The 102,369-nt window shown below is 44.7% G+C and overlaps 1 protein-coding gene across 1 annotated transcript; it reads left to right on the top strand.

Moving 5' to 3' along the window:
* Nucleotides 1–486: 486 nt before the first annotated feature.
* LOC135877484 (cytoplasmic dynein 1 heavy chain 1-like) lies at nt 487–89,270 on the top strand. The gene is made up of 78 exons (XM_065402925.1): nt 487–745; nt 12,336–12,423; nt 12,981–13,154; nt 13,373–13,628; nt 18,041–18,227; nt 18,430–18,701; nt 19,241–19,468; nt 20,561–21,637; nt 22,305–22,484; nt 23,176–23,325; nt 27,892–28,038; nt 28,227–28,367; nt 28,582–28,758; nt 28,888–28,998; nt 29,104–29,223; nt 29,556–29,795; nt 30,852–31,007; nt 32,748–32,861; nt 36,448–36,558; nt 36,640–36,849; nt 37,426–37,572; nt 37,916–38,082; nt 38,926–39,099; nt 39,946–40,111; nt 40,199–40,387; nt 40,487–40,681; nt 43,213–43,495; nt 44,104–44,204; nt 45,042–45,201; nt 46,913–47,156; nt 47,367–47,550; nt 48,250–48,462; nt 48,674–48,912; nt 49,055–49,211; nt 50,853–51,080; nt 51,342–51,572; nt 51,722–51,862; nt 52,236–52,469; nt 53,432–53,638; nt 53,740–53,861; nt 55,791–55,956; nt 56,184–56,347; nt 56,684–56,813; nt 58,556–58,689; nt 59,005–59,119; nt 59,279–59,440; nt 59,525–59,739; nt 59,881–60,085; nt 60,259–60,432; nt 60,537–60,656; nt 60,742–60,862; nt 61,888–62,083; nt 62,853–62,970; nt 64,138–64,353; nt 66,439–66,651; nt 66,816–66,943; nt 67,482–67,635; nt 69,093–69,239; nt 69,328–69,478; nt 69,712–69,962; nt 70,156–70,290; nt 70,395–70,489; nt 70,637–70,811; nt 71,354–71,429; nt 73,031–73,191; nt 74,436–74,547; nt 75,026–75,086; nt 75,975–76,098; nt 76,636–76,749; nt 77,120–77,290; nt 78,764–78,981; nt 79,172–79,275; nt 79,728–79,939; nt 80,865–81,018; nt 83,376–83,518; nt 87,283–87,451; nt 88,038–88,165; nt 88,891–89,270. Exons 1-78 carry the CDS (start codon nt 487–489, stop codon nt 89,017–89,019), a joined length of 13,941 nt encoding a protein of 4,646 aa, XP_065258997.1. The 3' UTR covers nt 89,020–89,270.
* Nucleotides 89,271–102,369: the final 13,099 nt, after the last annotated feature.

The following is a 102,369-nucleotide window of genomic DNA, read 5'->3' as shown; positions in this document are numbered from 1 at the left end:
CCATATGGTCACAAGGTTCGCCCACATGGACCTGATGGCAGGATAAGATTTTCCCCCCCCCCCACTCTTGATTACCTGGCAACCGCAGGTTACAGCTGCTTGGTTAGTACTGTCAAGAACAAATAAAACTAAAAACCTTAAAATGTAAACGGTAAGAGTTCCCATTCAAAGCAGCAAGAACTGGCCGGGCTCCCCAGCCTTACAAAACTCCCATGAAAATGTATCAGTCCGGCTGCAAATTCTAGTCTCCCACCCATTATTATGACCAGAATGGAAAAGACGTGCATGCTGGGATTTGTAGTCATTCTCTTCGGCTCTGTCGTGCGCATCTGGGCTCTGCGGACTACACTTCCCAGGCCGCCCCGCAGCGGGGGGCGGGGGAGGGAGGTGGTTACAGGGCGGTGCGGTGGGTGCGGCTGGCTCAGTAGTACTAGGCGGTGGCTCAGCCGCAGGTGCAGGTTGTGGGCTGTGTCTGGCTGTCTCGGGATGTCGGATGGGGGTCCCGGCGGGGGCGGCGAGGAGGGCGGCCTGGAGGTGCCCGGCTCGGCGGTGCAGAATGTGGCCGATGTCTCGGTGCTGCAGAAGCACCTGCGCAAGCTGGTGCCGCTGCTGCTGGAGGACGGCGGGGAGGTCCCGGTAGCGCTGGAGGCGGCGCTGGAGGAGAAGGGGGCCCTGGAGCAGATGCGCAAGTTCCTCTCCGACCCGCAGGTGCACACGGTGCTGGTGGAGCGATCCACGCTCAAGGGTGAGAGCCGGGCCGGGCGCCGAGCCGCTGCGGGGGGGAGGAGGGGCCGGGGTGGGGTTGGGTTGAGCGGAGCCTCCCCCCGCTGCAGATGGTAGCTGGTGACAGTTGCTGCTTTGTGCGGCGCGGTGACCTTTGTTCCCCCGCTCCCTGTGACAGGCCTGGGCGAGTCTGTGACCCCCCCCCCACCCACACACAGAGTGAGCGGCGGGCCTGTGACTCCCCCCATATACACATACACACAGTGGGGGTGGGTCTGTGATCCCCCTGTATTCCCACCCCGTCCCCCCAGGGGAGATGCTGACCCCACATGCACAGTGTGGTGTACCCTGTAACACCCTATTGCAACTGGAAGAGGGGAGACAGCCCCATCAACAATTCCCTAACTGATTCCCCCAAGGATTGGAACTGGCTCCCCCTATTACCTCTTGAATTGCAATAGAGAGAAGAAGGGATGCTGTAACCCACCCAGCAACACCCCTGTCCATTCCCACAGGGAGGGAATGAACTATAACCTTGGTCCTGAAAGCTAACCCAAAACCTATACAGAGAGGCTACTAATATGTCCGTGCTGTGGGACAAAAAATTGCCAGAAATTGGTACTTCAGTTTTAAATTACCGAGATCAAGAAATCAGCATTGGTCTTTGAAAAAAGACATTTATGTATACTGCCTTATATGAACTGTGGCTGAAATCAAAGTCAAGGTGATAAAACATTCCCATGAGTTATGCCAGGGGTGGCCAACCTGAGAAGGAGCCAGAATTTACCAATGTACAGTGTCAAAGACCACAGTAATACGTCAGCAGCCCCCCATCAGCTCCCCCCCCCTTGCATTCCCAGTGCCTCCTGCCCACTAGTAGCCCCGCCGGTCAGCGCTTCCCCCTCCCTCCCAATCAGCTGTTTCGTGGTGTGCAGGAGGCTCTGGGGGGAGAGGGAGGAGCGAGGGCACGGCAGGCGCAGGGGGCGGGAAGGGGTGGAGTGGGGGCAGGGCCTGTGGCAGAGCCACGGGTTAAGCAGTGAGCACCCCCTGGCACATTAGAAAGTTGGCACATATAGCTCCAGCCCTGGAGTTGGTGCCTATACAAGGAGCCGCATGTGGCTCTGAAACCACAGGTTGGCCACCCCTGCGCTATGCATTTATTTTTTTGTCAAGTTTCTATCTTGGCTTTGCAGCACTGGAGTGCTTGGAAGCCTTGAACTTGGACCTCCTTCACATCAGCATCTGACTTTATTGCTGTGTTGTGCCACGTATCACCCCAAAGCTCTTTATAAAGTAATATGTAGATGCTGGCTCAAAGGTCTTATGTACGTAAATACAACAGCAGTTGTGCCTGGTACCTGGCTTGAAAAGATAAGGACATGATGTTAGGATTTTTCGTTGCTCAATTTGAGAAGTATCAAAGGATCATTCGTTTCTATGTGGCTAGTTCACAGATGCAGGCAGAAGGAATCTCCCTATAATTTCATCTGAAGGACTGCACCTGCCACTGTGTTGCAAATAGGGTGACCAGATGTCCCGATTTTATAGGGACGGTCCCGATTTTTGGGTCTGTTTCTTATATAGGCTCCTATTACCCCCTACCTGCGTCCCGATTTTTCACACTTGCTGTCTGGTCACCCTAGTTGCAAAGTACTGCAGTGCAGTTTAAACAGTGGGTATGAGCCAGTGCTGTTGAAGGACTTGGATGTGTGATGTTATAGCCTAGAGGCAAGAATGCTTAGCAACTGAGCTATATTAACACCACTAAAAAGAACAAGGAGAACTTGTGGCACCTTAGAGACTAACAAATTCAGTTAAAATTGAATAAATGTTTCAAAACCTGGCTTGTGTACTTTTCTATGTTAGATATTTACATTATTCTTCCCTCCCCCCCCTAGCATCTAGTAACTTTTTATGGGTGAATTGCTCGTAGGGACGAATATAAACTACATTAGTTTCAGATATGGGGATGTAATAACAGATATCAAATCCTTGATAGTTAATTAGGATTTCTAGCCCCCAATCACCCCAACTATAGCAAAAAAGCTTTGGAGAAGTGGGGTGAGAGTGGGAAGTCAAAGTCCTTAAACGCACGCGCGCGCACACACACACACAAAATAAGCCAATTGTGCTTGAACTCCAGTTGCCCCATTTATGAGACACATGAAGTACGTCTACACTGTAATGCAATCTGCGGCACAGTCTCAGAGCCCAAGTCATTTGGCTTGGGCTGCTGGACTAAAAATAGCAGTGTAAATGTTCATCTCAGGTAGGAGACTGGACTCTGGTACCCACACCCCTCACAAGGCCTGTGCTCTAATGTCTACACTGCAATTTTAGCCCCCTCAGCCCAAGCCCCACAAGTCTGAATCAGCTGATGGGCACCAGCCACAGCTGTTCAGTGAGTTATTTTATTGCAGTGTAGATGTACCCCTAGTGCACTTGGTCCCCAGTCTACCCAAGCATGTTCAAATATTGCAGGCACAGACTATTTTTTCATCTTACGTCTAAGGGAAAGTGCTCTGAGAGCAGTTTGCGAACATTTTGGTATTACTCATTCCTTTCTGTGATGGATACACTTCCTCACTCCTGACAGGATAAGTGTTTTTTGAGGACATTGCTCTACCTAAACTTCACCCAACAAATATGCCTTGGGCCAAATGCCAAGAGGCTGATTCTGCAAACCCTGGTAAAAACAAATTGCCGTTTCATGATACTTCTAGCAGTAGTAAGTTAATTGGATGTTAAATTCAGCACCACAAAATCTTGAATGGGCAAAATAGCTCACTTTAACTTCCTGGGTTTTATTTAACATGGTAAAAACAGCAAATGATTCCAGCAGTTATATAACTGTAAACGGTTCCAAAAGATTGCTTATGACATTCTTGCTGTATATAATTATTGGACCCCAGCCCAGGGAAACTCTCTCTCCGTTTCCCACTGTTCCTAATGTTCAGCTGAAGCAATTCTAGAAGTTCTACTTCATGTTAAGTGTAGACAGTATCAACTGGCCAGACCTTTTTAAGCACCATGGTGAAGACCTCCAAATCCAAACTACGTAGTGCTTAAAACGGTATGGTGGGCTGCCCAAGTAAAGGCGTGAACACCAGTTTACCTGAACCGGTGTTAATGTCAATGTGGGAATCTTTGTAGAAAAATTCCATGGCCTCCATGACTAGCCTGGGGTGATTCTTAACAATTTTCTTGACAAAGTCACAGCCTGAAGTGTGTGCGTGTTGCACGCAACATGGTCAGATGTTATACTGGCATACTCAAGGGCGAGGTTAGTTTACTTCAGACTAATGACTAACATGTAAACATTAATTTTAGTAGTCATCTCCTTTTAATAGCTTGTGACAGTTGGCAACTGTCTTTGACTTAAGTGACTTGCATTCTGTAAATCCTACTGGTACCTCTTTCACTAGAGACTATGAGCACACATGTGCAGTAAGGGAAACTTATGGAACTGTTTTGGAATAACTGACTCAAATGCACTATTGAGTGCTGGTCTTAAATGTGTTCATGTTTCCTATCTTGTTATGTCATTACATAAACCGGCAGCTGTCTTTTGATTTTGAGATCTCAATCCACTCTCTACTCACACCTCTCCCTTTGCTACCCTTTACATTAGCACACTATCCAGTCCAGCCTCTTCCTAGATGCCCTAGGAAGATATTTGCATTACTTGCAATAAAATTTCTGATCTGGTTTGTAATAACTAGTGTGTGAAGCTTTGACTGTCATGTTCCCTTGTAGCCCCAACACCTGTCAAGAGACACAACAGGCTGAGGCCTGGTCTACATGTCTCTGAAATATATGGAGTGTCTGGATCAGGAATAGGTTTGATCTTTTGGGGTCTGTAAAGGACTGTTGTTCCCTCAGAGTATGTCTATACTGTAATTAGACACCTGCGCCTGGCCTGTGCCAGCTGAATGTGGCTAAAGAGCAACATAGACATTCGGGTTCCAGCCCAGAATGTCTATGGGAGAGTCCCAGAGCTCAGTCTGCCCAAGCCTGTCTGCACCGCAATTAAACAGCCCCTTCATTCAGGCACAGAGGTTTGGGTGATTTTTAATTGTAGTGTAGACATACCCTCAGATGCTTTCTTTGTATAGAGCAGGGGTGGCCAACCTGAGCCTGAGAAGGAGCCAGAATTTACCAATGTACATTGCCAAAGATCCACAGTAATACATCAGCAGCCCCCCATGAGCTCCACCCCCCGGTCCCAGCGCCTCCTGCCCACCAGTAGCCCGGCTGATCAGCACCTCCCCCTCCCTCCCTGCACCTCCGGATCAGCTGTTTTGTGGCGTGCAGGAGGCTCGGAGGGGGAGGAGCGAGGGCACGTCAAACTCAGGGGAGGGGGCGGGAAGGGGTGGAGTGGGGGCAGGGCCTATGGCAGAGCCAAGGGTTGAGCAGTGAGCACTCCTCAGCATACTGGAAAGTTGGCGCCCGTAGCTCCAGCCCTGGAGTCGGTGCCTATACAAGGAGCCGCATATTAACTTCTGAAGAGCTGCATGGGGCTCCGGAGCCACAGGTTGGCCACCCTAGTATAGAGGAACCAGACAAAGGTGCACCTCTATATGGGGAGAGCAGTTTTGCTAAAATTCTAAATCTTGTTTTAAATACTTCATCAAAAAGGAATCTGTTCAACACTAATAGCCTAAACATCAACTTTTAAAATACAACATTCTAGAAAAGGTTTTGTTAATATTTTTAAAACTGACCCACGTGACTTTTATGGACACTCTTGGTCAGCTTCAGCCACTAAAAATTAATAGCCTGACCACTCATATATTGAATTTTTAAAAGATGATTAAAAACATTCTGAAAAGTGGGCTGGAAATATAGTACTGATTAGGTTTCAGAGTAGCAGCCGTGTTCGTCTGTATCCGCAAAAAGAACAGGAGTACTTGTGGCACCGTAGAGACTAACAAATTTATTTGAGGATAAGCTTTTGCAGTCTACAGCCCACTTCATCAGATGCATAGAATGAAACATATAGTAAGAAGGTGTATATACATACAGAAAACATGAAAAGGTGGAAGTTGCCATACCAACTCTAAGAGGCTAATTAATTAAGATGATTAAGATTAATTTTCATGTTTTCTGTATGTGTATAGATCTTCTTACTATATGTTCCATTCTGTGCATCTGATGAAGTGGGCTGTAGCCCATGAAAGCTTATGCTCAAATAAATTTGTTAGTCCTGAAGGTGCCACAAGTACTCCTGTTCTTTTTTTTTTTTTTTTTTTTTTTTTTTTTTAGTACTGATTAGCTCACTAGAGCTGTGCTTCCTGTCAGCGTCACCTGGTGTAATAAAACTTACTTCTGGAAATATGCTGCTGGATTATCAGTGCTTTTACACAACTAATACAGTAGGAAGGAGGTTAAATACCTTTAAGTGCAATGGGTAGAGTTCTAGCGCTCGTGCTTGGTTATGAAGTTAAAATGTTTAGTGTTGACTTTTCTACCGTGACTTGAAAATGTAAAGCACTGAGTGCTGACTACTATCAACTCTCAGAATAAGAGCCAGACTTCAGATCACGAAGATTCACCAGTTAATCTTCTCGAACATAAATTATATGCTGTTAAGTGGTTGGTTTCATCTGGACATCAAGGGCATCTACCACAATGGGCTACTTCTAGTCCATGGGCTTTAGGTGCTACAGTAATACAAAATAAAACTCTGGTAGTTTATCTTTTGGAGGCATTGGGAGAACAGGAGAGTAATGCTCCTGTTCTTTTTCTCACTTGGGCGTGTCTTCCTCAGATGGAGATAGCTTTGTGCTGCATTGCAGTGGTTTCACTACAGAAGTGCCAGCATGCATAGGGTGACCAGATGTCCCGATTTTATAAGGACAGTCCCGATTTGGGGTCTTTTTCTTATATAGGCTCCTATTACTCCCTACCCCCGTCCTGATTTTTCACATTTGCCGTCTGCTCACCCTAAGCATGCACTGTGATTACATCACCTTGTGACTCACTAGCTAAGTTAGGGAAACAGTCATTTTCTCTTAGGGTATGTCTACACTACGAGGGTAGTTCGATTTCACTTAAATCGAATATGTGGAATCGATATTGCAAAGTCGAACGTGTGTGTCCACACTAAGGACAGTAATTCGACTTTGTCAGTCCACACTAACGGGGAAAGCGTCGACATTGGAAGCGGTGCACTGTGGGCAGCTATCCCACAGTTCCCGCAGTCCCCGCTGCCCATTGGAATTCTGGGTCGAGCCGCCAATGCCTTCTGGGTAAAAAAAATGTGTCGAGGGTGCTTTTGGGTAATTGTCATCATCCGTCCGTCACTAGTGCCCTCCCTCCCTCCCTGAAAGCACCGGCGGGAAATCAGTTCGCGCACTTTTCTGGTCAGTGACAGCGCGGACGCCACAGCACTGCGAGCATGGATCCCGCTGCGACCATCGCTGCAGTTGTGGCCGTTGTCAACGCCTCGCAGCTTATCATCCACCTTTACCAGAGGCAGATGCAGATAAACCAGGCGAGGAGGCTACGGCACCGCGGTGAGGGCCTGAAGTCTGAGAGTAGCACAGGCCTGTCAGAAAGCACGGGACCCAGCGCCGAGGACATCACGGTGACAATGGGTCATGTGGATGTTGTGGAACGGCGATTCTGGGCACGGGAAACAAGCACGGACTGGTGGGACCGCATAGTGCTGCAGGTCTGGGATGAATCCCAGTGGCTGCGAAACTTTCGCATGCGGAAGGGGACTTTCCTTGAACTTTGTGAGTTGCTGTCCCCTGCCCTGAAGCGCAATGACACCCGGATGCGAGCAGCCCTGACTGTCCAGAAGCGAGTGGCCATAGCCCTCTGGAAGCTTGCAACGCCAGACAGCTACCGGTCAGTCGCGAACCACTTTGGCGTGGGCAAATCTACCGTGGGGGTTGTTGTGATGCAAGTAGCCAACGCAATCGTTAAGGTACTGCTCTCAAAGGTAGTGACCCGGGGAAACGTGGAGGTCATCATAGATGGCTTCGCCGCGATGGGATTCCCAAACTGCGGTGGAGCTATAGATGGAACTCACATCCCTATCCTGGGACCGGAGCACCAGGCCAGCCAGTACATCAACCGAAAGGGCTACTTTTCAATGGTGCTGCAAGCACTGGTGGACCACAGGGGACGTTTTACCAACATCAACGTCGGATGGCCGGGCAAGGTTCATGACGCTCGCGTCTTCAGGAACTCTGGTCTGTTTAGACGGCTGCAGGAAGGTATTTACTTCCCGGACCACAAAATAACTCTTGGGGATGTGGAGATGCCTACAGTGATCCTTGGGGACCCAGCCTACCCGCTAATGCCCTGGCTCATGAAGCCCTATACTGGCGCCCTGGACACTGAAAAAGAACTGTTCAACTACCGGCTGAGCAAGTGCAGAATGGTGGTGGAGTGTGCTTTTGGCCGTCTCAAGGGGAGATGGAGAAGCTTACTGATTCGCTGTGATCTCAGCGAAACCAGTATCCCCATTGTTATTGCAGCTTGCTGTGTGCTCCACAATCTCTGTGAGAGCAAGGGGGAGACCTTTATGGCGGGGTGGGAGGTTGAGGCAAATAGCCTGGCTTCTGATTACGCCCAGCCAGACAGCCGGGCGATTAGAAGAGCCCAGCGGGACGCGCTGTGCATCCGGGAGGCTTTGAAAGCTAGGTTCCAGAGTGAGCACGGTTACCAGTGACTTTTCAGTTTGTGTACAGAGAAGCTGAACCTGCCCCCGTTTCTTTACCCAGTTAATGTTGACTATCCTCTCCAGTTACATACCCCCTTCCAAAAAAATAAAATCAGTTTTATTTTCTTAATGAACACCGTTGTCTTTATTACTGTTTTCGCGGGAATGTTTTAAACCTGGGACGCAGACTGTGGTGGGGAGCGGGTGTAGTGTACTGATGCAAATGATGCTTCTAAACTCCAGGAATGACAGGATTCGCAGTGGTGGACTGGTTGTTTCAACGGAGCCTGCCAGCCCTCCTGAGCGGGACTGCGTGTATGTGGGGGCTATGTGACTTTATGGCAGGGGGAGGAGGGTTACAGATCCCCTGCTGCGTGGCTCTGTGATCCAGGAAAAGGACCGCTGCATAAGATCTGTAACTGCCCTCCCCCGCCACAAAGTCACAGAGCAACCCCCCCCCCCCCCCCACATAACATGAAAACCACCTCCCAGAATGACCAGGGTAACTAGTCACTGCACTGTGTATGTGCCCTCCTGCTGGACCTGCCCCTGCCTCTGTACCCTGCTGAAGGTGACTGTCCTGTCCAATTACCAAGCCCCTTCCCCCCCTTCAGACAGACTCTCCTCCAAAAGAACATGATGGAAACAGTAATGAACAGAAACGTATTTTTTATTAACAACCACACATGAAACTGGGGGGTGAAACTTGGACAGGGGCTTGGGTGAGGCGGGAAGGAAAGGACTTTTCCAATTTTGGGGAATGACAGCCTTCTGGTGCTTGAGCAGTCTGCAGGGGTGGAGTGAGAGTTTTCACGGACTCTGCCGCCCCTCCTTCTTTGGACTTTGGGCGAGGGGGGTATGGGACTTGGTGGCGGGGGAGGGCGGTTACTGATAGACTGCAGCGGGGCTCTGTCCTCCTGCCTCCATTCCTGCAGAACATCAACAAGGCGCCGGAGCGTGTCCGTTTGCTCCCTCAGAAGTCCAAGCAGCGTTTGAGTCGCCTGCTGGTCTTCCTGCCGCCACCTCGCCTCACGTTCCATGTGTGTCCGGTGCATTTGGGACAAATTCTCCCTCCACTGGTTCTGCTGTGCTGCCTGGGATCGGGAGCAGCCCATTAGTTCTGAGAACATGTCCTCTCGCGTCTTCTTCTTCCTCCGCCTAATGTGCGCTAGCCTCTGGGAGTGTGATGCCAGGCTGGGTTGGGAGACAGTCGCAGATGTGGCTGTGGGAAAGAGAAAAAGGTAGTGAATTCCTCCGAAAGATAAATGTAGTTGTGAACAAAGAACATAGTCTTTCTCTGTGAACAAGACCATGCACTGCACCTATCACATGCGCACTCAGGACAAGGTCGAATTTTCGGACTTCGCCTTCAGTGCCTGGGGTCTTGCACTGCCGATCTGGGAAGCGGGGCAGGACACCGGAATTTCTGTAGCAGGCAGACATGGTAAGCCGTAGACTTGTGGCTGCTTAAAACTTTAATAGTAGCACTGGCCTCCTTTCACACTGAAAGCACTGCCAGTCTCTGCTGCCAGCAATCGGCCAAGCAGGAACTCTGCCCCTGTCCCACCCCCTTGCGGCTGTCCCAGGGAAAGATCCCTGTATGCTGCCCCTCTCCCGCCTCCACCGCGTGGCTGTAAACCGGCGGTTACAGTTCTGTAAAGGAACGGGCAAGCAGTCCCAATACTAACAGTCCCCTACCTAATTCAAAGCAGGTCATCATGAGCGACATCACAATCATGAGGATCTCAGACAGCGATAAAGAAAGGATGCTTCGGGAAAGCCTGCAAAGACCAGGGCCGTATGCCGCCATGCTGTGCAAGGCTATGATCCCGGAGTACTTGAGGATCTCCTGGCGCGGAAACGTCTCCTACTTCGGAGGACCCAATAAGGCCGCTCTCCCCAGGAACCTGATGAACAGGCTTTCCAATTACCTCCAGGAGAGCTTCCTCGAGATGTCCCTGGAGGATTTCAGCTCTATCCCCGGACATATAGACCGCATTTTAATATAGCTGCACTGGCAGGGACTAAAGAGTGGAGCGGCTTGGGCAGCAGAATCATGCACAACCGGACACTGTTAGATTTTTTTTTAAATAGTTGGGACTGAATAGTTAAGCGCCTAGGGCAAACAAATCATGAAAAACACATTGTTCTTATTGTTAATATTCCAGTTCTGTTAAAAATAAATGTTTAGATGTTTAAAACACTTACTGCTTGATCCTTCCCCTGAATCTGTGTCCGGGTTAAATGCTGGGGACGGTTGGTAGGGGATCTCTGTAAGGGTGATGAAGAGATCCTGGCTGTCGGGGAAATCAGCTTGGTAAGCGCTGTCGACTGCCTCGTCCTCCTCATCTTCCCCGTCGGCTAACATGTCCGAGGAACCGGCCGTGGACAATATCCCATCCTCAGAGTTCACGGTCAGTGGTGGGGTAGTCGTGGCGGCCGCACCTAGGATGGAATGCAGTGCCTCGTAGAAACGGGATGTGTGGGGCTGGGATCCGGATCGTCCGTTTGCCTCTTTGGTCTTCTGGTAGCCTTGTCTCAGCTCCTTGATTTTCACGCGGCACTGCGTTGCATCCCGGCTGTATCCTCTCTCTGCCATGGCTTTAGAGATCTTCTCATAGATCTTTGCATTCCGTCTTTTGGAGCGCAGCTCGGAAAGCACGGACTCATCGCCCCACACAGCGATCAGATCCAAGACTTCCCGATCAGTCCATGCTGGGGCCCTCTTTCTATTCTGGGATTGCACGGCCATCTCTGCTGGAGAGCTCTGCATCGTTGCCAGTGCAGCTGAGCTCGCCACGCTGTCCAAACAGGAAATGAGATTCAAACTGCCCAGACAGGAAAAGGAATTCAAATTTTCCCGGGGCTTTTCCTGTGTGGCTGGTCAGAGCATCTGAGCTCGGACTGCTGTCCAGAGCGTCAACAGAGTGGTGCACTGTGGGATAGCTCCCGGAGCTATTAGCGTCGATTTTCATCCACACCAAGCCTAATTCGATATGGCCATGTCGAATTTAGCGCTACTCCCCTCGTTGGGGAGGAGTACAGAAGTCGAATTTAAGAGACCTCTATGTCGAACTAAATAGCCTCGTGGTGTGGACGGGTGCAGGGTTAATTCGATGTAACGGCGCTAAATTCGACATAAACGCCTAGTGTAGACCAGGCCTTACACTTTGTACTTTTAATCTCCTCTTTTCCTTAATATAATTTGAAGTCTTTGAAAAATATCAAGGCAAGTTATGAAAAGGAATTAAACTGACGATCTTGTGGCACGTTCTTGCAGGTCTTTAAGTATACTGAGATAACAAAACTTTGTGTAGTTTTAACAAGCCATAATTCAGGCTTTGTATTGTGGGGAAACTCTGCAAATCTATCTCTTGAAATCAGCATGTAAGGAGTTGGCTTGTAATTTGCTTTCACTACAGAAATTCATACAGGAGGCAGCCTAGAAAAAAGGGGAGCAGTAGTGATCCTAAAGTAACTAATCTCTTGTAATAAAGCCATAAAAACCTCTGTCTTGAGGAGTCATGCGTTTTTGGGTTCTAAGTCATGGTTTAGTACAAATGAAAATATATTTTGGTATGTTCTATCCAACTCTGCTGACAGCAAATGAAATCATTCTGGGTATGATTTTAATTTAGTTGCCTTGGAAATGCTGATTAAAAATCAAAGACTGATTGTACAATTCTCAAGTTAAGTAAGAAGGCTTCACCAGTTTTCATCTTATCTGGTTATTATAGGTAGTATCTCAAACCCCTAAAAATATAACTTGAGCTATATGGCACACAGTACTTTGTGTAAAGTTTCAAACCTAGATGAGAGATGGGTACAAATGAGCTCCTGCCCGAGTAGGTGTGAGGTAGATGGGGTGGAGAGGGATGGGTTAATAGGCTTTTAAGTGTATGTTAGAGGTTTTTAATGTATCAAATTCTGTTTGCAGAGGATGTGAGTGATGAAGGAGAAGAGGAAAAAGAAATCATATCGTATAGCATTAATACTGACATTCATTATGGGCTAAAGTCAAACAGGTGAGTGCAGTCTTACTGAAATCTGATATGAATGTTTTAGGACTAGGAAAAGCTAGTCCTATAATCCTTAGGCCAACACACATATAGTAATATATAGAGTTTATGTAGTGCTTTTGATGTTCAAAGTGCTCTAAAAACATCTAGCTTCACAACAGCGTGCTCTCGCGCTCTCTCTCATATGCTTGCATATTTGTTTCTTGTCATTGTCTAGCCCTAGCACACATTTGTCTCTGTGAAGCTAAAATATTTAAGAAGCAATCTTACACCAGAAAATGGTGTGCTTTCAATTATCATGATTATAGACTTGATTGCTTTTAGTTTTCTGTCAGTCTAAAATGGATTAATATAAAAACCTAATACATTCAGCTACTAGTAATAGTTTTAAAGCATTAGCACAAGTTTTGCTCACACTTTCAAAAGTGTACCCAGTAAAGCACGCTAGCATGTAATGTCTGATATACACCACCTAATTTTGTGTTATACTAGAGCTACTGCAATTTACTGTATTCTGGAATTAAATGTCTTATGGTTAACTAACTTTTTTCTTTGCTCCACAGTTTGGCGTTCATTAAGCGTACACCAGTGATCGATGCTGACAAACCAGTGTCCTCCCAACTGAGAGTGCTTACTCTTAGTGAAGATTCTCCTTATGAAACATTACATTCTTTCATTAGCAATGCTGTTGCTCCCTTTTTTAAGTCCTTTATCAGAGAGTCTGGCAAAGCAGACAGGTAATTCTGTTAAATGCAAATAATAAATTTTCAGTACTAATGAAAAATGGATCAAAAAGAATGTGGGGCTGAGGTAAATAGGATTTGAAACACCTCATTTCCTGTTAAAATTAACTTAAAGCTGTTGGGGATGTAATTCAAGTTACATGAACCCAAGTGCATGCAATTTATGTATGCCATTGGTCTAGCTTTTCATTTGATGATGTTTTTTCCCCCAGGGATGGTGATAAAATGGCTCCCTCAGTTGAGAAAAAAATTGCAGAACTTGAAATGGGACTGCTACATTTGCAACAGAATATTGAAATTCCAGATATCAGTTTGCCAATTCATCCAATTATTACTAATGTTGCCAAGCAATGTTATGAGCGTGGAGAAAAGCCAAAGGTTACTGACTTTGGTGACAAGGTTGAGGACCCAACTTTTCTCAACCAGCTACAGTCTGGAGTTAACCGATGGATTAGAGAAATACAGAAGGTAAAATTGCAGAACCAAATGTCAGACTACATGGTAGAAACTCCTGTGTCATTCTTTAAGGGTGTGAAAACCTCCTCTTTTGCTGTTGGCCTATTAACTGTGTTGTAAAATCTTACTCTATGCAGGAAACTCTAAACATAGGGCCAGATTCTCAGCCAGTGTAAATTGAGCTACACCAGTGTACAGCTACGAACCTGGCTCAGGTTCTTTGCCTTCAAGAAAATTGTTACTAATAAAATGCTGGCTAATTTTGTGTCTTTCCATTCAGGTAGTAAAAAATGACTGAAATTTAAAAAAAAACTTTGAAGGGACTGGTGCAGAAGGCTGGTACTGAGTAGAGCAGGTCTGGGAAAATGTTTGTTACTAGCATGTATAAAAGTTCTTCCCCACAGTGGCTCCCATGCTTTGCTTTGGTGAGGGTGGCAGCTTACTTTGCATTTCCATAGTGTTACTCCCCCAGTAACTCAACTCTGCTCCAAGTAAAGTTCTGAACTGTCAGAGTCTCCAGGCAATGCTCTGGAATACTCCATACCAAGCCAGTCAGGACTCTGGGGGAGCCTCCTCTCTGTGAGCATACTGTCTCCAGGGCAAGAAGCTTACACAGCTTCGACCTTCCTGGGTCTGACCTCAGAGCATTCAGCATCCCCTTCCACACCGTGCGCTTCCCACAGCGAGTCCGCACAGGCGGGGTCCTGGGGAAGCCAGAGGGCCCTGCACCCCAACTCCACAGTCAGACATGACTCTCAGCTAGCCGGTAAAACAGAAGGTTTATTAGACTACAGGAACACGGTCTAAAACAGAGCTTGTAGGTACAGAGAACAGGACCCCTAAGTCAGGTCCATCTTTGGGCCAGGGAGGCCAGAGCCCCATCTGACCCCCCTCCATTTCCCCAGCCAGCTCCAAACTAAAACTCTCCAGCCCCTCCTCTGGCCTTTGTCTCTTTCCCGGGCCAGGAGGTCACCTGATCTTTGTTCTCCAACACCTTCAGTTGGCACCTTTGCAGAGGAGGGGCCCAGGCCATCAGTTGCCAGGAGACAGGGCGTCGGCCATTCTCTCTGCAGACAGCATCACACTGGCCCTCTAGGACTCTGCGACAATCACACACCCTTATCCCACCACCTAGATACTTAGGAACTGCATAGGGGAAACTGAGGCACCCACACAGTATTCAGAGAGAACATTAAGAACATTCCCACTTCGTCACATCTCTTCCCCCCTTCGAGACCGAACTGAGCGGGATCACTTTGGCCGGTGACCTGGGGAAGTTCGAACCCACCAACGTTCCCATGGATGCTCCAGCATCTCTCCCATTCCTTGTTAGGAGTTACACCAGGCCCTTCCAGTTTCACGCTCTCCCATAGGTCAGGTGTGCTCGATGGCACTCGCAGGCCACATGTGGGAAGGCTTATGCGGCCAGTGCCCTTTTGCCACCCTAGTGCCCCTGGGGTTCAAACTGGGATTGGGTCTTTATCCAGTGCTCCAGTCTGGAGGGTTGCGATTTGGGCTCTCTTGGTTAAGAGCCCCCACCTTGACCTTGGTCAGCTCTGGGCTTGGGCAGCCGCTTCTCACCTTGTGGCCCAGGTACGACACCTCTCCCATCCCCACCTTGTGCTTTCCAGCTTTTACTGTGAGTCCTGCCTCCTTGAGGCAGCCCAGCACCCTCAGCTTCTCCGAGGAGGGATCCTTCTGCAGCTCGGTCTGGAATTCAGCTGCTGGGGAAGGGAGTGGGACCTGCCCTGCCTGTGTGTCCCCTCACTCAGATGGGGTCTCGGCTCCCACCATGCTCAGCGCTGCCCCTGCTGTCCCAGTGAGGGTAAGCAGCCAGCTCGCTGCTTTGGTCACAGCATCAGAGCCAGTGTGAGCCCCCTCTCCGGTGTGGGGGGTGCAGGGGGGGTGGGGAGCATCTCTTTGTCCCACTCAGCCCCAGGGGTCTGGTTACAGGCAGGCAGGTATCCTGAGCCCTGGAGCTTCACCTCCCTGCCAGCCAGGTCATATGCATTTTCACTGACCATTTCCCTCTTAGCCAATTGTTTCCCTGGATTCAAATTCAAATCCTCAGCCGTTACAGGAGCAGGGCCTGGATCCTGTCCCAAAGAGACACAGTCATCCCCCAACAGGACCTCACAGCCGATATCTTGGAGAACCCCAAATACCAGCCAGCCCGACCCCTCTTGTGTCTGCACAGGGATCTGGGCCATAGGCAGGGCGAGGGGCTTCATCCCTGGGACCTTCACCCACATCACACAACCCTTCAGCATCTGGTGGGGCTGCACCACCTGGGGCCTGACAACAGTTGTCTGTCCCAGGGTCTCGCCACCCCAGAAATGTCTTCCCCATTGACCATCACCTTCCGCTTCCACTGGGGGTCCAAGGGAGCCCAGGAGACTCCACGCAGACATATAGGTTGGGGTCAGGAATGGAAGCCTGTCCACCCCACCCTTCAGGCTGATGGCGTCTATGGCCTTGGGACCCAGCAAGGGAGCTAGATACCAGGGTTTTTCTGCAGGGCCCCCCTCGTTCAAATCACCAGCCTGCTTGAAGGCAGTAAGGTGGGCATCCACATCCCCCCGCTCCTTAACCAGGGGCAGCAATTTAGTATTGAGGTTCCCTGCTGAACTGGCACCCCAGGGTCTATCCCCACTCACCCCTGGGAAGTCCCTTATGCCTCTCTGCTCCACCACCGCCAGTTCATGCTGCTTCTGCTTCTCCTGCAGCTCTTTCTCAGGCTCTTGCTGTCTCTCATAGTCCTCTTGCTCCTTCGGACTCAGCTCTAGTCCCATCTGTGTCCTACCCCCTGATGGGGAACCTGATCGTGAAGTTTTAAGATTAAGGGGGTTTCCACTAGGAGGGGAGGGGTAATGTAATGTAATTCCTCTGGTTATCAACCCTTTGAAGCCACATCCCTGTCCCCAGATATAGTTCAAACCGGATTCTCGAGAGACTAGCAAAGAGAAGACATTTGGATGAATAGTGTGAGTTCACATTGACCCAGGATGACTTCCTGATCCAGCTAGCGGACAGGACCTCGGTCCATGAGGGCCCCAGTCCTTAAGGAAGGCTTGGAAGGACTTGCTTACCGAGTCCCCAAGAGGCTGTGTGCTGGTTCTGAGAGAAGCTGTGATGAGCTGATAACCAGATCGACTCCCCTAGGTTGTGCAGGGGTTGAAGGACTGCTTCTGACAGAGTCCGTGTTAGGGTTTGGGTTCCTCATAAGCTTTTTAGTACTTTATTTTTAAGTGGTTTCTCGCCAGGGATTTTTGCCTAAAGAGTGAAGTAAGCTTGCTTAGACCTGTGTGGTACTATGTATTGATAATCACCGTGTTATCAGTCTGTGAAGAGAAAGCAAGCAGGTGTCCTTGGCAACCTGTTTGTGCTGGGAAATAAACAGTGAAGGCAGGGAACTAGGTAGCCTGGGACTACCTGAGTTAAAAGAAGGAGCCACTGACTCCCTTGCCTGAGTTGGCTCACTTCTCTGGTCATAATACCTATCTGCCAAGAGGGAGTGGAGTTTTTCTAGTTGTGGTGAAGATAAATTTTGAAGAGGCTACTGTACAGTGACACTTAGTTAACTTGAAATATATGTGTCAAGTCTTGATTTTTTTTTTTTTTTTTAGTGCTAGAAATAATTTGTATTATTTCTGGCTGCTCTATCCTTAAGGTATAAGTTTGCAATACATTAAGATTTCATAGGATGCATGCACACCACTTGGTGCAACACACACAGGCATAATCTAAATAAGGATGAAATAGTGGCTATTTACTTTCTCATGGCCAAATTGTCACTGTTCCTGCATGGATATACTGAGGCAAAGGATGAGGCCACAGCTTCCTTCTTTCATTTTATTGCCGGCTCCTGCAGTCATTGGATTCTGGGACTGATTTAGTACACCCAGCAGGTTCCCCAAAGAGCATGGCTTATGTTGGGGCTTTGGTCAATGCCCTTCTGCATAACTCATGGTGACTAAAACCAAATGAAGATAAGGTACCAACTACACTTGTTTTGTTTTTTAAAGCAACCACAACTCCTATGTCTAAATGAGTTCAGTCTACCCCAAGTAGATACGGGATCCCTTCCACTTGGCAACGGTAACAGCTTTGCACCTTCTCCAGTGTACCTCCAGAAGCCTAAAGAAATATGTTTGCTCACCTGTGAAAACACTTTAATTTGGCTCTTTTTATCCTAGGAACATTTTGTAACTTACACCTTTTGTGTACAGCTGCTGCATGCAACGTCCACTATTACAGTTGTTGGTGAATTGCTTGCAGTGGGCTAGTGTAGACTAGATCTTTCCATTTTGGCATGTTGAACTATTAAAGTTGTGTGGAGGCAGTTTTTTAATAGAAGTGCAAAACAATTAACAGTTACATAACAAAAGCATGTCACTTTCTTCAACATTTCATTTGTGTTTAAGGTGACCAAACTGGATCGAGATCCTGCGTCAGGCACGGCTTTACAGGAAATTAGTTTCTGGCTGAACTTGGAACGTGCTCTGTACCGCATTCAGGAGAAGCGTGAAAGCCCAGAAGTCCTCCTGACGCTAGATATCTTGAAACATGGCAAACGTTTTCATGCTACTGTCAGTTTTGACACGGACACAGGTAAGAAATTGCAATGTGCTGTAGATTAATGAGCAGGTTCTGTGGAAGTTTAGCTCTTGTGATATAGTTACACTAGTTAAACGTCAACATCGCAATCAAAAAGCTTCACCTTGTATGAAGTGAAAAATATTGTCTTTCAACTGGCCAGATGGAATTGACACAAAGAGGTCAATTAAATTTAACTCTCTTGTATTGTCTTTAGGTCTAAAACAGGCACTGGAAACTGTAAATGACTACAATCCACTGATGAAAGACTTTCCTTTGAATGACTTGTTGTCTGCTACTGAACTGGACAAAATAAGACAGGCACTTGTGGCAATATTCACCCATCTGAGAAAAATCAGAAATACAAAGTACCCCATTCAAAGGGCACTGCGTCTAGTGGAAGCCATTTCAAGAGACCTGAGTTCTCAGCTACTTAAAGTATTGGGAACCAGAAAACTGATGCATGTTGCCTATGAAGAGTTTGAAAAGGTACGTGTAGGGCGGGGGGGGGCCAACCTGAGCCTGAGAAGGAGCCAGAATTTACCAATGTACATTGCCAAAGAGCCACAGTAATATGTCAGCAGCCCACCATCAGCGCCCCTCCCCCACCCCCTGCTCCGAGCGCCTCCCGCCCACTGGCAGTCCCGCCAATCAGTGCCTCCCCTTCCCTCCCCGCACCGCCCGATCTGCGGTTTTGTGGCGTGCAAGAGGCTCTGGGGGGTGAGGAGCGAGGGCACTCCAGGCTCGGGGAAGGGGTAGAGTGGGGACAGGGCCTGTGGCAGAACCAGGGGTTGAGCAGTGAGCACCCCCCAGCACATTGGAAAGTTGGCACCTATAGCTCCAGCCCCAGAGTCGGTGCCTATACAAGGGCCACATATTAACTTCTGAAGAGCCACATGTGGCTCCGGAGCCACAGGTTGGCCACCCCTGGTCTAGGGTGTCAAAGGCAGTAATAGCGAACGTAACACACTGAATGCAAATATGAGAGCATGTCGTTTGAGAGTCAAACAAGTTTCTTAAACTTTCAGGTTATGGTTGCATGTTTTGAAGTCTTCCAAACTTGGGATGATGAATATGAGAAAGTACAAGTGTTGCTGAGAGACATTGTGAAGCGAAAGAGAGAAGAGAATCTGAAGATGGTGTGGCGTATCAATCCTGCTCACAGGAAACTGCAGGCTCGTCTTGATCAAATGAGGAAGTTCAGGCGCCAGCATGAGCAGCTGAGAGCAGTTATTGTGAGAGTCTTAAGACCTCAGGTAGAGTTCCACTCCTTCCTAATTTGGGGAACTGCCTATACATCTGGTAAAGATATAGCAGTTTCCCATCTCTTTATGAAAGTCTACATGCAGACACAAGCCAGTCACATTAGTCACTCACAAAAGCAAAATTACTTGTGTTCCCCTGCAAACAGCTGACTAAAGGAACCACAGGTGCAAAACATAACCATTAGGATTTGGGTAGAACTCTTCGAAGCATTCTAAATCCACCATGGAAAGGAATATACAATCACTCGCATAGCTGCGAGCTCCTCTGCTGGATCCGTAGCAAGTTAAACAGTTATTTCAAAGTTTTGATATATGTGACACAGTGGTAAAGACCCATTTTCAGCTACATTAGAAATGTACCAATACCAATTCAATCTGTAACTTATCACTTTTGTATTCATGCAAACAGCAATGCTTTTTTCTGTATAATCTCTCTTCAAATGGAAAAAGAATCTAGGGATTTATTTTCAGGCCTTGAGGGCATGTTTTTAAATAATCTTTAGTTTTCCAAACGGCGCAGTCCTCTTAAATTATTCAGTGTTTATACCCTGACAGTAGTGAAAGATAGTTAATCATTTTCAGTTTGCTTGCAGACATTAATGAGAAGAATGGTATTACATTCTTCCATGTTTTGCTAGTAATAAGGCTAAAGTGTACATACACTAATATATGTCCTACTTAACTCCATGAATAAAAGCACGCTAATGCTGGCCTGTTTTTCCATGTGATGGAAAAAATGGATACTGCATACAATAACTTGCTTTAAGTTTGGATCGCTTGTTTTTTGAATATGGCAAATAACGACATCACAAGTTTAAAGTGGAGAATCTCATTATTGCTAAACATTGTGCAGCATAAGGTATACTCTCCTCGTCTCATTTGCAGACTAATACCCTACCAAAACCAAATTAGCACTGTTAGGTTCCAAAGGATTTAGTCAACTGCAAGTACAGTGCAAAAAATTAATTGCATGTGTCTTTTTAGTGTGTACATAAAATGCATAACTCTCAACATGTGTGTGACAAAGAAACCATTAGATCAGTGAGTCTTGTAGAGTTAACTAAACTATGTGACTTTATGCAGGTTACTGCTGTTGCCCAGCAGAATCAAGGAGATGTACCTGAACCCCAGGATATGAAGGTAGCAGAAGTCCTTTTTGATTCTGCAGATGCTAATGCAATTAAAGAAGTAAATCTTGCTTATGAGAATGTTAAAGAAGTAGATGGCTTAGATGTTTCTAAAGAAGGTACAGAAGCCTGGGAGGCAGCAATGAAACGGTATGATGAAAGAATTGATAGGGTTGAAACAAGAATAACTGCTAGTCTACGAGACCAGCTTGGCACAGCAAAGAATGCTAATGAAATGTTCAGGATCTTCTCCAGATTCAATGCTTTGTTTGTCAGACCTCACATTCGGGGTGCTATTCGTGAATATCAAACACAATTGATCCAGCGTGTAAAAGATGATATCGAGTCTCTTCATGACAAATTCAAGGTACAATACCCACAAAGTCAGGCTTGTAAAATGAGTCATGTTCGTGACTTGCCTCCCGTGTCTGGGTCTATAATCTGGGCCAAACAGATTGATCGACAGCTCACAGCCTACATGAAGCGTGTTGAAGATGTGCTTGGCAAAGGTTGGGAGAACCATGTTGAAGGTCAGAAGCTGAAGCAGGATGGAGACAGCTTCCGTATGAAGCTCAACACTCAAGAAATATTTGATGATTGGGCAAGGAAGGTTCAGCAGCGCAACCTTGGTGTGTGTGGCCGTATCTTCACTATTGAAAGCACTCGTGTTAGAGGCCGAACTGGAAATGTCCTCAAACTAAAAGTCAACTTTCTCCCAGAAATAATAACACTCTCAAAAGAAGTGCGCAACCTGAAATGGTTTGGATTTCGTGTTCCACTTACAATTGTCAACAAAGCTCACCAAGCAAACCAGCTCTATCCTTTTGCTATTTCTCTGATTGAAAGTGTCCGTACATATGAACGTACTTGTGAGAAGGTGGAAGAGCGTAACACTATTTCTCTGCTGATAGCCAGTCTAAAGAAGGAAGTGCAGGCTTTGATTGGAGAAGGTATTGCTCTGGTGTGGGAGTCATACAAACTTGACCCCTATGTACAACGCCTAGCAGAGACTGTCTTCAGCTTCCAAGAAAAGGTTTGTTCTACTGATTATGTTCTTTTTTCTAAGTGAGACTCTGCACATATCAGTGGCAGTTGAGTTTATTAGCAACAAAATAGTTTAGTTTTGGATTGTATACTATTCAGGACACAGCTGTCTTCCTCTTGGAAAATAATCTGTGTGAGATCTAAGCAATAGTTGCATAATGTCTTATAGTATTGAAGAAGTCACTGAACAGAGAAACCATTGATAAGATGTATGCTCTCAGATTATTACCTGGTAATGTGGCAAATGTTCTTTTTCAGGGATGGTAGAGAAACCATATCTTATAAAAAAAATGCTAATTTAGTAAAGTAGCTACTGAAACCTTTTAGTTAGTGATTATAACATGAACACACTTTGTATTAATGCTTTATATTCTAGTATAGCATCAGTTACTGAGAAACATGCATGCAGGTTTTTAAAAAGTATCTCCCTTTTAGATTAAGGGAATTAGCCAAATTTTTGTGCTAACTTAGTCTAATTCTGACATCTCTATTATCAGGCAAGTTCCCAGAGACTTCAGTGAATGAAAATAGAGTAATGACTTGCCCCCTCGCAAGAATGGAGGTAGCTCTGTTTGTGTGAGAGAGGGATGTTTTATCACTTTCACCAACATGGCAGATTGATATCAGCAAAGTACTAACATTAAATTTTCCCTTAGGTGGATGATCTGCTCATTATTGAAGAAAAAATAGACCTGGAAGTTCGATCCTTGGAAACCTGCATGTATGATCATAAGACTTTTTCAGAAATCTTGAACAGAGTTCAAAAAGCTGTGGATGAATTGAATCTTCATTCATATTCCAATTTGCCGATCTGGGTCAATAAGTTGGATATGGAGGTAGGTCTTTCACTCAAAGTGAACAGCCTTCAAAGGTGTTAAGTGGCAAAGTAAATTGTCACTAACAGCGTGGTCTACCACTCTCAAGTGACATAGAGTAAGAATTTCCAATCTATTTGCCACTTCCTGAATATCTCTACCAAATGCCATTTAGGACATTTGGCAGGCTCTTAGGCAGACAGATAAGAGTGCTTCGCTACCGATGACTGGAATTAATGGATTCCAGGGAAGACTTGCTAGCTCTTCAGCTGACAGGATAATAGCTAAAGGCTTAATGGATGGTTGAATATGGCACGGTAGGGAACAGGTTCCCCAATGTGTGTGAACATCTGCACCTTAATACAGACAACACTAATCATAATGCTAAGGTGCAGTCTCTTTCTTAGGACAACATGGCAGTAAATCTGACATTTAGGTCCTCTCCTAAAACATAGATTTTAAATACTCTAAACAGTAGTCTAACATGTTGACATAAACTTCCTTTGCTTTAAAAGTGTTTATTTAAAGAAAAAACCCACTCCTGTTCTAAGGTGTAAGGCTGAATTTCCATCCTTTTAAGAGTCCTGCTGTATCTGAAAGTTTCAGGGATTTCTTGACAATGGGGGAGTCTTACAGAGACACCACATGATATAAGTGTCTTTCTGCCAGATTTCTTTGTATTTGTTTTCAATATGGCTTCTTCCTCCCTTAGATTGAACGAATACTAGGAGTTCGTCTACAGGCTGGGCTGAGAGCTTGGACTCAAGTTCTTCTTGGACAAGCTGATGATAAAGCAGAAGTTGACATGGATACAGATGTGCCTCAAGTCAGTCACAAGCCTGGTGGGGAGCCAAAGATCAAAGTAAGTTACATTTGACTGTTACTCATTATGCTTTTTGTTAAACTAAGACAATACAGAATCTTGAGTAGAAATAAAATACTCTTGTGGTACATATTGCTATATAATGTAAGTTCTTCAAGTTATGGTCCCAATTTGTATTCCACTGGGGGTTATATGCACACACCATGCGTGAGAAGCTGGAGCTTTTGAAAGTAGTAGCATCTCTTGGTCCACACATACGCCCTTGCTTCGCTGAAGTCAAGGGAACCTTTGGTACTGAGGCAGTCCCCCTTTCTGGCTCCAGTTCCAACTGCAGATCATGTACCAAGGGCACCATGGAGACTTGAGTCCTCCCCTGAGCCTCTTGAACTCTTTTCCTTGGGGGAGGCGAGGTCTCCATGTCTTCAAGTGCTGTCTTCCTCTGGGGGGTACGCTCTCCTACATTAGACTTTCCTCCTTCAGGTCATGTTCCCGCCCATTCCCCTATGGCTCCTGTGGATCCACCAGTTCCGAGGGCACCGCCATTCGAACTGGACTTTGATTTTTTGGTATTGGAGGACTTGGATGGAGTGCAGGATCTGCCCCTTCCATAACCAATATGACTACCCTAAGGTTCCGCAGACTCAATGGCGGAGTACCCTCCCTTTCCCCAGCAACGGAACTATTGGTACCCTGCTCTTTGGGGCCCTCCACACCAACTGATCTGCCTGGTTGGCCGTACTGGGTATTATGGCCTTGGTATCTGCCTTTGGAACCTTCCCACTCCACTCGAGAGGCGTTCCCTACCTCACCTCTTTAACCGTCATCGAGTAGGCATTCTGAACCAATATTGGCAGGTGCTCCTCTTAGTCCAACTCTGACAGTACCGCTGGAACCAGAGCAGTTCCCTTCATCTCCACATGCTGTAGTGTCTTTGTCTCCCTCCTCGCCCCTGGATGATTACTGTCAGTTCCAAGAACTGTTACATAGGGTGGCTAATACCCTCCACATTCTACTGTACAGAACAAACAGCACCAGCTGTCTGATATCTTACACGCCTTGATACTTGCCAGAATGGCTCTACCAATCAGTGATACTGTTCTTCAACTGGCCTGGACTGTCTGGCACACTCCAGCCACTTACACACCTAGCCCCAAGGGGCGGAGAAGAGGTATTGTGTACCTGCAAAGGGGTCTGATTTTTCTGTTTTCTCATCCCGCCCATCCAATTTCCTCATCATACAGGCAGTGACAGAGCGGGCCCGGCAGCAATGCTGACGCTCCACCCCAGCAGATAATGAGGGCAAGCAACTGGACATTTTGTGTCAGAAGGTATTCTTTTCTGCCAGCCTCCAATTTCGCATTTCCAAGTACTTGGCTCTGTTCGCTAAATACAACTTCCCCACCTAGGGCAAGTTGGTGGGACTTCGCAGACAAACTTCCCCAGCAGGATCAAGCCTGCTTCCAGGCTATCCTACAGGAGGGGAAACTAGTTGAAGGATGATGCTCCAGGCCACGGTGGACGTGGCAGACACTACTTCGCGCACTATGGCTTCGGGGATCGTTGTGTGGAGGGAGTCATGCCTGCATTCGTCAGGTTTCCCAAGGGAAGTCCAGAACACCAGTAGAAGACCTCCCTTTTGATGGGTCTCATCTCTTCAGTCAGAAGACAGATGATTCCCTCCATTCCATCCAAGGCTCCAGAGCCGCTCTGCAATCACTGGGTATCTACACACCAGCAACCAAGTGCAAGTCTTACTCGACCTAGAAGTGGACTCTCTCCTGCAAAGAAGAGCGACGGAACCTGTTCCTATGACCTATCAGGGTGCAGTGTTCTATTCCACCTATTTTCTAGTCCCCAAGAGGGGCATGTGGAGACTGATCTTAGACCTCCATCATCTCAACTGCTTCATACACAAGCCAAAGTTTCATATGGTCACCCTAGCAGCCATCGTTCCTTTGTTAGAAAGAGGCATGTATTTTACAGCTCTCAATATGCAGGATGTTTACTTCTACATGGATATCCATCCTACCCACAGACGTTTCCTGAGATTCAAGGTTCTACCTTTTGGACTCGCCACTGCTTCACAAGTCTTCACCAAAGTTTTCTCAGGAGCAGTGGACCACCTCCACCGCCAAGGGGTCTCTATATTCCCTTGATGATTTGATCATGCTGCTAGCAGCCAAAGGGGAGGGTCGTTCCTTGATCTCCATGCTGCTTACACTCCACTCCTTCCTGGCGGTGAGTGTAAACCTCAAAAAATCAATTGGATCCCACACAGTCCCTAGAATTCATTGGGGTCTGTATCAATGCAATATCAGCATGTCCCCACATCCCAGAGGACAGGTTCCAGGCCCTACAAGAGCTGATTTCCACTTCAATTTCCAGTCCTTCTCTTCTGGCCAGGACTTGCCTTTCTCTTCTTGGCCACATGGTGACTTGTACATACATTACTGCCTGAGCTTGTCTCCACTTTTGTTGCCTACAGCTGTGGCTATTCTCCCATGAACTACATCATGGACTTTCTACTGACAGTTCCCCAAGAGCTTCTCTCCTCCCTCTAGTGGTGGATGGATCCAGGTCAGGTCTGAACCGGAATGCCATTCCTTCCATCCTCCAAGCATGACTATCACCGCAGATGTGTTACTTGTCGGATGGGGTCCCACATAGGCGAGCACATGACTCAGGAGTCTTGGACTGCTCGGGAATCCTGGATGCCCATCAACATCCAAGAACTTTGGGCGGTGCGGAGAGCATGTCGTGCATTTCTCATTCATTCATTCCTGTCATGTTCTCATCATGTCAAACAACACTATCACTGTTTACTAAATCAACAAACAAGGGGGCATGAGGTCACAGACGCTTTGTACGGAGGCAGTTAATCTTTGGGATTGGTGCATTGCTCAAAGATCCCATTGTCAGCAGCATACCTTTCCGGAACTCAGAACATAATTGCGAACTCTCTCAGCAGGAAATTCATGACTGATCACAAATGGGAGCTCCACGACACCGTGGTCACCAACATTTTTAACCACTGTGGGATTCTGACCAGAGACATCTTCGTCTCCCATGCCAACAGCAAATGCACCCAATATTCCTCTGAGGGAGAGGGGGGCTCAGTGACCTTTCCCAAGGTGATGCCCTAGTCCTCTGCAGGTCAGACCAGCTCAATTATGCATTTTCCCCCCTAGAGCTTCTGCCACATATCCTACACAAGATCAGATGCAAGAGAATGAAGTTCACTCTGCCACTCTGGCCTTGCCAGTTCTGGGTTCCCTTCTTCTCCATATGTCAGCGTATTCCCCCTGCTTCCACAGCCAGCTTTTCTGGAACTCCTCAAACGACATGGCTGCAGGACCCAGCATCCCAATCCAGAGACTCTTCACATCCGAGCTTGTTTTTTGGATGGGCATCTTCACTAGAGCAGGAACGTTCATCATCCGTACAAGACGTCTTCTTGAAGAGCAGAGAAGAGTCCACAAAGCAGTCCTATAGGGCCAAGTGGAAGTGTTTCACCTCCTGGACCCAACAGAGGGGTCTTGCTCCTGAAGATGTGGACATCCCTCTTCTTTTGGACTATCTTCTCTCCCTGAAGACGTCAGGCCTCACTCTCAACTCCATCAAGGTGCACATAACCACTATCAGTGCCTTTCACCCTCCTGCGGAGGGGCACTCTCTTTACTCACCCTTGACTACCAGGTTTTGGAAGGACCTCCAATGGACTTATCCTCCCCTTCAATCCATTGCTCCCCCAATGGGACCTCAACCTTCTCACGGTGTTGACGAAATTTCCCTTTGAACCTCTGGCCACCTCCTCCCTGTCTCTCCTCTCCATGAAGGTCACTTTCCTGGTAGCTATTACTTCTGGGTTGGAGAACTGGGGGTCACGGTGACGGACCCCTCCCCTTTACCATGTTCTGTAAGGACAGTGTTTCCCTGTGCTTGCACCCCAAGTTTCTGCCAAAGGTTGTATCCCATTTTCATCTCAACCAATCCATACACTTACCTGCTTTCTTTCTGAAACCTCACGCCTCAGTAGAGGAATGGCGCCGTCACTCCCTCGATGTCTGCTGGGCCCTGGCTTTCTACCTTCAGAGGATGAGATGATTCAGGAAGTCCCCTAGACATTTTATCACTATAGCAGGAAGGATTAAAGGGCAAGTGATCTCCATTCAGCGGATTTCTAAGTGGGTTTTGGGGTGCATTACACTATCAGTTATCGGGACTGTCCCCATGCCTTGGGGTACAAGCCCACTCCCAAGAGTGCAAGCATCGACTACAACTGTGCTTCACAATGTACCAGTTACGGACATATGTAGGGCGGTCACGTGGAGTTCGGTACGTACCTCTCTTCCCATTACGCCTTGGTGCAAGACTCTGCGATGGATACCTCGCTTGGCGCGGCTGTGCTCCATTCCACGGTTTCATCATCTTCCTCGCACCCTGCTTGTTGTTAACCCTCAGTGGCATACAATAGGGACCATCACTCAAAGAAGAAGAGGGGCAGGCTTTGTCTAAAATGTATTTTGAGTTGTGTATCTTTAGCTGGCGCAGAAGCTCTTATTTAACAAAATTGAAACTGAATAGGGTGTCTTTCTATGCCTGTAGAATGTTGTACATGAACTGAGGATAACCAACCAGGTGATCTATTTGAATCCACCAATTGAAGAATGCAGATATAAGCTCTATCAAGAAATGTTTTCCTGGAAAACGGTAATACTATCACTACCCAGAATTCAAAGTCAAAGATACCAGGTAAGCATAAGAAATTTATTTATAAATCTAATAAAATGGCTCTAACTAGAACTGTTGCATTGCAGTTGTACAGTATACAGATAATGTAATCTTTAATGGTTATGAAGGCCAGTTTTCATTTTCAAAAATTGCTCATTGTGTTCTGAACTTGGTATATGCAACTTGTATTTAATTGCGGGTCTTGTCAGGTGGGTGTACACTATGAGTTGTCTGAGGAAGAGAAGTTCTATCGGAATGCCTTAACACGGATGCCTGATGGTCCTGTAGCACTGGAGGAGTCTTATTCGGCAGTTATGGGCATTGTGACAGAGGTTGAACAGTATGTTAAGGTAGGATATGAGTTCTGATTTTCAGTTTGAAATTGTAGAATAACGCATTTGATGGGCGTTACCTTTGATTAAAGATATAGAAGAGCTCATCTAAATCCAATAATGTTACCTGTTTACTGTAATCCCCATTAATTCAGTTACATAAATAAGGAAAGTATCTACATTCTGAAAATTCACTGTTACATGGAGGTTTTTTAAATGTACTTATTAATAGGTATGGCTGCAGTACCAGTGCTTATGGGATATGCAAGCTGAAAACATATACAACCGTCTTGGAGAAGATTTAAATAAGTGGCAAGCCCTCTTAGTTCAGATAAGGAAGGCTAGAGGAACCTTTGACAATGCAGAAACCAGGAAGGAATTTGGACCTGTTATCATCGACTATGGGAAGGTAAGAACCTGAAAGTTTCATGCATCTTGTAAAAGTAACATGGAGAAATAAACTTCAAAATGGGCTTATAGAGGTTAAAATGAGACTTCATAACTAATAGTAATACTCAGTAAACTTTCTTGATTGTAGGTACAATTTAAGGTGAACTTGAAATATGACTCTTGGCATAAGGAAGTACTCAGTAAATTTGGCCAAATGCTAGGTCAGAACATGACAGAGTTCCACTCTCAAATTTCTAAGGTAAGAATAGTCCAAACAATGATTCCTTATTACAAAATCAACTTGCCACATCCACCTTTAAAATACTGTTGTTGTTTTTTTTGTTTCCCCCCCTCCCCCTAACAGTCCCGTCAAGAGTTGGAGCAGCATTTAGTGGACACTGCTAGCACATCAGATGCAGTGACATTTATCACACATGTACAATCCCTGAAACGTAAAATCAAGCAGTTTGGGAAACAAGTTGAGGTAAGTTGTCACTTTCTTACTAACATCTTGTTTCTGGAAATCCGTAAAAGCTGTTTTACAGCGAGGGGACAATTGATCATGACCAGTCTAAGCCTGCTAAGAGAAACCCTGCCTCTAATTTCCTGTCCTAGTAACTCTTCTAGATAAACACTTTCAAACCAAGATTCTATAGTGAGCCTTATTGAGTTACTTCATACTTCTGAGGGTTCTTTAGGCTGATCTATTGCTGATTTCTCTTTGAAACTTCTGGCTATCTGAATTTCTAATTGAACTTCTAGCTAACAGAGAAATTAAAGTAGGTTACCTTCTAACAATGTTTGTGTGGACTGTAGCTTTACCGCAATGGTCAGCGCTTGCTAGAGAAACAGAGGTTCCAGTTCCCTTCCTCCTGGTTATACGTTGACAACATTGAAGGAGAGTGGGGTGCTTTCAATGACATAATGCGTCGCAAGGATTCTGCCATTCAGCAACAAGTAGCAAACTTGCAAATGAAGATTGTTCAAGAGGATCGAGCAGTGGAGAGCCGTACAACTGACCTGCTGATTGACTGGGAGAAAACTAAGCCTGTGACAGTGAGTTTTTTCGTGTCTCTTTGCTGAACTCACTATTGAAAGTTAGCATTCTGTAACAAAGAGGTTGTTCAGTAAACCCTGAAATAGACTGGGGTGGGGGGGCATAGTTGTTACCTTTACAGATTTTTATGCAGAAATGTGAATCCTCTCTAGGGGGTTTCCTAGTGACTTGGCAGAAAGTGTACCTTGTCTTTTGCTCTTGGTTTAAAACTCCAACACTTTCCCTGACATAACTTGCATTTTAAAACAGAAACACCTCTATTGTAACTTGATTTTTACAAATTTAACTAGCAATAAGGAGTGTGCACTCTATAGAGCAGTTGGTGAGAGGAAGAATCTTGCTGAGCCTGTGTCTTAAAGTAAATATTACTAGCTAGCGTCTGCTAAAAAATCTCTTCTGCCAAGATGATTCTTTAGACACGTACCCAGGCAAGGGATCAGTAACTCATATACCCAGAGTTAAAGGTCTGCCGGGGAAACTGAAAATTCCTTAAAGCAGAAGAGATGGCATGGTGTCTGATGCTAATCAGAAGTAGTTTCTGTACAGATTTTAAGTGCTAAACCAGGGGTCTCAAACTCGCGGGCCATCTGCGGCCCGCGATCCTCCCCAGTGTGGCCCGCAGGGCTCCAGCAGTTTTGGGGCTGGGTCTCTCCTTTGGCCCCACCTGCCACCCGCAGGCGATTTACAATGGCCCGGGGCCCTGGCAGTGCAGTAGAGTTGAGCGGCATCTGCTTGCTTGCTCCACGTGTCTGCCAGGCCCCCTTTGCGACCCCAGGGCGGGGTGGGGCTTTGCCTCTGCACGCTGCCCCCACCCTGAGCGCCCCTGTGGCCAATGGGAAGCTACGGAGGTGGTGTCTGGGGGAAGCAGCGCGCGGAGGCCCCCAGGTAAGCGCCGCACCCCCTGGCCCCCTTCCCATATACCCCCTCCTGCCCCCAAACTCCCTCCCAGAGCTTGTACCCCTTTCCCAAAGTGAGAAAAGTGAGTTTGAGACCCCTGTGCTAAACCCTTACTCTTAACATCTGTGCCATGTTGTCCTTCATATGGTTCTTTCTAGGGAAACTTGCGTCCAGAGGAGGCTCTTCAAGCACTTACCATTTTCGAAGGGAAATTTGGTAGGTTGAAAGATGATCGTGAGAAATGTGCAAAGGCCAAAGAAGCTCTTGAGCTAACAGATACAGGACTACTCAGTGGCAGTGAAGAACGTGTGCAGGTACAAACTGTTTTTAAAAAATCCATGAATTTGGTGCTTGTAAATGGTTCTGGACAGATGACTTCTTGTAGGCAGAAGTCCTTCAATTCATTCATAGAGAAGGCATAGCAGTCAATGGTTCTCCGTTCATGCTGCCCTATCACTGTGCCCTATCCTTAACTGGGATGGTCCAGCCCTAGGGGTGAGTTACTCAGTCTCAATACCCATTCAGCCGTTGGGTTTTCCACTGAGACAGCAACCACAGACACTTGAGGGCAGCTTTATAAGATGTAGAAATCTGGCTATTAAACTAACTAGAGATGAGACTAAGGGCTTGGCTACACTTACGCGGTAGTTCGGCGGCTGGCAATCGAACTTCCGGGTTCGATTTATCGCGTCTTGTCTGGACGCGATAAATCGAACCCAGAAGTGCTCGCCGTCGACTCCGGTAATCCTGCTCGGCGAGAGCAGTACGCGGAGTCGACGGGGGAGCCTGCCTGCCGCGTCTGGACCGCGGTAAGTTCGAACTAAGGTACGTCGACTTCAGCTACGTTATTCACGTAGCTGAAGTTGCGTACCTTAGTTCGAATTGGGGGGTTAGTGTAGACCAGGCCTAAGGGCTTGTCTGCATGACAAGTAGCTTCTAAGTCAGCGGTTCTCAAACTTCAGCGATGCGAGGACCCCATTTTGATGGGGGGGGGGAATTCAGGGACCCCACCGCTCAGCCCCAGGCCCTGCCCCCACTCCACCCCTGCCCCCTCCATTCCCCCACCCTCTGTCACTCACTCTCCCCCACCCTCACTCACTTTCACCAGGCTGGGGCAGAGGGTTGGGGGGCAGGAGGGGTGCGGGCTCTGGGAGGGAGTTTGGGTGCAGGAGGGGGTACGGGATGCGGGCTCTGGGAGGGAGTGCAGGTTCTGTAGCTGGGGCAGGAGGTTGGGGTGCGGGTTCCGGCTGGGTGGTGCGTACCTCAGGCAGCTCCCGAAAGCGACCAGTATATCTCTCTGGCAGTGGTTCCTAGGCGGAAGGGTCAGGGGGTCTCTCTGCGCTGCCCCTGCCTGCAGCTCCTATTGGCTGGAGTTCCCGGCCAATGGGAGCTGCAGACTCGGCGCTCAGGGCCGGGGCAACACGTGGAGACCCCTTGCTTCTCTTCTACTCCCCCCGGGGCCACAGGGAGCGGAGTGGAGCCAGGGGAGTCAGGGAGTCTGCCTTAGCCCCGCTGTGCCGCCGGACTTTTAGTGCCTAAAATCTCCCCAATTTGGCTTCAGTAGCCCCCAGGAGATAGCGCTGTTCCCCAGTGTGCAGGTGCTGGGAGGGATGGGGAGAAGTTAAGTTGATCAGCGGGGCCCGTGGACCTTCTGGAGTACCCTCAGGGTCCCCCAAGGTCCACGGGCCCCAGTTTGAGAAATGCTGTTCTAAGCCACAGTCCAGGACTTCAACTGCACTGTAGCAGCATCCACATGAGACGTTACTGCAAGGCAAGTTTGATATACTGTAGGCGTTCACTCTTGCATGCTGGGCAGTAACTTTCCATTTAGACAAGCCTTAATTTAAGCTACTGAGCTGTCAACATATGATAACTCCTTTTGGGCCACCAGAGATGCGCTAGGCAAGCTAGGGTCAAGTCTCTGTCCAATTACCAGTACCCTGACCAAGTTCCTATCCCAATGATTTGTTTAACAAGTTCTGTCTAACTCAATGATAAAGATCTGTCCTTTCTGTATAACTGACCAAAGTTTGATGTATCCCTTTGTACTGTAGGTAGCTTTAGAAGAGTTACAAGACCTCCAAGGAGTTTGGTCTGAGCTTTCCAAGGTCTGGGACCAGATTGATCAGATGAAGGAGCAGCCATGGGTTTCAGTACAACCTCGCAAGGTACCTTTTTTATTCCGTATATAGAAATCATAACTACAGCTATATTATTCGACTCTTGGCCTTCTTGGTAAAAATACATTTAAATGTTCTAACAACTTGAAAATGAGCCAGAATATATGGCATGGTGCTTATGTATCTGGGTCTTTTTGGCATATGAAAAATAGAATTCATAACTGAGAATGCAGCCTCTATCTTAATCTAACTTGCAGCACTAATAACTTTTCCTCTTAACTGAAGCTTCAACAGGGTAAGGCTTACAAAACAAAACCTGAAAAATTATCAGGATTGCAGAAACTGCACAACCTTAAATATATTTAATTATAGGCTACATCTGCAGAGGACAAGAACTGATGCTATATCTGTTTCTTGAAATTAAGTTGATCTAAATTAGCACTTTTCTCAAACACTTGTCCAACTTCACTGATGAAAAACTATTGTCCAAGCTGATGCTTCTTGGATACATAAACCTGAAACGAGGCTGTGATGGGTTGGTTCACAGAAATCCCCTGGGGGCTGCCATCTGATGTGCCAAGACTACTACTGTCCATGCTTTCCCTGCCAGCTCGGGACCCCAGCACCCTGTCTTGTTGAGCCAGACACGCCCGTCTGCTCCAACACAGACCCAGGGTCTGAACCACGTACCCCAAAGCTGCAGACTTAATTGAAAGCAACTTAAGAAGTGTTCCTGTCTTTAACACTCAGATGCCCAACTCCCAATGGGGTCCAAACCCCAAATAAATCCGTTTAATAAACTCATAAATTTTTTGCCCTCTATAACACTGATAGAGAGGTATGCACAGCTGTTTGCCCCCTCCCCCCAGGTATTAATGCATACTCTGGGTTAATTAATAAGTAAAAAGTGATTTTATTAAATACAGAAAGTAGGATTTAAGTGGTTCCAAGTAGTAACAGACAGAACAAAGTGAATTACCAAGCAAAATAAAACAAAACATACAAGTCTAAGTAATAAAACTGAATACAGATAAAATCTCACCCTCAGAGACGTTTCAATAAGTTTCTTTCACAGACTGGATGCCTTCCTAGTCTGGGCACAATCCTTTCCCCTGGTACAGCCCTTGTTCCAGCTCAGGTGGTAGTTAGGGGATTTCTCATGATGGCCGTCTAATTTGTTCTGTTCCATCCACTTGTATATCTTTTGCATAAGGCGGGAATCCTTTGTCCCTCTGGGTTCCCACCCCTCCTTTTCAATGGAAATGCACCAGGTTAAAGATGGATTCCAGTTCAGGTGACATGATCACATGTCACTGTAAGACTTCCTGTATACATGTGTGCTGGCAAGTGGCTAATGAAGACTTACAAGTAAAACAGAGCCATCTACAGTCAATTGTCCTGGTTAATGGGAGCATTAAGATTCCAAACCACCATTAATGGCCCACACTTTGCATAACTACAATAGGACCTCAGAGTTATATTTCATATTTCTAGTTTCAGATACAAGTGATACATTTATACAAATAGGATGACCACACTCAGTAGATTACAAGTTTTGTAATGACAATTTACAAGAGACCTTTTGCATGAAGCATATTTTACTTACATTATATTCACACTCATCAGCATACTTTCATAAAATCTTAGAGTGCAACGTCACACCCTCCTCCTGAACTTACTGCCAGAGACTTGGACACTGACCATGACGGAGGCAGTATACCTAAAATTTGTTTTTGGGCTCCCCTCTGGGGCAGACATTCCTGTGTCCCCCAAAAGGGAAAGAGACCCTGATCCAGCTGTGGGCTCACAGCTGTCAGCTATGACAGACCTTTCACTGGCCAGAAAAATCCTCCCCCCCCTTTCACTCAGGTTGCGCTTGCTTCCAGCTAGAGAGTCCTTTGGGGTCTGTTCCCACTGCAGCAGTCACCAGGACCCCAACTTCCAGCTCCAGGATACATGTCTCTGTGCACCTCTTCCACTCCATTACACCCAGTTCGTGCTTCTGGGTCTCAATATGCTTTGTCTTTTAAGTCCAGGGTTTGCTGGTGGGCAGCCTTTTCTTTTTCCAGGGCAGCCTTTAACTGGGCAAATTGCACATCAATTTCCATATGTCTTCCCTTGAGACCGTCACTCGATGAGCTGGGATACCACAGAGAACCCCCTCCTGCCAGAACAGGCACCCCTCCACTCCTGTCTTGCTAAGTTAGGCACTCTAGTCAGCTTCAGCACAGACACCGAGGTTGGGCCACACCCATCTGCAGTTCACTGAAACTGAGATGCACTCAGCTCAAGGGCTTCTTCGTTAACAGAGACTTTCCCAGCGCCCAGTGTTTAGCCTTTCTGGGCAATTTGCAACTTGTGTAGTTCTAGCTTCTTCTGATCTTCACTCTTACTTATTTTGCTTCCTTTTCTGTCCCTATTTCCCTTACCCGAAATAAGCAAACAGAAAATAACAAACCAGTAACTACTTTGTCTGTTCTCCAGCCACCACACTTAAAACTCATTTAAAATCACTACCAGTATCTCAAAGCAATCAGCTGTGCACAGATCCTGCCGACTACGCCCCTGTGACGGGTTGGATCACAGAAACCCCCTTGGGGTGGCCAACTGATGTGCCAAGACTACTTCTGCGCCTGCTTTCCCTGCCAGCTTGGGACTCCAGCACCCTGTCTGTGTTGGAGCAGACTGGCGTGTCTGGCTCAACAAGATAGGGTGCTGGAGTCCCAAGCTGGCAGGGAAAGCAGGGGCAGAAGTAGTCGTGGCACATCAGTTGGCCGCCCCAAGGGGGTTTCTGTGATCCAACCCGTCACAAAGGCTTCTACCTCTTATCTGTAAGGAAGAATGTCACAATTTCGTGACCACTGTGATCTAGTGTAAAATTACTTCATGCTGTGCTACTCCAATGATCAAGGGATAGAGAAAACTAGTATTGTACCAACAGTCACGAATTAAGCTTAAAGCAATATTGTTGACTCTATATAATGTGCTGAGGTGGAATATATCAACAAAAGCCTGGAGAATCTGTTGGAATGATGAGGTTTTGAGGGGCAATTGAATGTTTCCATACTTCTAGTATTTGGTTTGCCTGCCTTGTATACAGATATATTTATTGTTGGCAAAATTAAATATATGCAGCATAGGAAAGCATGATCAATATTATCTAAGGCTACATCTAGGCTACCTGCCTGAATCGGTGGGTAGAAATAGATCTCTCAGGGATTCGGGGATCGAATTATCGGGTCTCGTCGGGACGCGACAATCGATCCCCGAATCGACGCTTGTACTCCACCAGCGGAGGTAGGAGTAAGCGCTGTCGACGGGGGAGCCGCGGAGGTTGATTTGCTGCTGTCCTCACAGCGGGGTAAGTCGGCTCCAATACGTCGAATTCAGCTACGCTATTTGCGTAGCTGAATTTGCGTATCTTAAATCGACACCCCCCCCCCCCCCCCGTAGTGAGGACGTAGCCTAAGGGTGATTCTCCCATTCTTAAAGAACAGTTGAATAAAATTGTTAAGATGACAAACTGTAAGTAAAACTGACAACTGTTGTAATATCCAGTTTACTAGAGTGATTGTGTTTATGATAATGTCGTTGGAAGATGAATTCTTTCTTGGCTTCTGTATTTTATTGACAGCTTCGACAAAATTTGGATGGCTTACTGAACCAGTTGAAAAACTTCCCTGCTCGTTTGCGGCAGTATGCCTCCTATGAATACGTTCTGTGGCTTCTGAAGGGTTACATGAAGGTAAGCTGTACTTACCCTTGATGCTTAATTAAAAAAATTAAGTGCATCCATTAACTTAATATGTGCTGTCTCGCATTCTAGATAAACATGTTGGTGATTGAACTGAAATCTGAGGCTCTTAAAGATCGTCACTGGAAGCAGCTGATGAAGAAACTTCATGTGAACTGGGCTGTCTCTGAACTAACCCTGGGACAGATCTGGGATGTTGACTTGCAGAAGAATGAAGCAATTGTCAAAGATGTACTTCTTGTGGCTCAGGGAGAGATGGCTTTGGAGGAGTTCTTGAAACAGGCTAGTATCTATCATTACATACACTAGACCTGTTGTGCAGGAGAGGTTTTAGAGGTGTAAATTAATTTGCTGACAGCTATGTAACAAGTTGGATTTTGGATACCCAGGATGGTGAAAGTGAAATGCTTTAGATCTTCACCATACACTTTTAGTTCTAAATAACTGAGTAAATTAAACACAAAAACTGACACAACATGAAACCCTATAGGTTTAGGGGTTTTATTAAAAGCTTTGCAAGTTTAGTGAAGGTACTGTAACTTAAACTTAAAGATAAGTCAAGTAAAATACATAGCTAGTATGTTACTATTATAAAACTTCTAAGTAGAAGACTGGAAACTGCCTTCTCTAATTTCATTTTATGAGTTGCAATAATTTTAACTCTGACCCAGAAGACATAATTATGAAATTTTCCACCATATGATTCACAGCAATCCATGACCTGCAGATTCATGTGCTCTGTAAAAAGATAAGAATCCAGCTCATGTAACTACATTTCTATACTATAGAATGAAGTAAATGTAATCGAATTAAAATTACTATCAGGAGTTCATAATCTGACTTCTTTTTTTCTTAAAGATAAGAGAAGTGTGGAACACTTACGAACTGGATTTGGTTAACTATCAGAACAAATGTCGTTTGATTCGTGGTTGGGATGATCTCTTCAACAAGGTCAAGGAGCACATTAACAGTGTGTCTGCCATGAAGTTATCACCATACTTCAAGGTATAATGTAAAATTGCTTTATTTTTCTTTTCAATTAGCTTTGGCTCCCTCCTTGTTTTAGTATTCTTTTCCTACTGTACATTTGTTCAGCTGGCACCTTGTGTGCCAAGTTTGGCAAATAACTAGGTGTATAAGTGTGATTATAGCTTTTTATAGCTTTAACCAAACTTGCAATATTATTTCCAATTCAGTTCTTAAACTAGCTTGATTAGTGTTACTTGTCCAACTTCTTAAAATCATGCTGACTTGTAGCTGAAATTTAGTTTTGTTTTTTGTTTTTTGTTTTTTTTTGTTTTTTGTTTTTAAAGGTAAACTGAATGTTAATGGTTTTTGTAACATTTAGGTGTTTGAAGAAGATGCCCTTAGCTGGGAGGACAAATTAAATCGTATCTTTGCACTCTTTGATGTCTGGATAGATGTCCAAAGGCGATGGGTCTACCTGGAGGGTATCTTCACTGGTAGTGCTGATATTAAGCACTTACTGCCTGTTGAAACACTGAGGTTCCAAAGGTATATTTACTTTGGATTTTTGTGAAATTCTCAGTTACAGTTCAGGGCAAGCTGCACTATTGACTTTGTTCCTCTGCCTGCCTGTTGCATGAGCACCCCTTCCAAGTGATAGGTCTGTAATTCTCTCAGTAAATCCTGTGATTCGCCCCCACTTTTTTGTTTTAGTGACCCAGAGTGAAATACCCCTGTTCACCAACAGTGTTCTTAGCGGGTCCATCCGGGTTTTGGCCCCTGCTGCAGTCTTTGGAAGCCTATGACAGTATGAGAGTGCAGTGCCAGAACAGCTTGTTCATTTAGATAGTTTTTGTTTTGCACATCATAAAAGGGTTAAAACAATAAAAGACCCGTAGACCTAGAAGTTCCTAGACCTTGGCCTTTCCTTGCAAGTTGAGGTAGCCCCTCTTGTCCCCACCTATCATCTAGCATTGGGCTAGGCAGGTAGATTGCACCCTTGCAGTCTCTGCCTGTGTCCAGTCTTCATTTGATGTCTCCACCCTGAGCTAACAAACAGTCTCTTATCCATTTCAAAGCCTTTGACCAGGTTCAGGTGTCCCAGGACAGATATATGCACCTCTCCAGAGAGTCAGAGGTGGACATTAGCAGTGGATTTACTGTATGGTCCATTTGAGCACCGGCAATTGAGTTAGTCATTGTCTGGTTCTTGGGTACCATGTGGAGTGCTCCAACTAGAATTCATCTTTAGTGTAGCATAAAGCCAGCCACACCAGAATACTCAGACACAATATTAATAGATATCACCCTTTTTCACGCTCAGTAACTGAACTTGTACTATTGTATCCCTCATTTAAAGTGTGCTTAATATTTTTCTCACTCTCACTACAGCATCAGTACTGAGTTTCTGGCACTTATGAAAAAAGTATCCAAATCTCCCCTTGTGATGGATGTTCTTAACATCCAAGGTGTACAAAGGTCACTGGAGAGATTAGCAGACTTGCTTGGAAAGATCCAGAAAACATTGGGAGAATATCTGGAGAGGGAGAGATCCTCCTTTCCTCGGTAAGGAATTTCATCTCCTCAACCAATTGTGCTGGAATAAACTCTAATATGAATTGTGTTCGTTTGCACAGTAGTGCCTAAGTACATCCTTTTATTGTGTTCTGCTAGCAACCTTTTAGTGCATACACAGATATGAAAACATGAATGCTTTGGAATCATAAAAAAAATAAAAATAAAGGTTGAACAATTTAGACATTTTATGGCCCCATTTCCTGGGAAGTGACAAACTTCAATTTCTTTGTGTGGGTCACTTGTGATTAGTAACTTAAATGGCATAATTTGAATATAAATATTGCTTAATAGGCTGTTTCACCTGGTACTGAATAATGAAATTCTCAAATTAGTTTTGTTTCATTAAACTAAATAAACCCTTAGGAATCGCTCATCAAATACCAAAGCTTAAGAACTTGTCATTCTATATTTGAATCATGTTGCATTCTGTTTCACCTTCAATTCTCAGTAGTATGTGAAGTCCTTGGATTGTAGATCTAAACATAACCTCCACGTCAAGCATGTGTTCAGAGTGGGAGCTTTGCTGTCTCATAATCTTTCAATACTTGGCATTTATCTGCTAATGAGGTGTTAAAGTGGGAAGAAAACTCTAGTTAGACTAAAAATGGTGCAGAGAATAAGCCCTGAGGTATTTTTACTGTGAGCTAACAGAAGTGTGGAGGAAAGGAATTACACAGCATTGCACAAACTAGCAGACATTTCCCCAGTTTTATAAGGGTTATAGTGGGTTCAAGTAAATATATTTAATTCTGGGCCTTAAATTAATTTAAAAAAAATTCTTTCACCTCAGTGGTCAGTTGTTTTAAAAAGCTTTAACCTTATCTCTAATACTAGGTTCTACTTCGTTGGTGATGAGGACTTGCTCGAAATCATAGGAAACAGCAAGAATGTAGCTAAGCTGCAGAAACATTTCAAGAAAATGTTTGCTGGAGTTTCTAGCATCATCCTGAATGAAGCTAACACTGTTATTCTGGGGATCTCATCACGTGAAGGAGAGGAGGTAGAGCTGCGTCTTCGGGGGGTTTTGCAAACTTACAAACCTGGTCTAAATGAAAACTAAAATTACACTTACATTTAATTGTTTCAGGTGCTGTTCAAAACACCTGTGTCTATCACAGAACATCCTAAGATAAATGAGTGGCTCACACTTGTTGAAAAAGAAATGAGGGTCACACTGGCAAAGCTGCTGGCTGAGTCTGTTACTGAAGTAGAAATCATTGGTAAAGCAACTTCAATTGATCCAGTTCTCTATATTTCTTGGATTGACAAATATCAGGTATCCATCTTATTCACGTTTGTCTAAGCAAACTATATAATACGCTTTTGTGGGAGGAACAACTTTTAGCAAAAATCTAACTGTATTTTAAATGTTCAGGCCCAGCTTGTTGTCCTGTCAGCCCAAATTGCATGGTCAGAGAATGTGGAATCTGCTCTGAATGGCATGGGTGGTGATGGAGACAGCAGTTCTCTGCACTCTGTGCTGGCTAATGTTGAGGTCACACTGAACATGTTAGCAGACTCTGTGTTGATAGAACAGCCACCTCTCCGCAGAAGGAAATTGGAATACTTGGTAAGTAATACTCTCCTCCCCATCCTCAAGTAGTCATTCGGTCTCTTACAAAATTTAAACACAATCTGTCCATCTTCAAATCATGAAACTGACACCTAGGGAAAACTAAAATATTCCCATCAAGCTTTCTTGAGGAACAGCTGTTTCTGTAGAGGTTACATATGCCTGACTTGAAATAATGTCTATAAACTTAAATGTCAGTATAGCATAAGATTCTGAAGAATTATTTAGTGAATAGAAACAACTCTTAGAATATACCACTCAATCTCCTATTCTGAGAGTAGATAAGATTTATAAATCTACAGTTTATATTAACTTTTATCATCTATGTATTGTGAGAGGGTCAGGCCAGATGGCTACAAGAGAGTGATAGAAGGTAGATATATTAGTCCCAGATTAAGCAGGTCCCTTTTCCCTGAGTAAGATAATGGGCTGTTCCAGAACAATCAGGAAGTTGCTGGAACCAATTAAGGCAGGCTAATTAGGACACCTGGAGCCAATTAAGAATCTACCAGAATCAGTTAGGACAGGCAGGCTAATCAGGGCACCTGGTTTTAAAAAGGATCTCACTTCCGTTAGTGAGGTGCGTGTGAGGAGCGTGTGAGGAGCTGGGAGCAAGAGGCACAAGAAGTTGAGAGTGAGTAGGCATACTTCTGAAGGACTGCGAAGTACAAGCGTTACCAGACATCAGGAGGAAGGTCCTGTGGTGAGGATAAAGAAGGTGTTGGGAGGAGGCCATGGGGAAGTAGCCCAGGGAGTTGTAGCTGTCACGCAGCTGTTACAAGAGACACTGTAGACGGTTGCAATCCACAGGACCCTGGGCTGGAACCCAGAGTAGAGGGCGGGCCTGGGTTCCCCCATCCATCTCAACACCCTATTTAAGATGAGAGGAGGTGACCTGGACTGTGGGTCCCACCAGAGGGGAAGGTCCCTGGCCTATCCCCTGACCCATTAGGTGGGTCAGCAGAGACTGCGGGGATTGTTCTCCTCTCTTTCCCCATGCTGGCCAGTGATGAGGTTAGCTGAGTGAACGGCAGGTTTGTGCCACTACAAAAGGAGCCAAACTGAGGACTGCCGTGAACCTCTGAGGCGAGCAAATCCGCCAGAAAGCGCAGAACCCACCAAGGCAGAGGAGGAACTTTGTCACCGTATGTACATGGCTCCCATAACCATAGTGTCTGAGCTCCTTCAGCTGTTTAAAAATAGAAACTCCTTATAGGAGAAATAGCTTAATTTAAAACTTCTGTATTTGCGTGAGGGGCTGTCATAGGCATGTGAAGAACTTTCTGAAAAAAGAAAAGCTAAACTGAAGGCTTTTTGCATTTAGCTATGAAAATCCATCACTTCTTGCCCACTGAATTCATAGCTTAACTCCAGCTCCTCCTAAGAAGCTCTACTTTCCACCAGACGAGTGCACCTGAGAATCTGTCCTGTTATTCAAAGGCTCCTATAAAATAAACCTTGAACTAAACTTCTAATTGGGGAACAAGTGTAGAGTGCAAAGCCACAGAATGGTGTTTTGTGGCAGTCTGTGCTGCCAAGAAACTAGAGTGCTGTGTTTTGTACAAGTTGGAGCTTTCACATGGGGTGTGGTTTCACTGCTAGACATGACTTGCAATAATCAAATCTGTGGACCTTCAGCCTTACCATGTCCAAGTCTGCTGATACAATGAGGTGTCAATTTCTAGCCTATTGCAGATGAAAGTTGACATTTTTTATGCCTTTAGCATCCAAAAGGATTGAAGTCTAGTGATAAACTAGTCTGAGGGGAAGGTGCCCTCCATAGTGGAGTCTTGGAGGAAGCAAGTTCTTAGAAACATTTCTCTTTATCTACCGGCATCTCAGTCTTGGCTGGGTTTAACTCTAGTCAGATGCGCTTTCTTCAGCTGCTGATTCCAGCTACTGAAAGATGGGAATGGAGATGTAGAGCTCAGTTTTGGTCTGTACCTGCTGAGATTTCAGCCCATAGTGTCTCACCAATTCTCTTGGTGGCTTTATATAGACTTTGAATACGTTTTGCAGAGGATTAAAATTTGTGGGACCTCAGAGGTGAGGGCTTTTGGTGGGGAGGGATGTAGAAACACTTTCCCTCTACAGCACTTGGGGTTTCTTAGAGGAAAATGTGAGCTGGTTTAAGGGCACTCTCATTCATCATTACAGCTTCTTGGAGGCAGACAAGAATATCTGGTGACTAACAGTATCTGGTGCTAGAGAGGTGTAGCAGGATGAGTATGGATTTGCTTCCTTTCTCTGCTTGTGGACAGAAAAAGGTTGTCCATAAGGACAGCTCTTGTGGTTTCAGAACCATGCCTTGGCTTGAAGCTTGACTGAGAGGGATCCTGTAGCAACAGACTTTTTTTACTAGCTCCTCCCGTCTGCAAGGTAGAGGATGGATATTAGATGAGGCCTTCTAGCACTGAGCAATGACTTTTCATAAACTGAGGTGCAGTGAGATGCAGTAAAACTGTTAGTTTCATTGGAGTACTTGGTCTTTTTTCGTGGTGGTTGCTAATGAGATGCTGCTTCTCCAGATTACAGAGTTAGTGCACCAAAGAGATGTTACAAGATCACTGATCAAAAGTAAGATTGACAACTCCAAATCCTTTGAGTGGCTCAGCCAGATGCGATTCTACTTTGACCCAAAACAGACAGATGTGTTGCAACAGCTGTCCATTCAGATGGCAAATGCCAAATTCAACTATGGCTTTGAGTATCTTGGTGTTCAGGATAAACTAGTTCAGACTCCTCTTACTGACCGCTGTTACCTGACAATGACGCAAGCCTTGGAGGCAAGACTTGGAGGCTCACCTTTTGGTAAGTTTGTACTTATTCCATATGTGTCTTCTGTTAAAGGTAAAGACTGATGTTCATCAGCTATAAAATTAATAAAGTAACTTCCATAGTTGAGACTCCAATTTTGAAAAATGAGCAACACTTAGGCCACGTCTATACTTACTGGTAGATTTGCACTGCTGTAATCAGTGCAGCAGGTGTTGATTTAGCGGGTCTGTTGAAGACCCGCTAAATCGATGGGAGAGTGCTCTCCCACTTATTTGTGTACTCCAACTCCCTGAGAAAAGTAAGGGAAGTCGGCGGGAGAGCATCTCCCGTTGACACAGCACGGTGTAGACACTGCATTGAGTCGACCTAAGCTACGTCGACTTCAGTTACGTTATTCATGTAACAGGGGACACCCTGACATTAGCCCCCTCTTCTCTTCTCCTCCCCCGCCCCCCCGCACAGCAAGCAGGAGGCTCCCGGGAGCAGCTATTCATGTAACTGAAGTTATTCATGTAACTGAAGTAGTGTAATTTGGGCTGCCTTACTGCAGTACCATAGCCCAGCCCGTAGACTCTAGATGTTAATATTGTCAGTTTAGTGCCTAGGAAGAGACTAATGTTTTTATCCTATTCTAAAAATAGGTCCTGCTGGTACTGGTAAAACAGAATCTGTAAAGGCCCTTGGACACCAGCTTGGCCGCTTTGTTCTGGTTTTCAACTGCGGTGAAATGTTTGACTTCCAGGTATAGTATCTTTCATTTAACATGAGAACATTGTTCGTTTTAAGTTAAGATCTCATTAATATGCCCTTTAAAGCTTGTAGATTTCAAAACGTTTGAAAGCTTGTTCCTGTATCTGGTAAAATAGATTATGGTTACTTTACTGTGCTTCATTGGACCTCACTACCACCTAAAGCAGAATTGGGTTAGAAGCTGCCTGCTCTGTTTTTAGACAATAATTTAGCAAGGGAAAATTTGAACTGCAAGCTTTAGGAAAGTAACTTAAAATATTTTCAAACCACAGTCTTCCATTACCATCCCCCAGTCATATTGTGTGACCAACTGAAGTAGACCTACTTTAGTGGAAATCAAGTAGGTGTGACTGGCTGACGCCTAATGGATATGTTGCTGCACATACTCCTTATCTCAATGGACTTCCTGATATATTGCAGCATCAGAACTACTTTTAAATTCTGCTGCAGGTTTAGGAATGTGCTTGCAGAGATTTTAGAATTATTAAGTAACAGACTTCCCTAAAGAGGAGTGGAAGTTGCTTAGTAGTGCCTTATACATTCTAGAACATGGAAGTTGGCATTCAAAAACTGAAACATCTGAGAAGCAAGAGTGGTGTGAGTGGGAAGAGAAGAGTGGAGTGGTGGGTAGAGAAGTAGTTGTTTCTGTTGAAAGCATAAAGATTCTCAGCAATACACACACATTAAATAGGGGGTTAATATATGTAACCACAATCCTATCCAGTCTACACCAGTTCCACTATGTACAGGGAAGAATAACCAACGTAACTTTTTTTTTTCCCAGTGTGTGTATATTTAAAGCTTATCTTCTCTTTTTCTCTGTCTACAGGCAATGGGACGCATCTTTGTGGGGCTCTGTCAAGTGGGCGCATGGGGCTGCTTTGATGAGTTCAACAGACTTGAGGAGCGTATGCTTTCGGCTGTTTCTCAGCAGGTTCAGTGCATCCAGGAAGCCTTGCGAGAACATTGCAATCCAAACTATGACAAGAGTATGCAATTTTTTTCATTGCTAATGGTTTTGTATAGCTGTGCTGTCAAAAGAATGCCCTCACTTGCATGTCTGAAATAGGTCCTTTTGAGAAATCTACTTGATCAGTTACTCCCACGTTGGCCAGGCTTTTTTTTTTCCGGGGGGAGGGGGGGTTGTTAAATTTGAAAATGTAACTTAAATATTAAACAATTAAAGGAAGTAGCTTTCAACTGATATGCAGTCACTTTCAACATTGTGTAACTTTAGTGTAGTGGTAGAAAAAATGTTTGACTAGTTGTACAGTAACTCCTCACTTAACGTTGTAGTTGTGTTCCTGAAAAATGCGACTTTAAGTGAAACAATGTTAAGCAAATCCAATTTCCCCATAAGAATTAATGTAAATGGGGGGGGGGGGGGTTAGGTTAGGGACATTTTTTTCAGCACACAAAAGACACACACACCGTATAATTTTTAAACAAACAATTTAATACTGTACACAGCAATGATGATTGTGAAACTTGGTTGAGGTGGTGAAGTCAGAGGGTGGGATATTTCCCAGGGAATGCCTTACTGCTAAATGATGAACTAGAACTTGGCTGAGCCCTCAAGGGTTAACACATTGTTGTTAATGTAGCCTCATACTCTATAAGGCAACACAAATGGGGGGAGGGGAGACAGCATGGCAGATAGAGACAGAGACACACACCCTGGGTGTGTGTGGGGGAGAGAGAGAGAGATGTGCATTGCCCCTTTAAGTACGCTGAACCAGTCTAAGTAGATTGCCTTTTTAAGTAGACCAGGAAGTTGAGACAGCAGCTGCTGCCACCACGCTCCCTCTGTCTTGAGCTCTGTCGTGTCCCCCTGCTCTATGGAGATGGGGTAAGCGGGGAGCAGGAGGGAGGGGGACACCCTGACAGCCCCCTCTTCTCTTCTCCTCCCCCGCCCCCCCGCACAGCAAGCAGGAGGCTCCCGGGAGCAGCTCCAAGGCAGAGGGCAGGAGCAGCACATGGCTATGGGGAGAGGGACAGCTGAATTGCTGGCAATTGATAGCCTGGTGGGCGGCTGCTGCACAGGGAACTTAGGGGAGCGGGGAGCTGATTGTGTGTGTGGGGGGGGTGCTGCCAGTCCACCCTGGTTCCAAGCGCCCACCAGCTAGCTCCAACGGGCTGCTCTTTCTGCAAGCAGTGGACAAAGCAGGCAGCTGCCAAACAATGTTATAAGGGAGCATTGCGCCACTTTAAACGAGCATGTTCTCTAAGGCCAGGTCTACACTACCGCGGTAGTTCGACAGCTGGCAATCGAACTTCCGGGTTCGATTTATCGCGTCTGGTCTGGACGCGATAAATCGATCCCGGAAGCGCTCGCCGTCGACTGCGGTACTCCAGCTCGGCGAGAGGAGTACCGCGGAGTCGACGGGGAGCCTGTCTGCCGCGTGTGGACCGCGTCTGAACCGCGGTAAGTTCGAACTAAGGTATGTCGACTTCAGCTACGTTATTCACGTAGCTGAAGTTGCATACCTTAGTTCGAATTTGGGGGTTAGTGTAGACCAGGCCTAACTGATCAGCAATGAAACAACGTTAACCGGGACGACTTTAAGTGAGGAGTTACTGTACCACAAACAAAACTATACAGGATACTAAAAGTGAAGTTTCAGCTACTGTAGTTGATAGCTGATTTGACTGAGACAAAATCAATTGTAACTAAAAATACTTTGTGTGAACTACTTTTAGCTTCCACACCTATAACTTGTGAGCTGCTGAATAAACAAGTTAAAGTCAGCCCAGACATGGCTATCTTCGTCACCATGAATCCTGGTTATGTGGGTAGATCAAATCTTCCAGATAACTTGAAGAAGCTGTTCCGTAGCTTGGCGATGACAAAGCCAGACCGCCAACTGATTGCCCAGGTCATGTTGTACTCCCAGGGTTTCCGTACTGCTGAAGTGCTCGCCAGTAAGATTGTCCCATTCTTCAAGTAAGTAATAGTCACTTAAATAAGTGTGGCCCAAACCATTAAAAGATCACTTGTGTACTTAAATCTGGAACTTAAAATGGCTCTGTAGCTAGTTTTGAAACTACCATAGCAAGAACATCGAACGGTAAGCATGCTTGACATTTTACTATTGAACATTAGTTTTGTGATCTTACTATGTCTAAAACTGACTCTGGTATCTTTTATCTTTAGCCTCTGTGATGAGCAGCTCTCCTCTCAAAGTCATTATGACTTTGGCTTAAGAGCTTTGAAGAGTGTACTGATTAGTGCAGGAAATGTGAAGAGGGAGAGGATTCAGAAGATAAAGCGGGAGAAGAGAGAGCGTGGTGAAGTTGTTGATGAAGGGGAAATTGCTGAGAATCTACCTGAACAAGAGGTAAAACATATACAGATTTTTTTTTTATATTCATTCACAGCAAAGGGGTGATTACAGTACATATTCATGTATATGAGCATTTACAGTAAAGCACCTGCTGTATCTAGCATAAATGTAATCTATTTAAGTTCACAAATGTTGTATTTACTTGAAGTCATGGTACTTTAGGCTACAGGAGTGGCAGTTTCAGTAGATGGAACTGAGTTTTAATCAGTGCTTGAGTTGTTGGAAGTGTCTTTCTTACAATAAAACAGAGGCATCTGATGATTTGTGGTCATTACAAACTTTCACCACTCCTATAAAACGAGTGATGTCCTGACTCTATTCCAAGTGGAGTAGACATTCTGAATGAACTCCTGCAGTTCACATCACTTTCCGGTAAATGTTATGTAGGCAAGTACAGTTGTCATTTCTCAACTAAAGCAATTGTATTAGGCGATAGCTTAAGTATTCCCTGTATAGCATCACTTTAAGTTCATAATGCACTGTCATAAATGATCTTGCACAAATATAAAACTCAATATCAAATAAGTTTTGCAGGGAATAAGAATGCCAAATGCAAACCTAGCAAATGTCAATATACTCTGCAGTCTGAGTATTCAGCATGACCTGTCTGAAATATTTCTACCAATGTGACTAATGCAGATATTCATTGCTTACGGTGTATTGTCTAATCAAAACATGAAATTTTCCATGTAGATTTTGATCCAGAGTGTGTGTGAAACAATGGTCCCCAAACTTATTGCAGAAGACATCCCATTGCTGTTCAGTCTCTTGTCTGATGTATTCCCTGGAGTACAGTATCACCGTGGTGAAATGACAGCCCTGCGAGAGGAGCTTAAGAAAGTGTGTCAGGAAATGTACCTTACATATGGTGATGGAGAAGAAGTTGGTGGCATGTGGGTCGAAAAGGTACGTTGTGATAGTTGTAAATCTTACAATGTAGAATTGACAAAGTACGTGTAACACTTTCCATATTCCGTGATACAGAAATCAAATACAACTGCTCCCCAAATAGACAGAATACCTAAAATAAGTTTCAACTTTAAGTGATTCCAGATTAATAGGTTTGAATTTTAATAAATGCAAGTCTTAAATGACAGATCCTTCTCTTTTGTCACAGGTTCTTCAGCTCTATCAAATTACCCAGATCAATCATGGGTTGATGATGGTGGGTCCTTCTGGAAGTGGAAAGAGCATGGCTTGGAGAGTGCTGCTAAAAGCCCTGGAGCGGCTAGAGGGTGTAGAAAGTGTTGCTCACATCATTGATCCAAAAGCAATCAGCAAAGATCACCTCTATGGTACTTTGGATCCAAATACCAGAGAATGGACAGATGGATTGTTTACACATGTCCTGAGAAAGTGAGTCTTAAATATGAATAGCGTATAAGTTAAGAAGTGGCTATTAGAGATATTCTTGCATGTTGTCATTGCCATGGAGGATTGAGGGAAGGGAAAATTACTCTGTTTTTTAAACCTACACTAAATGCTTTCCTGAACCTAGGATCATAGACAATGTGAGAGGTGAATTGCAAAAACGACAGTGGATCATCTTTGATGGGGATGTAGATCCTGAATGGGTGGAGAACTTAAACTCCGTGTTGGATGACAACAAACTGCTGACTCTGCCCAATGGAGAACGTCTCAGCCTTCCACCAAATGTAAAGTTCTTCTTGTTTTTACAAACATTTTAGCATTTCTAAATAGTTTAATCTACTAAAAATTTGATCTCTCTGCTGCTTTTGGTAGCTGACATGAACAGGCTCTCATCACACTACCTGTGAGCACAGAGTAAAGTTAATATTGCATCAGAGCAAAAGTAATCTTGTGCAATGGTCTGGTTGAATTGCTTAAAAACCCTTCTGTGGTTATGGAGTTTGTCCTGTCAGGTTTACCTTGACCCTTCCAGACTAGGAAATACTAGATCATGCATGAATGTCTAATTAGGTGTTGAATACATAAAATACTTTATGAAGTTAAGACAAAACTAATTTTTATACCACATATTGGCTTTTGGGGAGTTTAGAGAAGCATGTTAACAGCTTTTACAGTAACTCCTCATTTAACATTGTAATTATGTTCCTGAAAAATGCTGCTTTAAGCAAAATGTTAAGTGAGTCCAATTTCCCCATAAGAATTAATGTAAATGGTCGGAGGGGGCTAGGTCCCAGGGAAATGTTTTTCACTAGACAAGTCAGTCGTGTGTGTGTGTGTGTGTGTGTGTGTGTGTGTGTGTGTGTGTACGTACACACACACACACACACACACACATACACAGAGTATAAGTTTTAAACAAACAATTTAACGTACACAGCAATGATGACTGTGAAGCTGGGTTGAGGTGGTGGAGTCAGAGGGTGGGATATTTCCCAGGGAATGCCTTACTGGTAGATGATGATCTAGCACCCGGCTGAGCCCTCAAGGGTTAACACATTGTTAATGGAGCCTCACACTCTACAAGGTAGCAGGAATGGAGGGAGGAGACATAGCATGGGAGTGGCTGCAAACATTCCTTGTGGAAACTGAACGTGATGATGAACTCATGCAATCCCACTGGAGCGCACCACTTTCCAAAGTGCCGGGGGGGAGAGGTGCATGTGTGTGTGAGACAGACAGACTGTGTGTGTGAGACTGATGCACCACTTGGGTGGATGTGACACACAAACAGACACACCACGTGTGTGAAGCGCATTGCCCCTTTAAGTACGCTGACCCAACACTAAGTACATTGCCTTTTTAAGTAGATCAGCAAGTTGATACAGCAGCTGCTGCCAGCAAGTTCCCTCCATCCTGAGCCCTGTCCTGTCCCCCCGTTTCCCCTGCCCTGTGGAGATGAGGTACAGGAGCGGGGGGAAGGGGACACCCTGACATCAGCACCCCTCTTTCCCCTTCCCCCCCGCACAGCAAGCAGGAGGCTCCCCGGAGCAGCTCCAAGGCAGAGGGCAGGAGCAGCCCATGGCAGAGGCCGGAGGGATACCTGAACTGCCCGGCAATCGATAGCCTGTTGGGCAGCTGCCACACAGGGAACTTAGGGGAGCTGGTGGGGGGGCTTCTGGTCCACCCTGGCTCCAAGCCCCTACCAGCTAGCTCCAACGGGCTGCTCTGGCAGCCGCCTGCTTTGTCCACTGCTTGCAGAAAAACAATGTTATAAGGGAGCATTGCTCAACTTTAAACGAGCATGTTCTCTAACAGATCAGCGACTTATCACGGTTAATGTTTCATTGTTAAGTGAGGAGATACTGTAATAGATTCAGTAGAACATAAAATCTAACTTCTCTTAAATGTCTGCACTTTCTCTCTAGGTGCGTATCATGTTTGAGGTACAGGATCTGAAATATGCTACTCTGACCACAGTGTCAAGGTGCGGAATGGTCTGGTTCAGTGAAGATGTTTTAAGCACTGACATGATATTCAATAACTTCTTGGCCAGACTACGAAACATCCCTCTGGATGAAGGTGAAGAGGAAGCTCAGCGGAGGCGAAAGGGCAAAGAAGATGAAGGTGAAGCAGCAGCTTCTCCAATGCTGCAGGTATAACTTGGAATGGATTGTAATACTGTGGACTGACACCAGACCCACTAAAAGTAGGAAGTGCCTCGAAAGCTTATCTTACAGGCTGTACTGAATATAACTAGAGATTGAGTTAACAAAATATAACTTGCATGTTGTATTCCCCAATTAAAGTATGACACTCTGAACCCATGTTATAGACAAACTTATTTTAAAATCTAGTGTTATGACTTAAGACTACAAACCAAGTTCCTTGAACAATACTAATGTCTTTACCAACAGATTCAAAGAGATGCAGCAACAATTATGCAGCCCTATTTCACATCTAATGGACTGGTGACTAAAGCTCTTGAACATGCTTTCAAGTTAGAGCATATCATGGACCTCACTCGCTTGCGCTGTCTTGGTTCGTTGTTCTCTATGTTGCATCAGGCTTGCCGCAATGTAGCCCAGTACAATGCAAACCATCCCGACTTCCCTATGCAGATAGATCAACTGGAGCGTTATATCCAGGTAAAGTAAATACTGCAGCAAAGTGATCTGAAAGCCTAAAGATGAACACAGTTACCAGGCTCTCCTTGTATTTTCTTCAGCTGTCCTTCGAACACAAGTAATACTTTTTTGCATTTGTGTGGACTAATCTTTCTCTTGTCTTCCATCAGAGATACCTGGTCTATGCAATACTGTGGTCACTCTCTGGAGACAGCCGTCTGAAAATGAGAGCAGAGCTGGGAGAATACATTAGGAGAATCACCACTGTACCATTGCCCACAGCACCCAACATACCCATAATAGATTATGAGGTAATAGCCTCTTGTACTTTGTATAGGTTAAAAACCTAATTCCTAAGGAAACAAAACCAGAATGACCTCTCTCAATGGGATTAAATCAGTATCTCACAAGTTAGCTCAAGGCAAGCCACTCTACATTTGATTTTTTTTTTTTTGCCTTTTTGTTTGTTTGTTTGTTTGTTCAGTTGGTACATAATGTACTGTGTAGTCCAAACTTCTTCTAAACTAGTCCCACAGCATCAAATTTGCAGGTGTTAAAAGCTTAACTGAGTTCACAGATTAAAGCATGAAGTTGTGTAAAATAAGCTGGGGTTGTGATGAGAACCCCATTGGAACCCATTTCTCTACTAAATTTTATACATTAACTATATTTCTGTTCACCTAGGTGTCGATTACAGGTGAGTGGGTCCCATGGCAGTCCAAGGTTCCTCAGATTGAAGTTGAGACACACAAGGTTGCTGCTCCTGATGTTGTAGTACCAACCCTAGATACCGTCCGCCATGAAGCTTTGCTGTATACTTGGCTAGCGGAACACAAACCCCTGGTGCTCTGTGGCCCACCAGGTTCTGGAAAGACTATGACCCTTTTCAGTGCTCTCAGAGCCCTCCCTGATATGGAGGTAACTATTCTGTTTATATGTACATTATTGAATAATTGCAAATTTATAACAAGTAAAAGCTGCCTACAAGGTTTACTCTAATGATTACTGCAACACCTCTCTACTTAAATGGCAAAAACTTCATTGTATCAGAGCTCTTTGCCCAACTAAATGAATGTATCCTTATAACACTCTGTGAGGCAGAAACATAATCTGTAAAAGGGAGTGGAAACTGAAGCAGAAATCAGTGACTTGCCCATAGTCACCAGGAAGATCTAGACTCTTCCTAACTCCAGGAGTCCCTTCACGTCAAGGCCATCTGTTGTTGCTTTCTAACTAGCGCCAGTAGTACTGGCTCGCTTTTTTTTTTTTTTTTTTTTTTTCCCCACTTGTTCAGTATTAAATCAAAATACTGGGGGAGGGATAGCTCAGTGGTTTGAGCATTGGCCTGCTAAACCCAGGGTTGTGAGTTCAATCCTTGAGGGGGCCACTTGGGGATCTGGGGCAAAATCAGTACTTGGTCTTGCTAGTGAAGGCAGGGGGCTGGACTCGATGACCTTTCAAAGGTCCCTTCCAGTTCTAGGAGATGGGATATCTCCATTAAAAAAAAAAAAAAAAAAAAAAAAGTATTTTGAGTTCAGGTGGCTGTTCCGTCTAGGTATGAGTGTTTAAACCAGTTAATAGTGTTGAGAAACAGTATGTATTATAACAAGTGGGTACAACTGGCACATAACAGACTTTGATGGCAGTCTATAAGGAATTTTACGTATCTGTAGTGACCCAAATACTTGTGTAAACAGCATCCAGTGATGAGTATCTAGTCAACCTACAGCATATAGTTTCAATCTGAAGGCCAAGTTGTAACATATATTTGTTACTGAGGAGTGATAATCTACTGAAACTGTGGTTCTAAGACTTTAAGCTATTAAAATGTATCAAACGTCTTCATGGATTTACCTCTTTCACCCTTGTTTTTTTTTAAGGTGGTTGGACTTAACTTCTCTAGTGCTACTACCCCAGAGCTACTTTTGAAAACTTTTGATCATTACTGTGAGTACAGGCGTACACCTAATGGAGTGGTGCTGGCTCCTGTGCAGCTAGGAAAGTGGCTGGTGCTGTTCTGTGACGAAATCAACTTGCCAGATATGGATAAGTATGGCACGCAGAGAGTCATATCCTTCATTAGACAGGTTTGTTTTGTTGTGAAATTAAGGATTATACTATTATTATTATTAATAATAATAAAAATAATATTGAAACTTTCTTGTATTAAAACAATTCCCTCATTCAGATGGTGGAACATGGAGGCTTCTACCGTACATCGGATCAGACCTGGGTGAAATTAGAGAGGATTCAGTTTGTTGGAGCTTGTAACCCACCTACTGATCCTGGAAGGAAACCACTTTCACATAGGTAAATACTATTCTGAAGCTACTAAAACTATAGTCCTGATCTGCAAAATGGAGTATCTGATGCCTTTACATTCTAATACTGGAATCCATTTGTAGCCTCAAATATTGGTTTAAAAATACCTTGCATCCAAATGAGCTGCTCGTTAATGGTCCAGCAAGCTCCTGTTGATCTTCAATAAGTCTTGGCGCACGGGAAGTTCCGAAGACTGGAAGAGAGCTGCTAAAATGCCAGTTTTTAAAAAGGGTAAATGGGATGACCTAGATCCCAGCCAAAATAATGGCGTGGCTGATACAGGACTTGATTGTTAACTAAAAGAGGGCAATGTAACTAAGACAAATCAACATGGGTTAATGGAAAATAGATCCTGTCAAACTAACTTTGTTGTTTTTGATGAGATTGCAAGGTTAGCTGATAAAGTTAATAGTGTTGACATAATATACTCACTTAGGTAAGGCATTTGACCTGGTACTGTATGGCAATTTGGTTTAAAAACAAAAACAAACTAGAATGATATAAAAGTAACATGGCACCCATTAAATGGATTAAAAACTGGCTAGCTGATAAGTCTCAAAATGTAACTATTAACGGGGAGCCATTATTGAGTGGGCTTGTTTCCATTAGGGTTTGGTTCTTGGCCATATGATATTTAACATCTTTATCAGTTACCTGGAAGAGAACAAATTAATCACTGACTGTTTGCAGAGGACCCAAAAATGGGAGGATGGTAAATAATGACGAGAACAGGTCACTGATTCACAGCAATCGGTGTCACTTGGTAAACTGGGCGCAAGCAGTTAATATGCATTTTAATAAAGCTAAATGTAAATGTATACATCTAGGAACAAAGAAGGTTGGCCATACTTACAGGTTGGGGGACTCTATGCTGAGAGAGGTTTGGGGATCATGGTGGATAATCAGTTGAACTTGAGCTCCCCGCTGAACATGGAACACTGTGGCCAAAAGAGCTAATGCAATCCTGGGATGCTTAAATGGGGATCACAAATAGGAATAAAAAGGCTTACTTGATCTCTGTATTCAGCACTGGTGTGACCAGTGCTGGAATCTGTCCAGTTCTGGTGCCCACAATTCAAGAAAGATGTTGACAAATTGAAGAGAGTTCAGAGAAGAGCCACAAGAATGATAAAGGATTAGAAAATGTGCTTTTATAATGATGGACTCAAAATGCTCAAGCTATTTAGTTTAACAAAGAATAGGTTAAGGAGGGACTTGATAGGTACTCACAGACCAACATGGGGAACAAATATTTAATAATGGGCTCTTCAGCTTCCAGCCACTGGATCATGTTATACCTTTCTTTGCTAGACTGAAGCTAGACAACTTCAAATTGGAATCAAGGCATACATTTTTAACAGTGAGAGTAATTAGCCATTGGAATAACTTCCCAAGGGTGAATTCTGCATCATTCACAATTTTTAAATCGAGATAGTAGCATTTTTTTCTAAAAGATGCCCTGGGAATTATTTTGGGGAAGTTCTACCACCTGTGTTATATGGGAGGTTAGACAAGATTTCTTCTGGCCTTAGAATCTATGAACAACACAGACTGTACTCCATTCACATTCCTGTACTTCAAAGAGGACTTTGTTTTAGCCAACGGGGTGGTGGCTAAGGTGAGTGCTGAACATTACTCACTTCAGAGGCTGAGAATGCTGTTGTGAAATTAATAGTTATTTTTACCCTATGAAACAAGCAGCTTGGATCAGAAACGAACCAATATGATGTGATATTGCAGAGTACAAGTCAGTAATTGACTCTCCTACTTCGACTTTTAATGGCTTAATTTGAGATGAAATCTCCACCAAGGATGGCAGTTGTTTTGAATATTGAAAATAGATAGGTCAGGTCTAGTCTAGCTGAGTTGGATGAAGTCTTTCCTGGTATGAACACTAAGCTATTGGACCTCTTTCAGATTTTTACGCCATGTCCCTGTGGTGTATGTGGACTATCCTGGACCAGCTTCACTTACTCAGATATATGGAACATTCAATCGTGCAATGCTGAGGCTTATCCCATCGCTCCGCACATATGCAGAACCTCTTACTGCTGCCATGGTAGAGTTCTACACAATGTCACAGGTAACTTGCTCTACACACTATTCCCAACTTCTGCTGACTAGTCGTCTTTCCTTGTTACTATGCCACTTTAGATAAATCCCAGTGCTTTTTGTTTTGGCCTGCTGCCTGCTTACCCTGTTTTTATTAGCAGTTGTGAGATGGGGGCATGAGAATCATTGTTTGCATGTTAATTATTGTTGCATAACTTTATCCCATTAGATACTATACCCAGTGTTTTGAATTTTTAGGAAAGGTTCACCCAGGACACACAGCCACACTACATCTATTCACCTCGTGAAATGACTCGATGGGTGAGAGGTATCTTTGAAGCCTTAAGACCATTAGAAACCTTACCTGTTGAAGGCCTTATTAGGATTTGGGCACACGAAGCCTTGCGTCTCTTCCAAGACAGGTAAAGAAACTATGGAAATAGTATTAAAAGTACAAATTGTAGAAATGAACAAAAGTTTAAATTAATAAAATAAGTGCCACCTACAAAGGCTTATACACATAACCTAAATATGAAGAATAATACCTTTGTGGATTTGAAATCTAGTTCTCTAAGCTCAGGGTAAGAGCAGTGTCTGTTGGATTGCTAAGTAGTTCCAAGTAGATAGAACTGACCCATATGTACAATAGTATTACCCTTTGCCTTAACTTGCTATTTATAGTACTTGGTGTGTCCTTCACATATATCTGTTTTTAATAGGTGTTGCATGCTTGCTTGTAACTGTCTCTCTCTAACTAGACTTGTGGAAGATGAGGAGAGACGTTGGACTGATGAAAACATTGATATGGTAGCTCTGAAACATTTCCCCAACATAGACAAAGAGAAAGCTGTGAGCAGACCCATCTTGTACAGCAGTTGGCTGTCAAAGGTAAAGAGGGATATCTCAATAGAAGCCTTGATATTGGCAGTTGCAGACACAAAGTATCAGAATAAGAGAGTGAATCTTTGCCCACCACTTCTCTTAGGCAGCGCTTCTTCTAGCATACTAAGCACAGTCCATGATGTGATAGAATTTACCTTTGACAATAAGGATTACTAACCATTTGGAGTTGGTAAGCAAACACATTTGATGCGGTATGGCATGATGGGTATCCAGCACATAGCAGAACCTGTCCGGGTACCAAGGGAGTAGAACTGTGAATTAGAAGGCAGAGCATATACCCAAATAGGGACTCATCTAGAATATTGAGGGTAACAATTGCAGAAAGTATCTTGGGGTCTTGGACTAGTGCAGTTAGAAGATGTAGGTTGTCTCTTTGGCTTGTTTAACAAATAAGCCAATGGTGTCCGTAACCACACTGGCTAACTAATGACTCAAAGGAGAAGTGCCACCCACTGAGTCACAAGCTTCATTTCCTAGCATCCTGGGTTTCCCTTGGTCTCCCAAGTGATGTTAGTCAGATCATTGCATAACTTGATCTGAGGTATGACCCAAGGTGATAGGATTGTGGAGTACGCTCCCTCGCAGCGCTGCAAGCTATTCCCCTCGGAGAGGTGGAGTACTTGCAGCGCTGCGAGAGCTCTCTCAGCGCTGGCGGCGTGACTACACTCGCGCTTCACAGCACTGCCGCGGCAGCACTGTGAATCCGCAAGTGTAGCCAAGGCCTCAATCTTGTATCTGGCTGTATGCTTTCAGAACAATAAATTCCTATAGTCGTCTCATAACGAACAATAATGTCTGATCAATAAACTGTTCGTGGCCTTAGATTTTCTTCTGCTTCCCCCCCCCCCAATCCTTTATATGGCTTCAACTGTTGCAGCTGACTTCAAGAAACAATTGTGTAATGCTAATATGTGATTGTAAAGCTCGTCGCTCTGAATGTTTTAGGGTTTGCTTTTCAGCGTCCAAGCAGGTGTTCATAAATCTACTTCTGTGCCTGCTGGCTAAATGTGCTCCTGTCTGTTTAGACTTACGAAAATGCACTTAACATACATGCACCCAGTGTATTAGGTAACATACCTGAAACAAGTTGAGCCATATGTGTATTCAAACCAGGAATTTGCAGTGATGGTAAAAGTGCCAAGGAGGAGCACAAATACCTATCTACCTGGGAATTTTCTGGCACTTATGGAATATACTGACTTATATTGCCTCTGAAAGTAAGCAGTAGATCATTTTAAATGCCTTACGTTACAGTGGCTCTGCAGACATGATGCATTTTCTATTTGTGCATTGATTTAAATGCAGCATCTGAGCTGTTGTGCAAACTAGTTTTTTCAACTTAAAGTGAAAGTCTGAACTATGCTGCTAAGAGGCACAGCACAGAACTCCTAGCCAAGGTGGGAGTGGGGTGAGGTGGGGGGAACTTAAGGTAGCTTTGAGCCTTAATGGATTGTCTAAATTGTGCAAGCCAGTTCCCAGGTGCCTGGAGAAATTCTGGGCAGCACTGCTGCCATGGCATGTGACGTTACAGGCCCTGCCTGTGGCACATGCTACATCAGAGTCTGAGGGGTTCCCTGTGGCTGTCATCCTCAATTCTTGAGTTGGGAATTTGTGTCACTCCAGCCCTTTATACAGCACAGGGGGGTCAGCAGGGTGAGAATCTCTCCCTTAGTCTTAAATTCTAGACTGTTCGATCTCTTGCTTACATATTGACCTTCTTATTCTAGGATTATATCCCAGTGGATCAGGAAGAGCTGAGAGACTATGTAAAAGCCAGGCTGAAAGTGTTTTATGAAGAAGAACTTGATGTGCCACTAGTGCTGTTCAATGAAGTTTTGGATCATGTGCTAAGAATTGACCGGTAAGCTGAATTTCCAACTCCTGGGTTTGTCTAGTTTGAATTATAAAACAAATCTGTGTTCAGACTAGTCCAGAATGGCACACCAGTTTGTACTGGTGTTCTACTTGGGAGAGGCATTCTGTAAAGGGAGCGCTGCAAGGTTGGAATTGTAGCAGACTGAGAAATATTGCCAATAGTCACTTCAGTGTGCCCCCGAACCAGTCACAGTACTAAAAAAAAAATACAGGTTAAGTTTGCAAGGAAAGGAGGTTTGGAAATGTTGTGGCTAATTCACAATTTATCAAGCAATAAACTTGAAGTACCAATCTCTTTCAGAATCTTCCGCCAGCCTCAGGGTCACTTGCTTCTCATTGGAGTTAGTGGAACAGGGAAAACTACTCTCTCGCGATTTGTGGCTTGGATGAATGGTTTAAGTGTTTACCAAATAAAGGTTGGTTTAGTTCTATCACTCAACAAAAAAATTGACTGTTAAAGCTTGCAGTTGTCTTGCAGATATTGTATCTTTGGTAAGATAAATGTATAAACGTAAGTCATTGTGAGGGAGGATAAGGGCTAAAAAAGATCAGTAACTATTGCTAAATCTTTATAGGTTCATAGAAAATACACAGGTGAAGACTTTGATGAAGATCTGAGAACGGTCTTCAGACGCTCTGGCTGCAAGAATGAGAAAATAGCATTTATAATGGATGAGTCAAATGTACTGGATTTTGGATTCGTGGAAAAAATGAATAATCTTCTGGCCAATGGAGAGGTAACTTGAGTAAATCTGTGTAAAGTAGCAGTTATGCAGGGAAAATCAAGCCTTTAAGAAAAATATACTTATTTCCTGGATTAGGTTCCTGGTCTCTTTGAAGGAGATGACTATGCCACCCTTATGACTCAATGTAAAGAGGGAGCACAGAAAGAAGGTTTAATGCTAGATTCACATGAAGAACTGTACAAATGGTTCACCAGTCAAGTTATTCGCAATCTCCATGTTGTGTTCACCATGAACCCATCTTCTGAGGGCCTGAAGGACAGAGCAGCTACTTCTCCATCTCTCTTCAACAGGTAACTAACTTACTTTGTTGTAGGTTAGCTCCCAGAGTATCTTAACACTTCAGGTCTGTCTTTTTTTAATTAAGAATATTGTTAATACCCTCTTGAAAAAAGAAATTTTGGAAGTTGTAATACGTCTTGTCCTGTCCGCAGGTGTGTCTTGAACTGGTTCGGAGACTGGTCAACTGAAGCACTGTACGAAGTTGGCAAAGAGTTTACAAGCAAAATGGATCTTGAGAAGCCAAACTACATTGTGCCAGACTATATGCCAGTTGTGTATGAGAAGTTACCACAACCGCCATCACATAGGGAAGCTATTGTAAATAGTTGTGTATTTGTTCATCAGACCCTTCATCAGGTGTGTTCTGCCATGCTACTCAGATCTCTAATGTCATGTTCTAGTGGACTGACACAAGTTCAGTACAACAGTGTTGCTGCTGTGACAGTTTTGAGTTTAAAAAATCCAGATATTATATCATCCTAATCTTTTATACATACTAACTTTTGACAAAATCTTTTTCCTTTGGGAAGGCTAACGCTCGTCTAGCAAAATGGGGAGGCAGAACTATGGCCATCACACCACGTCGCTATTTGGACTTCATCAACCATTATGTCAACTTGTTCAATGAGAAAAGGAGTGAGCTGGAGGAACAGCAGATGCATTTGAATGTTGGTCTTAGAAAGATCAAGGAAACTGTTGACCAGGTACATACCTTTAAACTTTGCTTTTTAATATAAAATTAGAGCGATTAAAACATTTTAAAACTGAGTTTAGTCTGTACAGACTCTAATCTTACCATTCATGTCAGGTGGAAGAACTGCGTAGGGACTTGAGAATAAAGAGCCAGGAGTTGGAAGTAAAGAATGCAGCAGCTAATGACAAGCTGAAAAAAATGGTGAAGCATCAGCAAGAAGCTGAGAAGAAAAAGGTGAAATCAAAGCTTTCTTTACCCTTTGTACATGTACAGTATATTTAGAAATAATATCTTAAAGGTTGTACAATCTTTCTCTTAGGTTATGAGCCAAGACATTCAAGAGAAGCTCCACAAACAGCAAGCAGTAATTGCAGATAAGCAAATGAGTGTGAAGGAGGAGCTAGACAAAGTCGAGCCTGCTGTCATTGATGCTCAGAATGGTAAGTCAACACTGACAAATAACTACAGCATTCCTTCCTTTAGGGGTTTGCAGCTGATCCAAAGGCTCTTGAAGTCAGTGGGAGTGCTTCCATTTGCTTCAGTGAACTTTGGGTCCATCCCTTTATCAGCAGTATCTTAATCTTTAGTGTGGCAGCAGTAGAAAGGAAAATAGTTCACTAGCACTACTGAGCTTCCAAACTTCCAATTATTGCTACTGTAGACTTGCATTCTAAGCAGTATTTTTATTAAACTTTGAGCAATAAACTGTCTTAATGGTTCACTGTTTTTTGCCAAGCTTTGCTAGATTTACTTACTTACTATCTTTCAGTATACCAGGGTACATTAGAATTGGAACTCCTGAAACAGGAGTAGGTCAACAAACGCTAGGAAATTTCTGGTGTGCAGTAATATGGTCCACATAGTCAGTCTACAGCACGCTAGCTTCCTGTGCACTTAGACACCAGCTTGTTGCTCACTGTTTTCTAGACAAACCCCTAACGTGTTCTGTTTCTGCTGCTGCTGCCTCTTAAGAGATAGCAGTGTCCAGTTCATGGAATTAGTGATTTAGTAAACGCTACATAAGTATCGTGAATGGAAATACTACCTACAACTTATTTACTCAAGACTTGGTTACAATGGCTTATCAGTGGGTTGCATAAGAGGAGGAAGGACTTCTAACTCACTATTTGCCTAGGTATACGGCCTCTCGCTGTAGATAGGCTCCTGTGAACTCAACATAGCTGCCATGTGCAAACTCTTGCTCTTGTAGTAGTGCTTGGAGGCCTCTGATAGTTCAGCTTGCTCTCTCTCACATGAGCATACTGGTGGAGAGTTTTCAAAATGTGGAAACTGTTTGGTTTTTACAAGAGAGGTTTAATTCGTTTTAAAGCTTAAAAATCTCTCAACAATGTCAATGAAGATTTGCTAATTCCCGTCCTTACTATTTTGCTGTCTTTTCTCCTTTTTCTCCCCTATCAATACTCTTCCTTTCTCCTGCTCGATCTGGCTTGACCACTGTGATTAACTGTAAAATCAATAAAGCAGCAGCATCTGGTAGAGGTCCGTTCTATGGCCAACCCACCTGGAGCAGTGAAGCTAGCACTAGAGTCCATCTGTCTACTATTGGGTGAAAGTACAACTGACTGGAAACAGATACGTTCCATCATTATGAGGGAAAACTTCATTCCAACTATTGTAAACTTTTCTGCTGAGGAGATCAGGTGAATAACTGCAGGTACCGAGCTACTCCTGGGAATAGAAAGAAATTGTTCACAAGATTTTCACAATAGAAATCTTACTAGTAGTCACAATTGGTGATGTTAGGGTTTGGTTTCTACCTCACAAAAAGCAGAATTCATCTCGTGTGTGTGTGTGTGTGTGTGTGTGTGTGTGTGTGTGTGTGTGCAGAATCGCCACCTTTTATGCAGAGAACAAAATATCAAACTCTGTCATATATTCATGAAGATGATGATCTATCAGGGAGAAGATGTGCATCTCAGAGCTAAATTTTGCTCTTAAAATAAATTTTAAAGTATAGTCTGAGTAGCACATACTGCCATTAGAGCACTGGGGTATAGACTATTCCCAGTAATTGAACTTAAATGTCTTTCATTATTTCCCAGCAGTAGCCTTAAATCCCTGATTGTTGCATGCTGAAGACTTTTTTCATCCCCTTAATAGCTGTGAGCTCTATAAGGAAGCAGCATCTTGTTGAAGTAAGAGCAATGGCCAACCCTCCTGCTGCAGTAAAACTGGCTTTAGAATCAATCTGTCTCCTGTTGGGTGAGGAGACAAATGACTGGAAAAAGATCAGACCAGTTATTCTCAGAGACAATTTCATCAGCAGCATTGTCAACTTTAATACTGAAGATCTAAGGTATTGGTTTTAGTTTATCTACTGTAGTAAAGAGGCAACTTCCTCAGTAACTCTGCGCTGAGAGATTCAACACTTGCGCACATGCTGTGTCAAACATAACTCTTCTTTTGCAGTGATTCCATCCGGGAAAAGATGAAGAAGAATTTCATGTCAAATCCAAGTTACAATTATGAAATCGTAAACCGAGCATCCTTAGTGTGTGGTCCACTGGTAAAATGGGCAATTGCACAGGTAACTCATCTGCAGTAGATGCACCAGTGTAGAATGCTTCAGTGTTATGTGGGAAATCTAACACCTAGTGATAAGTACTAGTTCTACGGTGCTGGAAATATGCAAGGACTCAGAATCCGCAGACTTCCAGCAGTCAAAGATCTGTGGCATCTTGTCTAGCTTGCTATTGTAGCGGTAAAAACAGTAATTGGTCTCAAGTGAATGCGCAGAGTAAGGTGCTGAATGTTCTTGCATACCTGGTTAACTGTTCCGTGATTAACAGGATCCTGCAGTACATTTCATAAGAACTTGTATGTAAAGATTGCAACCCTACAACTTACTTTCAACTGTCTTTTGAAAAAGAATCTGTTTTTAATAATAGTGACTAATGGTTGGTCTCTTTGCTCTGTAGCCAGTTTTGTGTACGCACAGACCAGATTTTGATGCCTGGTTTGATCTCGTTTCCCCCACCTGACAAGGGTGGGGACTGTTGTAGAGCAGTGTGATCATGTCTTACTGAGGGGAGGGCATCTAGCTCTGAAGTAATGTAAATGGCAAGCACAGATGGCATCTCATCGAGCCCTATTCAAAGCCACGGTTGGTTATTTGTGGGTGTAGGCTTTGGCTGAGGGTTTCTGGGTGGGATTTTAGAAGCTTGAGTAGAGTGCCGTTATGGGAAAACTGGAGGGCTTCTTCAGTGGGGGCAGGGGCAGGCTAATCCCAGTGTGCAGGGAAAAGGATACACTAATTTGGTACTTACCCCATAGGATAAGCTTCCCTCTTCTAGCCTTCCAGACTCATTGCAGGATCTCCCCTGCCTTCATCCTACACTCCCTGAGAGAGAGCTCTGGCATCATGGGCAATGGTCTCTGCACTGCACGATTGAATTTGAAATTTGATTGAAATCTGGAGGCTTCCCAAAGAACATCATTCTCGCTTCAGTGAGATGAATAGTGCAGTTCACACCTCTTGGCTGTTTCAGGCCACCTGCAGACTCAGAATAGTGAATCAGTTTAAGTAGAAGACTAGAAACTTAACCTTTTTAAAATGAAAGCCTGAATACCTAAAATCCTGAGGGGTGCCCTCAATCCATAAAAAAATTATGCTTGCTGACTTGCATGGTCCCAAGTCACGTGGTAAGTTCCACTCTAGAAAGTATCTAGAACTGACTGTTCACATGTTTCACAGCTGAATTATGCTGATATGTTGAAGCGAGTAGAACCCCTCCGCAATCAACTACAGAAACTGGAGGATGATGCCAAAGACAATCCACAGAAAGCTAATGAGGTAGAACAGATGATTCGTGATCTCGAGGCCAGTATTGCTCGCTACAAGGAAGAGTATGCAGTGCTGATTTCGGAGGCTCAAGCAATTAAGGCGGACCTGGCTGCAGTTGAAGCAAAAGTGAGAATACTCAATGTACCATTTTGTCCATTTTACTAACTTTTCTTTAATGTTTCAGGGGGTGGAAATAGTGGCTTTCAAACATTCTGTATACCTTTCTAACACAGAATGCTTTAATGGCCTCTCTACACAACAATTTGCCTTTCAATATGTTTTCTCCTTTGGACTTCTTACAAAGAGCTTTGCGACCATGGATAAACAGACCAGAGTGAGGATTGCTCTTCCAGTCACTGCCTCATGCTGGCCACCCAATTAAATTGGCAATCTGTCTGATCAGGACTAGGCTAGCAGGTGGGATGTTACTCAACCAAGGAAAGCTATCATAGGTAAAGCAAAGCCAGTCCTCTTTCACAAGCACAAAATTCACCCATTAAAATGATCAATTCTGTGAGTCTCAAATGTGTTTCAGAGGAATTGTGATTACTTAATGTTTTTAATAGAGTTGAGTGTCTGCCTTTTCTCATATTTTAAAACTATCGTGCAGGGTAACTGCTATATTAATGTTCTCTTCAGACAAGACTAGTGAAGTCAGGTTAAACGGTCCATACAAATGTCCTCTTATTTTTTGGTTCCTTGAGCTGCACTGATGGAATCATAAAAATGTAGGGCTGAAAGTGAACTCGAGTCCAGCCCCCTTTGCTGCAGCAGGGTAAAATAAACCTCGTTTATCCTTGACAGGTGTCTGTCCAATCTGTTTTGTTTTTTTTAAATGTCCAATAATGGGAATTCCACAACCTTCCTTGGAAGACTATTCCGGAGCTTAACTACTTATAGTTGGAAAGTTTTTTCCTCATATCTAATCTATATTTCCCTTGCTGCAGATTAAGCCCCTTGCTTCTCAACCTACCTTAAGTGGACATGGAGAACAATTGATCAGTCCTCTTTAGAACAGCCCTTAACATATTGGAAGACTTTCACCGTGGTTGTCTTTTTCTCGAGGCCAAACATGCCCAGTTTTTTAACCTTTTCTCATAAGACAGGTTTGCTAAATCATTTTTGTTGTCCTTTTCTGGAAATTCTCCATCCTGTCCACATCTTTCCTAAAGTGTGATATCCAGAACTAGACACAGTAATCCAGCTGAGCCCTGATTGCTGTATAATCAACAATACTGAGGGACCAGTACCTCCCAGGTCTTACTTACAACACTCCTGTTAATACTTTCCAGAATATTAACCTTTTTTGCAGCTGCACCACATTGATCACTCATATTCAATTTGTGATCCGATATAACCCCCAGATCCTCTTCAGCCTAGCCAGCTAGATCCTAGCCCAGGGGTGGCCAACCTGTGGCTTCGGAGCCCCATGCGGCTCTTCAGAAGTTAATGAGGCTCCTTGTATAGGCACTGACTCCAGGGCTGGAGCTACAGGCGCCAACTTTCCAATGTGCCGGGGAGTGCTCACTGCTCAACACCTGGCTCTGCCCCAGGCCCTGCCCCCACTCCACCCCTTCCCGCCCCCTCCCCTGAGTCTGTCGTGCCCTCGCTCCTCCCTCTCCTGCCCAGAGCCTCCTGCACGCCACGAAACAGCTGATCGGGAGGTGCAGGGAGGCACTGATCCGCAGGGCTGCCGGTGGGCAGTAGGAGTGGAGGGTGGGAGGGGGGAGCTCATGGGAGGCTGCTGACATATTACTGTGGCCCTTTGGCAATGTACATTGGTAAATTTTGGCTCCTTCTCAGGCTCAGGTTGGCCACCCCTGTCCTAGCCAGTTATTCCCTGTTCTGTAGTTTTGCATTTATTCTTTTTTCCCCTTCCTGAATTTCTCTTGTGGAATTCAGATCAGTTCTCCAATTTGTCAAGGTTGTTTTGCATTCTAATCCTGTTTTCCAAAATGCTTGCAATCCTTCTGTCCCTTTCCACTACCAGAACCATAAAATTCACAGCCCAATAATACTAACAACCAAACTTCCAGAGTTGTGCATGCACTCATAGTTGTTTTCTGGACATACGTAATTCTGAAAATTTGGGTCCAAAGTCTGGTGTGTTGGGCAAACTTGTCTGGCCGTATAGGTTGCAAATGCGATAATTATGGGAGCCTTCATTTTGAATAAAGATGTATATTATATTGACCATTCCTTAATTTCTAGGTAAACTGTAGCACCGCTCTCTTGAAGAATCTGTCTGCTGAACGTGAAAGATGGGAGAAGACAAGTGAAACCTTCAAGAACCAGATGTCCACTATTGCAGGAGACTGTTTGCTTTCAGGAGCTTTTATTGCTTATGCTGGGTACTTTGACCAGCAAATGCGACAGAACTTGTTCACTACATGGTCCCATCACTTGCAGCAAGCAAATATCCAGGTAAAGATTGCTCCACAATTACTAATGTCATGACTACCACAGGTGTTAACATTGATTGTAATGAGTTACTGCTTCATAAAGGGGAAATCGCAAGGTGTTCACAAAAGGTAAAGATCAAATTTGATCAAACTTTGGGCAAGTAATAATAATGTTTTACTCTTCAGTTCCGTACAGACATTGCAAGGACAGAATACCTTTCCAATGCAGATGAGCGTCTTCGCTGGCAAGCAAGTTCTCTACCTGCAGATGACCTGTGCACAGAAAACGCTATCATGCTTAAGCGGTTTAATAGGTACTTCATTTGTACAATAAGTACAGAATGTATGGGGATAAACTTAACAATGGATCGGTGCACAGAACTCCCACTGAAGTCAATGGAATTTGCACACACCTATCAAAAGGAAAACTTGATTGAAACTTTATCATCCAACTGAATATAAATGCTTTGAGAGAATTTTGAGCGCTGTCTGATATCTACATAGTACCCATGATAGCAAATTAAATGCAAGTCTTAATAATCTCCTTCCCTTGTGTTTATAAGCAAAACAACTTGCATTTTTAGTATACTTCACTATTATACCAACTTAGCTCAAACTGAAACTGTTGGTCTGTATTGACTGAAACAGTAAAGTATCCTTTTGATAATTCTATCTAGTTAGATCATTTAACTTTGTTATCTTCTCCAAACAATGACCCTCCATATTTCATTACATGAGCCCACATTCTCCAAAAAAGATTTAGAATATTAACTCAACCTGAGTGGACTAAATGGCTTCTATCAGAAGCCTTAAATCAGTCATATGATGGAAATATTTTTTTCACTAACTTAGGTATCCACTGATCATTGATCCTTCTGGACAAGCCACAGAGTTCATTATGAATGAATACAAGGACCGTAAGATCACTCGTACTAGCTTTTTGGATGATGCTTTCAGAAAGAACTTGGAAAGTGCACTGAGATTTGGTAACCCTCTACTCGTCCAGGTTAGTCTCTTGTTTACATAAATTTTAAAAAAAAAATTGTGGTTGCATTTCCCAGGAAGTACACTTGAAATCTTCACTTGCTGGGGCTTAGTTTTATTGCTACTCTGGCAATTCTGTGCTTTTCAGGTATTGAATAAATGAAGGTCCTTGTATAGACAATGGATCAAAATGCAGCAAAGATCATCTTCCTTACCTGTTCTAACCACATTGCTCCCCCTCTCCTACCATATCAAGGTCAAATTTAAAGGCCTTTTTCAGCTGTGCCCCTTGCTACTTAATAATTTGTCACCTATTGTGCCCCTTCTGATTTGACTATCCAGTCTGCTTGTCCACTCCCCTTCAGTGACTCTTTACACACCATCCCTTCTGCACAGCACAGTCCCTACACTGATCTATAATGCTCCTGGTTTAAAAAAAAAAAATCTTTAAAACTCACTTCTATGGATGTCTGCAGTAAATAGTCAGTGTTGAAATAGCTAGGTTGGAGCAGATGGGAGAAGCCAGATTGGCTTGATGAAAATACAAAAAGGCAAATGTATGCATGTATATAAAAAAGTACATCTGTTTAGAGATGGCACCCATTTCTGTAGTATCCAAGCACCTCATAACACCTTAAGACAGGGGTGGCCAACCTGTGGCTCCGGAGCCACATGCGGCTCTTCAGAAGTTAATATGCGGCTCCTTGTATAGGCACCGACTCCGGGGCTGGAGCTACAGGCACCAATGTGCCAGGGGGTGCTTGCTGCTCAACCCCTGCCCCCACTCCGCCCAGTGCCCCCCACTCTCCCCACCCCACACAGCTGATCGGGAGGTACGCGGAGGGAGGGGGAGGTACTGATCGGCGGGGCTGCCGGTGGATGGGAGAACTGATGGGGGGCTGCTGACATATTACTGTGGCTCTTTGGAAATGTACATTGATAAATTCTGGCTCCTTCTCAGGCTCAGGTTGGCCACCCATGCCTTAAGAAATAAGGATATATTATCCCTATAGCACAGATGGTAAAACTGAGGCACAGATTAATTTACTTTCCAAAGGTGTCGGTTTCCATCACCCTCTTATTGCTTGTGCTCTTAAACTGTGAGGTGCAGGATTCAGGTAGCAATGGGAGCATCACTTCTGATTGGGGCCTCTTGGTGCTAGTTATAATCTGATATCTACACAATGAAAACAGCAAAATTAAGAAATCCAAACAGGAAACGTTACTTAGGTATGTAATCCATCATCCAAAATGTCTGAATAGTACTTGATCCTAAAAATTAGCTTATTGTATGGGGAATAACATTGGACTAACAGTAGTTACACACATGACCAAATCTTCATGTGGATTACTACTAGACCTTTTCCCAAGCAGGGGAAAAAATGTGATCCAGATCAAACTTTATTCAAGCTTGTTCCAGCACAGGTCCATTTTAGCTACTGTTCTGTTCATTACTCTCACAATTGTATTGCTGTTTAGGATGTGGAGAGCTATGACCCAATTCTGAATCCTGTGCTGAATCGTGAAGTCCGGAGAACTGGAGGTCGAGTGCTTATTACCCTGGGAGACCAAGATATTGACTTGTCACCGTCCTTTGTCATCTTCCTCTCCACCAGAGATCCAACAGTAAGGAACACTTACAAATTTGTTTAGCTTTCAGCAGGGCAGAACACATATTAAGCCAACAAAATGATCCTGATATTTATTTTGATAGGTTGAATTTCCCCCGGATCTCTGCTCTCATGTTACGTTTGTCAATTTCACAATAACTCGCAGTAGTTTACAGAGCCAGTGTCTGAATGAGGTCCTGAAAGCTGAAAAACCAGATGTTGATGAAAAACGTTCTGACCTCCTTAAACATCAAGGTAGGTTTCTGAAAAATCAAACCATAAAAATGAGTCATAATTAGTCAGAGAATAAACTTGACAGTCACTCTCTTACTAATATACAGCTATTCTTTTTATAGTTGAGGAATGTGATATTTTGTAACACTATGTTTCAAAGCATACAGGAGATATGACAAAAGATATAGAATAAAATGTTTGTATACGTTATATGCAATGCGTGTGATCACAGATCTCAATTTGTTTTACTTAAGGTGAATTCCAACTGCGTTTGCGGCAGTTAGAAAAATCTCTGCTACAAGCTCTCAATGAAGTGAAGGGACATATTTTAGATGACACAATCATAACTACTTTAGAGACCCTAAAGAAGGAAGCAGCAGAGGTCACCAGAAAAGTAGAAGAGACTGATATTGTCATGCAAGAGCTGGAGACTGTATCTCAGCAGTATTTGCCACTTTCTACAGCATGCAGTAGTATCTACTTCACAATGGAATCACTGAAACAGGTTAGATAAAAAAACAAATTTAATCCCTATCTTCTCACCAGAAATATTCAGTACTGTTAACATTTTTTTCAAAGTTATGCTGTACTGTTTAAATTCCAGTTATGACTGCATAAGTACATCATGAATTGCAATAACTTCAGTGTTTGTTTTATTTTTATATATATATATAAATTTTTTTTTTTTACCTCTTTAGATACACTTCTTATACCAGTATTCTCTCCAGTTTTTCTTGGACATCTATCATAATGTCTTGTATGAGAACCCAAATTTGAAGGGAATTACAGACCATATTCAGCGTCTCTCAATCATCACAAAAGACCTCTTCCAGGTTCAGTATTTTCCTGGACATTATACTTAGCAAAGGTTCTTGTCATGTGGAAATCTGATTAAGGCTCTTTAATACAACTAACTGATTACATTTTGTTTTGATAGGTGGCTTTCAATAGAGTAGCTCATGGCATGTTACATCAGGATCACATAACCTTTGCTATGCTGTTGGCCAGAATTAAACTTAAAGGCACAATTGGGTAAATGTTTGAATCTTTGCTTTTTGAGATGCATCTCAGTTTTCCCATTTACACACATGAAAGCTTTGTATTTGGTGCCTTAAGGTTAACCACTACTTCAGTTGAAGACAGACACTTGACTAAAATGTACTCTACTTTTAATTTAAGGGAGCCTACATATGATGCAGAATTCCAACATTTCTTAAGAGGAAAAGGAATTGTACTCAGCACAGCATCTCTCCCAAAGATCAGTGGACTTACAACAGAACAAATGGAAGCTATGATGAGATTGAGCTGCCTTCCTGAGTTTAAGGACCTTGTTTCTAAGGTTCAAGCTGATGAGGCAAGTATCCTGCTTAAGCACTGTCACTGCACTACATTTAGGTTAGACCTGTGTTGGGTACTTGCATGGCCCCCATTGCTATAGTATGAGTGCCTCACCATGTAGCTAACCTCACAACACTCCAATGAGATAGGGAAGTACTGTTCCCGTTTTACAATTGGGAAGTGAGCCACAGACTAAGTGGCTTGCCAAGTTTACACAGGAAGACTTTGAGCAGGGATTCTAACCTGGGTTTTCCCTAGCTAGTGCCCTAACTGCGGGAACAGTCTTCCCCCTCTCTGTAGAAACTAGTATATAGTTTCAAGCATTGGGTTTTATTTTACTTAAGTGGACTTCCAGTATCTTCAGTAAAACGCAGTATGTTTTTAGTTTTGGTTGGGGTTTTTGCTGCAGTAAAACCCCCCGTCAGTATCAAGACCTTATAATGGTAGGCTCTGTATCCATATGTGTATAGAAAGTCCCTGTTCTGAAGATCTTACAGCTGGAATGGAATCCTAAGTGTCATGTACAATGCATCATAATTAATATTTCTTTCAATACAGCAATTCTGTATCTGGTTGGAGAGCAGTTCACCAGAGCAGACTGTGCCATACATTTGGTCTGAAGAAAAACCTGCAAGTAAGTTCAGTTGCACTTTTGCCCTGGCAATTGCCTTGCTACCAATTTAAGTCTTGAATAGAATAGACCTTCATTGAAGTCTTAGAACTTAGCACTTATGAAAACTGCAAGTTTGATAGGATTGAAAATGGAAGTCTTTAATCCACAAAACAATTGCAGCATGAGTAATGACTGTGCAGCCTGTCCCTGATTCTAACCTACCATAGAGTCTTTGCCGCAAGATGGGGCATTATCTTGATATCACCCTCAGACTGCCCAGAAAAAGGTGTCGGTATCAGAATTTTTACATGAGTGCAGTTTCCTTGCAAACGTAAGTAAAAGAGGCAAATTCAAATAGTCTCTTCAAAACACTGTTAAAATTGGTTCCAGTGTAGTCAGTGTGGTGCCCTGCAACAGGAACAAACTACCCTACAATTCACTGTACGTAGACGGTTGAATGGGCATCTGTGCCTTTTGGTCATTGCCAGCCTGGTCTAACTCAGTGCTCTAACAGTCCTCTGTAAAAGGCCCTCTTGTTACAAGTTTTGCTGACCTTGCCTGGTCTCCTGCTAGAACTATTGCTACCTCTTTCCCCCCCCCCCACCTCAACTTCTGTATTAACAGTTCATGCTAAGTGTAGATATTTCTAGGTGGCTAGAAAGAAACTAAAGCTCTGAATTGGAGAAAAATTAAAAAAAAAACTGACACTCTTTTGCTTAATCTTTCCCATCTGTAAGATCACATGGGACAGCACTTGTAGGCAAAATTTGTTTGAAATAGGCTATTTATAATGAGTATTTCTTTGACACAGCTGTCTAATTGCTATAAATTGTTACTAACCAACTTTTTTTCTAAAAGTTGCTCACTTTTAGTAGCTGCTGTAAAACTGTTTGGCTATGGGATCAGAATTTGCATAAGATAAACTACACTAATTTCCCGTAGTGCTTTTATCACTGGAGCATATAGGTTTCAAATGATAGCTAAACAGTCAGTAGATCTGGACAAAATCTTAACAAGGGATACTGTCAAGCTAAAAATTTTCTATTACAAATAACAGCTTAGTTATTTGCCTTAATAGTCTAGCATTCTTCATGTGTTTTGTATTACACAATATTGCCACACTTTTTAGTTACAGATGCTGCTGGAAAGCGTTTTTCTTTGCTGAAATCTCTGGCAACTTCATGGCAACACTTTTATAGGCTTTAGATTATGTATATGAACTCAATGCGGAAGCATCCAAAGGCCCTAAACAAATTAGGATACTGTTGTACTAGACACTGAAGAGCTTGCAACCTGAAAAGAGTACTACTGTGTGTAAGCCTAATAGTCACATTGATAGATATGCCTAGGTCAGTTTAAGATAACCTTCTTGGGACAGAGTTAGTTTTGATTGTCAGATTGATTAACAGCAATTACCATTATGTGAATTTCAATCTAGAGTCCTGCATTTAGCAACTTGCATCTCAGTCTTTAAAAGCTGTAGTTGTTTTGCCAAGTCTTTTCTTTCTTCTCCAATTATTTGATTAACACAGTTCAAGGATTGGGAAGGAAAGATCAAAATGTTGAGTTATGATCTGTTAAGCTTCAGGAACAAATAACACACTCTTTTTTTCTCATTTTAGCACCTATTGGGCAGGCCATTCATCGTTTACTCTTGATCCAGGCATTCCGTCCAGATCGTCTGCTGGCCATGGCACATGCCTTTGTTTCAGCAAACCTTGGCAAATCCTTTATGTCTATTATGGAGCAGCCATTAGATCTGACACACATTGTAAATACTGAGGTAAATTATAGGAATGAAAATACTTTAAAACATGACATCGTATTGAGGGCATAAATCTCTGTTGGTGGTGGCACATCAGACTGCTGTTTCTCAGTTTGAGGAAATGGGTGTCCGTTATAGGCTTCAGCACTGAAAGAACAGTACAGTAACTCCTCACTTAACGTTGTAGTTATGTTCCTGAAAAATGCGACTTTAAGTGAAACGATGTTAAGCGAATCCAATTTCCCCATAAGAATTAATGTAAATGAGAGGGTTAGGTTCCAGGGAAATTTTTTTCACCAGACAAAAGATATATATAAACAGAGACAGACACAGTATAAGTTTTAAGCAAACAATTTAATACTGGTACACAGTGATGATGATTGTGAAGCTTGGTTGAGGTGGAGGAGTCAGAGGGTGGGATATTTCCCTTACTGCTAAATGATGAACTAGCAATTGGCTGAGCCCTCAAGGGTTAACTCTCTCACTTTACAAGGCGGTAGGAATGGCGGGAGATATGCGCATTTCCCCTTTAAGTACACTGCCTTGTTAATTAGATCAGCTTGCTGAGACCCCAGCTGCTGCAAGCTCCCTCCGTCCTGAGCCCTGGTGTGTCCCCCCTGCTCTATGGAAGATGGGGTAAGCGGGGAGCAGGAGCAGGGGGGAGGGGGACACCCTGACATTAGCCCCCCTCTTTTTTCCCTCCCCCCCTCCCCCGCACAGCAAGCAGGAGTCTCGGGTAGCAGCTCCAAGGCAGAGGGCAGGAGCAGCACATGGCAGTGGGGGGAAGTACAGCTGAACTGCAGGCAGCTGCTGCACAGGGAACTTAGAGGAGCAGAGAGCTGTTAGGGGGAGCTGATATGGGGGCTGCCAGTCCACCCTTGTTCCAAGCCCCGCCCGCTAGGTGCAACGGGCTGCTCTTCCTGCAAGCAGTAGACACAGCAGGCGGCTGCCAAACAACATTAGAAGGGAGCATTACACAACTTTGAACGAGAATGTTCCCTAATTGATCAGCAACGTAACAACAAAACAACGTTAACCAGGACGACTTTAAGTGAGGAGTTACTGTATTCCTAGGATCCTTTTTAGCTAAAACTATTGCAGTATAACCCAATTTACTAACTATGCTGAACAGCTTATTACAGTAGCATAAGGGATGAAGGGAATTTATCTTCCCCCGCAGATTTGGGGGAGGTGCATAATTATCAATCTGGCTTATTCTTATGGTAATTGTGAATGTTTTGTTTAAATGTCTTGGATTGTAGGTGAAACCTAATACTCCTGTACTGATGTGTTCTGTACCTGGCTATGATGCCAGTGACCATGTTGAAGATCTTGCCACTGAACAAAACACACAGATTACCTCTATTGCTATAGGTAAGAATACATTATCGTTAGGTTTGGCAGAACTTGACTTTCATTTTTTTTATAATTTTTGACAGATGCTGATGTTTGGTTTAAGAACACGTAAAGGTTTAAAATTTTCAATGGAGGGAAATCACGGTGGGGAGACAATTTATTTAATGACCGACATTGAGATTCAAAAAGTTAAAGCTTTATCACCATAAACACAAATTGTCAACATCACTTGTCAAAATATACAAAGTAAATATCCTTAAATCTGTCTTCAAGCAGCATTTTTCTTGTTTGGCTGTCTGTAAATTTTTATTGTTGATTCAAATTTTCTTTTTCATTTTTGTGTGTGTGCATGGTGAAATTAACATTTACTAATTTTAAAAAAAGCAAATTGTTCCAGGCATAATTATCATGTTTGTCTTATTTCTTACCACGTCATATAAACATATAATTTAAGCCAATTAAGTTTCTAGAGCTAACCATAACCTTCTGCTTGTAGGCTCTGCTGAAGGATTTAATCAAGCAGATAAGGCAATAAACACAGCAGTGAAATTTGGCAGGTATGCATAGGCATGCGCACGCGCACGGGGTGTGCCCAGGCACACCCTAATGCAGGGGTGGGAAAATGGCCCCACTCTCCTGGCATGGCAAGCCATGGGGTCCGCACTCCCGGGCCGGAGCGCCTGGCTGAGCACAGCAAGTAGCCGCCCCCTCCCCTGCCTTCCCTCCTCCCCTGGAGCCATGCTGCTGCGCGCGCATCGCTCTGGGGGCCGGGGCTGCGCGCTCCCGTGGGGCAGTGTTTGGCTCTGCAGGGAGGCAGACATGCTCCCGGCTCATCGGGAGCCATGCCGCCGAGTGCGCAGCATTCTGAGGGGCGAGGCTGCCAGCTCCCGCGGGGCAGCATGTCTGGCTCTGCGCGGAGCCAAACGTGCTGCTAGGAGCCTCATGGTAAGGGGTCCGGGTCTGGGGGGGTTGGATAAGGGGTGGGGGCAGTCAGGGAGCAGGGTGAGTTGGATAGGGGGTGGGATCCCGGGGGGGGGGGTGGTTAGGGGCGGGGGGTCTCTGGAGGGGGCAGTCAGGGAGTAGGGGGGGTTGGATGGGGCATGGGAATCCCTGGGTCTGTCAGGGGGCGGGGGGTGGATAGGGGTCAGGGCAGTCAGGGGACAGAGAGCAAGGAGGGTCCTGGGGGAGGCTGTTAGGGTGGGGGGGTCTCTGGAGGGGGTGGTCAGGGGACAAGGAGCTGGGGGGTTGGAGGTTCTGAGGGGGGCAGTCAGGGGGTGGGAAGTAGGAGAGAGGGTGGGGGCGGGGCTAGGGCGGGGCTCCCTGTGTGCCCACCCTAATGAAATGTGCTGTGCATGCCTATGCAGGTATGTTTTGTTCCTCTTTTTATAGAAGTAGAACTGTGAATAACATAAGTTAGTTACTGTTCTGTTACCATATTCTTGTAGGTGGGTGATGCTAAAGAATGTCCATCTGGCTCCTGGTTGGTTGATGCAGCTAGAGAAAAAGCTGCATTCTTTACAACCTCATGCTTGCTTCAGACTTTTCCTTACAATGGAGATAAATCCCAAGGTAACTGAAACCAAGTTCGGCTTCGACTGGCACAGCAAGTGGTGTGTAGTGCTGTTCCAATGTCCACTGTTACAAGAATCCCACCAACCAGGGCAGCATTCCCCATGATGGCCTTAGTTTGACGGGGAAAGGGTGCATTTTGGAATGAATCTGCAGGAGTAGGAACAAATGTCACCAAAATCCTGCCTGGTGCTTTCTAGGGTATTGCTCACCCCGTTCCTAGTAATGTCAAGTGCTTTGTAAATATCCTGTCTCCATGCTTACGTAGGGAAGAAAAGGCTGCCTACATCTTCCTACTTTCTACTAAGAAAAGGAAAGGATGGGAATTGGCCATTAGTACTTACAACGTGAGAATCATACTTTAACATGAATTAAGTCCATACTGCTCGTAGTTTTGGCATCTTATTACAAGAGGGAGGATACTCTGTTGCAATAAAAAACTTAGTGTAGGTTAACAAACTTGTTCAAAATATCACATTCCTCGTAGACGAGAGCATTCTTCGGGGTATAACTTGTGTTGATGCTCTTCTGTCCTAGGTGCCGGTGAATTTGCTGCGTGCTGGTCGGATCTTTGTGTTTGAACCTCCACCTGGTGTAAAGGCGAACATGCTGAGGACGTTCAGTAGTATTCCTGTTTCTAGAATATGCAAGGTGAGGTGATGGTTTCTGTGTAGTTATGGGGAACTCAGAAACTGAAAACTGTTTATAAAAGTTTCTTTTTAACTTCATAGCTTTCAGTTGGTCTATCATACATTAATATCAGAAGGCATAACATTAGTTTACTGTAAAGCAACCAGCTTTTCAGAGGCTTTCACTTTACCCTGATTAAGACATGCATGGCATGTAAGGAAGCAATCTGTTAAGCTTTTTTTGATCTGATGCATTAAAACCTGGAGATACTGTGCTTACTAAACATTTGACATTCACCAGCACTGTAGCCAGCCTGGTTTCTTTGTTAATAAATTCTGATCACTTTGGTTTTAGTGTGGAGAAATAATGCATTTTCTTTTTCCCATCCTAGTCTCCAAACGAACGTGCTCGTTTATATTTCCTCCTTGCCTGGTTCCATGCCATCATTCAAGAACGTTTGCGATATGCTCCCCTGGGCTGGTCCAAGAAATATGAATTTGGTGAATCTGATCTGAGATCTGCCTGTGACACAATAGATACATGGCTGGATGATGCAGCAAAGGTGATTGAATTTTTTTGCTCGGTCAATCTTTTTTTTTAAATACAAAGTAACATTTGGCTCACTTGTGGTTACTGTTCAACGAAGGGCAGATTAATCTGAAACACTGACGAGATTAGCTGGAAGCAAGTGTAACCCTTTTGCCCATCTGAGTTGGCAGCAACAAGGGCCGGGTTCAGTATCTAGGGGTTCCGTTTCAATAACACAATGCTAAACCGGCTTGAGCCCCAGCCCAGTGACCTGGGACAATTACATACCAACCCCCCACCCCCGGGCGCCTCTAAGAGGCAATACTTCCCCTCTCGCAAGCACGGAGTCTGAGTGTAGCAAAGTCCTTTTAATAAAGGAAGGAAACAATGCGGCATTATGTTGGGGAAACACCACAAACAGGTTTCATAACACAAACCATGAGCAAAAGACCCACCCCCAAGTAAGTTTGGCAGTGTCCTTTTCCCCTCAGGGTCTTAAGTCCAGCAACCCAAAAATCCCTGTCCCTGGTCAGTGCAGCCCCAGAGTTCAAAAGTTTATCTGTAGAGTTTTACCTCCCAGCCTGGGTGGAAATGGGTGAGTGGGGGTATTAAGGAGCACCTTACGTGGTCCGAGGCTGACTGCCCCACCTCTCCATGGGGTTCTGCTGCAGCCTTCACCGCGAGCCATTCCGCCAGCCACGCAGCTCCAGCCATCCCGCGAACTGCTCCGCTCCGCCAGCCGTCCCGAGAGCCACTCCAACTGTCTCACAAACTGCTCTGCTCCGCCAGCCACTCAGCAATGTATCTTCTGCCCCCCCACCCCACTCCACCCCACTCCACTACTTAACACAGCACTCAGTGATTTCAGCTCTTAGTCATTTTAGCTCTCTAGTGATTTCAGCTTATAGTAGGGGAGCCTCAGTGCTGGTGCATCATTGGCCCAAAGTGAATTCAGCTCAGCAGCCTATAACTAGACATCCTAATGGAATCAAAATTAGCTCTGATATTTCACAGTGGAGGGGGGGGGGTGCAGTTGGTGTTTCAGGCCCTCAAAGGGGGCCCACACCACCAGACACATATGCCTGTCCCTAGCCTCTCTCAATTCACTGGGTTTTGGAACCCAGGTCCCTTGTCTAGCGAGTGCTACTTAGTTGATGGCGAGTCCCTCTGTCATAAAACAGTTCCACTGTCCTTGATTCACATAATCAGGGTAACAACACTTGATTCTTCCTGCCCCAATAACGGAGAAACTGGGGATCCCACAGTAGCCAAAGTGACCATTTGGGCAGGCAATCCTTCATGTTAGGCAGGGTGGGTGTGCCCATGCAAACGAGATCAGCCCCTAAAGTCCTTTTCCATGGCTCACCACCAGATGTCAGGGTAGAGCTCATCCTGACTAAATATCAAACTGTTTGTTTGATTTCGGCTTTCATTAAACTGTCCAAACTCGATTTCCCTATTTTTATGGGGAATCTTCACATTCTAATTAAATTGTCTTTACTGTCAGGGCCGCCAAAACATTTCACCTGATAAGATCCCATGGTCTGCTCTGAAGACATTGATGGCACAGTCCATTTATGGAGGTCGCATTGATAATGAATTTGATCAGCGTCTGCTAAACACTTTCCTGGAGCGTTTGTTTACCACTTTGAGCTTTGATAGTGAATTCAAACTGGCTTGCAAGGTTGATGGACATAAGGATATTCAAATGCCAGATGGAATCAGGTATTTTTTCAGCCTCAAATTTCGGTTGGTCTCACCTTAGTAGCTGCTTTCCTTCTGAGAAGCTGGACTCTAAATTGTACTTTTTGCATTGGTATTTAGCCAGGCAATGTATTCCTGGTAACCTAGTAAAATGTGTGAGATTATGGTTAATTAACTTAGTTCAATTTACTGCCACAACTTTCACTTGCAGACGTGAAGAATTTGTCCAATGGGTTGAGTTGCTGCCAGATACACAAACCCCATCCTGGCTTGGTTTACCAAACAATGCAGAAAGAGTTCTTCTCACCACACAGGGTAAAACTTGTATTTGACTTTCTTGTGTGCTTACAGGTTATGTAAACTTGAAACTCTCTTTTTTTTAAATGCTGAAAATAGATGAGACACAAGTATCTTTTTGAGTGACACTAAATAGTAAAGTTACAAGTATCTCAATGTGTATTAACTATATCAGCCTCCACAAAATAACTAATAAATGTCTATGAATTCTTAAGGTTGAAAGTAACTTGTTTAGAATTTCATCAGTAGACAGGAAGATACTACACAAGTGAGACTCTGACTTTTAGTTCTAGTCCTAAGAAAGGTTACTCATGTTTAATAGTATACTTAAGAATTATTTTTAAATAAGTGGCAATCACAGAAGTGTTGAATGTAATCCACTAATGCATCTTTAAAACTTTTCCTTGTACTGATATCCCAACACTTTTTTTTTTTTGGTGTGGCTCTGCTTACTTTATTCTTTGGTTCAGGTATTGATATGATCAGTAATATGCTAAAAATGCAGATGCTAGAGGATGAGGATGATCTAGCTTATGCAGAAACTGAGAAGAAGGCAAGAACAGATTCAACTTCAGATGGGCGTCCATCCTGGATGAGAACACTGCACACCACAGCCTCCAACTGGTTCCATCTTATCCCACAAACTCTAAATCATCTTAAACGAACAGTGGAAAATATTAAGGTGATGATTAAGATTTCCAAATACATATTTTGGTCTGTAAACGAGTAGAGGTTATGCAAATGTGGGTGAGGTATCCTACTCAGATTGCAGCCTGAAAATGGTCTCTCAAAGTCTGCTATACTACTTGAATCTAGAAACAAGGCACTGTTTCCTTTTCTTTGCTGTAATTCAGTTTAAGAAATTATGACAGAGTAACACTTTCATTTGGTTGGGAAGGTATCATGTAGAAGAGTTTATTTATAGTCTCTTGCTTCCTAAACCAGGGGTGCTGTAAGTGCAGCATCATACACACCACATTTCAGTTCACTTGAGTGATCAGATGAGTGTATGTTGGCTCAAAGGTAGTATCACTGGTTGGTCCTCATTGGAAAGCTGGGTGGTAGCTAATACTGAGGCTTCTGCTAATTGGGAGTGGGGACTAATCATGAAAGGGAGCCATAAAGCTCTGAGGCTAGTATGAGACAGGTTGTTTTACAATCAAGAGAGTTTATGGAAAGTCTCAGTTTCTAGGTTGTTGAATAATTCAGACGTGGATTATATATTAATCTTTTCTGTTTAGATCAGGTTATGGACTTGGGCTCTGGACATAGATACAGAAAGGAATAGGAACTTGTAGTAATCAGGCCAAACTGCAGCAGGCAGCTTGCATGCTGTTGTTCCCACCTGCAGTTGGTGTCAGTAGGGAATGAAGTTCTTGCTTCAATTCCCTTAAACTATCATCTGTGAGGCAGCTGCATCTATGGGGTGGGTGGAGGAAATGACTGCATTGTAAAAAACACATTACGGTGAGGCCTTAAAAGTTGATGATGATACATGTGGGATTTGGGCAGCCAACTAGTGCCCTTCAGTGTTGCAGGGCTACGGTTAGTTTTCCCACCAGAAGATGCTCATCTTGTTGTTTCCTCATTTTTCTTGCTTAAATAAGGATCCGTTGTTCCGATTCTTTGAGAGAGAAGTGAAAATGGGAGCCAAATTACTTCAGGATGTCCGTCAGGATCTTGCAGATGTGGTTCAGGTTTGTGAAGGCAAGAAGAAACAGACTGACTACTTGCGTACACTTATAAAAGAATTGGTGAAAGGTATGTGACTTCAAACAGGCTTCTCTTTTTAAAATGCTTTCCCAGTAATCCTATTACATCAGTTGATGTCTTCTCATTTCCAGCACTGACCAGTAAAAGAAACACCACTATTCTTGCCTAATACAAAATTCTGAAAGTCAAAATGGTGAGGTTGGTCTTGTGACATATATGAACTGCAGTATTGCCAACCTAAGCATTCAAATAGCATGAGATTGGTGTAAAAAATTGATTTTTTTTTCAAGTCAGTCTAGGTTTTTTGCCTTTGGGGTTCACTTGGATTGTGGTTTTTAACCTTGTGCTGCAACTGTGGGAGCTAGAAACCTATTTAAATGAAAGATGAAACTTTCATGTTACTGTCCAGGAGCTGGAGATTTAAGTAAGACATCTATATTGTATGACTTGGAAAGGAATTGAGAGTTGGCAGCACTAAAACTGAGAGTGTTATCAAAAAGTAAGATTTTTTGCTGAGTTTGAAACAAACAGCCGGAGCCTGGTGTGACGGGTTTGGTCACAGAGGCCCCCTTGGGACTGTCACTTGATGTGCTGGAATTACCTCTGAGCCTGTTTTCCCTGCCATCTTGGGACTCCAGAACCCTGCCTTGTTGAGTCAGATACGCTAGCCTGCTGCAACACAGACCCAGGTCTGGTCCATGCACCCAGAGCTGCAGACTTTAACCAAAAACTGCTCAGCAGGTCACCTATCTCTAGCACCCAGACACCCAGATCCCAATGGGATCCAAACCCCAAATAAATCTGTTTTACTCTGTATAAAGCTTATACAGGGTAAGCTCATAAATTGTCCGCCCTCTATAACACTGATAGAGAGATATGCACATCTGTTTGCGCTCCCAGGTATTAATCACTTACTCTGGGTTTAATAATAAACAAAAATTCTTTTTATTAAGAATAAAAAGTAGGATTTAAGTGATTTCAAGTAATAACAGACAGAACAATATAAGTCACCAAGCAAAATAAAGCAAAACACGTAAGTCTAAGCCTAATACATTAAGAAACTGAATTCAGGTACATTTCACCTTCAGAGATGTTCCAATAAGCTTCTTTCACAGACTAAACTCCTTCCTAGTCTGGGCCCAATCCTTTCCCCTGGTACAGTTCTTGTTAGTTCCATCTCAGGTGGTACCTAGGGGATTTCTCATGACTGGCAGCCCCCCTTCTTCTGCTCCACCCCCTTCTATAGCTTTGGCCCAAGGTGAGAATCTTTTCTCTCTCTCTGGGTCCCCACCCCTCCTTCTAAATGGAAAAGCTCCAGGTTTAAGATGGATTCTAGTATCATGTGACATGGTCACATTTCCTGTGAGACCCCAGCCTTCATTCTTCCAGGGCTGGCCTGCACGTCCCTAGGAAGGTTTGCAAGTAAACAGAGCCATTCACAACCAATTGTCCTAGTCAATGGGAGCCATCAAGAGTCCAAGCCACCATTAATGGCCCACACTTTACATAATTACAATAGGACTTCAGAGTAAAACTTCATATTTCTAGCTTCAGAGACAAGAATGATACATTCATACAAATAGGTTGAACACACTCAGTAAATTATAAGCTTTGTAATGATACCTTACAAGAGACCTTTTGCATAAAGCATATTCAAGTTGCATTATATTCACTCATAAGCATATGTCTATAAACATATGGAGTGCAACCATTACCCCGGTGTTGTTGAACCAGTTTCAACCAAAACCTTAAGTTTTAAGCACTCACTTGTAACAAAATTATCAGAGGAACTCCAGAAGTTACCCTGGCTTTATTTTCTCTGCTCATACATTTGGCAGTATGATGAGAAGGGGACATTTTGTACCAATATAGTGGAATAGGCTGATGGTTGAGATATCGATTTAAGCAGAACTATTGTACAGTAAATTAATAAAATATTCTTTGCCTTGTGACCTGAGGATAAAGGTAGTGGTATCCTGCGCAATAACTCCTTAAAATTGCAGTCTTCCATGTTGCAAAGGCTTAATTCTAAAATAAGCTGAGACGTATTTTGCAACTCGATGTATATGCTAATAAACTTACTAATAAACGTCTTACAACTTACTAACAAATCCTGGAAGTCAGACAGTAATTTCTGTTTAAATATTGATCTGCAGAACACATTTTAGAAAACTAGGTAGCTTTCTATAATGTCATGAAACTCTGTCTTTCAGTTTGTTTACACTTGTACTCTCTGGTCCCAGATAGGTTAGAACCCCACTGTGCTTGGTGGTATAAAAAAATCTGTTGTAAAACACAGTAATAGCGAAGTGGCTGCCACTGAAAGGGTAAAATTGCATTTGGAAATCATGTGTAATCCAACTCATACCCATACAGAGCTCTTACCTTGGATACGTCTTCTCTAGGTATTCTGCCTCGTAGCTGGTCTCATTACACTGTACCTGCTGGCATGACTGTTATTCAGTGGGTGTCTGACTTCAGTGAACGCATTAAACAACTACAGAATATTTCCCAGGCAGCTGCTTCTGGTGGAGCAAAAGAACTAAAGGTATCGATCTTGTGTTTTATTACCTTTCTCATTAAAGGCTTTTCTGCAATTCTGAGAAATCAGGGTTACATGAGTCTGTAACTGCTTATATCTAACTGTTAGTGTAAAAAGTATTGAAATGCTTTAGCTAAGGAGCTTATGAGAAATCTTACCTGGACACCTCTTCAGACATGCTTGTATATTATGGTGTTCCTGAATGACTTCCTGTGTTTAAAAATTGCCATTTTCCAAACCTAGCTACAGCTCATGCACACAGCACAGTTGCTGCAATGGGAAAAAACAGCTAGGCTATGTCTACGCTACAGCCGGGATCGACGCTCTGAGATTGATCCACCGGCAATCGATTTAGCAGGTCTAGTGAAGACCCACCAAATCGAGAGCAGATCACTCTCCAGTCAACCCCCTGTATTCTACCCCCGACAAGAGAGTTTCTGCTGTCGACCCCCCGCAGTGTAGACCCTGTGGTAACTGGACCTAAGGTATGTCGACTCCAGCTACATTATTCACGTAGCTGGAGTTGCGTAGCGTAGGTCGACTTACCGTGGTAGTGTAGACATAGCCTTACTTACTGTTCTGTAACTGTTGTTCTTCAAAATATGATGCAGCCATGATTCCCTGTAGGTGTATGCACGTCCAGAGCACCAAAGCAAATAATTTTGGCTAGCAGTACATGTAGGGGCAGCACTCCTACCCTGTGACCCTAGCCTCTACTGTGGCTATATAAGGTTGGTGCACCCCGCAACCTCCCTCATTTTAGACTCCGATGCAGAGGGTGAGTTGTGGAATACACATCTGTATCACATCCAGAAGAATAGAAATAGTTACTTACCTGTACTGTAATTCCTTCTTCAAGTAGATGCAGCCATGAATTTCATGTAGGTGAGACTCAAGCAGTAATTGCAGGAGGTGGGGCTTGGAGTATGTTTAAACAAGGGGTGCAGGATTACCTTCTCAAAGTTTTCATCTGATTTGGATTTAGCATTAGTGGCATAGTGGTTTTAAACATATATGTACACAGGATCCAGTGGCAGCCCTGCAAATTCCTAATATAGGAGCATCACTTGGAAATGCCATCACTGTTGCCCGGGCCCTTTGAGGAGGCGCAGTCTGAGCTGCTTCGTATGCGGTCATGATATAGGAAGTTCTCCAACTTGAGATCATCTGTGAAGAGACTGCTTGCCCCTTCATTTGGTTCACATATGAAACAGATGAGACTAAGAAAATAAATCTTTAGTTTTATCTGTAAAAGGCTAAACATCATCTGATATCCAACGTGTGAAGATGCTGCTCATCTGGGGTTGAATTCGGCTCAGGGAAGAACACTGGTAGATATATAATTTGTTTCAAGTGAAACTGAGAAACCACTTTAGATAAAAATTTATGGTGAGACTGCAGGGTTACTTTGTTTTTAGAAAATTGTATGTCCGGATGCTCCTCCATCAGAGCTTGCAGTTCACATGCTCCTAGCAGCTGATGTTGCCATAAGGAAAGGAGCTTTCTGACCAAAAGGGAGAAAGAAAGAGGTCAGGGTGAAGAGGAAGAGATATGGGAGGCCAAACCAATAACCTGAGGACATCAGAGAATTGACATTGTCTCTGCCACATTGGAGCCATGAGAATGAGCTTGGCACGATCCAGTTTCAGCTTGAGAATAACCTCCAGGATAATTGGAAGTAAAAGCATACAGGAGTGCTGATTCCCAGCATCAGGTGAAAAGCATCAATCGGGGGGCCTGGACTGAGACCCACGCCCTCAAGAGCAAAATAGATGGCATTTCTTGTCTGCCTTGAAGAACAGGTCAGAATTCCCAAACTGCAAAGAGGTACCGCAGGACACTGGGCTTTTTAGACCACTTGTAATTCAAGGAGAAATTTTCTGCTGAGGGGATCTGCCAGGTAATTCTGGATCCCAGGTAAATGACAGGCCACAGTGATTGGGTTTTTTTTTTTTTTTTTTTTTTTTTTTTTTGATGCAACACTGCCAGAGTCTGATCACCTTTTGACACAGCACATTGGAGTATGCATCCCCGTCTGTTCACTTAATACATCATGTCACGTATCAGGGGGTAACCATGTTAGTCTGTATCCACAAAAACAAGGAGTCCGGTGGAACCTTAAAGACTAACAGATTTATTTGGGCAAAAGCTTTATGCCCAAATAAATCTGTTAGTCTTTAAGGTTCCACCGGACTCCTTGTTGTTTTTATAATACATCACGGTGCTATTGTTAAGGATGCGCATGCTGAGTCCCTGATGTGTCTGACAAGCACTGTAGATGGCACAAAGTTCCAGGACACTGATTTGCAGAGAAGCTTCCTGTTCCGACCACAGGCCTAGAACTTCCTGTGCACTCAGTTGTGCTCCCCAGCCTATTAAGGAGGCATCAATTACAGTAGTCCTGGTCGACGGGGACCAGGCGAAGGGAACACCCTGGCATACGTTCCCTAAGCAGTTGTGCAGAGGAAGTCAGACCAGTTTGTCCAACAGATGATGGTTCAGATGATAGACCAACGTCAGCCACATTTGAAGAGAACAAAGGCGTAACCTGACATATTGGACTATCTGTGTGTGTGCAGCCACATGGCCTAGCAACCTCAGGCATACTTGGGCTGTGGTTGAGGGTTGAGATTGCAGTTCCAGACATAGGTGGTGAATAATGCGAAATCAGTCAGTCGGCAGAAATTCTCTCAAACTCAGTCTAGCAGGGTCGCAATGAACTCAGTACTTTGAGCTGGCATCAATGTTGACTTCCCATTGGTTAGGCAGAGACCTAGACTCTCGAGTAAGCATAGTGTGAACTGAACATGAGGACTTCTTCTCTGGAGTTGCCTCTCTCTACCAATCATCCAGATACAGGAAGATATGAAATCCCCTCTTCCTGAGGTATGCTGTCACCACAATTGTGCAATTGGTAAAAACCCAAGAAGTGGAAGATAGAGCAAAAGGGAACATGGTGTACTGATAGCATCCCAACCCGGGGGCGGCGTCGGTACCAAATTGGAATGGGGAATTAGCACTTGTGAGATTGAGTGAGACACAGTCCTACCCGGTACCAGAAGAGGTGCCAACACTGAGGTCAAGGGCGGTACTGAAGTCGACAACCGGATCTTTTGTCAGGGCAATGACTGTACTACTGACTGTCACAACCCATAATTTGAGAACCGCTGATCTAGAAGAAATAACGCTTAGAAAACTGAGACTAAAACATGAGGCAAGAACAACATTCAGAGCTCCGATTCAAGTCATGGGCAGTGAGAAGGAACTGAGGAGAGTCAGGGAGGTGCTGCCTTTAAATACCCAGGGGATGAGTCCCAAGGCATGAGCACAGCCTCTATGGGTACTGCTAGGCAAAGTTCTCCGGTTTTGGTGCGCTGGGCACGTGCACGGAATACGCTGCATGTATTCAAAGAAGACAATACCTTATAGCACAGCCTTGTGGGAAATGTTGACACACTTGGAAATTCGTATTTCTAATTCTACTTGTATATGTGCAGTACAATTGCGTACAAATACTGAACTCTTCTGAAACTGCTAATTCTTTCCTATAAAACAGACTTTAGGATTCATAAAATTGTTTCTACATGTGTATGTTAGTAGGAAACCATCCCTTTGAGGATAAATCTTCATCTGAGGAAACATGCCATACATAGTTTGCAAGATGGTCCATATTTTAGTGCAACTCTTTGTTTAAAGAGATATTGAATGTAGCTAAGAGCCATTGCAGTAGATACTATAGAAACTTCTAAAACATACAATTCTTTTCATAGAATATCGATGTGTGCCTGGGTGGCTTATTCGTACCTGAGGCTTATATTACTGCTACAAGACAATATGTGGCTCAAGCAAACAGCTGGTCCCTGGAAGAACTTTGTCTAGAAGTCAATGTTACAACTACTCAGAATGCAGTCCTGGATGCTTGCAGTTTTGGAGTCACAGGTTAGCTGATGTGCTTTTTACAAGATGGAAGGGAAGGAAATAAGTGCTATTAACCCTTAACACTGGGAATTTTTCTTCTATAAAAATGCTGGTACGGACCATATCAAATACATAACACCAAGGGGAGTTAACAAGCACAGTGAAAGTTTTGATTGCAGTTGCACTAGAAGTAGCATTGGAAGTTAATTTCTATGGGGGATTCTGCATTATTTAAAAACATGTTAATGGAAAACTTTGCTATGCTAGTGCATAGTGGTTGAGAATGCTTATGAATGAACATGGGCAGTAGTAGTGCAATATGGATAAATGCAAATAACTAACGTTAGTCTATATGTTAGAAGTAGCGCTCTGGTGGCTTTTTTTATTCCTCTAATAGCCTTCACTGTTGGCTTTTCTGGAGTATTTCTTCATCTGTATAAATTAGGTCTCCCATTTTAACAGTAGGTCTAAATATCAATGACCACACTTTAGATGGGTGAATCTACCTCTGGACTTGAAAATGGAGTGGAAAAGGAAACTTCCTTTAAATGTGCATACGCTTCCCTTTCAGGAAAGACCTCAAATGTTCATTCTTCTTAACTCTTAGGTTTGAAGCTTCAGGGAGCTACGTGCAGTAACAATAAACTGTCCCTGTCAAATGCTATATCAACGATATTGCCCATAACACAGCTTCGCTGGATCAAGCAGACAAATGCAGAAAAAAAGGCTAATGTGGTAAGTAATGTGGAGATCAATGTTTTGTCATTCTGTGACTCCTTTCAGTAGTGGCTCATCAGCTTTAAATTCTACTTTCTCTGGTGCCCTAGAATAAAAATGGGGAATTAAATTAATGGAGATATCCTATCTCCTAGAACTGGAAGGGACCTTGAAAGGTCATCGAGTCCAGCCCCCTGCCTTCACTAGCAGGACCAAGTACTGATTTTGCCCCAGATCCCTCGGTGGCCCCCTCAAGGATTGAACTCACAACCCTGGGTTTAGCAGGCCAATGCTCAAACCACTGAGCTATCCCTCCCCACCATTTCCATTTCATTAGTCTTACATTTTGCAGTACCACAGATGTTCCTTTCCAATATGAGTTTTCAACCTGGGGGGTTACAGTTCCTAGGAATCTTGTAAACAGATAAAGTATTGCTACCACCCTCTTTCTTTGTGGCTAGCTGGGGGTATCAAGAAATTTTAAACTCAGGTAGCATTGGATCCTGAGAAGTCTGAACACCACCTTAGAAATGTATTCTAAAAAGTACACTTTAGCCTGGCAGGCTGGGAGTTCTTTCTTAGGAGTACAGTTGATCTTGGTTGGGGGAGGATGGGCAAAGTTCAGTATGGAATGTCTCTTCATAATTTCCAGTGGTGGGGACCTTTGCTGTCTTCCCTTTGACTTTTATCTTGCATTCAGCTGTCTTATCCACATTTTAATAAATGCCTAACTCCTTTTCCAGGTTACCTTACCAGTTTATCTGAACTTCACCCGTGCTGATCTGATCTTCACTGTTGACTTTGAAATAGCCACCAAGGAAGATCCTCGCAGTTTCTATGAACGTGGTGTTGCAGTCCTCTGCACAGAGTAACAAAATAATGTTTTCTAACTGGTAAATAGTAGTAAAATTCAGTATCTCTAATCTAGTCTACCGTGTTAGTTTTAACTTCCAAGGCGTGGTTAAGTTGTCAGTGGGATTGATATAAAGTTGACTTGCTAGAGGCTCGGCGTCTTGCCAGGGTTTCTGGTGATAATGATGGTTTGAGGGAGAATTGGATGTAGTTTTTAGATGGCTTTAGTTACATGTGGTAATGTTTAGCTCATACTACATTAAATAAATTCTATAGCATGATTTGTGGTTCGTTCTTTCTTTTCTAAAAGCATTGTTTTTGCCATGACTTGCTCTAGAGAATTACTTCCATGAATGCTTTTAAATTTTCAAGAATGGAGAATGATGGTGACACATTACCCAGGTCTTCAATAATGAATGATGCTAACCTACTAAGAAACCAGTTTTAACATTTGTGGCAGTTAACTTGCAGATCTCCTGTATAAATCGCCTGTAACCAGAAACAAGAAAAGCCAAAATTAATTCAGTGGAACAAGTTGAAATTGAGCAAACACTGGTTTTCAAAAGGAAGGCAAGGGAGATGTCATGCCAATATTACTATTACACAGGAGCGATGAACTGCACACATTGCTTAATCTGCATTGAATAGATATGAACCACCTGCATACTTACGTGAGAACTATCCTGTACACAGAACACTAACTTTCAGAACAGTTTCATCACCTCCAGTAATACTTCCTCACACATGTCCACTGTGCTGGTTACTGTAACTTTCCATTAATGTCAACATGCTTGCAGACACTTGAATTTAGATCCACTTGGGATTTTTTTTTTTTTTTTGAAGGGGGTATTTCCACCTCCGAGAGCAGCATCATTGACATAAGCTAATAGCCCTACCAAACTTACTATGGCAAATACCTTGAGGTGTGTCTCTTCTGATTGCATATGCTAAAGATATTGGTTTTATTCTGTTCATTCCTTAAAGGGACACTTAAAGCTGGTAGACCCAAAAATCTGACCCACCCAACCAAATAGCTTTTGGTTACACAGTAGTCACTAACATTTTAAACTCTGCTGCTCTCAAAATACATCTTTACTAGATTTTTACTTGTTTGACTCCTTTATCTTCAGAAATTTCTAGGACAGCCTGCAATTTCTGAATACAGTCTCACTTGATCGATGTTCCTCATGCACAGAATCTGGTATTCTCTGCCTCTGAGGAGCTTTTTGTGGGATGGAAGTTCTGAACAGGGATGTTGCCTCTAACATCCTTTCCAGTGAAGTGCATAATTTCCTTGTGCCCTAAAGCTTACTAGAAGGCCCCTAAGTCTTCTAAAAGCTTCATCAAATGAGACTGGTATTTAGACTGCAGAATGTTGCCACATGGAGCATCTGTCTAAACTTCCTGTGGTGTTTAGGTAATTTGAATATCAAATGCATAACAAAATTTGCATTGGTAATTAAAGAGATTTGCTGTTTTGGATTCCCATTTGGCATTTGAGACACCTGAACTCCTGTACACAGGGAAACACAGGTCTTAGATGGGCTGATCATGTGGCTGTAAGAACTCAATGAGCCATGCTTACAGAGGTACATATGCAGGAGTGTACTGGGGGGGAAGCACAACCTGTGCTGTATTGGGAAACTGTAGCTCTTAGACTGATGGCACCATATGGCTTGTGAGTCTGTGGCAACAGTACAAGTAGCCTGTCATTGACCAGCAGCCTGATCCTTGGAGTGGGGGGTGTCTTCCATTGGGAGGGTGGGTAGTATCACCTTTTGGTGGAGCCTCACTAAGATTCTTATGTGAGGACTTCTGAGCCCTGCTGCCTTAAAGGAGGAATGAAGAAAGTGCCAGACTTAGAACAAATTACAGGGGGATGATTGAGCTGAAACCCTTTTATGATTCAGTTGATGAGCGAGCACTACTTTAGAGATTCTAGAGCTCCAATGAAAAAAGGCTTGAACAGCTAGGTTCTGTAGGTAGTCTCTCAGCTTCCACTAAAATAGCTGAGTTGTGCATTCACACCTGCCATGATATAGACCCCTAACCTACATGTTTAAAGATGCTGTTGTATACTTGCTGTAAGTTACATGTAGGCCTTGTATAGATAACTGAGTTTCAGACCACTTGACAGTATATTAAAGACTATCCACAAATTCGTTCTAAAGAGTATTTTCACAGGATGATCAAATATGGATCTTAAGGTTAGAGCTCTTCAAAACAGTTTATGTATGAGTAAAGATGGACCAACATCTATTTAATGAATTTTATACAGTCTGACCAATCTTTATCTTCTGCATGGATACTATATATAATTCCATTTTTACCACATTTCTGTTATGGTTACAATTGGTATATTACAGATGTTTTTGATCTTAGTATAGACTGTGGGGAACAGGTGTCTACCCTAAAAAACACTCCCCTAAATGCCACTAGTTCATATGTGTTTTTAGCAGTCTCAGCAGGAAAGCCAAAACTGGCTGAACATGGAGACAGTATCTATGACCCCTCCTCACTGGCCATCCTACAAGACCAGCCTGAGGCATAGTGGGGGCAATGCAGGAAAGCTTGTTCTCTTACCTCCAACTAAGATAAAATAAAAATACAACTTTTTCTAAAGTGAGGTGTAGTTTTGAAACCATCTAGAAAAAAAATCTGTCTAAAGGAAATAGCCTGTAAACCTAGATTATTGAACTAGGGTTGGAGCCTCAGAAAGAAGGAAAGAACCACTTAAGCAACAAGGCAGGAGTAAGGAACTGGATGGATGGGTTCATTTAAGTCATTTTTACACAGCTCACTGTGTGGAAGGAAGAAGCATGCCTGAAGAGGGCAAATATTAAGAATAATTATTTAGGTTGGTGCTAGAGGCAGTGAAATGGAAAATAATTTAAACTGTGAGGGAGAAGTGCCCACCCTGAAATATATAGTCTCAGGCAGTTGCTGAAGTAAATCAAAGGGTGGGGGAAGTTAAGCCCTTTGACACTATTATGGATTTGAAATGCAGGAGAGATGGAAGGAGAGTGGGCTACTTCCCTGCCCTGATTGACACAGCTGGGCTTGCATGTGTCAAATGACCCTAAAAGTGAGGACCATAACTCTTTTCACTTATCTATGTTACAGGCATGTCTAAAATTTACAACAAAAATAATCAGTAAAAAGCTGAGAGATGTTTAATGGCAGCCTTGAGGGGTCATGAACAGAGCTACTGGCCTCCTGAGCCCATTCCTATTCTACATGGCTAGATGGGGGCTCTGAATTTTTTCTGTTTAACATGGGGCTAGGATTTGGTAAAGGTAGACACTGATCTATGCTATGAAGAATCCTCCAGCATTTTAAGCTTAAATAATGTTCACCACACACTGGGGGGGGGTTCAGACATTGTGCCCCAGCTTTCGACTTTGGCAGGTTGAAGGGATGGACCATGAGGTCCAGATTTCAACAGTTTGTTCACTGTCTCTAGTAGCAACTTTCAGCTTACTAGCAGTTGTAGAAATAAATCCCAGTGAGCTAGAGCATAGGTCTTTTCCCACCTCTAATTTATCTGAGATGAAAGTTAATTGTATCCAAAAAGTTTTTACAGAAGAACTGAAAACATTGAGGAAAAAAATTGACTAAAGAACAAGGCTTATGGTGCTATGGAGATACTCCATAGATGTAGTGGGAGGCACTTACCCTAGTGCCAGTTTAGTGTAGGCTTTGGGCTACTGAATCAGTCATGGTAAAATAATTAACATTGCTGGTGTTTCCAAACAAGGCTGTATGCACCACACTGGAGCCTCGCTGTCACCATTTTATAGTTACACTAACATTGATTATAATGCCAGGGAAGAAAAATGAGCAGAAGCATTTTTATTCCCAGCAAATTTTAGCATTCAAGAATAGTCATCCTCCAGCACATCAAAGCTGTAAGTAACTTAGTTTTCCTTAAGCACAAGAGTGCAACCCTCAATGGAGTTTACTAAAAGAACCTAAACCTTCAACCTGCTCTCCATTCTGAACTTAGTGAACACTGTGACGCAGTAGGGAGCGGGGTGGATTGACCTGGGAATGTCGTTTAGTTTTACTGGACTGTCTGCATGGGGGATGGGAGAGCAGGGGATGACTTTAGGTGAGGGACGGTACCTGAGCCTGTAACCAGAGCCAGGAGGGGGGTTGGGCCAGGTGCCACCTTCTGCCCGGGAAACTGGACAAAGGGAGAGGAGGAGTCAAGGGGGATCTACTGCACCCCGTGGACAGCGCTTCTTGCAGTAAGTGACTGGGGAGCAGTAAAACGAAGGGGGATTGACAGGGACCAGGCGTGCTGAAGAGTCAGTGAGGGACAGTTTCAGGGGGCAATTAACCCCTGGGAGTGTGAGACCAGCAAGAAGCACTTTTGCAGTAACAGGGTCCCCTGGGGGATTGCAGCAAGTGGTCCCAGGGGCAGAGGAGTCTGCCGCTTGACCCTGGCAGAGAGGTGGTGACCTCGAGAAGGGCTGGCACACTAGGGGTCTTCCTGGAAACGGGAGCGGCGAGCACCCAGGCCTGTGAGTGGCCAGCAGTAAGATGTATGCCAAGTGGCTTAAGAGTGACCTGGTGGAGCTGTGCAAGCAGAGGGGGCTGTGCAGTGGGAGGCTCATCAAAGAACAGCTGATTGCCCAGCTGGAGGAGGGAGATCACTGGAATGAACTGATCCCTGTTTCTGAGGGAAGCAGCTGGGCAGATGCAGCGCAGGCACCAGTGTCTGTCCCAGCTGGGAGTGGTCAGCCGGCTGCTGAGGGCTTCCCGAGACCCATCGTTCCTATGCCTAGGGGAAGGATGGGGAGGAGCCCAGCGAATACCAAGGGCACCGTGACACCCCCCGGCCCGCAGGGGATCCTCCCGGCAAAGCTCGGCATCCATAGAGCGGAAGCGGCTGGCATGGGGGAGAGAGATAAAACTGAGAGAGCTGGAAACATGAAAAACAGAGGCAGCATGAACTGGAGCTGGCAAGGCTGAGGTAGTAGCTCCAGATGGGGTGATGCCCAACACCTACCTGACCCTGACGGGGGTGGGCGGGACCCCATTCAAGGTGCCTGTAGCGCGGGTACACCTGAAATGGGGGGCCAAGGAGGGCCCCAAGGAAGTGGGGGTGCACCACCATTTGCCCACTGAGATGTTAATGGGGGGGGGACCTGGAGGACTGGCCAAGCAACCACCAGGGTGCCCTGGTTGTGACCCGTAGCCAGAGCCAGCAAGGGGCACTACACCCTGACCTCGGGACGGGTACCTTGCCCGAGGCGCAGGGCCCTACCTCAGAGAGGAGGGAGTACCCAGGGACACGGCTCAGGGAGGCGGCGGCTTCCGACCCAGCTGGTGAGAGGGAGCCGGCCCCCATCCCTGTCCCAGCTGCTGAGTTCCAGGCCGAGTTGCAGAAAGATCCCTCCTTGCAGAAGCTAAGGGACCTAGCCGACATTGGTGCGGTACATACCATGGGGAGAGGTTGCCAGGAGAGGTTCCTGTGGGAAAAGGGGTTCCTATACCGAGAACGGGCTCCCCCAGGGAAAATGGAGTTATGGGAGAGCAGGAGGCAGCTGGTGGTCCCCCAGAAGTTTCGCTGCAAGCTACTGTACCTGGCCCATGACATCCCTCTCGCGGGGCACCAGGGAATCCGGCGCACCAGGCAGAGGCTGCTACAGAACTTTTACTGGCCTGGGGTCTTTACTACGGTCCAACAGTATTGCCGATCCTGTGATACCTGTCAGAGGGTGGGGAAGGCCTGGGACAAGGGGAAAGCGGCTTTGAGACCTTTGCCCATCATGGAGGAACCTTTCCAGAAGGTAGCTATGGACATAGTGGGACCTCTCAGTAAGACGATCCGGTCGGGGAAGAAATACATTTTGGTGGTGTAGATTTCGCTACCTGCTACCCTGAGGCAGTGCCCTTAGCTTCCATTGAAGCAGATACTGTGGCGGATGCGCGGCTGACCATTTTCAGCCGAGTGGGGTTCCCCAAGGAAGTCTTGACCGACCAAAGGTCCAACTTCATGTCGTCCCTGCTTCGGTGCTTGTAGGAGAAATGTGGGGTCCAGCACAACTGGGCCTCAGCATACCACTGCCAATCCAACGGGCTGGTGGAGAGGTTCAACAGAACGCTAAAGATGATGCTGAAAACCTTTATGAACCAGCACCCGCAGGACTGGGACAAGTACTTACCTCACCTGCTGTTTGCGTACAGGGAAGTGCCCCAGGAGTCTACTGGGTTTTCGCCTTTCGAACTGTTATACGGCAGGAGGGTAAGGGAGCCCCTAGACCTGATGAGAGACGAATGGGAGGGGAAGGCCACTCCCGATGGAGAGTTGGTGGTGGAGTATGTCCTGACCTTCCGAGAAAGACTGGCTGAGCTCATGGGCCTGGCCAGGGAGAATCTGGCCAGAGCCCAGAGGCAGCAGAAAGTTTGGTATGACCGCATGGCGCGGGCTCACGCCTACGCCACCGGGGATCAGGTGATGGTTCTCATCCCCGTGAGGAAAAACAAACTACAGGCCACCTAGGAAGGTCCCTTCCAGGTTGTCAAGCAGCTAAATGAGGTAAACTATGTGGTGGAGCTGTCTAATGGGGCACATCACCACGGGGTGTACCATGTCATGACAGGAGGAATGTGGTGTTGGCCGTGTGTGGACATTGGGAGGAGCAGGGAGATGACCCTTTAGTAGATCTATTCCCTGGGACAAGAGCTGGTTTCCTCCTGGAAACAATTCCCCTCTCTGATTGGCTGACCCCTGCCCAGCAAGCTGAGATCAGAGGGGTTCTGCATCAGTACTGACAGCTGTTTTCCAACCAGCCTGGATGCACTAATTTGACTGTCCACCGGGTGGAGACTGGATCACATTCTCCTATAAGATGCTCCCTCTTACTTGTCACAGGGAAAACTGCTCAGGACCTGGAAAGAGAGGTCAGGGAGATGCTGGCTTTGGGGGTGATCCAGCCGTCTTCCAGCCCTTGGGCCTCGCTGGTGGTGCTGGTCCCCAAAAAGGATGGGTCTATCCGGTTCTGTGTGGACTATAGGAAGCTTAATGCCATCAGTGTATCCGATGCCTACCCCATGTCCAGGCCTGACGAGCTCCTAGACAAGCTGGAAGGCGCTCGGTATCTTACCACCATGGATCTTACAAAGGGCTACTGGTAAGTGCCACTGGATGCAGATGCCAGGCTGAAATCGGCCTTATAGAGCCCCAGAGGGGTGATAGAGTTTCTGACCCTGCCTTTTGGCCTCAAAAGGGTGCCGGCCACCTTCCAGTGCCTGGTGGATCGGCTACTGAGGGGGATGGAGAGTTTTGCTGTGGCGTACGTTGATGACATCTGTGTCTTTAGCCAGACCTGGGAGGACCACGTGTCGCAGGTTAGACAAGTGCTGGACTGACTCCAGGAGCTGAGAAGTGCAAGGTGGGGATGGCTGAAGTATCCTACCTGGGCCATCGGGTGGGGAGCAGCTGTCTAAAGCCGGAACCAGCCAAAGTGGAGGTGATCAGAGACTGGCCTGCTCCACAAACCAAAAGCATGGCCAAGCCTTTATTGGGATGGTGGGGTACTATCGAAGGTTCGTACCCCACTTTAGCGCCATAGCTGCCCCCATCACTGAGCTGTGCAAGAAGGGGAAGCCAGACAAGGTGGTCTGGACCGAGGAGTGCCAGGAGGCTCTCTGGGCGCTGAAGGAGGCTCTGGTCAGTGGCCCAGTTCTGGCAAACCCAGACTTTGACAAGTCCTTTGAGGCGTCGGTGAACACCATAGACACAGGACTAGGGGCGGTGTTAATGCAGGATGATGAAAAGGGGGAGAGATACCCCATCGTGTACCTGAGCAAGAAGTTGCTACCCCGGGAGCAAAACTACGTGGCCATCGAGAAGGAATGCCTGGCCATGGTGTGGGCCCTTAAGAAACTAGAGCCATATCTGTTTGGGCAACACTTCACTGTGTACACCGACCACTCTCCCCTGACCTGGCTGCACCCGATCAAAGGAGCCAATGCCAAGCTCCTGAGGTAGAGCCTGCTCCTGCAGGATTATGACATGGACGTGGTCCATGTGAAGGGAAGTGCTAACATGATAGCGGATACGTTGACCTGAACTTCCCCAGGTCACGGGTCAGAGTGACCCTGCTCAGTTCAGTCTTGAAGGGGGGAGAGATGTGACTCAGTAGGGAGCGGGGTGGCTTGACCTGGGAATGTCGTTTAGTTTTACTGGACTGTCTGCATGGGAGATGGGAGAGCAGGGGAATGACTTTAAGTGGGGGATGGTACCTGAGCCAGGAGGGGGGTTGGGCCAGGTGACACCGTCTACCTGGGAAACTGGACAAAGGGAGAGGAGGAGTCAAGGAGGGGGGAGAGCCTGTGGGAGGGTGTTTTTGGTTTCAGTTTTGGGCTGGCTGGGAAGAGGCAGGGAACCCTAAGGCTGGGGTCCAAGATCCTTGCCCCCCAGAGGGACCTGGCTGAGGGGTCCTGGTTGTACCTACAAGCTCTGCTTGAGACTGTGTTCCTGTCATCTAATAAACCTTCTGTTTTATGGGCTGGCTGAGAGTCATGGTGAATCGCAGGAAGTGGGGGATGCGGGCCCTGACTCCCCCACACTCTGTGACAACACATAAAGAGATGAAATGATTTTACATTGTGGCCACTCATTAAGTAGGTATATCTCCATATATTATCTCATAGAACTGGAAGGGACCTTGAAAGGTCATCGAGTCCAGTCCCCTGCATTCACTAGCAAGACCAACTTTTGCCTCAGATCCCTAAATGGCCCCCTCAAGGATTGAACTCACAACCCTGGGTTTAGTGGGCCAATGCTCAAACCACTGAGCTATCCCTCCCCCCCCAGTGTTAAGTATTCTTACAACTCTTCCACTATGGAAATCCATGGGGCCACCCAGATGGGGGGGTAAGTGGGGCAATTTGCCCTGGGCCCCGCAGGGGCCCCCACGAGAATGTCGGAGGCTCCCCCCCCTGCCTTCGCCTCGCCTTCCCCTATCCGCCGACACCTCAGCACGCTGCGTCCCTGGACTGCGCTGCAGCGGCGTGGCTCGGGCAGGGCCGGAGGTCCTCCTGCTCAGAGCCGCGTGGTAAGGGGGCGGGGCTGCGAGCTCCAGCGGGCCGAGCGGCAGGAGCTCCTGGACGCGGCTCGCTGAGGCTCTGGGAGAGGGAATAAGTGGCATCGTAAGCCTCTCTGAGCCGGGCACCCCCCCGACTCCATTACCCCCCACAGCCCTGACCCCCAGCTCCGAGCCCAGCCCCTCTGAGCCAGACATCCCCCCCACAGCCCTGACCCTCAGCTCTGAGCCCAGCCCCTCTGAACCGGACACCCTCCCGATACCTCCCCCCACAGCCCTGACCCCCAGCTCTGAGCCCAGCCCCTCTGAGCCAGGCACCCCCCTGACTCCATACCCCCGCCGCCCTGACCCCCACTTCCAAGCCCAGCCCCTCTGAACCGGACACTCCCCCCGACCCCATCCCCCCACAGCCCTGACCTCCACTTCCGAGCCCAACCCCTCTGAACCGGGGACACATACCCCAACAGGCCTGACCCCTAGCTCTGAGCCGAGCCCCTCTGAGCCAGGCACCCCCCAGACCCCATCCCCCTACAGCCCTGACCCCCACTTCTGAGCCCAGTCCCTCTGAACCGGACACCCACACACACACAGCCCTGACCCCCAGCTCTGAGCCCAGCTCCTCTGAGCCAGGCACCCCCCAGACTCCATCCTCCACCACCTTGACCCCCAGCTCTGAGCCCGAACCCATCCCCCGCCACCCTGACCCCCAGCTCTGAGCCCAGCCCCTCTGAGCTGGGCACCCCCCGACCCAGAGCAATAACAAGGATGGAGCAGCTAGTGAGCAGCCTGTACAGGACTTACTTACATACCTAAATTTGGCTCAAGGCTGGGATATGGGAGCTAAAGCATGCCAGGGTAAGTGCTTTGACCTACAGCTGATTTCAATACGTTTGTAATTACAACTATTCTTCTTTCAGTCATGCAGCTCTGTGAGAAAATGTTTATTTGAATCTCACAAGATCTGTCTACAGTAGGTGAAAACAGTTGTGATCAACTGGTCCGTGTGAACTGGTGCTTAAAAAACTCCTAATTGCAAGTGTTGAGGGGTCAAAACTGAAATAAAAAAAGTGTGGTTGAGTCATGGCAGAAGCAGTGCAGAACAGGATTTTGTTTTGCCTACTAAGCAGAAAGAAGGGCTAGCAGCAGGGATATACAGGCACAGAAACACTCTGTATAGCTGCACCAAAAATTAGGGCAGTAATAAGATTGAAACAGTTACTTACTGACACTCCTGGTGGTTCCTTATCTTCCTTGGGAAGGACTGTCCTCTCCATACAGAGCTCTGTCAACCATGATTGGCCCTGAACCCCTTTGGGACTGGTACTCTCTGTCTTTCCAACAGCTTACCCAGTAAAGTCCCCCAGTCATATTGAAGAAAGCAGTCACCTCCCCACATTTCCCAGAGTGGTCTGACAGATGGGAGCTGCAAGGAACAGCTCTCCCAGTGGTCCAGTTTGGAACTACACCTTCCATTGCACCTTTCTGTTTGAACACCACACACATGGATCGTTCATTACACTCTGCTTAAACAATCACCGCAACTGGAAATATGGCACAGCTGTGCCTCAGCTATAGAGTATCTCTTGGTTTGATGGAACATTATCTGGCACATTAAACATACAGGCTATTTGTGTTGTGTTAGTCTGCCTACTGTGAAAGGCAAGCAGTGGGGAAGGCAAGGTATGCAGCTGTAGGAAACTAACTTTATCTGTGCTGTTGCACCAAGTTGCAGCTCTAGAACTGGCTGGAGGGCAGAGTTCAAGCTTTGAGAGGTAGGAGTTAGCGGAGTGGCAGCTGAGACTGACTCTAGACTGTACGTTCTTCAGGAAGGACCATGTCTCATGCCATGTCTATATAGCACCAAGGCAGTGGGACCCTGGTCCCGATTGAAGCCTTTCAGAGTGGAATTCAAGGGCAACTTGTAATGTCACACTGTGCTTACTCGAGACCTTGGTTTGTTGTTATTGCCTTGTTTGTTTTGCTGAGCCAATTAAAGTTATTTAGTTTTACTGAAGGAGCATGTGTTGGCTTAGTACCTGGAGACATTAGAAACAGATGTAACATACACAAGCCCAGACCAGCTCAAACATGACGGAGTCAGACAGGTTAGTGATGGGCGATCACTCGTTACCGAGTATGATCATCTTCCATGGGAGTTATGGGTCCTCAGGTGGCTAATAAGGCCAATCCTTGAACCACAAGTTCTATTACAATGAGGGCAGATGTTTTCAGGCTCAGCAGGAGGCTGTTGATCATGACTGGAAGCCAGCCTCTCCTTCCGCCTGCACCTCTTGTCCTCTTCAGCTTGTTGGCGAGCAAGTTCAAAATGCAGGGGACCATCACGTAGGACTTCACTCCATTTTACGCGATCCTGGGCAAGTGTCTCCCAAGTGTCAATGTCAATATTGCACTTTTTTAGGTTGTCCTTCAGCAAGTCCTTATAACACTTCCATTGTTCACCCACGTTATGGCTTCCCACCCTTGTCCACCCTTCTTTCAGCTGAGAGAACAGGACCTGTTTTGGGAGGCGATGGTCTGGCATCCGGACAATGTGACCAGTCCAACGGAATTGCTGACGGATGATCATTGCCTTGATACTGGTGGTCTTTGCCTCTTCTGGAACACTAATATTGGTGCACCTGTCTTCCCATTTGGTCTTCAGAATCTTACGAAGGCAGTGTTGATGGTGCCTCTCAAGGACTTTCAAGTGATGTCTATAGGTTGTCCAAGATTTGGACCCATACAACAGTGTTGGGAGAATAACGGCTTGATAAACAAGAAGCTTGGTGTCTGTTTGAATGTTGTGATCTTCAAAAACCCAGTGCCGTAAATGAGAAAAAGCTACACTGGCACAGCTGAGGCGATGTTGAATTTCTGCATCAATATCTGCCTTGAATGAAAGATGACTTCCAAGGTAGAGGAAATGATCGACATTCTCCAGTGCCACTCCATTGATTTTGATAGATGGGGCATGTAATACCTCATTTGGAGAGGGCTGATAGAGCACTTTAGTCTTCTTGATATTAAGTGTGAAACCAAGACATGCGTAAGCATCGGCAAACACATTCAAGATAGTTGAAGATCTTTCTTAGAGTGGGCAAAGATTGTGTTGTCATCAGCATACTGAAGTTCCACAATAGATGTTGTGGAGATCTTACTCTTGGCTTCCAGCCTGCTAAGCCTGAACAGCTTTCTGTCCATTCTGTAAATGATTTCAATGCCAGCTGCAAACTTCCCAGCAATTAGGTAAAGAATGATGGCAATAAAAACCGCAAACATGGTTGGAGCGATGATACAGCCCTGTTTGATTGCTGTTTGTACTTTGAAAGGTTCACTCTTGGAGCTAGTGCTGCTCAGAACAGTCGCTTTCATGTTATCATGAATCAATTGTAGGACATTGATGTATTTATCAGGACATCCAATCTTAGAAAGTACAGTCCAGAGGGCACGGTGATTCACTGCAATGGCTAGGAGGGAGATACCACAATAATTTCCACAATCCACTTTATCCCCTTTCTTGAAGAGGGTGACAATCAGGGCATCCCTCATTTCACTGGGTATCTCCTCCTTTATCCAGATTTTAAGGATAAGCAGGTAAAGCTGCCAAATTAGCTCTGGTCCACCGTCTTTAAAGATTTCAGTGGGGATCCCATCTAGACCTGCTGCCTTGTTGTTCTTCATCTGCTTGGTGGCATTGTGTACCTCATACAAATTGGGAGGGTCTCAGAGCTCATCCCTAAATGGTTGTTGAGGGATTTGCTCAAGGACTTCATGTGCAACCATAGAATTATGGGTTTCAGAGTAGCAGCCGTGTTAGTCTGTATCCGCAAAAAGAACAGGAGTACTTGTGGCACCTTAGAGACTAACACATTTATTTGAGCATAAGCTTTCGTGGGCTTGCATCCAAAGAAGTGGGCTGTAGCCCACGAAAGCTTATGCTCAAATAAATTTGTTAGTCTCTAAGGTGCCACAAGTACTCCTGTTTATTTCATAGAATTATGGTTAAGGGGTCTTCAAGATGTTCTTTCCAGCAAGAATTGATCACTTAAAATGGAGTGAAGTCCTATGTGATGGTCCCCTGCATTTTGAACTTGCTTTAAAAGAAGTCTCACACCAGCATCTTCCAGTTTTTGGGAAAATAACATTTGCACAAGTCAAAAGTCTGGTGGCGATCGGCGAGTGGCGATGGGAACAGGACAGTGAAATCCAGAAGTTCCTAGTCACAGACCGACACACCAGGCGGTGTGTGTGTGATACAGTCATCTTGCTCGAGGATTGAGGTGGGTCAAGCATCTCGGCAGCTGCACCCAT

The sequence above is a fragment of the Emys orbicularis genome, chromosome 4 (assembly GCF_028017835.1).
Source record: "Emys orbicularis isolate rEmyOrb1 chromosome 4, rEmyOrb1.hap1, whole genome shotgun sequence".
Taxonomy (NCBI): Eukaryota; Metazoa; Chordata; order Testudines; family Emydidae; genus Emys; species Emys orbicularis.
Note: the sequence above shows the minus strand (reverse complement) of the source record. Positions and strands in the feature narration are given on the sequence as shown.

What these genes read in the sequence shown, in the direction of transcription:
- LOC135877484 (XM_065402925.1), top strand. Translation starts at nt 487, where the DNA reads ATGTCGGATGGGGGTCCCGGCGGGGGCGGCGAGGAGGGCGGCCTGGAG. An exon ending in TTTCAGTACAACCTCGCAAG is followed by an intron (nt 32,862 to 36,447) that starts GTACCTTTTTTA and finishes TTTTATTGACAG; the next exon opens with CTTCGACAAAATTTGGATGG. An exon ending in AGTTATCACCATACTTCAAG is followed by an intron (nt 37,573 to 37,915) that starts GTATAATGTAAA and finishes TGTAACATTTAG; the next exon opens with GTGTTTGAAGAAGATGCCCT.